Below are 144,179 nucleotides of genomic sequence, written 5' to 3' on the forward strand. Positions count from 1 at the left end.
CTGGACTTTGCCTGTGGCTTAAACATAGTGGTTATCTGCTGTTTGTCATTCTACATCATTTCTGACATTTTTCCATGACCACTAGGCAGCTAAATAATCTAATTGGACTTAATCCTTTGAATACTAGTCCTGTCTTACATTTTTACCTCTCTGCTCTCAGACTTCACCAGATCTCATTGTGTCTAAATTTTTGTTCATTCTCCAAAGCAGTGGCATTTCTGGGCACATTAAGACAGAAACTAGTAACAAATTGCAGTTCTCAATGGCTCTTTTTCTGTGCCATTGGCACATAATTGTTTTAGTGCAGCTCCTTCTTGATTACAACTGCGGTAACAACATTCAAAACTACTACACTGCAGCATATCACAACTTCCAGAAAAAAAGTGCAGATAATCTTGACAGGTTTCTATGCATACCAGTTCTGCAATACTTTAATGCCTGAAACATCCAGAAGATTAAGTATGTCCTTCAGGTTCCTATTTTAAGCTTGTCACAAACTTACCTGCATTACAAATAGTACCATGAGTGAAATACACTAACTTACTGTAAGTGTACTCTATGTAGGCTGAAGTTAATTGTAAAAAAGAACACTTAAAGAGCGTTTACTAGGATGTAAAAATTATGTATCATAATGTATTGTAAGGCATTTTACAATATTTCGCATTTGTGACAGTGTGTGCCAACGCCTTACAGCAAAGTATATGAGTAGCTACATGCAGTTCTCCTCCGTAACTCAGACTTCAACTTAGTAAAGAATGCTGATAAATGCTTAACCCCATATGATTATGGGATACTGAAGCATCGAGTGAATCATTATTTTTACACAGTGAGAAAGATTTGGAACTAATGTCCAACTTATATTAGTTGTGGACAAGAAAATACCTACCTTCAAGGCACACGAAAAAAACGGTGGGAGGGTGCCACACCACTGACTTCCAGTGCAATAGGAAACAAGAAAAAGATTTAGCAGTTTGGACAGCACAGATGTTAACTAAGAGTCTTAGTAGCATGGTATGATGTTTTGCAGCATACCGTTATACTGAAGAGAAAAAAACTCAGACTGAAAGATGTCACAATCACTCTGAATAAAGAAGTGACTGCTCCCCCAAACACAGAGTTCCTCTGGTATTGGGGGCACACCTTTTTGTGTGGCTAGTAATAAATCAGTTCAAACACAGCATACCATATTTGCATTCAACGTTCTGGGAAGTGGGCAGCGCTCTATATGTGGATATGAGATGAGAATGGACTGTAAGCTAAAAGTTGTGCTGAAGTCTGGGCACGCTATCCCATCATTGTATTTTTTTGTATGGTGGATAATATTTTAATCATACAGAGGCGTCTTAATGGGGAGCCCATTAGTTGCAGTTATAGCCAACCAGTTTATGGAAGACATCACTTGGACATGACTACTGTGAAGCCTACATGCTTTTATCATTACGCTGACAGCACATACACTGTCTGGCCTCGTGGACATGAAAAACTGGGAGAGTCCTAGTACCACAGCAGCATCCTCCATGACAACATCAAGTTCATGATGGAGGTAAGAGACAGAGTTACTTGCTGTTCCTTGACATTCTTGTATGCTGAAAACCAAATGAGTTTCTCAGCCACAGTGTTTACTGGAAACCCACCCACACTGGCCAGTATTTGCTCTATACTAGCTACCACTGCCCTATACAGAAATGTTCTGCTCTTAGGGCCTTGGTGCATTGAATAAACTAATTTCAGTAGCTGAAAACCTGCTGAAGAAATTGAACCACTTACAGAAAGTGTTGAAAGAAAAATACACTCCTGGAAATGGAAAACAGAACACATTGACACCGATGTGTCAGACCCACCATACTTGCTCCGGACACTGCGAGAGGGCTGTACAAGCAATGATCACACGCACGGCACAGCGGACACACCAGGAACTGCGGTGTTGGCCGTCGAATGGCACTAGCTGCGCAGCATTTGTGCACCGCCGCCGTCAGTGTCAGCCAGTTTGCCGTGGCATACGGAGCTCCATCGCAGTCTTTAACACTGGTAGCATGCCGCGACAGCGTGCACGTGAACCGTATGTGCAGTTGACGGACTTTGAGCGAGGGCGTATAGTGGGCATGCGGGAGGCCGGGTGGACGTACCGCTGAATTGCTCAACACGTGGGGCGTGAGGTCTCCACAGTACATCGATGTTGTCGCCAGTGGTCGGCGGAAGGTGCACGTGCCCGTCGACCTGGGACGCACGGACGCACGCCAAGACCGTAGGATCCTACGCAGTGCCGTAGGGGACCGCACCGCCACTTCCCAGCAAATTAGGGACACTGTTGCTCCTGGGGTATCGGCGAGGACCATTCGCAACCGTCTCCATGAAGCTGGGCTACGGTCCCGCACACCGTTAGGCCGTCTTCCGCTCACGCCCCAACATCGTGCAGCCCGCCTCCAGTGGTGTCGCGACAGGCGTGAATGGAGGGACGAATGGACACGTGTCGTCTTCAGCGATGAGAGTCGCTTCTGCCTTGGTGCCAATGATGGTCGTATGCGTGTTTGGCGCCGTGCAGGTGAGCGCCACAATCAGGACTGCATACGACCGAGGCACACAGGGCCAACACCTGGCATCATGGTGTGGGGAGCGATCTCCTACACTGGCCGTACACCACTGGTGATCGTCGAGGGGACACTGAATAGTGCACGGTACATCCAAACCGTCATCGAACCCATCGTTCTACCATTCCTAGACCGGCAAGGGAACTTGCTGTTCCAACACGACAATGCACGTCCGCATGTATCCCGTGCCACCCAACGTGCTCCAGAAGGTGTAAGTCAACTACCCTGGCCAGCAAGATCTCCGGATCTGTCCCCCATTGAGCATGTTTGGGACTGGATGAAGCGTCGTCTCACGCGGTCTGCACGTCCAGCACGAACGCTGGTCCAACTGAGGCGCCAGGTGGAAATGGCATGGCAAGCCGTTGCACAGGACTACATCCAGCATCTCTACGATCGTCTCCATGGGAGAATAGCAGCCTGCATTGCTGCGAAAGGTGGATATACACTGTACTAGTGCCGACATTGTGCATGCTCTGTTGCCTGTGTCTATGTGCCTGTGGTTCTGTCAGTGTGATCATGTGATGTATCTGACCCCAGGAATGTGTCAATAAAGTTTCCCCTTCCTGGGACAATGAATTCACGGTGTTCTTATTTCAATTTCCAGGAGTGTAGCTACAACAACTGACAAATTGTATAAGTCATTTCATCAAAAGCGCTTAAAAAGAAGGTCCCCACAGAGAACACGTAGAAGCTTGGATTTCTGCCATTCTGTGGCTCAGGAAAGATTAGTACGCTCATCCAGAGATATAAAATTGATTCAGTCTTCAGGCCTCTCGCAAAACTAACTCATTAGGTTCACGAACGACGATGATTTAGACATCTGAATGGCAGTGGTGTACAAAATATCATGTATGTTGGACAGTTTTACACGGGACATACTATGTGTGTTATTGAAAAGTATCTTACAGAACATGAAGTGGTTTGCACTTGTGGTATCCTGAGAAGTTGTTGATAGCAGAACACACTCTGGAAAATGGACACTCACTATTACTGAATGGACAAATAGTTTCTGGAATAGCAATAAATGAAGTGATACAGCTAAAACTTCTGGAAACACCCTCAATAAAGATGGTGATCTATAGTTAAGCAGAGCTTGAGATCCGGCTACTGGAAGATTGAAGTGGGCATGATGGACTTGCAACACAATACTTTATATGGTGGTGGGCTGAGCACCACATGATGTCACAAACAGTAGTGTGGCTGTTTAAGAACAGCAGCAGCAGTCACACTACAGTCACCACTTGACAAATGCTGAGGAGTACTGTGCTGAAAGTTCACCGATTTTTAACCAGCTGACATGGTTGGGAACTCAAGAATGTTTTATCATCTGATACATTATTTTAAACTTACATTTGCTTACACCTTCACATTAACTTGTAAATGAGATGGTAGACTGTTATGTTTCTTTTTTCTCCTGTAGCATTCTTAATTGTTTTTATCTTCATCTCAAACTACACATATCGGGGTGTTCTACCCCATATAGTGTTGTGCAAAACAAAATGCCACAAACGAGACAACTACAAGTAGTTAGTATAATATATGATGAAATTAAAGTAACTTTGTGACTGACTGGGTGATTCAAATCAAAATGGCATTATTAAATGGTTCACAACACATGAAGGAAAACTGGTGCAATTGGTTGTAATGTTAATAAGTATGGAATTTTCTGAGTAAAGGTGGAAAGTACATGCACAATAAGTCTTCAGTCACTCTGTGTAACTGAGCTAAGAAACAACATTATCAAAGTAACACGTAAGAGTTTTGTTCCAGTATGTGTACTAATACATATTTGGGGTTCACACAAATGCAACAAGAACAATGTATATTTGGCCTGAGCTGCATGTTGGTAAAGAGAACCCAGCTGAGCAAGGGCAATAAGTATCACAATCAATGGACACATGCAAATCCCAACTAATACGTCAAAGGTTTCATTATGGCAAATCATCTGGGAATAGCTCATTTCTAGATGATCAACTTGGTATTATTTTGACCATATGCACCTCAGCTTCTCCAAGAAACATTTTGCAGGAATTTTGTGATGTTCAAGAAAGGCATGTGTACATCATTACTCCTTCAAATACCTCACCACAACATGACTGCTGCTGTAAATAAATTCACTTGATGTCATAAATCAAAACATCTTAAAAATGGGAGAAGTGGTCATATTACACATCAGTCTGTAACTTCAGCAAATAATACATCAAACATGTAAAAAGATATCAATGTTGTTGCATTTCATAACTTGCACAAATTTATGGCTGCTAAATGTTTCTTTAAAAGACAACTGTGGGAGGTGGATGAAGATAGATCTGTTAACATAAACATTTGCAGTCACAAGCTGGCCTCCAGCAGTCACTAAATTATGTGCAAACATTAGCAACTTCTAGAAACATACGTAATAGTAGTCACGGCATTTTCAGTAATTGCCACACCCTACACTAATTAACTCTGTAACTGTCTGTTGTCAAATATCATTCATTTTGAACACAAGGGTTCGCAATTTCTTTCCACATGTCAACTAGAGTAGCCTTCTCTGGCAGGTAATATTCTGTTATTTGTGCACACTTGTTTACTTGAACCTTTTTTTAATACTTATGATACTTTGCACATAATACACATTTTAGTGTATTTGTACAATGTACAATGCAGTATGATTCATAACATTTATGAAAGTTGAAAATTTTAGTTTCATACAATGACATTTGCATCAAATCTGCCATATTTGGGTAACTAATATTCCATTAGCTTCCACAAATAGTTTTATGTACAGGTGCTACACTAATCTGTAACTGAAACAAAATGTTATTGCTATTTGAACACAATAGCTTTGTTATCTATTATTAAAAAATATTTTTCATATTAGTCTGTGATCATATGGACTATTCATATATTGGTGATATGTACAGCAGCCACAATGATTACACTGTTAACAACTCAGATGAAATTTAAGGAAATCTGCATCAGAAGAAATAACTGAAATCAAATTATAATGTCACAGAGTACACCAAATCACTAACAAATATGTCCACAAAGTTACATTTCATGCACTGTTAACACTTGCTACAGTCATCCATATCTATACTTTATATCTGTTTTGTGTTCACTGCAGTTAATCCCTTCGTTTTCTTTTATCCCTGTCATCCCTACGATCTCTGTCTTCTTTTGGACGTTTACTGGCTCTTTTAGCCTGTGTAAGAAACTGATCCAGACCGAATGGATCTTCCTCTTCTTTCTCAAATTGTACAGGTCCACTTCTTGTTGCATTGCGGTCAGTACCACTGAATTCTTTATCTGGCACAAATCTGCAACAGAAAATGGCAGCCACAGTTTTAATCTATATTATGAATTATGGAGTAACAAAAAAAATCAGTCACACACACACACACACACACACACACACACACACACACACACACACACACACCCCTCTCTCTCTCCTCTGCGTGTGTATGTGTGTGCATGCACATGTGCACATGTGTGTGCGTGTACACATACATTCTTTTCATATATTCCACAACATTCCATTATGATACAAAAATTGTAAAGCAAGGTTAGGAATTTAACTGTATCCCTTTCGAAGAGTCAAAATATAGGTATTACAAAAAACTTAAATTTGGATGCCTGTACAGGAATTTGAATACCGTTCCTCCAAAGTGTGCATCCAGTGCCTTAACCACTGCATCACTTCACCACTTTACTTGGAGAAATGACAGACAACTGTGTCAGGCACACTGAATGGCAAATGGGGTAATACAAAAATTAATAAAGATCTACAGAATTGAGATTCATGCATGTAAAAATGCAAAAAACAGAGGATGAAGAAAGATAATGATCACAAGGCCATCAGCAAGAATCAACAAATGGAAAAATGGACTGTCTATATCAATCTACATTGTTGAACAACATACAATAAAGCACATCAATATGAGAAGGATGGTGTAAAATCATTACTGCTGACAAATGCTCTAAGTTTCTGGTATGCTCCAAAGTGTAAGTTGCATGATATGCACTTTCCTCTTTGTTCTTTTTAACATTACTGGTATGTTCCGTGGTTCAATTCACAAATGCAAGGAAAAAGATTTCTACTGCTGATGAACATTTATATTAATTGATGGCAGTCAAAGGAAATCTTCATTTTCAGGTTGGTCCACTAACAATCACATATATTATGTGGTGCTGAAAAAGAAATGATTCCAGTTTGTGATCTAAAAGTCTACAAGTTCAGGCTATTGTCCTGATGGACCTGTACAGTATGTAAGACCTGCACCCTCACTTGCTATCACAAGTTGCTAAAAGATGTTTGCCTGGACATTTCTTTTATAAGCCACAGTTCCTCACCAAAACCCACGGAAAAAAAAGATAGAAAGAAAGAAAAAAATTTAAAGATTAAATTTGTATAATTAATATACATTTTAATGTGTAAAACTAGTGTATGTCTTACAATTACTACTACATCAACATACGAATTACAAAATATTTTAAATTTGAAATAAGAATATAACTAAAAAATGGTACGCAGCCATGGAAGGAAGGCTTTTACACAAAAGAATAATCAAGCTTTTTATGATGCCAATGGCACGAACACAAGTCTACTAATATTACGCTGCAATATTTAACCTCATAAAATTGTTTTTTCAGTATGAGAACAGTACTTCTAAATTAGGTACTTCGAGTATTTCTTTTTACTACACCAACTCTCAGTTATATATCTATAAAGAAAATTATAGAAATGTAAAAATACCAACCTATTTGTCTTGATCAATTTATCTAAGTCATCACCATACACATCTTTGTCCAGATTTCTACTAGGGCGATAAATATGTGAACCAAGATTTCCAGTATCACGCCATGGTTTGTCATACACATTATAACTCTCTTCATCTCCATAACCTGAATCCATTCCTTTGGATGTGTTGAATAAACGTTGGTCAAATTGTACTTCACCTCCAGAGATGGTTTTTGCTGGCAAACCAAGGGCAATTTGTTCACTTATGTCTCTTTCACGTTCTCGTTGAAGTTTCGTTCTGAAAAAGGAAAGTAACAATTCTAACTATAACTTCTTTTAATAAAAGTAAAAATAATTTACATGTTTTCTGATACTATGGAGAAATTAAATGGTACCTTTTATCAGGTGCAGCTCTTGCAATGTTCTTTTCCCGCTGGCGATCCTTGTGCCTTTCATAACGCATTTGGTCACGTTCCCTCGCCTCCTCATCTTTTTCTGTAAAGAAAATGTTTTACATCTCTCTACACTGCTCAAGAAATCTGACCATATTTATAGGACACATTTTATACAAACCTGCCGCTGCCTGTGTTCTGATTCCGGCTCGTTCTTCACGTGCCTTCTGAGCCAACTGTCTTAAGTGCTCTTCCTTTTTCTCCTTTTCTTTTTGTGCAAGCTTTTTCTCCAATTGTGCTCGCATCTCCACAGCTTCACGAGCCTAAGAAAAATCACACATGTACACATCAGTAAGATAAAGCTTGAAACATATAACTATAACATCAGCTGCAAGTCACACATAATTACAAATAACTGGAAATATAGAGCACTGGGTGTAAATTTTAAAAAACAGCACTTGTATATTTAAAATGATGTATGTCAGTAACACAATATGCCCCAAAAGGAAGATTTATTTGAACTTAAAAAGAACCACTTTACGCCCATATATACCATAATAATTTAAGGTTAACCTGTGAGATATACTTACACAGCTCAGCTCAGTTGTCAATGGCAGAGAACTGTATGTGACAGTAATATAAGAATAGCTGATTTCAGAAACAACACTTGTCCACAAGTTGTTGGTTTTGAGTTTAAGGTGCAGCAGTGTTCTGTGAGAATAGCTCTGTCAGCTGGTACGAGAAATAGAACTTGTCCCACACTTGACATAGGAGTTTTGGATCGGCAAAATTTACAGTGAGCACAGAAAGAACACTTGTCCTGAGAAGTGTTGTTTCTATACATAGTGTTGGTAGAAGTGAAATAAGTGACAAATGAGCTCTCGCACTGACACTTTTGCATGTGAAGAGAGTAAACCGCATGTAGTTTATTATTGTGCAACATGTCTTCTGTTGACAGTTAGAGGTTGCAGGACATTAAAATGACAGAAGGGAGTGAGAAATATGAAATATCAACATGAGAAGATTAAAAGGCTGCATACTAAAGGACAGGAGCACAAAAACGTCAGTGGGAAATAGTGCTGAAGAAATGGAGTAGATACTATAACCATTATACGTTGTTATTAACATTTTTTGCATTAATTGGTAAAAAGCAAAATGCTGGTATTGCTGGTTCACATAGAATATTTATCTCACTTCACAGAAGTTGTTGACAGTGCTCTGAGGAAATAAATGAAACAAGCATAGGGATCTTCACACATTTTTACAATATGGACTCAAAGGATGCACAAGACTGATCCACAAGGGCTGATTACCGTCAAAGGTATTGGAAGAAGACATTTGTGAAAAGAATAAAATGATTCTAATAATAAACCTTGACAGCAAAACTTCAAATATTCTTTGAATTCTAGTACCAGAAAAGTGGAGGTATGTACGCAAGCATTCCTGAGCATCCATGGCGTGACAAACATGAGAGTATGACGGATTAGCAAACTACTCGCACTTGTCAACCCACCTACCAATCAAAGGGGTAAAAATCGTTCAGGCAATGCGAAAAATAGTACAGAGATAAATGCTATTGTTGAACATATTAACTTCTACCCATAAAAAGTAACCCACTATGGCTCTCGAAATCACCATTATTTGCTAGAACAGTTTAATGTAAAAACCATGCATGAACCGTTTCAAGTGAAATATCATGACATGGCTGAAAAATACAAGATTTTCACTCTGTTTCAGAAGATGATACATTGACAGGTGTGGCAAATTTGAACAACTGTCAACTAAAATGAAAAATACAATGTTTTATGACACAAAGAAACAGATAGCTTCTCCAGAACTCGTCATACACAAGAGAGGGGCAGTTAAGTTTTCTTCTCTCATTGGTTAAATTACAGAGAACTACATCGATAATGAGGAAATAGTAGGAACTGGAATTGACTTCATGTAGAATCTATGCCTACCAACTATACCCATTTAAGAGGTCTTCTTCTATCAACAGCTTACTGTGAATGTCCTTAATATACACTACCTGCAGACTGGTGAATCAAAATTCTGTGTTTATCATGAAGGAACAGTAAAGAAGACAGCCAATGAGGTGTGTTCATTATTATTATATTTCATCACAAACAACTTCCCAAAAAAAATTACAACATTTAATGAAATAATGAAATTTCATTAAAGAATAATAATCATAATCAGTTACCTTTTTTTTAAATTTGCCTTTTTTTAGTTAATTTAATTTTCTTTACCTTTCCTTCTGTACGTACGAACTTTGTTGTAGAACGTCTTATTAATGTGTGGTAATAAAAAATGCATTTTCAAAAGAATTACGTACATTTAAAATTACGTGAACTCATATTAACTGATTAAGAATATTTAGTTGAGAATTAAATCCTTTACATAATTCGGCCTTGGCACACATTTTCTAAATGCAGTGGGTTTTTTTTCTTTAAATATTTACTGAATTCTTTCCCGGCGTTAGCTTTTGAACACAAGACTGTCTCTATTAGCAGAAAATGGTTAAATATTGCCAAGCCGACGTTTAATTATCACTGATATAACACACTTGACTATAGATTTAAGTTATTTGAAAGAATGAAAATTGTTAAATTTCAACATTAACTATCCGCCTATGAATGCACAAATGTGAAAATAGTTTAAAATCCGTCAGTCTCAGGATCGCTGTAAAAGAAGAACATTTTCTTAATTCACTGCTAATTTTTTTTATCTGTTCCCGATTTACGGGTTTGGTTAATTTTTCTTAGCGGAACAATCTTTTAAATGTGCCGCCGCTGCAAATCGATCGGTCGCGGTACAGCCCAGCAACACCGCTAAAAATGCTGAAAATTCTTTAAATAAATATTATAGATGACATGGGCAAGCTAATTTACATTAATAATACACACTTTTGATAAATTATGATGTATTTATACCACAACAATAATTCAGCTTACATTAGTTTGTAATTTCTGCTCTAATGGCGGCTAAATCTCGATACAGACAAAAGAAGTCTACCCATTCATAAAATACTTCGTCACAGCTTCCTCTCGCTTTCAGCTCTACAGGGAGATGACCAAAGAATCCACAGTACGTGGTGCTTTTATACTACTGCTGACTATTAACATTTCTTTGCAATCTTACGACATATTTTCGTCTGTGGCTGAATTTTACATTTTTGTTATCGCAGATACTGACACATTTCACAATTATATTATGAATATAGAAATATTACCATCCTAAATACAGAGAGAATATTACTACAAAAAACATTACAATAATGACGAATGTCCTTTACACAAAATTCAATAATATTTTTTGTTAAATAATTACAGTATTTACAAATTGCTTTATAGCGGCGTATATGGTACAAATAAATTTTAGTTTATTGATAATGTGAGTTTGCCAGGGAACGTTACAAACATCTGCATGTTTTTAAGCATCTGCATGTTTTTTCAGGTGGTTGCCCCAGGCAAAGTAGGAACCATACCGTTGTAAGGCTTTTCCTGGCTCTGGAAGCTTCAGAGCGATTTCTCACTATTAATCATTATTTCCCTTTACATGGCCATTCATTTCTTCCCTGAGATAGGGACTTCGCGGTAGTGAAGAGAAAAATCCACTCAGTGGATAGGGTGTACCACATCAAGCAATTTGTTGAACAGGCTGCTATCTCAAGTTCAAATGTTAACAAGTTCCAAGTGAAGGTAGTTTCAACAAGCAGTATTCTTGCATTCAAAAACTGGTGGCCCAAAATACCATCTCTCTGGAGAGTGCCAGTAGAAAGGTGCCCAGGGATCAGAAGCAGTCATTGTTGTTGTTGTTGTTGTTGTTGTTGTTGTGGTCTTCAGTCCTGAGACTGGTTTGGTGCAGCTCTCCATGCTACTCTATCCTGTGCAAGCTTCTTCATCTCCCAGTACCTACTGCAACCTACATCCTTATGAATCTGCTTAGTGTATTCATCTCTTGGTCTCCCTCTATGATTTTTACCCCCCACGCTGCCCTCCAATGCTAAATTGGTGATCCCTTGATGCCTCAGAACATGTCCTACCAATCGATCCCTTCTTCTAGTCAAGTTGTGCCACAAACTTCTCTTCTACCCAATCCTATTCAATACCTCCTCATTAGTTATGTGATCTACCCATCTAATCTTCAGCATTCTTCTGTAGCACCACATTTCGAAAGCTTCTATTCTCTTCCTGTCCAAACTATTTATCGTCCATGTTTCACTTCCCTACATGGCTACACTCCATACAAATACTTTCAGAAACGACTTCCTGACACTTAAATCTATACTCGATGTTAACAAATTTCTCTTCTTCAGAAACGCTTTCCTTGCCATTGCCATTCTACATTTTATATCCTCTCTACTTCGACCATCATCAGTTATTTTACTCCCCAAATAGCAAAACTCCTTTACTACTTTAAGTATCTCATTTCCTAATCTAATACCCTCAGCATCACCCGACTTAATTCGAGTACATTCCATTATCCTCGTTTTGCTTTTGTTGATGTTCATCTTATATCCTCCCTTCAAGACACTATCCATTCCGTTCAACTGCTCTTCCAAGTCCTTTGCTGTCTCTGACAGAATTGCAATGTCATCGGCAAACCTCAAAGTTTTTATTTCTTCTCCATGGAGACGCTACAACCCTGTCTCACTCCCTTCCCAACCACTGCTTCCCTTTCATTCCCCTCAATTCTTATAACTGCCATTTGGTTTCTATACAAATTGTAAATAGCCTTTCGCTCCCTATATTTTACCCCTGCCACCTTCAGAATTTGAAAGAGAGTATTCCAGTCAACATTGTCAAAAGCTTTCTCTAAGTCTACAAATGCTAGAAACGTAGGTTTGCCTTTCCTTAATCTAGCTTTTAAGTTAAGCCGTAGGGTCAGTATTGGCTCACGTGTTCCAATATTTCTATGGAATCCAAACTGATCTCCCCCAACGTCGGCTTCTACTAGTTTTTCCATTCGTCTGTAAAAAATTCGTGTTAATATTTTGCATCCGTGACTTATTAAACTGATAGTTCGGTAATTTTCGCATTTGTCAACACCTGCTTTATTTGTGATTAGAATTATTATAATCTTCTCGAAGTCTGAGGGTATTTCACCTGTCTCATACATCTTGCTCACCACATGGTAGAGTTTTGTCAGGACTGCCTCTCCCAAGGCCATCAGTAGTTCTAATGGAATGTTGTCTACTCCCGGGGCCTTGTTTCGACTCAGGTCTTTCAGTGCTCTGTCAAACTCTTCACGCAGTATCATATCTCCCATTTCATCTTCATCTACATCCTCTTCCATTTCCATAATATTGTCCTCAAGTACATCGCCCTTGTATAGACCCTCTATATACTCCTTCCACCTTTCTGCTTTCCCTTCTTTGCTTAGAACTGGGTTTCCATCTGAGCTCTTGATATTCATACAAGTGGTTCTCTTTTCTCCAAAGGTCTCTTTAATTTTCCTGTAGGCAGTATCTATCTTACCCCTAGTGAGATAAGCCTCTACATCCTTACATTTATTCTCTAGCCATCCCTGCTTACCCATGTTGCACTTCCTGTCGATCTCATTTTTGAGATGTTTGTGTTCCTTTTTGCCTGCTTCATTTACTGCATTTTTATATTTTCTCCTTTCATCAATTAAATTCAATATTTCTTCTGTTACCCAAGGATTTCTACTAGCCCTCTTCTTTTTACCTACTTGATCTTCTGCTGCCTTCACTACTTCATCCCCCAAAGCTACCCATTCTTCTTCTACTGTATTTCTGTCCCCCATTCCTGCCAGTTGTTCCCTTACACTCTCCCTGAAACTCTGTACAACCTCTGGTTCTTTCAGTTTATCCAGTTCCCATCTCCTTAAATTCCCACCTTTTTGCAGTTTCTTCAGTTTTAATCTACAGTTCATAACCAATAGATTGTGGTCAGAGTCAACATCTGCCCCTGGAAATGTCTTACAATTTAAAATCTGGTTCCTAAATCTCTGTCTTACCATTATATAATCTATCTGATACCTTCTAGTATCTCCAGGATTCTTCCATGTATACAACCTTCTTTTATGATTCTTGAAACAAGTGTTAGCTATGATTAAGTTGTGCTCTGTGCAAAATTCTACCAGGCGGCTTCCTCTTTCATTTCTCCTCCCCCCCCCCCCCCCCCCAATCCATATTCACCAACTACGTTTCCTTCTCTCCCTTTTCCTACTCTCGAATTCCAGTCACCCATGACTATTAAATTTTCGTCTCCCTTTACTGTCTGAATAATTTCTTTTATTTCATCATACATTTCTTCAATTTCTTCGTCATCTGCAGAGCTAATTGGCATATAAACTTGTACTACTGTAGTAGGCATGGGCTTCGTGTCTATCTTGGCCACAATAATGCGTTCACTATGCTGTTTGTAGTAGCTTACCCGCATTCCTATTTTTTTTATTCATTATTAAACCTACTCCTGCATTACCCCTATTTGACTTTGTATTCATAACCCTGTATTCGCCTGACCAAAAGTCTTGTTCCTCCTGTCACCAAACTTCACTAATTCCTACTATATCTAACTTTAACCTATCCATTTCCCTTTTTAAATTTTCTAACCTACCTGCCCGATTAAGGGATCTGACATTCCACGCTCCGATCCTTAGAACGCCAGTTTTCTTTCTCCTGATAACGATGTCGTCCTGAGTAGCCCCCGCCCGGAGATCCGAATGGGGGACTATTTTACCTCCAGAATATTTTACCCAAGAGGACGCCATCATCATTTAACCATACAGTAAAGCTGCATGCCCTCGGGAAAAATTACGGCTATAGTTTCCCCTTGCTTTCAACCGTTCGCAGTACCAGCACAGCAAGGCCGTTTTGGTTAGTGTTACAAGGCCAGATCAGTCAATCAACCAGACTGTTGCCCCTGCAACTACTGAAAAGGCTGCTGCCCCTCTTCAGGAACCACGCGTTTGTCTGGCCTCTCAACAGATACCCCTCCGTTGAGGTTGCACCTATGGTACGGCTATCTGTATCGCTGAGGCACGCAAGCCTCCCCACCAACGGCAAGGTCCATGGTTCATGGGGAGGGGGGGGGGGGAAGCAGTCATTAGTGGGGCCAAATTCTTTGAATATGAATACGAAAGTAACACTTCTTGTACTGTGATTTGAAAGGCATATATCCACAGCTCTGTGATGTAAGTTTTCTGTCTTTGTATTGACTGCAACTCCTGAATTCCCTTTCCCACAGAGAAAGCATATAACACGTGTGCCAATAAGTTCGGAGAAAATTGCTGGCATCAAGAAATTAGGATATATTCCAGATAAAGTCCATGAATTTTACACCACAGTCTACAATTAGTCAACAATTGAACTTGGAGATATGGTCTGTGAGTACAATAAAGGAGTGCAGTGTAATGTAAAACAATGTGAAGACAGATTTAGTTCAAAATTTGACTGTGCAACTTCATCAAATTCATAAAGGTAAAAGTTAAAAATTGAAAAAAGAAATGGGCAAATCATATACTGTTTTCCTGCTATTGTGTGTTATTCAATTAACATAATCTCATACTACACCAATATTGAACACACATCAATAACTGAATGATTTCCGTATTAAATAATATATTAGTATATACACTCCTGGAAATGGAAAAAAGAACACATTGACACCGGTGTGTCAGACCCACCATACTTGCTCTGGACACTGCGAGAGGGCTGTACAAGCAATGATCACACGCACGGCACAGCGGACACACCAGGAACCGCGGTGTTGGCCGTCGAATGGCGCTAGCTGCGCAGCATTTGTGCACCGCCGCCGTCAGTGTCAGCCAGTTTGCCGTGGCATACGGAGCTCCATCGCAGTCTTTAACACTGGTAGCATGCCGCGACAGCGTGGACGTGAACCGTATGTGCAGTTGACGGACTTTGAGCGAGGGCGTATAGTGGGCATGCGGGAGGCCGGGTGGACGTACCGCCGAATTGCTCAACACGTGGGGTGTGAGGTCTCCACAGTACATCGATGTTGTCGCCAGTGGTCGGCGGAAGGTGCACGTGCCCGTCGACCTGGGACCGGACCGCAGCGACGCACGGATGCACGCCAAGACCGTAGGATCCTACGCAGTGCCGTAGGGGACCGCACCGCCACTTCCCAGCAAATTAGGGACACTGTTGCTCCTGGGGTATCGGCGAGGACCATTCGCAACCGTCTCCATGAAGCTGGGCTACGGTCCCGCACACCGTTAGGCCGTCTTCCGCTCACGCCCCAACATCGTGCAGCCCGCCTCCAGTGGTGTCGCGACAGGCGTGAATGGAGGGACGAATGGACACGTGTCGTCTTCAACGATGAGAGTCGCTTCTGCCTTGGTGCCAATGATGGTCGTATGCGTGTTTGGCGCCGTGCAGGTGAGCGCCACAATCAGGACTGCATACGACCGAGGCACACAGGGCCAACACCTGGCATCATGGTGTGGGGAGTGATCTCCTACACTGGCCGTACACCACTGGTGATCGTCGAGGGGACACTGAATAGTGCACGGTACATCCAAACCATCATCGAACCCATCGTTCTACCATTCCTAGACCGGCAAGGGAACTTGCTGTTCCAACACGACAATGCACGTCCGCATGTATCCCGTGCCACCCAACGTGCTCTAGAAGGTGTAAGTCAACTACCCTGGCCAGCAAGATCTCCGGATCTGTCCCCCATTGAGCATGTTTGGGACTGGATGAAGCGTCGTCTCACGCGGTCTGCACGTCCAGCACGAACGCTGGTCCAACTGAGGCGCCAGGTGGAAATGGCATGGCAAGCCGTTCCACAGGACTACATCCAGCATCTCTACGATCGTCTCCATGGGAGAATAGCAGCCTGCATTGCTGCGAAAGGTGGATATACACTGTACTAGTGCCGACATTGTGCATGCTCTGTTGCCTGTGTCTATGTGCCTGTGGTTCTGTCAGTGTGATCATGTGATGTATCTGACCCCAGGAATGTGTCAATAAAGTTTCCCCTTCCTGGGACAATGAATTCACGGTGTTCTTATTTCAATTTCCAGGAGTGTATTTCAGAAACAATACTTGACCTGGTATTTATGAAATACTTCCTTTTAAGCGAGATACCTGCAATTGCACCCAAAAATACATACACATACACCACTGGATAGTGCACTATGTTTTTGCAGTTAAAGATTAATGTATGAAATTAAAATTTTTGTGCATTTTTCTGAAAAACAGTCTCTGTGGACAAGAGTTGTTTCTGAAATCAGCGATTCGATTGAGTTCAAGTTCCTTAAATGAAGGAAAGAAAGGTTCCAAGCGTGAATGATGTAAGCAGAATAACAACTGCACACTGAACAAAGATGAGGAAGGAAATAGCTCATATCATTTGCAAACAAACCATCCCAAAATTTGCCGTGAGGGTTTGGGAGACCTGCAGAGAAACTAAATATGCACTATTACAAGGGGTTTTAACCTAATTCCTCCCAATTTCAAGTCTATAGCATTATCAATGTGCCACATTGACTTGTTTCAAGTTATAGAAGTGACAATTGAAGATTATTCTAGGATTTGTACAAGAAGTATAACAATACAAACAGTAACCTGTTATGGGGGGGGGGGGGGAAGCGGGAGAGGGGGGAGGGGGAGGAGAGAGAGAGAGAGAGAGAGAGAGGATCACATGTGTATAGACAAAGTGCAAAACAGCATTTACTGCAAGGTCATTACAGTATCATGTTTTTGGTAACAAATTTTTTAAGTAAACAATTATTAAGATCGAACACAGGCTATGTCAACAGAAAGAACTTTGTGCATGGTGGTGGTGCACCATTGTAGGAAATAGCTAATTCAGGGTATTCCATCAGAAAGATTTCATATGAGTTATATGTTGACTGTTAACAGCGTTTTACATTACACTGCATGGTGGTGGTGCACCATTGTAGGAAATAGCTAATTCAGGGTATTCCATCAGAAAGATTTCATACGAGTTATATGTTGACTGTTAACAGCGTTAATGCAAAATGGAAGTACAAAATGCAGCGAACCTAAATGGCATTGGCAGGTCTAATGAATATACTGATAGGGACCACCAAACACTCATATAGAATGCACAATTGGATGTGGATTTGAAGGAAGCCTGGTAAACAGTGTTTATTTGCGTTTGTTGCTCCAATTGGGAAATTTAGAGCAGCGATGGGCAGGAGTTGTGTTTCCTAGGTTGGTAGTTAAGTTTTTGTCAACGGTAAAATAAACAGGGTGTATACGTGGACAAGGAAAAAAAAATCTCCCGGATTTCCCGGTTAAAAATACACTTTTCCCGGGTGAAACATAATTTTTCCCTGTTAACTGATAGTATATTTTCTCTCGGAACTGTATAACTTATCAGACCTTTGAATGGTTATGGTTTTATACACGGGCGTAGAATTTCCCAGTGCTTTAGAAAACTAAACACAGGGAAAAAAACCATGTTTTGGAAATATCTGTGATGTGCAGCAACATGTACGCTGCACATTTTCGTATTACGGAAGAATAAATTCGAGTTCCACCAAACACTGTGTGTTACTTTCTGAAGCATTGAATTCGAGATAGCGATGTGCTTTTGTAAGCCAGTCATAGCTCATGTCACATGATTCCGCCAGCTGATGACAGCAGGTATTCAGAGCTCATGATACGTGATGTAGACAGAAAATAGCAACATCACTGTTAAGTAGTGTGAACACACAAACAGAAAAAGTTAATGGTTTAAACTAATATACATAGTGCTGCTACATGAAAAGCAAAGCTTTCACATATAATATTGGTCTAAAAGATTAATACGCAGCAAGAGAAACTAAGCTTTCACATATAATGTCTTTTATGTGTGTATTACAATTTAAGATATATCACACAAATGGACCAGTAAAATTTTTTAATAATGACATAAATGTCTGATCTTCTGGGCTCGAAATTCATCTAATAGCTCGTCATTAAAGAGTTGATTTTTAAACGAGAGTCAAACGCTCTGTGATTTAAGAAATTCATCGTACATTCTCGCACATAGTTCAACTTGCGTAAAAGGAAATTTACTTTGATGGTAACGGTTTACAAACCACCATTCGGAATATTTTCCCGCGACCTGTTAGAAGTATGTTCATTTCTGCAGTTGCCAGAGAGCGTCAGATGACGGGCGCCACTGTGCTCCGCGCTTGTGCGACTACAATGTCGTAGGGAGACCCTGTGTTCGTACGTGTAAAACATTAAGGGATCTTACATTATGTCATAAAAGAAACAAGATGTCAGAGGATACTCCAAGAGCATCGGAATTTTGTGACACATACTAAAATGTGCACATTCATATGACCAGATTCCCAGTAAAGTAGGCCACAACCTGATATTAAGCTTCACGGAGTGGTTTTCGGGATGTAAATTTTCTTGGAGTACCAATACTGTGTTATCTCATGTCTGGTTCTTGATTATGACATAATGCCATACGTGCTAGAAGATAAAAATGTGTATTTGAAATACAGCGAACAGTGTGTGGAATTAAACAATTCGCTTAGAATATATTGTCTGCCTCAGTGTAAAAGATTAAAAAATGAGAGTTTCTTTAGCAAATGACAAAAATAACTTCATTGTTCTGCAAGGCAATTAATGCTTGACTGTCAGAAAGGTGGAAATAAAATAAAATTTGCAACTAACAACACATTTTAGCCTTCCGTAATTATGTGAATGTATTTCAATTCACTTGATAGCTCCTAGACACAGAAATCTGTTTTGTATTCACGTGGAGACTACCCACTTCCCTACTATAACTTAGACTGCTCTGCGCATCAGCCCCGGATCTACAATATTTCCAAACCGGCGCAATACCCTGCCACTCCATCGAGCGTTTGAGATAGGATGTCAAAAATCGAATTTTCAAAAATATGTTCATTTTCTAGCACACCTCTTCCTGAAGAGTCTGATGAATAAAACATATGTGTTCGAGGAAATGTAAGACATGTTATTTGGTCGTAAGTGTGCCAAAGTGCAGTGCCACACCTCTTCACACAGTATTCTTCTATCGCACATCACTGTATTTTGCTCTGTGGAATTGAAACGTGTATATTTTGTAATGGGTGCCATCAAACCATATTCCAGACAGTGGAAATCAAAATGTACTGTGGTGCCTCTCCTGCTTACAGTCGGCCAGTTTGACATTCTGTCTCACCCCCACCCCCTCCCCCTTTTTTTTAAAGAAAAAAAAGAAAAGAACTCTTCAGAAAATTTGCACTCTTTATTCCCTATCAGTTAAGAACTTGCTGCTTTGTGTAACAATAAATTAAATATAGGATACATAAACCCAGTGAAGACACGAAACAAGCGAGACAATCCTTAGCTCCGAGAATTTTTTTCTCTCTTATCTTACAACAGCTTTACATGGCATGCTTTCCTTTTTGCAAAAGAATCTATTACCTCATCAAAGTTCGTCAAACGTTTTGCTACATGAAAAATCGAAATGTCGCTGTCTAATACTGAAGAAGCTGTTAATACAAATAGGACCCAAAACGTGCTGTTTCCCGATCTGATTACATCTATTTTGTCATTGTATGCTAGATTTTAAAAAAAAGCCAGGCCTTCCTAGTCCTGCAACAATTGTAAAACACACCAAATAAACAAGACTGTTTGGCACAAATGGTCTTTCTTGTAACGACAGAATACAATTCACAAAGTACAAATATCAAAGGCCTATTAGGCCTTCCTACTACAAGCAAAAAGCTTTACGTTAGGAAATAGTTTCACGCTTCATTCATACACTCCAGTTTCTCAAGCATGAGATCGAAAAGTATTAGTACGAAATTTTTATACAAACTTGGAATCGTCACATTGTTCCATAATTTGTGTGATGTCCCCGTTTCTCCTCCTTCCTCGTTCTAACAAACAGTCTTCTTATCACTTATTCTGTAACTATTCCTGCCAATGTCAAAGCTTATTCGCAGTTTAATTTCATTAACTCTGCCAGAATCACTGGTTTACTTATCCCGCGATTATTCTCCGGTTAGGCGTTTTTAGATGTTCGTACAATGCATTTTCCGCACTTCTTCCAGAATAGAACTTAAAGCGGCTGCTAGCCAGGGACTATACAACTGGCACTTGCTAGTATAGCGATCTGGTCAAAAATTCTCTGTCAAAATTTCATTTTCTTGGATATACCGAGAAGGTAATACGTAATATTTCTTACCTGTTATTCGTTCATTTCCACTCCTGTAGTCTGAACCTATGGATTTCGCTAGTAATTATGACAACACTCATCATTTGCAAAACCAATCAACCACACAATCAGACACCCGTTGGCATTCGTCCGTTTGACCTTACTCCATTCTAGTCGTATAGCTCCTTATGTCTGCAGGAAAGTCTGTTTCTACATGCGATGAGGATTCCCCTGACAGACACATCATGTACACTATGCAGGCATTCACAAATCAACTTACGATTCATTCAGAAATAAACTTAGAATGTGTTCAAAAATGTTCAAAAAGTGACAGGAATGCGTTTCAAAGTCATATGAATAATCGATATGACTAACGTTCAATGGATGCTAGGCACTTTGTGAAACAAGGTTTTCTTCCTCAAGAATATGAATTTGCGACCCCCTCCCCTCCCCCCTGATCTGGGCCTGCTGTGCATGCATGAATCTGGCAGCTTGGGCGCTCCAGTAAAGTTTTTCCCAGTAACATCTAGCTGCTTGCTGCGACTGCTTACACAGCCAACAGCCACATTTCTGTACCCAAAAGCGGGAGAAGGTACTACTCAACTGCGCAAGTGCATGATCCCGCTTCGCTCATCGGAGGCAATTTGTTGTTACGAAGCATTGCGTAGTCTTCCTAAAGCCTTTGACATACTTTGCTGTTAGCAGACACTTGTATGAGCACTGTGTTTTGTTGCTGTATACGGCACATTTCCTTTTGCAATATAAGTTTTATTTTCATTTTTTCTCCCATTCATGTTTTATTGCTGCAGGATTATTCTGCAGCAGCGGGATACAGTGATATCCTTTGTTACAGTGTCGGTTCTTAGCAATCAAAATTTCAAAAATTTAACTGAAAACAAAAACAATGAAAAATTCCTCGAATTCTAAAAAATTCCCGGTTTTTTCCCAGTTTCCTCCCGGATGAAAAAATTCTCGGGTTTTTCCCGGATCTCCCAGGTCGTATACACCCTGAATAAATGAATAAATTCTTACACTACATTAACAGAGTTTAAAATAATACCAATAACATAATAACAATCCTGGGTACAAATAAATAACTATTTTATCATGGTATGAATGAAGTCAAGTGATTTTGTTGGACAAGCCTGGTCTACAGTTGGAGAAGGAGCTATGTCCCCCCTCAAGAAACTCTCCTAACATTTGATTGAAGTGATTTGCGGATACCACAAACAAAGTAATGACAACTACCTGACAGGAATGTGCAGATGGGTACTACTAAATATGAAAAATTTGCCTTAATTATTTGGGAAGTAATAGGAAATAATGACGGACTTAAACAGGAATACGAATGCATTTCCTCCCAAATATGAGCGTATTCTCTTAAACTGCAAACTGTTTTACATGGAAAACTATGAGTAGAACAGAGGAAGAAAAGAGGTAAAGGGGAAGGAGTAGTGTTAACACGTACTGGATTGATTAGAAGCAGTCTTGACAATCTTTTAACTTTGTAACACTGGAAGCCACAATGTTTACTATTGTTACAGGAAATAATAGTGTCCAACTGTTGATAAGAATTTTATCACCTTACATTATGCACAAAAAATCTATGAATTATAATTGCACAATGCACGAAAGATTTTATTGTTCTGTATTTTTAATCGAGATAAAATCTTCACAAACATTTTTATGCAACATTGATATTTATGTGGCATTTTTTAGACAGTCACCCAGAACCCTGTGTCAGGGGAGACTTATGGGACAGAATGAGAAGGAAAGACAGATTGGGGACTGCAGTGGACGAGATTTGAAAACCTGAAAGCTTAAACGTTGAAGACAGGGTAATATGCAAGACAGAGATTACTACTAAAACATCTTGCACCAAGTTAATACGAGTGAAAAGTAAAGGGCATTGTATGTAACAGAGGTGGGATGGCAAAAAATACACAAGTCACAAAATGTAAAATGTAGAAAACTAAAACACAGTGAAGAAAGGAATTAACGTAAATTAAGGCCAGGTGGGTGGTGAGAACCAAGGACATGTTGTTATGTTAGTTCCCACCTGAGGAGTTCTGGGGGAAGAATCCAGTTGGCGCATGTGGTGAAACAGGTACCAAGGTCACGATTTTCATGTTGTAGAGCATGCTCTGCAACTGGATATTGCATGTTGCCAGTATAAACCCTCTGCCTACGCCCATTCATCCTAATTGATAATTTGGTGGTAGTCATGCTACTGTGAAAGGCCGAACAGTGTTTACATAACAGCTGGTATATGACATGTCATTTCACAGGTGTCTCTCCCTTTGACAGTATATGTTTTACCACTTACAGCGCTGCTATAGATGGTGGTAGAAGGGTGCATAGGACAAGTCTTGCAGTAGAGTGCTTTGGATGAGCAATTTGGAACAGTGTGTTGTTGTGATTGGTTCTTGTTATTATGAGTTATTACAGGTCTGGGAGGCAACAGTGGCACCTCTACATACAGCATCTGCCATCTAAATCCCATCCCTGTGATTCAAACTTACCTGCAGTCCCTCCTAAAATTTCAGGCCCTTCACAAGGACTTACACTTCAATTCATAGAACTTTTTACTCCACCCAAACCACACACCACCACTTTTCACCTTCTTGCTATGATCCACAAACCCAATCATCCTGATGGTCCTATAGTTGCTGGCTTCAAAGCACCCACCGAATACATATTTTCCTTAGTTGATCAACACCTGCAATCAATAGTACAAAGATTACCCTCTTATATTAAAGATACTAACCATTTTTCTAGATCATCTGAAATCCATGCCTGTCCTACTACCACAACACATCTTGCTTGTCACCACTGATTCCATCTCTCCCTATACCAACATCCCCATGTGCATAGTCAGCTGCTGCTGAACATTTCCTCAGTCAACGCCTATCTAATTCCAAGCCTATGAGATCCTTCTCGCTCACCTTAACTTTATACAATTACGCCACCTTTGACGGGCAGACACACAAACAGATCATGGGTACAGTCATGAGAACCAGGATGGCTTCTTCCTATGCCAACTTTTTCATGGGTCACTTGGAGGGAGCTTTCCTGGGATCCATAAGTTTTCGGCCCCTGGTTTTGTTTCGATACACTGATGACATCTTTCCTCCACACCGAATGCCAGCTACACACTTCTGTCCACATCAACCTACTAATAAACATCATCAGTACTTACATTTTGACACTTGTCATCCTTTCCATGTCATACATTCCCTCTCCTACAGCCTTGGCACTTGAGGCAAATGTATTTGTAGGGATGTAGGCACTTTACAGCAATACACCACCACTCTTATTTCAGCCTTCACTGGATGCACATCATCCCAACAGGCTAGTTAAAAAGCCCCCGGGCCATTGCATCCAATCCTGGTACTGCCGATCCCCCCAAAAAACAACTTCTGAGCACACAACTTGTCACTCAATATTATTCTGGTCTTGAATGTATTAATTAGCTACTTCAACAAGACCCTGACTTCTTAAAATCATACCCTGAAATGAGATCCATTCTGTCTGAGACTTTGCCCACCACACCAAGAAAGCTTTTTGTCACCCTCACATTTGCAATTTCCTTGTCAGACCCTACGCTCCTCCTGGAACAGTCTCCCTACCCTATGGCTCATACCTCTTTGACCATCCCCGCTGCAAGGCTTGTCCTACGCACCCCTCCTACCACCAACTATTGCAGCCCTACAACAGGCAAAACGTATACTATCAAAGGGAGAGTCACCTGTGAAATGACACACGTCATACACCAGCTGTTATGTGAACACTGTTCAGCCTTTCACATTGGCAGGACTACCACCAAATTATCAATTAGGATGAATGGGCATAGGCAGAGAGTGTATACTGGCAACATGTAATATCCTGTTGCAGAGCATGCTCTACAACATGAAAATTGTGACCTCGGTGCCTGTTTTACCCACGAACCATCTGGAACTCCCAGAACTCCTGAGGTGGGAACTAGCACAACAACATGTCTTTGGTTCTCACCACCCACCTCGCCTTAATTTATGTTAATTCCTCCCATCACACCATAGAACTTTTAACATTGCAGCGTGTCAGTAATCGTGAATAATTTAATGATTATAAAGAATCTGCCTCAACTGTCTTCACTACATTTTAATTTTCAAAATCTTTCGTTTGCTGACTTGTCTGTCTGTCTTGCACATTACCCTGTGTTCCACATTTAAGCTCTCAGGTTTTCAAATTTCATCTGGTGCAGTCTCCAACAGTCAGTCTTTCCTGATCATCCCATCAGGTAAGTCTTCTCGGACCCAGGTTTCTGGGAGACTTTTCTAAACAGTATTTGTATTTTTGTTTTTGTACAACAACAAATCTCCCATGCCTTATCTTTCCAATCTTCCACCACCTCCCAAAGTCCCACCGTCCGGCCACAGAGGAGCATTCCCCTCATAGCTCATTACCACCCAGGACTGGAGCAACTGAATTAAATTCTCCGGCGGGGTTTCGACTACCTCTCGTCGTGCCCTGAAATGAGAAATGTCCTACCCGCTATCCTTTCCGCCCCTCCTACCGTGGTATTCCGCTGTCCACTGAACCTACACAATATACTCATCCATTCTTACACAACCTCTGCTCCCAATCCCTTACCTCATGGCTCATACCCCTGTAATAGACCTATATGCAAGACCTGTCCCATACATCTTCCTACCACCACCTACTCCAGTCCGGTCACTAACAACACCTATCCCATCAAAGGCCGGGCTACCTGTGAAACCAGTCATGTAATCTACAAGCTAAGCTGAAACTACTGTGCTGCATTCTATGTAGGCATGACAACCAACAAGCTGTCTGTCCACATAAATGGCCACCAACAAACTGTGGCCAAGAAACAAGTGGACCACCCTGTTGCTGAACATGCTGCCAAACATGATACCCCTCATCTCAATGACTGCTTCACAGCCTGTGCCATATGGATCATTCCCACCAATACCGGCTTTTCTGAATTGCGCAGGTGGGAACTTTCCCTGCAATACATCCTACGTTCCCGTAACCCTCCTGGCCTCAACCTTCGTTAGTCACTGTCCTCACCCATCCAGCCCCTTCCCTGCTCCCACCCCAGCACTACACAGCTGTCATTCCACCATCACACCCAGTCTTTTATTTTATTTTATTTATTTCTCTCCTTTTCCGCTACTTCCCCCCCCCCTCCCCTGCCCGCCGCCCAACCTGCACCACTTCACTGTCTGCCATGCCCACCATACTATCCCTCCCCCTCCCTGCCACAGCCTCCTCCTTTCCCCCCACCCAGTCGCCACTCACGTCATGCACTGGTGCTGCTGCTCGCAGTGTGGTTTCAGTTGCCTGAGACTGCAGTCGTGTGTGTGAGTTGCGTTTGAGTGAGCGAGTGTGTGTGTGTGTGTGTGTGTGTGTGTGTGTGTGTGTGTGTGTGTGTGTGTGTGTGTATTGTTGTCGTTTTGCTGTGTCTATCTGCGACTCAGCATCTCCGCTATTTGGTGAGTAGCAACTTTCCTTGTCACAATTGATTATTTTCATTGTTATATGAGAAGTGACTGTGCTTGATTTGGGTGGAACTGATAGTCTGGAGTAAATTAGACCAACCGTGTAATGATTTGTTGTGTTCAGATTTAATGTACTTGTAGTTATATATTTTCGGCAAAAGTAATAAAATTTTTTTGTTACCAGTAATCTATTCAATGTTGTGTGAATTTTGCCTTAATCCGTCTAAACTATACTTGATTACATTTCTTAATTTGTGTGGTCACAGTGTTTGTAAATGATTTATGCCTGTTCAATGTATTTGAAATTCATATTTGCAATTATTAAAAATGTGGAAGCAGATAAGATTTCCAAATGTAAGTGGAAATCACACAAAAACCCTACAGCTGACAATGTTTCCGATTGGTAAAATGAAAAGCATGAAGTAAAATATATGCATCATTATAAGTAGCTAAAAGGCTTTCAAATACTGTTAATAATAAATTTGATTTAAGCAGTACTGCTACTTATTTTGTAACAAAGAGTAGCATCACTGAACACATCATCAAATTTAAACTGCATCAAATTAAAATACATATAAATTTCTGTCATTTGGAATTTCTTGGTTTATGCATGTCTGCTTCTGTTTATGAGCATGCTTTGAGCATACTGTTATCTGCTAACTATGGCCAGCTATGTTGGCTGACTGAGACAGCTGTTGGTATCGACTGAGGCCATCTGTTTTATACTGAAACATTGACTCCCACCAGTCGCCACGCTGTGGCTCTTTAGAAAGTGAAGAAGTTGTACAAACAAGTTGATACAGTTTTGTGAAATAAAATTGCTTTTCTTTTTTTTTTTTTAAGAAAAGCTACTGTATTAAGTTTTTCAACATGTAAGATATGTGTAAATGTCATTTTGAAGTTGATGATTTACCACCTGAAGGTGGAAAATCTGATTGTAGATTACACCATGATTTTTCAAGCCAAAATTTAGGAATAAAAGTGTGGGCTATATTTGGGCAAATACAGTAAGTTGTTTTAATACTGACAATGGTGGAAGGCAATGAGAACATGTTTTTACTCAAATTTTAGGTGGAATATTTAGACCTACCCTTAAACCCTCCTTTAAATTTAGCCATACAATTCTTCTGAGAGACTGACAAAATCTGTGCTTCATTCTGAGGTATTAAATACTGAAAACAAATTTCTTGATCAATCACTAAAGAGAAAGCCACCACAGTAACAAAACTACAAAATTCTAGAGTGGTATTTGTAAGTGAACAGGAGCATCATCTCTATTACTATGACATTCCAGCCAAATCGTGAAACAAGAAAGTGATTAAGAATACCTGAACATCTTGACATCATCAGAAATGAAGAACAATGTCAACTTGCAGACAATTGGAGAAGTAAATTAATTACTTTTTTTAAAAAATTTCTCAGTACACATCCCAAGTGATTCAGGAAACTAATATCAGGGTGGGCAAGTGGAGATTTCTGCCCTGGTGCACATAAATAAATGTCATATGTTTTAAAAGTCTAAGCCATCTCACTTTGTTTCTGTAATTTTAGGACAACAAATGAATTTATAGTTGAGTTGGCATAAGAAGATACCCGACAGTTGCCATGAGCTGGGCACGGCAGCTACATGCGTACATGTGCCTCCCTTAAAAGAGGAATGCAATTTTGTACACTTCTATATGGCTATGGCTTAGTGCTCTTGTAGCGTTATAGACGACTACTGTTTTCACGTGCAACTGTTAGCGATATGGAGCTGAAAGCTAGCAACAGCACTGCCAGAGGTCATCTTACGCTAACTCAATTATAGCTGCCACTGAACTCTTGCAAAATAATGTTTGATTCTTGGTTTTCAAGGATGGATAGATGTGTTGAGACTAGCAAAAATTATTTGGAAAAGTAAAAGAAACAGATCTTTATTGTAAAACTAACTTAATATGTTATATCTTGAAAAATTTTAGAACCATATTATGAACTGAAATTAAACTAATTTATTTGAAATTGGGGACTGACACAAGGGAACATGGGATTTCATCACTTACATAAAACTATTTTTGAGTACCAGAAATGTTACTTTACCACACAATTGCTTGATCTCAACTCTACTAATTGCTTATTGTTTCCAAGACAAAATGAATATATTAGTTTTGTAAGAGTATTTATGTATGAAATTGAAGTGTTGATTTACCTTCCTGTCTGCAATGTACAAGGCCTCAGCTAGCTTGGCAAAGTTCTCATTAATGTGGGTTTGTTGAAGTCCACGACCATCTGCAGCTAAACGTTTATCAAGTGGAATTGTGTAACCCTAAAAGAGAGAAAATAGTTGATTGAACCACATAGAAATATTTGAAAGCAGAAGCAATCCAACAAATTTGTGTATCACATATGCAGGGCTTACTTTTGCATTTTTCCAATTAGATATGCACGGTGGTATTTTCCACTCCTTCTGTTCCTTTACAGTCACCTGGAAAGAAAAAGATAGATTAAAATCAATACAAACTGATAAAGTCTTCACTCACTGCTTTGTTATTAATGCAGATACCAGCAAGCACGAAATATCCCTCTGCCATGCACTGTACAGTTGCTTGTCAAAAATACATGTAGTCGTACATATAGTATCTTTCTAGGCTGCAAAAGATGACTTTATTAAGGAATGAAGGAAGCAAATAATTGCATCTTAGTGAGAATGAAAGGAACCAATCGGGGAGATCCCAGTGTCCAATCCAGATGTTCATATTATACAGCTGCTGATACCCACAAAACACTTGATGAATGGCTTTATGGATAAAAAATATGGAATAACTGCCCACGAACCTACACTGCAGACAGTATGGTAATTCCATGCCTGACATCTTCTGGGATAATATATTATTTATGACAGACTGACTGCTAAATGAGAAAACTGACTTGCAGAGTTTGCTGCTACATGATCAGCTTGAAAAATGGTAGCACTGGTCCCATACTCTTGAGATGCGGACATATTCCGGCCTGGTCAGAGACTGCTGTGAGCATCATTCAACCAGGATCTGTCACTAATGTGTCATCAAATTCTTTGGGCATCGACAGGTAAGTGCACCAAAAGGGTTGTTGGAGTATCTGGTATGTCGGTATCCCTGCCTGGTTGAAATAACATTGGGAGAAGTGGATAGAGGGAACATAGGCAATGGGTTTACGCTGCAGGGCATATGGAGAAGCTTTTGAAACAACATCTATTTGCACACAGTTTGGCTAATTAAACAATAACATGGAAGTCCTAATGCTGTTATTTTTGATTTAGGAGCAAAAAATTCCATAACTCTAGAATCTATAAATGGTTCAGTCAAACTGGAAAAGGAGCTAAATAGCATCAAATAAAATGTTAAGGTTACCAGAACTGTGCCACAGAAACCAAGGACAAACTGAATTAAAATCAGAGGATGTGTTTTAGTACAGAAGACTACAGCAGAGGGGTGGGGATATAAGTGTACAGTTTATGGAAAATCAGAAAATTCAATAAAATGTACAGATACTGAAGAAATTTCCTGCAGAATGATAAGATTTGTTTTAAAAATAATTAAAATATACTCCATAGAAATCATTCATGTCTGTGCAACAACTGGCTCACAATCTGATGAGGAGGTAGGAGACTTTTACAAAGGTTTGCAAAATCCAATAAATGATGCAAATCATCCTTGGGAGATTTCAAAGTGAAAGTAGTGTAACACCTAAAGACTGGTTCTTCAGTGGGCAACTTCTTATATCAAGCTAGAAATGACAAGTCAAACACTACTGCAATTTGCCAAGAATAACATGTTTGTCTTAAATGCATTCTTACAGAAGAAAACAAATAGAAGATAAGCTTTGTAGGATCAAAATGGAACTCAAACTGACCAAATTTTATCAGCCAATAAAGACATTCCACAGAATATGGCAGTCCTAAACATCTTCAAACTCCAAGTGATTATAGAGTTTCAGGGGCAGATTAAAAACGGGAAGAGGGGTCAGGCAAAAAGATTCTGTACAACAAAAGTTATTTGCCTCTAGTGCAGATAGCCCTCAACAATTAAAGGAAAAATTAAAGAGCATGTTTGAAAGCAGCCCTGAAAAATCATCTGCAATACAACTAAAATAAGGTGCAACCAACACTCCAAATGTTAATGCTACAAAGTTGTATTTAGGGCAGTTGAGGAATATACAGAAGGGTAAATTTAGGATCAAATGCTTTCCATAAACCACACAGTGCTTTTAAAACAAAGATTCCAAAATGTATGAAACTGAAAGTTTACAGTCAGTGTATATTATCAGTTCTGATTTACAGCAAAAAGCATGAGCTTTTAATGTGAAAAACACCGAAAGACTATTGGTTTCCCATCAAGCAATTGGGGAATGTAATTTGAGAATTCCAGGAGAGACAGAAAAACAAATAAATGAGTTAGAGAACACAGCACAATGGAAGACAACATTATGACTAATCGAAATGGAGATGGATTGGAAAAAACAGTTCTTCTGTACATGTCCTGATTTGTAGGAAAGACCAAATTGGGTGATTGGTACATACACATATCAGATGAAATAAGCGTGAAGCTTGTAATGTATAGAGAAACCTGGAGGAAGCTTTTATCCAGCAATGGATGTCAAACGACTGATGAAGAGGATGGGAAGTAATCTCTGTTTTTTTCTTCCCAAAATGCATGCATATATGGATAGGCTTATAAAAAATACAGTGCAAAAACTCACCTTTCTTGTAGGAGAATGCATAACAGGTGCAGGTGGTGAAGGAGGCCCTCGTGGTATTTTCTTATTGATCCTGCAATAAAGATCCACTTAAAAGACATTCAGACAAACAATAAACTGCACAGTTTTAATGGGTGATTTTAATGCTCAATGAGGTAAAGAAAAAAAATATAAGAAAATGATGGGTGGATTTCCTGCATATATATATGGACAAACTAAAATGGCCAAAGAATTGTTGAAATATGCAAAATTTTAACCTTAAAATAATGTCAACACATTTTAAAAAGCACTCTTCTAAACAAAAAACTTGGCAGGCACCCAATACATTTATTGGGGAATTTCAAATCGATCATGTAGTAATTTCATACCCTAACAACTTAGAAATTTTAAATTTCCAAGTTAGGAAAGGGGCTAACATTGATTCTGACCATTATTTAACATGAATAAAAGTAAAACTTCAACCTCAAAAAAAAAAAAACTCTTCAAAACAAAAAATGTTATTCCTAAATTTGACACTGCTAAAATAACCCAAACTCAAACAAGCGAACTTGACAAAAAAACAATCCAACAATTGGCAAAGCCCAAAAGAAAAGTTCATCGAAACAGCAACAAATTTAATTCCGTGTTGAAATAAACAAAAACACCCGTGGTGGAATGTGGATTGTGAAACACCAGTTAAGCCTAGGTATGAGGCATTCAAAAATTCGAATAGTAAAAAAATTGAAAATACCTACAACACCTTTCTAACTGTAAGAAAAGAAACATCTAAATTAATGAACAATATAATAAACCTTTATAAAACATTCAAAACTAAACTAGCTGGTTACCAATCACAAAGCCTTTTCTTAAAAAATGAAAGCAACAGTTTAGCTCTTAACAAGCAGGAAAATTGTAAGGCACTTGCTAATTATTTTGAAAAACTATTAAACTGTCCAGAACCAGTGAATAAATTCCAATCATAGCAAACTAATGTCCACCCCCGGTAGCTGAGTGGTCAGCGCGACAGACTGTCAATCCTAAGGGCCCGGGTTCGATTCCCCGCTGGGTCGGAGATTTTCTCTGCTCAGGGACTGGGTGTTGTGTTGTCCTAATCAACATTATTTCATCCCCATTGACGCGCAAGTCGCCGAAGTGGCGTCAAATCGAAAGACTTGCACCAGGCGAGCGGTCTACCCGACGGGAGGCCCTCGTCACACACCATTATTATTATTATTATAGCAAACTAATATCACCAACACTAACTCTAAAGAACCTGACTATACCTGAATAATTAAATGAATTAAGACACTTAAAGACAATAAAACATCCGGAGAAGACGGTATAATTGCAGAACTACTAAAATCAGATGGCCCTAACACTATAAAAGAGATCACTCAACTAATAGGACATATCTGGCAATTCATCCAGTGCATAAAGGGGACAGAACTGATGTTAATAATTACTGAGGAATCTCTCTTCTCCCAGTCACATACAAAATTCTCTCGCAGTGTTTACTTGATCAAGCTCAAGAACAATTGGTGAATACCAAGCAGGCCTTAGACCATGCAGATCCTGTACAGAACAAATTCTTAATTTAAAACTAATCCTTAGGTACCAAAAGATTTCTGGTAACAATATTGTACGTACATTTGGGGATTTTAAAAAGACTCAACTGATCATGAATCACTTTTCCAAATTTTATAGGAACAAGGGCTAGATAATAAAAGTCTAACACTGGTTAACAAAATGTTAACTGACACTAGCTCTAAAGTTAAATTCATGGGAGAAATTTCTAAACCATTTGATATAAAGAGTGGTGTTAGACAGGGGGATGGACTCTCCCCATTACTGTTTAACTTTGTTTTGGAAAAGGTAATTACAAAATAGTGAGAACAAAAGTCAAGTCAAAATATAGAACAAGCAATCAAGTTAGGTAGAAGTAATATTGCAGTAGATTGCCTCACCTTAGCAGATGATCAGACACTACAGATATTACCACAGCTCAAAAACAAACTGAAATTCTTAAAGAAGTTTCAGAAAGAGTAGGACTACAAATTGTGACGCCTTGCCGAGAGAATTACAACTTGCCGCAGCCTTGAAGATCCAGATGACAACAACAACAACAGAGCAGCAGAAGAAGAGTGAATGACAATAAGGTAATTTCATATCAAAAGCGGTTTTGTATTGAGTGATACATAATGAGTGGCCTTAACAAACAAGACAGTGTGACTGAGGACAAAGCTGTAGAGGTTAAGTTGTTAAATGAACAGAAGGACGTAAGTGATTCTGGTTCTGTAGATGATAGGGATTATAAATCAGACATGAATGTAACTTTGAATGATGGTGACTAAAGACCTATTGTAGATGAAATGATAAAAGCGTCATCTACACTGTGTGGTGATGTGAGCGAAATGGACGAAAACAGTACTGAAGTGGATGAAATCATTAAGGTTAAGAGGGAGGAACCTAGTAGCGAAAGGAGCAAGGGCAACAGTTTATGGCAGACGGAAACTTGGAAGCGATGTTAAGGCAAATTATGAGTAGTATTGTAGGGTGGAAAAAGAAAATTGATAGCATTAGAACTGACATGATTAACTTAAAACATGAACTGAAGAAAGAAATCAAAAAGGAAATTAAGGAAGTTAGTGATAGTCTTTCAGAATTAAATAAGACATTGGATGCAGTAGTTGAAGATTGTGGTGAAAAGAAAGTAGAGCAGAATACTGACGAGAAAATAACATTAATGAGAAGTAAATGTGTAGAAGAGAGAAAGAAACTTTGGGATGACTATAGTAGGAGGGTGGAGGTTTCCGAAAAACAGTGTAAGGATGAAGTCAAAGCTGCCAGGAATTTTTTTTACTAAAAACAGGGTTAAACTTGAAAACCAAATCAATCAGATTAAAAATGATTTAGAAATGGAGGTAGAAACCAAGTGTGCAGCAATGGTAGAGGAAAACCTGGTAAAAGTACAAGAAAATGTAAATTCAAAATTGGCTGAAATTGAGAAAAAGGTGGAAGAAGTACAAAATCTAAAGCATAGAGAAAGTGACAGTGGGTTGCATAAATATTTTGGTAAGCAGGATGATAGTTTTTCCAGGGAAAAGATTGACGATTTGTTGTATGGAGAAGATCACATGATAAGTAAAACGAAGTGTGTCAACCTGTAATAACAGCAGGCGTACAAGGTAAACATGTTAAGTGTTTACTGGACAGTGGTAGTGATTTGAATGGTATTTCACAGGCATTTTTTGAATCTATTAAGAACACAGAGTGTATAGTAGTGAAGCATATTTCTGGAATAAAAATTCTTGGTCCTACTGGTAAACTATTAAAGAATGTGAAACAAGAGAAACTATTAACTGTGAAATTGGTGGACAGTTGTTGGGGTGCAATTTCTTAGTAATTCAAAATCTCAGCATTGATGTAATATTTGAAACTAATTTCTTGAGTAAATAGTAAGTAGGGGGTTCAACATTCTGTGTTGGATTCATTATCTGGCGATAATGCTTACCCCAGGTGTCTGCCTCATTTTTCATTTTTCCTGAGGCAGTCAAACTCTTCTCCTATCCTATATGTAGTTTGTAAGTCAATCAGACACAGTCCATCTTCGACTTTCACATGATTTTGTGCAGTAGGATATTTTAGTATAGAGATATGTTAAAAAAGGTTTCTCCAGTATTATTTATGTGTATTATGTTGTGTTAGTGATAAATAATGTAATCATAAGAGGATGAAATAAAATAAAGTGGAACCATGGTTAAAGAATGTCTGTCAAACAAATGGAAAGTAAACCGAAAATCAAAGGTGTCAGCATATGTGGAGGATAATTAACATCTGAAGTAATCAGCTCATTGGTGTAGCAGCAGAGGCAATATGCAGTATAAAACATCTTAATATTAATTGTGGTATAGTATAAGTGTTTGTGTTCAGTACAATCAGTATAAGTGAGATAACTATCTATCTGTGTCATGGTACAGCCTTTTCTAACATTAAGGAATTACAACTTTAAACATAGTTGCCTGGAGTAATATGTGTGGAAAGAATAAGCAAGGTTTGTATGTATATTGCCTGAATCTGAAGCAAGTAGATGGAATACAGTAAAATAATAGTTTTTCTAAGTGACAATTTTGTCTGATCGGTAATGAGAGTCAAGTTTGTCTCAGCATAAGGATCTGTTACTGTGGAGTGTTTTTCAGTAGAGCCAATTTTGCAGTGGATAAGCAGAGCAGATATTTATTTATCAGATGATGAAATAATAAAATAATGAACAATGTTAGGTTCTTAATGGTTAGGGAGCCTGTCTCTGCAGTAGGGATATTTTTGAGAATGCACTCCACTAGCTAATGAGGTAGGAAAGGTAAGTGAAATAATGGAGGCGACAGACATGATTAATGAAAAAGGTAATTATATACAAACGAATGTGGTGCAACTATCTTGATGATCTAATTTTGAACTAGGCAACCTTGGGTACTGTTTATATAGTGCAATTCACGACACTGCAGTTGGGAATGAGAGTTTACCATAAAGAGCAATATTTTTGTGAGGTACAAGTCAAATAATGCTGCATCATTGGATCTATGTTATCTTAAAGACTTCTATTTGTGTTTGAGGAATTGTGAGCTTAAAGTGGTAATACTGGGATGAAGAAAAGTAATTTTGCTGATTAATAACTGTGGTGCTAGAGTGATGTGAATATTTCTGACAGGGCAACTATTTGGTAACATTTTGTGAGGATTTAATTTTCTGGTTGAATAAGAGTAGTGCTCAGAGTTGAGTAGACAAGTCGGGCTATGATTTGGTACAACTTCCATCCCCTTAATTTTGATTTGAGTAGTAATTAAGCTATGTAATGGTGACACTATTCGTTTTTCATAAAGTAATGATCAGTAAATCTATGCTACTGCACGTTGACTTTTTGCTATTTTGCAAAGGGAAAAGGGACCCAAGTCTTTCATGTTTAATCAGTTTCAGAAAAGAGTTATCATCTAGAATAATGTTTTGTATTGTAATGTGCACTTCATTTAAAATTTTTTCTAGTCCACACCTTTCGTACTATAGTCAAATTTAGTGCTAATTGTTGTAATGTTATAACAACTATGAAATGTGTCTATTTATGATGTAATGACTATCATTTGCCATTGGTGTTAAACAATTTTTACTTATACTTAAGTTAGAAGTAAAAGTAAGTGTAATAAAGTAGGGTATTTTGTGTGATTTTTTCATGTACTGTGGTGGAGGAGAACCACCTCCAAGGGAACTGATAGCAGTGCATTTCCTTGCTAACTTGCCTTCTGAATTTTTTTTTTCAGTTACAAACCTTCTTTTGTTCATTAAGTTCTTGACACATGACATGCATAATCAGATAACATAAAAAATGGTTAAAATGGCTCTGATCACTATGGGACTTAACCTCTGAGGCCATCAGTCCCCTAGAACTTAGAACCACTTAAACCTAACTAATCTAAGGACATCCACACGTCCATGCCTGAGGCAGGATTCGAACCTGCGACCGTCGCGGTTCCAGACTGAAGCGCCTAGAACCGCTCAGCCACACTGGCCAGCTCAGATAACATAAAGGAAAAGAATTTGAATCAATATGCTTGAGGGAAGTAAACACATACACACGTCACATAAAATGCTCGAGCAAAGATTTAACTGATGTCACATACAAGTTTATGTTTGTTGCTAATACAAAATAATTCTAAACAAAGACTTCTTCATTACTGTAAAAAATCTTTTACTTTTCCACTGAATAACTACTGATCTCACAGGTTTGCATTAAACTTACTTGAACTTTGGTGGCTCAATTGGGTCTCTCTGTGCTTCTACCATTCGAATCACACGCTGTTTAGCTCCTGAATTGAATGCAGCACCTTGTTGCGAAGGAGTATAACGAATATACTGGGCTGGTCCCTAAAAAACACGAGAAAAAAAGGCAGTAAAATGAGTACTGGAGTGTAAAATACACACACACACACACACACACACACACACACACACACACACACACACACACACACACAACACAGATATTTCAAATGGCACAAAGTATCCAAGAGCAACAATTCACATGAATTTCAGATAGATTAGGGAAAATGATTCTATCACTTTAAGCATAAATGTTAAACTATAGACTAAATAGCAAACAAAGCTTTTAGGGATGAATATTGATTGGTCAACTGACATGTAATTAGTGTATGAAAGTACTGGCAAAGAGACTCATCAGCATGTTAAGGGCTTGGTGTCCTATCTTGTGTGAACAGCCAGTGCCTTGTGGGAACATACTGTCAATGTATGGCTCCGTTCTTAGCTATGTAATTCCGTTCTGGGCATCAAATCTATGAAACTTGGATGCAATATTCAAACTATCAGAAAAGGCTGTACAGATAATAAGTAAAAGTAGTAGCAGAGGTCACTGGCAGTAAAAATATAAAAATGGGTACCCTTACTACATCAGATGAACTCACATGATGCAGTAAGATAACCAATCTGTAGTGCACATCAGAATAAACATTACTAAGTATGTCCCAAACAGTTCTACACTTCATCATGGGAAGAGCTAATTCGGACTGACTTTTGCCAAGGAAAAACAGACAAAATCTCTGAACAGCATTTTTTTTTATCAAGGATCAAAACTGTATAGTAATTTGTACACTGAAATGAAAGAGCTAACAAAAATGCATTTATTTATAAAGACAGGAAGCATACATTTAAAATATTGTGTACTACACAGTTAAAGATTACTTAAGAAATTCAGAGTACAAGATAACAATAAAAAATGGTGACTGCCAGAGTGTAATATTAATGTATCACCCTTTTTTCTGAGTTCAGTATCTCAGACATCATGAGGGAATGCTGACTGAGCTTTACAGACTGGCAGAAGGGAAAACATGGCGATGTAATAGAGGCATGGCAGCATGGTTGTGGTACTAAAGTCAACGGTGAGTGTATGGGATTGCATGCAGTGAAGTATCTTTTATTTTATCGAGTTAAATGAAAAATGCATATTTTTTTTACATTTCTAAGATAACATGTTCTAAGTATGTACAAATGTAAGAACAATATGTTATGTATATCCAACTGAGGTAGTGCATTTGTTACAGATATGCCTCAGGTGTGGAAGAATGGAGGCTCAGGCTGTCTCCGTCCAGGAGGCTCAGGCTGTCTCCGTCCATCATGAGACAGGTTTTCTGTGGTTGTCCTACATCACTTCAGACAAATACAAGGATGGTTTCTTTAACAAGGCCATAGCCAACCACCAGTCCCAACCTCATTAAATACATTTGTATAATAATGTACCTGTGTATATGACTTATAAAGAAAAGTTGTGCGAGGCTATAAACCGACATCACAACACGATTTCCATCAAAATAAGTAAATGAAAATAATTAATTTTTGAAAATATAATACAACTGGATGGATAAAAAATCTGCTCACCAAGTAGCGGCAGAATAAAAAAATAAAAAATAAAATAAAAAAGTTGAATAAATGTGCTAGCTATCACAGCCAATGGCCCCTTCTACTGGCAGAAGTATTGAAGTAGATGAAGGAGGGTAGCTATAACAGCCAATGGCCCCTTCTACTGGCAGAAGTATTGAAGGAGATGGAAGGAGGGATAGAATTATAATTTTTGGAATCTCTAGACATATTCTCCCAATTAAATTTCACATGGGCCTATTTTAAATCCCACATCACTTTCCTTGATGTTGACCTCACCCACACTGATGGTCAGCTACACACTACTGAAGAATGATGCGTATCATTACGTATTCTTGGCTATGACTGATACTCATGGATGAAACCATAAAACAAGTTGCTGCAAAGAAGACCACAAATATGGGCAGATTTGTTACCTTATTTGCATTTAGAGACATATGCCTAAGGACAACATGTGTCTTCAACACTGTATGGTGATTGCAGTAACTTTGTGAGAGGAAGTACCTGCGCTCATGTGATATAGAAGCTCCTAGCATCGTTGGGCTACTTTTGAAAAGCAAGAAGTCCTGGGAAGATACACATTTTTTTATAATAGTTATGATGTTGATCAGCCGAATCAAATGTTACATTCAAATTCATTCATTCTCTGGACACACTTTTACGTAGAGGTTTCGGGTTGGACGTTATAATCAGTCAGAAGTTTGATGTTATCCAGTTGATGTTCTATACGTTTATCGACAATGATGAAAAAAGGCCTTCATATATTATTCAAGAGAATTTAGAGTAGCAGTATCACATTTCCTACAGTAATAACTGCGGTAACGGCCATTATCTGGATGGCTGCACTTTTAAATGTGTGTGCCGCCAATGCGTTCCCTACATTTGCCACCGAGGCACGAGGGTGCTGCCTCGAATAATTACACTGCTGCCAATGGCATGCAAGCGTCCCCTCTCCAGAGCATCAGTGGTGCTTGTACCTAAGCCAACATTTATGCACTGAGCCCATTTTGAGTGTTTGCAATCTGAATAATATTTTTAGACTTTCACAGTCGTCAGGGCTCCCACCTTATGAACAGACATTGTATTGAACAGCTAAATAACACTTACAGACTTTCATAGTGGCCAGGGCTTGACATCTTCTGAATAGACATTATATCGATGAGTGACAGATTTATAAATTTTTCGTATCTGTGTATATTTCTAAGTTCAAATCTACTGTTAGCAACTGATGCTGCAACTTCACCAACAAAGTTATGTATTATTTTTACTTTTTGATATTAGATGTAGAATCAATTAATATCTGAACACACTGTTCATGAATGGCATCTGTTCCTCACCCCTGTATCCACTAAAGAACCACCCAGATTAGATTAGATTAGTTTTTCGTTCCATAGATCCTTGTTGAGAGATCCTCGTGGATGTGGAACATGTCAATTTAAAAAAAAAAAAAAAAAAAAAAAAAAAAAAAAAAAAAAAAAAAAAAAAAAAAGAGCTGAAATAACAATACTAATAGTATGAATATATACAATACATCATTTGCTTCTATTAAAAGATTAATCAATGGAGTAGAAGGAGTTGGCCACTAGTAAGTCTTTCAGGCTCCTTTTAAACTGATCTTTATTTGTAACTAAATTTTTTATGTTTGCTGGCAAATTATTGAAGATGAGTGTTCCTGAGTAGTGGACCCCTTTTTGAACTAAAGTAAGTGCTTTTAAGTCCTTGTGCAGATCATTTTTGTTCCTGGTATTGTATGTATGAACTGAGCCGTTTGTTGGAAAAAAGAGATATATTATTTAGGACAAATTTCATTAAGGAGTGAATATACTGAGAGGCAGTAGTTAGTATACCCAGTTCTTTGAAGAGGTTTCTACAAGATGTCCGTGAGTTTACTCCACAAATAATACGTATTACACGCTTTTGGACTCTGAAAACTTTTGTTTGACTTGAAGAGTTACCCAAAATATTATACCATATGACATTATGGAATGAAAGTAGGCAAAGTATGCAAGCTTTTTCACTTTTATGTCGCCTATGTCTGCTAACACTCGAATTGCAAATACAGATTTGTTAAGGCGTTTCTGCAGTTCTGTGGTGTGCTCCTCCCAACTGAATTTATTATCAAGTTGTAATCCCAGGAATTTAAGACTGTCAACCTCTTCTATCTGCTCTTCTTCGTACTTTATGCATATGGTGGGTGGAAACCTCTTACAGGTTCTGAATTGCATATAGTGAGTCTTTTCTAAGTTTAATGTCAGTGAGTTGGCTTTAAACCATTTATTAATATCCATGAAAATATCATTAGCAGATCTTTCTAGAACTACACTCGACATACTATTTATTGCAATACTTGTGTCATCTGCAAACAAAATGAACTCTGCTTCTGGCACTGTAACTGATGAGAGATCATTAATGTACACAAGAAAAAGCAATGGCCCTAAGATGGATCCTTGTGGGACACCACATGTAATTTCTTCCCATTCTGATGATGACCGATGACTTAATTCACAACTTGTTTCCAGTTAGCGAGGTATGACTTGAACCATTTTGCAGCACTGCCCGTGACACCATAGAATTCTAATTTATTTAAAAGGATGTTGTGGTTTACACAATCGAATGCCTTTGACAAATCACAGAAAATACCTGCTGCTTGTAACTTGTTATTTAATGAATTAAGTACATTTTCACTGTAGGTGTAAATAGCCTTTTCGATATCAGAACCCTTCAGAAATCCAAACTGTGTTCTTGATAATATGTTACTTGTGGTCAGATGGTTGAGAAGCTGCCTGTACATTACTTTTTGTAAAATTTTTTGAGAATGCTGGCAAAAATGAAATCGGTCTGTAGTTTGATGGCATCTCTTTATCCCCTTTCTTGAATAGAGGCTTAACATCTGCATATTTCAGCCAGTCAGGAAATGTCCCAGTTATAAGTGACTGATTACACAAGTAACTTAGAATTGTACTAAACTCACAAGAACATGCCTTAATTAACTTTGTTGATATTTCATCGTAACCACTGCAATGGTTTGTTTTTAAAGATTTTATTATGGAAGTTATTTCTTTTGGTGAAGTGAGTGACATATTCATGTACCTGAAGCTATTTGTAAAGGCTAGTTTCAGATATTCAAGGGCATTATTTATTGATCCTGACAATCTCATTCTATCAGTAACGGATATAAAGTACTTGTTAAATAGATTTGCCACACTATGCCCATCAGTTACTAATGTGTCATCTACCCTTAGTGCTATTTGCTCCTGTTCCTTTCTGGTTCTACCAGTCTCCTCTTTCACTATATCCCATATTGTTATTATTTTGTTCCCTGACATTGCTATCTTCTTCTCGTAGTGCATTTGTTTAGATGTCTGAATTACTTTTTTTAATATTTTACAGTATTCCTTGTATTTAGCTAAATCATCAGCATTGGAGCTATTCTTGGTCGACAGATACATTTTCCTTTTTGTCTTACAGGAAATCTTTATTCCTTGTGTGATCCATGGTTTTATTATAGACTCCTCTTTAATTTGAGTAACTTTTAGAGGAAAACGGTTTTCAAACATGGTACTGACATTGTTCATGAATGTGTTATATTTTTCATTCATGTCATGAGCACTATAAACATCTTTCCAGTTCATATCTTTGAGCAGTTTTCTGAAACACTCAATTTTTGGTTGATTGAATACTCTCCTGTACTCAGATTTAGCACTCTTGATAATCTGCTTAGAATTTACATCTACAACAAGGAGCTGCATGTCATGATCTGATAGTCCATTTATTACAGGTTTTATGATATGATTTTGTTCCTTCGATTTGTCTATAAAAATGTTATCAATGGCTGTCCTTGAGGATTAGTGATCCTAGTTGGAAAGTTTACAGTGTGAGTTAGATTGAAAGACAACATTACTAACTGCAGTAAATGTTTACTGGAAGATTGCGGTAGAAAATCTGTATTAAAGTCACCAGCAATCAAAATTTCTTTGTTTCTTCCTGTTAAATAACCCAAAAGAGCTTCTAGATGATTTATGAATAGATTATAATTTCCTGCAGGTGCTCAGTAAATAGTTACTATTATATAGGATCTGTTATGGAACTCTACTTCTGTTGCACATGCTTCTAGATGCTGCTCAAACAGAATTTATTAATGTCAATGTTCTTGAATTTATGGCAGTTTTTGATAAATGTGGCAACTCCTCCTCCATCCATATCCACTCTGCAGAAGTAGGAAGCTAGCTTAAATCCTGAAATGTCTAACATATCTATATCATTGGTCACTTGATGTTCAGAGAGGCAGATTATGTCAATTTGGTTAGATGAATTCATTTCATCAATACAAATGAGTAGTTCATCAACTTTATTTCTAAGTCCTGGAATGTTCTGGTGTAATAAAGATAACCGATACTGCATACTAATGGGATTGTAACTGCTTTGGCGAAGATGAACTGGCAGTTTCTGATTACTTTCTGTTAAACACTGTTTAAATGGAGGCTGTATGATAAAATCTGACTCCTGTTCATCTGTTTTCTCAAACTGAGTGTGTCTGCCAATCTCTCTTAAATCTCGTTTTCTATCCCCCTTCCCTACCCTAAAAAAGGCATCCCTCTGACACCTGTGACCACTGGTATTTTACCACTTGTGACAGTGTCCCCACTTAAGTTTTCTGCAATCAACCCAGACAGTTTCCCCTTCCCTTTCCTATTGAGGTGAAGGCCATGCCCACCTATCAATAGCATCCACAGGAATCAAACCAATATGGGACCCTATAACCGTCCTAAGCAGCCACTCCAACTCCAAGTTCACCTTCCCTACGGAAGAGTTGAAATGAGGCTGATCATGGCGTCTCCCACACTTGTATGCTTCGTTGCTGATGCTATCTTCACCAGGTCACTCTCTTTGGAATATTCAGAGCCTCTGTCAATGCTGTTTCCCGGACCACCCACTATAACGATGGCATCCTTGCATAAAGAACCTATATCCTCTATTACCTGACCCAGATCTGCACTAGGCTTGAAAAAGTTTGTGATCTGGTACTCTGGACCTAGATTTTCCTGCAGTAGTTGGCCAACACCTCTACCATGGGAAATACCTAACAACAGAACTTTCTTTCTCTTTACAAATTTCCCTACCTTTTTCAAGTCCTTGAAAGCTTTTTGTGCCCTTTCTACAGCTTCAGCTACATGAGGCTCATCCGATTCTGACTGAGGCAACAGGTCAAATCTATTTTCAAGATTTATGACAAAGCTGTCTGATGCTCTAATTTGCCTGTTCCCCCTATTACCTGTTGCCACTTCCCACCTCTGTTCACCCTTCTCCCTCTTTAACCAGTCCAGATCCTCCCTAGCCTTGTCTAGGTCAGCTTGAAGAGCTGCAATTTTCCCTTCCTGTTCCAGTATTTTCCTATCTCTACTACAGATCCTACAATACCACTGGTGAGCCTCATTTATGTCCCCATTTCCCACGCCACTACATTCGCCCCAATGAAAGAAACTACAACACCCATCACACCATACCCCGGAACTAACGATCCTACGGCATGTCACACACTTCTCACTCATGGTAAAAACAGAAATCGTATAAACTGATTTAAGTACTGACTAATACGTAAACAAAGGACCCTAGAAACTATTCAGGCAGATATAAATAAATTGAAAGAGTAATGAATAAAAAAACTGGTGATTACATGTAAGTTTAAGTCACGGTTTACTTACGATACATGCGCGTGTAATTAAGCCTGAAATCTGTGCTATAGGCGTGAGAAGGAAAATAAACTTCTTACCCTGTTTAATCTTACTTAACACTTCACTAACACTTCCACTAATGTAACAACACTTATAATATATTTATACCAACTGGAAACGTTTACCTATAAGTTTAATTCACTGCTTGCTTATGATTCGCACGCGTCAAATTAGGCCTAGGATTCATGCTACAGGCGCGAGAAGAAAAATATGCTTCTTACACCATTTAATCTTATTTTATACTTCACTAACGCTTCCACTAATTTAACAACACTTATATTATATTTATAACACGTGTAGAAGTTTAAAAATAGCTTAATAACAACGCTTTTTATAATTATTTAGTGCAGCAAATACTCTAAGAGTCCGCGTCGGTGCAGTGTTGCCCAGTATGTAAGAGAAGATTTAACAATAACTACACAAGGAGGAGATGAAGTCCATCATAGTCACATATAAGGCCACAGTCAGGCAACAAAAGGTAATGAAGAAATAACATTAAATCTTCATTAATTAAATCATGTAGAACAAAATGGAACACCACATTTTAGGTGATCATGCCGAAGAACACTGAACCAGCAAGAAGTTAATAAATTCAAACTATGTCATAGCACTTAGAAGCACTAACATACAGTGTCCAAGGCACCATAGTGCAGGATGCAGATCTAATTATTGTTGGAAGAAATACATACACTCAAATACAGATAAGAATTATTTTTAAATGGAATTATTTGAAAAGAATAAAGGGTCATTCTAAAATGGTGCTGCTGCTCTTGCTGATGAGAATTGTGCATATCAGTACAGGCACTGAAAATGTGATGCTGTTATATTACTTCTGACGAAACACAGTTAAAACTGACAGAAATACATATGACAAAGCCGGTTATTAAGACAGTGTGTCAAAAGATTGATAGTCGATGCTTTTACAGATAGGAACTGTTTTTAATGGGTGACTGATGATTCTGTAGGGGCTTGCAGTAAAAGTAACAGTTATTAAACACCTTCATGATGTTATAGAGTTGCAGTGGTGGAAAGCATTTTACACTATGTCACTGTGTGCTGCGTGATAGGGCCTGTTGAGCTGTATTTACTCAAAAACAACTTTTAATTTTTTAGTTTAGGAGTTGGATTTTACTACAATTTTTCCATGAAAGTGTTAGTAACTGCTAGGAATTAGGGAAGTGTTGTTCAAGTATTATTATTATTATTATTATTATTATTATTATTATTTTGATTGTATGCCTGTATTAACTAGAAATACTGAAGAGCATTTGATAGATTTTTCAAAAAATTTTTGTGAACAATTTAAGGATGATCAATAACAATTTAGGACAGATCAAGAGCAATTTTAAGCAGCTTTGAACACTAAAATAGGACAGCTTGCACAAAACAATATTGGTCTGAATGCAACAGCAGGGCAAATTAATGTTAAATTAGAGGTGCAAGGGCATTTAAGTAATGAACTAAATGCCAAGCTAGATTAACTAATGATAATATAGGGCAGATCAATATTAATATAAATGCACAAGCAGATAATCTGAGAGTTATTGCCGAAACAAATGTCAAGTTAGACAAACAAGACAATAAATTAGATAAACACATTGCTAAATCCCACAATAAAAATGTAGAAATAAACAAAAATTTATTAGAACTGGAATCCACAATACTAAATTTTAAAGAAGAATAACATTCAGACACAAATGAACAGCCTGATTCAGTAAATGAACATCCTAGTGGATTTCATACAGATCTGAAACAAGTTTCAGACAAGTGTTAGACTCACTATTTCAAAACAAAGTACATATTCAAACGAAACAGAAATGTAATGTTCCACTTTAACATTGGAGGAAAGTGTTAATATTTTAATTGAACAAAAGGTTCAAGAGGAGACCAAATCATCCTAGAGACACCTCACTCATCAGTTAATGATAAAAATACGTAAGCATATAATTTACATTCACAAGCAGAAAGTAATTTTAATTCTGTTACATGTGAGGAACCCGTATGGAAAGTAACTGTGTAAATATAGCACACAACGGCAGCTAAACTGGTGGGAAAAATATATAAATGATTTTTGTTGACAATTTAGAGCTAATTGCAGTGACTGTGTCTGTCAGATGGTATTTGATATTGATTTATGAGGACAGTGTGATTTTGTTACGGAATTATATTACCATAACTTAGTACTAGCAGTAAGAGAGAAAATTGCTGCTGAAAGGAGAAGAGTAAGGTTCAGTAGCACATTTAAGTTTAAGCTGTACAGTACAAACAAAAGGAAAATTAATTACTTTGGAAACACAAGACGAGTAACATAGAACTGATTAATTCGATTTGGAAGGAATTATTTCCACAGATTTGCTAATTAGTTGAGTTTATACTGTTATATACGGGGTAGCAATACATTACTTACTGAAGGGAGAAACATGTATTCACTATGAGAAATATTTCCTTGGCCACACTTCCTATTATCTTTTACAGAATTGTGTCACAGCTGTACCAAGACTTTTCCCTTTGATATAGTAAAAGAACTGGTAAGCACATGTACTGTCATTTTATTGTGCACTCACATGAGATTTCTTTTTTCAGATGTTAGCACTGATTAGGTGAAGAACAGGCAGGGTAACTGACTAAAAGCATAATTTATTAAAATTTAACAATAATTAAGTGTTTTCATACCTGCAAAAATAACAGTATGATGTTTGTCTTCAGTCCCGAGACTGGTTTGATGAACAGTATGATAGACTAATATAATTTTATAATGATTAACTTCATGGCAAGGAGCATAATATAACTGCAAAAAGAAGAAGAAGAAGAGAGAGAGAGACCCTCTTTCTGGAAGTATGAATTTTCAATAGTATGATGTGTCCTAATATATGCAGCATGGTAGGAAATGAGGTTGGGGTAGGTGTCCCAGGGAAGGATGACCTACACCTGTGCTAAGATAAGGAAAGAATACTGTACATAGAAAGAAGTCTAACAGCATCGAAATTAATTAAAATAGCTGAAAATGGCAATCGGCAAGAATTTTCCAAAGAAATTTATAACGATGCACAGAAAACATTTGGGTCAATCAAAAATAAAAATAAAATAGGGTGCAGTGAAGTATGTGAAAAAGCTTCAACAAAGAGAGCAAAAAGAATTGAAAAAGTGGAAATGTTCAAGAAAAATTAAACACTGTGTCCAATTTAAATGGCAAAGAAAGGAAATAGCAAGGACAATTAGAACAAATAAGAAACTTGTGTAAACTGATGAAAACTTTACCCAAAATAATAATCACTGTGATTTTCACTAGCCATTTTAGGGCAGACTGGAGATATAAAAAAATCCCGAGTAGGTAAGTTTGATACATCCTCTATATAAGAAAGGCAATAAACAAGATGTTTGCTACTATAGAGATATTTATTTGCTACCAACTGCAATAAAATATTTTCCAAAATTCTACTAAACAAAATAGGAAGAACATTGGACAGTCATTTAAATGAATATCAAGGTGGTTCTAGGACGGGCAGATCATGTCTTTAACTAATATTTAACCTGTCTCAGTCATTTGCTACAGATTACTGAATTCAAAAGATAATGTAGTAATGTTTGTTTACTTCAGAAAGACGTTTGATTCTGTAAACAGAAGGACTGTAGATAAAATAATATTGGAATTTGGTGTAGATTAGTAAATTTAATTTGCAATACACTTACGGACACAGTATCTAAAATGAAGTTATGGGAGAAATGCCACACCCTTTTGAAAGAAACACAAGTATATGACAAGTTGGTGGCTATCCCCAATTCTTTTTTACTGTGTTCTAGAGAAAACAGCAAAAAGGATTTGGAATGAAGAATTGAATTTCACCAATAAGGCTGAAATAAGAAAACAAAAAGTTTATTCTAATATGTATCGCATGTGTTGACACCTTTGCTATACTTTCTGAAAATGTGAACCCTGCTGTGACACAAATTAATCTTTTAGAAGAAATAGGCAGGTAGGATCACCTTAAGAATTTCTGCAGAAAGCAAGCGAATTTTTAACAAATATCAAAAATGCAATAAACTTTCTAAAAACAGATATTATTAGCCAAATAAAGAACGTCAAAAAATTTAAAAATCTTGGAGAAATAACTGGAGAAAATGGTTTGGAAAAAGCTGTTATAGAGAAAAAGGTACCTAAAATGGGAATGTCATACAGAAAAACCACAGACCTTTACAATACAGAATTCCTGGCAAAAAATACAAAAATAAGACATCAGTGAGCGGTTAAGCCAGAATGTCTATATGCAAGTATTAAACTATAATTTAGATAAATCAAAAATACTAGAAAGGTAAATAATATAAAAAAATTCTATGCCCTCAAAAAACTAATGAATGCTGGAAACTGCAACGTAACAATGTATTTCTTTGAAACATCAGAAGTAATAACAAAAAGAAGACATATTTTTGGACTTTGATATAAAATAAAGACAGTGGATTAACCAAAAAGATCTTCAAACAATGGAAAATCCAGTGTGGAATATCAACAATACTTAAAAAGTCAAAGTTGGATCAACAAAGCAAAAAAGGATTTAAGGAAAAAACAATAAATATAAAAACTGAGGAAACAATCAAGAGGGAAGTGTATTGGGAAAAGTATTGTAGACTGAAGGATCCCAAGGCAGGACAGTGAAAAAAACTGGTACGCACAAGTCAGAAGACAGGAAGAAAAAACATTTTGAACAGATACAAAGTACCGAGAGAAAAGGAAATAAAAAATAAGGAACTGAAATTGGCTTGGGGTCGCTGGTTGGCCAATCTGGGGGAGGGGAGAAGGGAAGAGGGAACTACATGACAGTAAAAGTGGGATAACAAGGGCAGCTTGTGCAGGAGATTCAGTCAAGGACCATGCCGGCCGGACCCACCATTCTGGAGGGAGACACCCCTAACCACACCAACCCAACCCCGCCCCAATCCAAAAGCATTAAAATGTTAGATCTGAGAACGAAGAACCTAATCAACTGTTCATACATCTCCTGCCAACATTTGGCATAAAGAATCCAGACTACACTTGGCGTGGAGATCTAGGATGAGAGGGCATGCCTCCAGGATTCGAGCTATTGTCAGGAAAAAAAAGCGTAATCTGGTATGACCAATGTGGAGACAATATAAGATGGTGGATTTCTTCCAGGAGCAACACCAGTCACCTTGATAGTATGGAGTTTATTAGAGGGAGCACCTGCAAATCTGTGCCCAGCATTGTCAAAAGCAAATGCTTGGCGTCTACTCGCTTCTCAAGCCAATGGATGGCCAGATCATTCCTTGGGATACCTACATGTAAGGACACAGAAAAAGTATAGATAATTCTTGGTATTGAGTACTTTCATTTTGATACTGATACTTTTCAACTGACACTTTTAATCATATCAGTATGTTATAGCAAGTATTGTACTGGATGATCTTTGTAATGATTTTTATTATTTACCCAAAATTTTGGTCACATGACTCAATTCCAACACCTTCAACAATTCCAACAGGCCAAAATTGAATGAGCAGTGCACATGTGTGTTACAGTGTGTGTGTATTAAAATATTTGTGATGCTTCACAAACCTTGTAAATGTTTCATTCATAGTTTGCTCACTTGGAATCCACTCATTTTCACTATTCTATTTACTTGTTCACTTCTGAATTACTGTTTAAAATACTCTAAGTGCAAGAATTACTGAATCAGTCGAGAGAATAAAATATACCAATCTGTATTCATAATAAAAATTTGTCCAGTTTAAGCTTGTATTATTCTGTTTAAAACCCACTCTCACTCACTCTCTCTCTCTCTCTCTCTCTCTCTCTCTCTCTCTCTCTCTCTCTCTCTCTCTCTCTCTCAGGAAAAGGAAAGGAAACTCTGTGACCAAGTCAAGAAGACTGCACAACAATCGGCTGATTTTAAAAACAGAGCCGAAGAGATTGGAGCTAATACAGAGTATTTACCATAATCTTTTTATCAACAATAATTTTTTATCAATGATAAATATTGATACCTCAAAACACTGCTACTTCTTTTAATACTTTCCTGAGTACAATACTATTCATGAGTACAGTATTGATACCATGCCCCTACCTACACAAACTGGGATGCAGAGAAATATATTGTCAGAGGGAAGAGTCTAAACAACAGATACCACAGGGTGGCAAGAGTAACATGGTCAAATACTCGGAAACTGCTGATTGAGCCACTACAAATCAAAACTTGGTTGAGGAAGATCTGTTTAATAAAAACATAGGGCCCTGTTAATGGCTATCAGTGTTGTTCCTGACTGGTGGGAGATGTAAAAGTATACCTGTGCTCTGCATGGGTTTAGATCTGTCAGTATCAGTTATGCTAGCATGCTGCACTCCTGAAGAAATGAGGGGAACAGACACTGAAAGGTCATGAGGGCACTTAAAAATATATTTCACTGAAACTTATCTGTCCAATACCAAATGCACAAGTCGTAAACATAAAGTGTGGAGGTAACCACTGTTTTGGATATCACTAGCCCACTAATGGCAGTAAGGAACAGTTTTCGCTCAGTATGGAGCCCTGAGGGGTGCCATTTCACCTGGACCTGTAGGGAACTGAGTCACATATCTCCTCTAACCTCAAATGATCATGGGGATAGAACTGACAAACAGAAATCAGTAGGGAGCCTCAAATCTTCAGTCGTGGTGGATAAGGAAAATGCGATGGAACGAAGTGGTTTAGTATGCCTCACATGAGTCAAAAAAGATTGGAATGTGATGTTGGCATTAAGATAAAACTTGTCAGATTGCAGTTTCCAACATAACTGGATGGTTGACTGTGGATCATCCCTCCCAGAAACCACACCGATATGGGGACAAAACACCTGTAATTTGAAACCCAACATTATTGTTGCACTACCATCCTTTCATGCAGTTTGCAGAGCATGTTGGTTAAGTTAGCTGTCAATGGACACTGCAGTTTGCCTGGCTTAAAGATTGGGATGATGACACTATCCCTCCACTGCAAAGGAAAAAGTACATTTCAGTGGGGATGGTACGACATCATCAATTAAATGTTCTGAACCCAACGCTGTGGGAGATCTGATGCATTTAGGATCACCACATAAGTCTTTTGAGATTTTTCCTTTTTCTCCTTAATAAATAATAAATAAAAACACCAACTGGATCATTATTTTTTGTTAATGATGACTGGTTATTGGTTTCCATTTGGCCTGCAGGCCACATTCATATCTAATGCTGATTATTATGTTACATCCACAGCACTACTCACTAACGGCACCTTGCAGCATTAGATCTTAAGATGATCCACTACTCAGATCAAAACAAAACAGTCATCATTAATAAAAAGTTGTGCTCTAGATGACATTTTTCATTATTTAAAAAAATGGAGCTTATGGTATGAACTGTATTATGAAAAAGATAGATTGCTACTCCTCATAATGATGACATGTTGAGTTGCAAGCAGGCATGATGTGAAGACTGTTGCACATTTGAGCTCTTAGCCAAAACTTTCTTCTCATTCAAGCAAGCACACTTCATACATACAAGGCTATCTCTGGCCAGAATGCAACTGTGTCGCATCACACAGAAGCAGCAATCCAGAGTGGGGAGAGAGATCAGAGTATGGGTGGGAGGAGAGGATCTAGCATTGGCCGACAGAGCATGGTGGGGCTAGATGTTGGCAGGAGAATGGTGCCAGGTGCAGCATCAAGAGGCTCTGAAGGAGGAGGGGCACAAAGAGTGGAAAGGGAGAAGAGCAGAAAAAAGGGAAAGATTAGCTGGCGTGTTGGCAGACAGGTGCGCACAACCTGTGTAAGAAGACTTCAATTGGGAGACAGAGGGGGCAAAAAATTGTGACTTGAATTGGGAGACAGAGGGGGTAAAAATTGTTGGGTGGAGGGTGTAGGAACAGCAGGTTACTGTACATTGAGGCCAGGACCATTTGAGGAGTGGGTAATGTGTAGGAGCATCGTTAGGGGAAGATAAGAAAAGTGGCTCGTGAAACATGCAGAAAAGAAGGAAATGGGTAATGCTCCAATTGCAACATATCTCACTGCATGCCAGAATATTTTGACTTTTCTATAAAAAAGCCAGTTATGTATGAAAGTGCTCAAGAACTCAACTCAACCCCCCCCCCCATTTTTAAGGATGATTACACTTTTTGCCATTGTTTTTGCATAATTTGTAATCTATGAAAGAACTAAAATAAATATAAAAACTAACCTTGAAGCTTGATCTTTTCTAGCATGTGCTACTCTTTAAGATATACCAAACACAAATGTGACAGTAAAATTTTAAATAGTGGCTGGTCTTCTGGGCGCAAAATTTTTCTAAGTGTCTGGTCTCCACAGTGTTAAGTTTTGAATGAAAGTCAAATGCTCCGTGATACAAGATATTCATTGCACATGCCCACACGTAACAGAATTGATGATGTGTAAAAGAAAATTTACTTTGAAAGTAATGCTTATCAAGGCAACATTTTCCCATGACCTATTAGAAATGAAAACAATTGTAACACAACACTCACTGAAAGAAGTTTGTTATTACGAAGTATTGCATAGTCTTCTTCTTAAAGCCTGTGACACATTTTGTTGTTAGCAGACACTTGTGAGTGTGCTGTGATTTGTTGTTGCCAATGGCACATTTTCTTTGCACCTAAAGTTTTATTTTTGTGTCATTCTCTTCTTTATGTTTTACTGTTGCATTATTATTCTGCAGTAGTGGGCTAAAGTAAAATTCTTTGTTAAGTATCAGTTGTTACCTACCAAAATTACAATAATTTAACTCAAAATTACAACAATGAAAAATTCCTGTGTTCTTCCCAGATGAAAAAATTCCCAATTTTCACGGATTTCACAGTTGTTCTGGAATGCATACAAACTGGTTCACCTGCATGTTGTGCCACATAATGGTCCACTTTGCTCTTGGTCACAGTTTGGCAGTGGCCATTCATCATAGTGGACAGCTGCTTGATAGTCATACCAGTACACAAAGCTGTGCCATTATTGCAGCACAGCTGGTATATGACATGGCTGTTTTCGCAGGTGGCCCAGCCTGTGATGGGGTAGGATAAGCTTGTGACAGGACTGGAATACGAGGTGCTGAGTGGGTGGATCAGGCAGATCTGGTACCTGGGTCTTTCACAGGGATATGAAACCTTTAGCAGGGGTGGGAAGGATCTTGGGTAGGATGTCTCATTTCAGAGCATGACATGTAACCGAAGCCCTGACAAAGGACCCCTAAGAACAGGGGTAGTGGGAGTATTAGAGGTCAGTGGGGATACGGCACAGGAAATCTGTTTGTGGAGCAGGTCTGGGGGAATAGTGCCTGTCTGGGAAGGACTTTGTGAGACCTTCAGCATACTGGGCAAAGGGAGTTCTTGTCAATGCAGATATGGCATCCATGGTGGCCAGGCTGTATGGTAGGGGTTTTTTGGTGTGGAACGGATGGCAGCTGTCGAAATGCTGGTACTTTTGATGGTTGGTGGAATTAATGCGGACAGAGTGTGGATGGAGCCATCACAGAGGAGGAGGTCAGTGTCTAGGTAAGTGAAGTGGATGGGAGAGAAGATGTTGGGGTTGTGAAGGAATTAGGATAGGGTTTCTTGACCCAGTTTCCAGATCAAGAAGATATGATCAGTGCACCTGAACCACATCAACAGTTTGGGATGGCCTATAAACAGGTTGGCTGTGGCATGGATTTGTTGTATATCTTCCCTTCAAAAGAGAAGTGTGCTAGGTGTTTGAGGATTGAGGTAGTGGCTTTGGAATCTAAAGGATGTAGGGAGAGGTAGTATTCCAACAGTGGCAAGGCCATGTGCACGAGGGATGTTGGTGTAATTGGAAATGGTGTCAACAGTGACAAGTAGGGAAACAGGAGGTAAAGGGAAATGGTGTCAGCGACAAGTAGGGACCCAGGAGGTAAAGGGGTGGGATGTTGGAGAGACAGCGAAGGGAAGTTTCTTTTTTTTCCCTCTCTCTTTTATTTTATTAGTATGACTGCTAACCACCTGCCCACCAGGATAAAAAGGCACTGCCAAACTGTGGCCAAGAGGAAATACTCCAGAATTCCAATCGAGAACAGCTGACAACATGACTAATGTAGAAGTAAATATCCTTGGAGTAGTGAAGCAACTTAAATTACTTAATAAAAGCAAGTCTTCTGGTCCAGTCTGTATACCAATTAGGTTCCTTTCAGAGTATGCTGATGCATTCGCTCCATACTTAACAATCATATACAATCGTTCGCTCGACAAAAGATCCGTACCCAATGACTGGAAAGTTGCACAGGTCACACCAATATTCAAGAAAGGTAGTAGGAGTAAATTACAGGCCCATATCGTTAACGATGATATGCAGCAGGATTTTGGAACATATATTATGTTCGAACACTATGAAATACCTCAAAGAAAACGGTCTATTGACACACAGTCAACACGGGTTTAGGAAACACCGTTCCTGAGAAACAAAACCAGCTCTTTATCCACATGAAGTGTTGAGTGCTATTGACAGGGGATTTCAGATCGATTCCATATTTCTGGATTTCCGGAAGGCTTTTGATACTGTACCACACAAGCGGCTTGTAGTGAAATTGCATGCTTATGGAATATTGTCTCAGTTATGTGACTGGTTCACAGTTCGTGGTAATTAACGGAAAGTCATGAAGTAAACCAGAAGTGATTTCTGGCATTCCCTAAGGTAGTGTTATAGGCCCTTTGCTGTTCCTTATCTATATATAGGATTTTGGAGACAATCTGAGCAGCTGTCTTTGGTTGTTTGCATATGACGCTGTCGTTTATCAACTAATAAAGTCATCAGAAGATCAAAACAAGCTGCAAAACGATTTAGAAAAGATATCTGAACGGTGCGAAAAGTGGCAGTTGACCCTAAATAACGAAAAGTGTGAGGTCATCCACATGAGTGCTAAAAGTAACTTGTTAAACTTTGGTTACACGATAAATCAGTCTAATCTAAAAGCTGTAAATTCAACTAAATACCTACGTATTACAATTACAAACAACTTAAATTGGAAGGAACATACAGAAAATGTTGTGGGGAAGGCTAACCAAAGACAGTGTTTTATTGGCAGGACACTTGGAAAATGTAGCAGACCTACTAAGGAGACTGCCTACACTACGCTTGTCCGTCCTCTTTTAGAATACTGTTGCGCAGTGTGGGATCCTTACCAGATAGGATGGACGGAGTACATCAAAAAAGTTCAAAGAAAGGCAGCACGTTTTGTATTATCGCGAAATATGGGAGAGAGTGTCACAGAAATGATACAGGATTTGGGCTGGAAATCATTAAAAGAAAGGCGTTTTTCTTTGCGACGGAATCTTCTCATGAAATTCCAATCACCAACTTTCTCTTCCGAATGTGAAAATATTTTGTTGACACCGGGGGAGGGGGGAGGGGGGAGGGGGAACCCACAAGGAAAAGCCAATCACCAAGAGACAAATTAAAAACCCCAATCTAAAACCGTACGCCAAAGGCCAGACTCAACACATAAAAGGGGCAAACCCTTAGATTGAGCGATAAAAGACCCCTGCTCGAATAAAACTCTAAACTAAGCATACCACTGCAGTGTCATCCGTTAAAATGAGCAGGGAGCAGGTCCAACAAGATGTGGACCACTGTCAACGCTGATCCACAGTGATATACAGGTGGGTTCTCGCAGCGCAGTAAATGACTGTGCATCAGCCAGGTATGGCCAATGCGTAGCCAGCAGAGAGCAACTGAGTCCTTGCGAGAGGCTCGCAAGGAGGAATGCCACGCACCTGTAGTCTCCTTGATGACCCAAAGTCTGTTGGGGGAAGGCAGGTGCGCCATTCATCACTCCAAGTACCACAGACTTTTTGCTGCAATATTGACTGGAGATCACATTTCAGAAGGCCAATCTCCAGGGCCGGTACACTGATAGCCTGTTTGGCCAGCGTGTCAACAGGTTCATTACCTAGGATGCCGACATGACCCGGGGTCCACATAAACACCACAGAGCAGCCGCAACAAGCAAGAGTATGGATGGACTCCTGGACAGCCATCACCAGACGAGAGCAAGGAAAACACTGGTCGATAGCTCATAAACCACTCAGAGAGTCACTACAGATAACGAAGGACTCACCTGAGCAGGAGTGGTTATACTATAGGGCACGAGAGATGGCGACAAGCTCTGCATTAAAAACACTGCAGCCATCCAGCATGGAGCATTGTTCAGATTGTTCCCCAAGAGTAAAAGCATACCCAACTCGACTAGCAACCATTGAACTGTCGGTATAGGCTACGGCAGAGCCGAGAAATGCGGCACGGATGGACAGAAAGCGGTGGCGGAGGGCCATCAGGAGGGACCGAGTCTTTCGAGCCTTGTGCCAAATCCAGCTGAACGCATGGGCGGGGCACACACCACGGGTCCAGAAAAGAGGGAGAGGGAAAAACTCAAGAGAAAAGATCGGACGCAAACCGCAATCGGACACCCTGACTAGGGCCGCCGTTCGGGAAGATGGATGGCCGAGTTGGGGAACAGGAGACGGTAATTTGGACGCCTGGGCAAGCTACAAACATGTGCAGCATAAGTGGCCAGTAGTCGCTTGCGCCAGATCTGCGATGGGGGGACACAAGCCTCCACAAGTATGCTGTTTAGAGGGCTTGTGTGGAAAGCTCCAGTTGCGAGTCAGTTCCCGCAGTGAAGTAGGGGGTCAAGCAACCGCAATGTGGAAGGCTATGCCGAACCGTAAGCCAGGCTCCCATAATCAAGACGGGCCTGAATCAACGGCTGATAGTCGTAGATAGGTAGACCGATCGGCACCCCAGGTGGTGTGACTCAAGCAACGAAGAGCGTTAAGAAGCCGCCAGCACGTTTGCTTAAGCTGCCGAATATGAGGGAGCCAAGTCAACCGGGCATCAAAAAGCAATCCCAAAAACTGCTGCGTCTCCACCACAGCAAGAAGTTTGCTGCCAAGATAAAGCTATGGCTCAGGCTGAACAATGCGACATTGGCAGAAATGCATGACACAAAGTTTGGTGGCTGAAACCTGGAAGCCGCGTGCTATGGCCCAAGACGGTGCCTTGCAGATAGTGCCCTGCAGCTGCTGTTCAGTAACTGCAATGCCAGCGGAGCTGTAGTCATCAGCATACAGAGCAGTTGCTATGGATGTTCACACAGCCACAGCAAGCCTGTTGATAGCAACTAAAATGAGGCAGACACTTAAGACAGAGCCTTGCGGGACCTCATTCTACTGGACTCGGGAGGAACTATGGGAGGAACCAACTTGCACACGGAAGGAACAAAGCGACAGAAAATTTTGAATAAAAATGGGGGGCGGGCCCCTACGGCCCCACCCATGAAGCGTGGTGAGGATGTGATGTTGCCATGTTGTATCGTATGCCTTCCGCATGTCAAAAAAGGCAGCAACCAGATGCTGATGGCGGGCAAATGCGGCAGACCCCACGCAGACCAGACTATCGGTGGCAGAGCAGCCCTTACGGAACCATCCTGAGACGGAGCCAGAAGGCCCTGAGACTCAAGCAGCCAACTCAACCTCCGGCTCACCATGCACTTGAGCAACTTGCACAGAACATTGGTGAGGCTAATGGGGCGGTAGCTGTCCACCTCTAGTGGGTTCTTCCCGGGTATAACATTGGAATGACAATGCTTTCCTGCCATTGTGACGGGAACTCACCCTCAACCCAGATATAGTTGAAAAGGTCACAGAAGTCCACCAAGAGGTGTTTGAGCATCTGATAGTGGGTGTGAACAGGACCGGGAGCCATATCACGGCAATTGGCTAGAGCTTTTTCGAATTACCACTCACTGAATGGAGCACTATACAATTTGGGGTAGCACGTATGGAATGAAAGGCTCCGATGTTCCAACCGCTCTTTTTAAGCGGCAGAAGGCCAGCAGGTAATTCGCAGAAGTGGAACTCTGAGCACAATGCTCTGCTAGGAGTTCTGCAATCTTGTCTAATTCAGTACAGACTGCTCTATTCAGGGAAAGCCCAGGTATGCTGACAAGGGTCTGATATCCATAGAGTCGTCTAATCTTGGTCCAAACCTGCAATGGAGAGCTACGGATGCCAATGGTGGAGTTATACGTTTCCCAGCACTCCTGCTTCCATTGGTGAATAAGGCTTCGGGCTCAGGCATGGAGTCGCTTAAAGGTAAGGAGGTGTTCGAGTAATGAGTGCCGCTTATGACGTTGCAGGGCCCGCCTGCGATCTCTAATCACCTCAGTGATCCCCGGTGACCACCAAGGCAGAGTCGGTGGTTATTGTGTGAACCACCCCATCAATGGCATCATGAGAAAGAGGCTCAATAGTGGCAATGGAGGCAAACGTGACCCAATCAGCCTTATTCGTGGCCCATCTGGGGAGGCGCCCAGAGGAGTGACGCTGCGGCAGTGACAGAAAGATCGGAAAGTGGTCACCATCACCCACTCCACACTCTACTGGACAAATGGTAGAAGGCCAGGGCTGCAGACCGAAAGGTCAATGGTGGAGTACATGCCATGCGCCACAATGAAATGTGTGGAGGCCCCATTATTTAAGAGAGAAAGGTCAAGCTGTGCTAACACTTGCTCAATGATAGTGCCTCGGCCTGTTGACACCAATCCACCCCACAAAGGGTTATGGGCGTTAAAGTCGCCCAGTAACAGAAAACGTGGTGGCAGTTGGGCTATCAGCGCAGTCAGTACATGCTGTGGTACATCACCATCCGGTGGAAGATAGATACTGCAGACAGTAACAGCCCGAGGCGTCCACACCCGAACAGCGACGACCTCTAAAGGTGTTTGAATAGGGACACACTCGCTGTAAAGAGAGTTAAGAACATAGACACAGACTCTACCAGATACCCTCTCATAAGCTGCCCGATTCTTATAATATCCCCGAAAACCATGGAGGGCGAGGGTTAGCATCGCTGGAAAGCAATGCAGAAGAAAGGGTGCAGGCTAAGTTGTCAGAGCTCTGCAAGCTGATGGAAAAAACCGTTGCAATTCCACTGGAAGATAATAGGATCAGGAGGCTGGAAAGGCACTGAATATTCAATGAGGCAGCTTACGTCTCAGGGTCACCTGCTGCCAGCGACTGATTTCCTGAGGAGTTGATATCCACTGTGTCTGAGGGTCCGGTGAGATCCAAGTCCTAAGCAGACGCCAGAATCTCCACCTCATCCTCAGACGGATAGCTTGTAGGTAGTGGTGGGGTGGGTGCCACCACAAGGTCCTTGGTCTTCGGGGTCTTCTTCTTGGACTTTTCTCGCAGCTCCTTGGGTTTCACTGGCTGGGAGAGCTTTACTGAGTCAGCTTCCGGGACTGAGGAAGATTGTGAAGCACTACAACCAGCTGCTTGTGGGCACTTCAGCCACTGGCGGGTGTCATCTTTCCCACTGGTGGAAGCCTGCGAAGGGAGCGACCCAAGGGACCCCTTCCAAGCAAGAGGAGCTGAAGACGTTGGACACTTCTCTGGCTTAGAAGTGGGGACAGACGTCCCCGATGGTGGTGGTGGTGGTGGTGGAGGGGTGTTGCTCCCAATGTAGGTGATGCTGGAGAAACAGGGAGGGAATTGCGCCCCACCATCAAGGGGGAAGGTGTAGTCTTCGGCTCTTAGAGGTGACTGGTATAGGTGGAGCTGATGGGGCTAGAACAGTTGTAGCAGAGGCGCAAGAGGAGGTCATACGAACAGGACGGAGGCGTTCAAACTTCCGCTTAGCCTCAGTGTAGGTCAGTCGGTCCAGGGTCTTATATGCTATCATTTTCCTCTCTTTCTGTAAAATCCTGCAAGGCCAAGATGAAGGCACTGGTGGCAACCTGATTATCCCTCAGACTCCGATGAACTCGCCAGATGAAATAAACACCCCAACGCTCTAAACTGGCGCGCAGCTCGTCATCAGACTGCAAAAGAAGGTCCCTGTGGAATATAATACCCAGGACCATATTTAAACTCTTGTGCGACGTGATGGTAACAGAAACATCCCCCAACTTGTCACAAGCGAGTAATGTCCGTGACTGTGCAGAAGATGCTGTTTTTATCAAAACTGACCCAGAGTTAATTTTGGACAAGTCCTCCATCTCCCCAAACTTATCCTCTAAATGTTCTACAATGAACTGAGGCTTCACTGTCGTGAAAGACTTCCCATCAGCTCTCATACACACTAGGTAGCAGGGCGAATGAGCTTCACTGCCAACCTTAGCCTTTCATTCCCCCCATGGTGTGGCCATGGAGGAGAACAATTTGGGGTCATACTTCTACGCTTTGAATTGAGCCCTCGAACACTTAAGAGACTGCAGGTGGTTGGCCACCAACAAGAGAAGATGTGCCACACTTCATTGTGCGTCATCCACCCTGATGCCACCCACTCCGGCCAAGGGTACTCCCCAAGGGCGCCACCCAACCGCAGCATGGGCCACCTGGCAGGATGGCAATTGCCGGGAGTCCTGATGCCCCAGGGTGACGGGCATCTACTCCTTGGCATACGTGGGGATTTAACGGCACAGGCATCAGCACAGCGATCCCTGTACCAACAGGGTACATGGCGGTCCCACCACAACGGACTGGCTAACATGCTAGGTATCAGATGCAAAGAAGTCCAAGGTCGTCTTCGGCGTAGAAAGCAACACTGCATAGTGCATGCTGGAAACTGCACCCAGCAATGTATCCTCGCCCAAGAGATGGAGAATGAGCGGGACTGCAATGCGACAACGAGAAATGGGGCTAAAATCTCAACGCACTATGGACACGATCCACCATGTAAGGCGCCCTTCCCCCCAATTGGTTTGCTCTTCGGAAAAATTCTGAAGAATAGAGGTCAAACCCTACAGGGGACTAACACATAAAGGCCGAAATGTGTGAGACTTGTTTCAGTCGCCTCTTATGACAGGCAGGAATACCATGGGCCAATTCTAACCCCTGAACCTGCAGGGGGCGAAATCTCAATTGCAGAATTGCTTCCTAGCTGACAATGGTTACACTCTGCTTTCTATCATGAATAGTCTTAGAAATTTCATTATTGCTATTTGTAATTTCCCTGTGACTTTGATGCTGATGGGCACATAACAGTCTGTGAACTATTCAGTATATAATATGTGTTTCAAACAGTATCTTTGTTGTACTTGCTATGCATTTGTCCCAGTGTGGTAATGATAATCCAGTATGAAGTCTGTCACTTATATACTACACAACGTTTCACAAGAGATATTAAAAGATGCAAAATTCTGATGATGATAAACTTACTGTCTTTTCTGCACATCTAACGGGCATTGCAGCTGCTATCTTCGTGTGAGTGAGTCTTTCGAGAGCGAGCCTAGTTTTTTCTGTTGTCTCCCGTATCTCATCGTCATTAGGTCGCTCCAGGCTTGGGTCATCTTCTGCAACAACTTCTGCAGGGAGCAGATCTGTTAATTTTGAATAAATAATCTGAAACAGCAAAATGCAAATTGTTACACAAAGCATCAAACTTGAAATAAACTAAACCAAAGCTATTACTTCATATCAGCATTTTAGATTACCTTGTCTTTGGAATGGCCTTGCCTTGCTATTACATCATATTTAACTTTTCCTTGGGCATCTAGTTGTACAGCTAAGGCATTTGAAGTGCTTTCTTTCCCTTCTCTTCCCATATTTAAGGGATATTGTGCAACTGGAATTTCTGGAAATGCTCCTCCATCTCCGAAATCCTGGGAAAAGCGTGCACAAGGTATATGTACATACAGGTGTGCTACTCTCTCACTATGATCATGAGTCAAATGAGTATACAGTACACTTAAACAGCAAAAATTAACATCCAATCATACAAATGCTCAATAAAATAAACATAAGGAAATGAGAGTCAGTTTCCTATGATCTTCACCAATGACGTGTGTAATATCATTATAGCACGCAAACTAACTCCCAATAACAACAGTGGAAATATATATGTTTCCATTAATATATGGTGGCATTTACAGGTAACACTACTGTATTAGTCTGTACGAAAGGCATGTTAGCAGACCATATTGTAATACACCCAGAACTACTACCACCCACGGCATGAACTCCATGACCTTACCTTTGAATAAATTACATACGTTTAAATAAATGCAGTTAGAAAGAGACTGTACCATAATGTTACTGGTAGCACACAATATTTGCATTCATAATTGTTAATAAAATTCCCTGAAACACACAGTGCCACCTAGAGCAATATGATTGTGTTAATACGCTGCCTAGCAGAAGCACTAGTCAGTCAAGATTTATTCTATATGGGCTAATTCAATGGTTTCAATGGAGAAACAACTCAGCAAACTGCTTGCAAATAATTGTTTAAAACATTTACCTAGTTTCCAACACCTCTAAGGATGTCTATATCAGAATGAAAATTTAAAAGCTGTAAAGTTACAACTCAAAGTTTAGAGCAGACACACTCAAGTCAATACTTAAAAACGTTCCAGCCTTTGGTATACATACACTGCAAGGAACAACGGTTGTTCCTTGAATGTATATACTAGTTGTAATCCTTTGTACACAAAGTTGAGTTTAGTTTAAAGTTTCCCTGGCCACCAAGGAACTTTAGAATATATACAGCACATAAAAATGGTATAAAACAACACAGACGTACCTCTAAAGATCTTGGAATCCATCCTCTTCTCTGTCCGTATGGAGGTGCAGTTGGGCTGGCGACGACTAGAGCTGCGGCAGGTATTTTCTGTTTGGCTCGTTCTTCATCCCTGTCCCACACAGGTTGTGTGGGCGCTGGTAATATGCTGTGAAGTACAAGGAAATAACTCATTTGAAGTTCAAGGTGCAGACTACAAGAACATATACATTTGACAAGCTCTTCACATAAAGCCAAATAAAAAGCCGCCTATGTCGTCATTCAATTTTGAAGGTGCAAACTACTAGAACGTTCAAAGCCAAATAAAAAATTGCCTACGTCGTTGGATGGCAAATTAAAAGAGTTACAAGACAAAAATTCTTTCAAAACATTTAAAAATGTAAATAAAAACACAATTTGTATTTCCTGTTAGACAATTTTTAGGTTCCACATAATAACACCACCACAATAACAAATACTACCTTGTCAGCGACATCTTGACAAAAGCATTTATTACTTCTGTTACATTGCAGCAGCGATATGCATAAACATACAGATTTCCATAGATTCTACTTCAACTTTGGAATGCTATCGAAGACTAACGAGATAATTCATCGATAGAGGGTAACCACATTTCGATGGAAACATAATCCACAGGCATTAATCACAAGAAGTGAAATTACTTATGGGACTACACCAGTTTGCACTCTTTCATGAGATTTATCGGCAGTGAAATATTGTTCACATTTGTTTAGTCTAAAGCGGTCCCTAAACGACTAATATTGTGCAACGTTACTGAAGTTTTCCGTAGACTGATAAAAAAAGTGCAATAATGCTGCGAAATAGACGAAATGTTAACGATCAAGAGGTTTCGGAAGTAACTACTATTTTTTGTTCCAAATAGATGAAAAAAGAAAGTAGATGAAGAATTGGTACAAAAGCCAGTTCACAATGGCCGTCACGACACGTAATGTCTCATCCCGTCAAAATATTCCGCAATGCATGTCAATAGCCGGCATCCACACTGGCCGTCTCGTCCCTTCACGTCACGTCAAGGTTTCTCTGGAGGGAAGTTTTGACGCCTGACATTATTCGTCCATTGCTGATCACGTGTCCCATAAGCTGAGTTCCTCCAGATACACAGATATGGGTAGATCTCAATATTTCGTTTCGTCGTGGTTGATATCAGTTGGTTTTGTGTTAGTTATTTGCTATAAATTATTTCGTTTCGTTATTTCTTTTGTTAAAATTTGTAATACACGACGACAGATTAATTGAAGCATTGAGACAACAGTCTCAACTGCACAATATAGGTCTACTAAATTAATTGTCTTCTCCTACATGTATGAAATGGATTACTAATTACTATAGATACCGGTATCGTAATTAATTATTTACAACGAAATGGATCACAACATGGCTGCAAATTGGAGTGAAAAAATAATGTGAGTAGAATCAGATCGATTAGTAGGTGGAATTTATTTTTTTGTTGTTGGGCATTTTTAGCGTTACATAAAGAAATGCATTGAAACCTTCAGACACTGCAAACTGATTGTTTAAAAATGTTTGTGTATTGGGCCTATTTATTGTTAAGCAGCTCTCTGAATTGCGTGTGAAACAGTTTTGCAAGCACCTGTAGTCAATATTTATCTGGCATGCTGATACGAGCCAGAGCACCAGACGTTACAGATCGGATTCGACACACCTCAGATGACGACTACGACCCCAGAGTCTGGCCGAGCCGGGCGCGGACGGCAGTCAGTACACCAGCGGCCAGAGAGGTCTATTGGAGCCGCACCTGGCGGGCACGGACAGCGGCCGGAACACTCGATGGGGTGCGGATTGGTTACGGAGCGACCAGAACCATCCAGACATACATACTGGACTCGATCCATCCAAGGACCATTTTCGGGTAGCACCTGAAGAAGACAGCGAGTTACATCGTCCAAATATCGTGCGAGAACGTCGCGAACATCTGGCAGAAATCCTGATTATTCAACATATCCCCAGGAAAGCCTGAAGAAAAACAATATTTTTGTGGTTTCTTTAGCTAGCACCGTACAGATAAGGCACTTGAACTACTAAAAGCCAAATATAAAATGCAAAGAAAACCTGTACATCTTATGGAAAGATAATTTGGTAGATAAGACTAATTCACAAAAATTTGCACTGGACTAGCATCTAAAGTTAACCTTAAACCAAGATGTGATGGCAGCTTGTAAGAGCAAGAGCTGAAATAAACTAGGCTGAGGGGGTGCAATCCTGATTTGTCTCAATTTAATACACTGTTTTTGTCGGTGTAACACTTAGTACAACATATTCATCTTTTTGTTTTGGTGAACTCTGTCACTTCATCAGCTGTAAAATAATTGAGAGATCTCTCCACCAAATTTGCTGCAACTTCCCAAGCTCTCGACAGTCTTGGTAACGATTTGGTATATCAATAGATATTTTAAGTAGTCTGATAGATACAAAGTTTCACTTTTACAATTATATATTTATTAAATACACAAAATTTGTAACTAAGCTGGTTCTAAAAATCTGATTCGCCAATGCTGTTTATATCATTTAAGTAATGACAGGTCATGTTATCCATTACTACAGACAGAATATTTGAGGATTACTATTAAAATCATGTTAGCATTCACAAACTGATAGTAGAGCATTAGACAGTAATTTGTTCTTTTTAGGTTGAAATAATAAGTATTGCTGGTTCCTGGTTTTTAGTACTGAAATTTACAAAATAAATTCACTAACAAAACTTTTACAAAATCACTTATATCATGAACGTCATTGGCTGGAAAATGTAATTAATATGTACACTATTTCTTTATATAGATTGTAAGAGGTATGTGCTGCCTGTGATATGGAAGGTATAAGAGAATCGCTGACCAGAGAGCAGTGTTGACTGAGTACAAACTGTGTAACTGTAGCAGTAAGTTGTTGGTAGTCGCTAGTCTGCGGTTGTCGCTAGTCAGCTCTGGTCTGGTGTATCGTGTTGGCTGGGCCGGTCGCGGTGCAGCGATGCCGGAGCCTAAGTATTATTGTATAAGGTAAAAAGCAGCCTTGCGCATATCTAGTAATGTATGTGAATTCCCATGTAAATCTTTTTTAAAAAAATTTCCTAATAATATTCTTTGTGATATAAAGAATTTAAAGAATTTTTGCTTTTTTATTCAGAATCATCTTACAGGGCCATGATGCAGCACTGCTGTCGTCCTAAAATTTACCAGGTTACTGAATTTTTTTTTTTATTATGAGGTTTAAGAATTTTTCTGTTTTGTGCTTATATTAAATGAGAAAAGAATTTTGTGGGTACATTAAATGTGAATGCATTTCTGTACGGAGATTATAAATGGGAACCAATTTTGTTCTGAGGTTACACTAAACTAGAATCGCATTCATTATTCATATTTAAATTCATTTAATTATTTCGTGTGGGGAGGTTACACTTGGCGACAACTGGCCAGGATCGTATTTCTTTGTGAATCTCTGAGAAGTAGTCATATATCTGCTCTTATTTTCTTAAGTGTAGTTCGCATCTGGCGCAACGCATTTACTAAATTTGTCACTCTTGCTTTCACAGATCATCAGCAATTTATTGCTCTTTGTTGTAATTGTGTTTGTTCCATTTTTTGCTTCGTCTTTATTTCATTTTGTGTTTAATTTTGATTAGTGAAAATGCCGCAAAAAACTGTTAACAGTACATCGCGGTGTGCAATGAGTGAAATAGTCGACTCGAATAATTTGACCGATAATACTTGCGACATTCAGTGTAATAATGATGATCCCCTAATTACAGATAATTAGTGCCTGCCGACCACTAGTAATGATTTTGATCCAAATGATGAACAAATGAATTCAATTGTGTCCACAGTAAATTTAACAATTGATAACGCAGCACATTCCGATACAATGAACGCTGCCCAGTTTGACATACCCGGTTTGCAAAATTTGAATTGTGAACAGATAAATTTTTCTCACGAAGATGAACAATGTAGTCAAAATACGACAGATTTATTTGGTTCCGAGGTAGTGATCCACAGTGCACGTCCGATTGGCAAACCTTTTCAAGAATCACAGAATGACCAAATGGTTACACAAAACGTGACAATTGCAGGTACGCTATTAAACAGCACAGAGAATAGAGTAGGTAATATTGGCATGGATCAAGTTACTTAATGAAAATTTCAAACAGTCGAAGAAAGAACAAGACGACAATATCAAACAACAAATTAATGAATCAAACAAACAACTTAGTGAAAATCTCAAACAACAACTTAATGAAAACAATGAAAAACAAGGCAACAATTTCAAACAACTTATTGAACAGATTACAGCCGTTGCCGCGCAATGTCATGATACTAAAGAACAATTATGCGAGGAAATTAAGGCTTGTACTAGGAACAGTAGTGAAGAAATTAGATCTGTGGCACAAGGATTAAATAATACACATGCAGCTACAACTAAATTACTTAGAGACGAAATTAGTGCAGTCACTAGACAGTGCTCTGAAAACGCAACACAGTTATGCGACGAGTTTAAATTAATGTCAGCAGAACTTTCACGCACACTGGATGCAAAAGTAGACGCGAAATTTGACCAACAGAACAGCCAAATTGACGAACGTTTTAATCACCACCTACAAAACAGTGAAACGCGTTACCGTAAATTTATACAGGAACAGAATAAAGTAAAGCGACAAGTCATGGAAACAGTTACTGCACAGAGACAGGAAGATAAGCGTAAATTGTTTACGAAAGCAAAAACATACGTAGACAACAATATTGCTACAGTATCAGACGAAATTAATACCATCAAACAGTTGAACACCGAATTACATGATGAAATCTCGGATCTTAAAACAAAAACAGACACACATACAGTAGACTTTCAGACAGTGACCGACAGACTTGAACAATTAGAACTAATTCAGGATCCCGATGGCATCAAAGCAGATGTTAAAAAGTTGAACACAACCACATGTAAAATACAAGAACATATTAATGCCTGCGACACTAAAAACGATGATCAGGTAAAAGCACTGAGTGAAAAACATGATGAATTGGCCAGTCGTGCTGATGTTATCGAAAGTAATAATGACACCAAATCAGACGATACTTCACCGATTTCGTTTAATCAAACACCCGAATTCCAAAATTTACAGCAGACGATCAGTGAGATAGGTTCGTCCAATAATACATTACGTAGGAAAATGTCAACTTTAAGGCAAGAACTGACAGAAATGAAAAATGTTTCAGCCTTTAACACATCACAGCATACGCCTCTTTGCGAACATGTGTCAGACTCACACAGCCAGTATAATTTAGGTAATTTACAGAGAGTACGTGAGTTAGATTCCGAACAGTCACAGACAAATAGATTCTCATTCAATCCTGAACCTGTTCACATATTCAGAGATGATAACGTTGATTATAAGCAATTTTTATCCGTAAAAAATCTAAGGTATTTATAAATGACAGAACACAAATACATCGTTTGGACTAGATAAGACAATTTGCTTTTGTATTTTCAACAGCATTGCCTGTAATGCAGAAACTAGAACTGGCCTGGATACAGCAATTTACTTTTGAATTTTCATCGGCATTGCCTGTAACGCAGAAGCTAACATTTATTTGCAGCGCGTAATTGACCTCAGGGGATTCATTACACTTCAATGAATATGTGCCGTAGCGTGCACAGGGCCCTGAGCTGTAGTAGTGCTATTTCATCTTTAGTTTTCTGCACTGCTGCCTTCTCTTCTACTATCCTTTATATCTATCAAAACAGCTCTTCAACTATCGATCTATCTAGGATTAAGAATGAATAATGAAAACCTGATATGACAAATTTCACCTGAAAATGACAGTTTTCTTTAGACACTCCCGAAGCAACAAGAACTACCAGCGTAACTTTAATAACAGACAAAATTTTTAATTATCAGTATCGTCAAAATTATCAGCAACAGGAACCACATTTTGGTAACAATAGACGTTTTTCACCACAACAGCAACAAAACCAACCGGTTAGCATACCTAACCAACAATGCAGTCTGCAAGGTCAACCAAGCTTTAATGTTTCGCCACCTACACGTATAGCGTCAGCTCCAACAAATGGTAACGCACAGCAACAAGGAAATCAGTACGTACAGAAAACACACCATTTCAACTCATATCGCAATGCACCGTATAGAAATTTTCAGCGTACGTTTAATAACAGTCGGTCTTACCAGCAGCAGAATCAACCGCAACAACAAATTATCATGAATGAACCAGACAGTAGATATCATCCCGAACGTAATACGACGGGAAGAAATAACAGAACAGTACAAATAGTGGAAATGCCACAGCATCCTCCCGAAAATAATAGCACGTCAGATAGAATTTGACTAGATACAGTACAGGTTGCATCTTTCAGTAACGCAAGCAATCCTTTTGACACGCAGAATCTTGTTCACGAAAATGTTATTACTTTTGATGACATCCGAGACACTCTTTTGCAGGAAAGACCAGTTGTTCAAAAAACCATTTCACACCCTGTCATTGAAGTAAAGGTTGGATCATCCAAATTTTCAGCAGTAATCGATTTTGGGTCACCTATATCAGTTATAAATGAGGAAACTTTCAACGAATGTAACAAAGAGAATACCTATCCTACGTTACCATTAGGCAAAACTAAAGTAAAAGGCGCAGTATCTGGTAAAGGAGTAGATGTAAAATTACAGACACATTTATCATTTTGTATTGCAGGTCATACATTTCACTCAAATTTTTAGATTGTTCCCTTATTGACAACAGACGTTACTTTAGGTACGAATTTTCTGGTACAACACGACGCAATTATTGACTTTCGAAACTCCTATTTAATGTTAAAGGATGAAAATGTACAACTGGTTTTAGAATTTCAGCACTCTTTATCTGCAGAAGAACAAACAATTAATCGTACAGAGGTCATTTCCGCATCACGTAACATAAACTGTCATTCCACATTTTTCACAGATACGTACGTACACAACTATAATACTCCAGACGAAGCCGACTATGACGTTATACAAATGATTTCTGATAAAGTTAAACAGAGCAGTGCAAATACAGACGACGAACGCACGCAACTACGCAAAATTGTTTTACAGCAAGCTCCAGTTTTTGACAACGTGCCTGGTACTATATCCGGTTTTATATATGAATTTCAAGTTAAACAGCACAACACATTTAAAGCTAAACATTATCCCATTCCGTATTTTCACAGAGAACAAGTTAAGAAAGAATTGCAAGCTATGCATGACCAAGGAATTATTGAACTGGCAGTTAGTCCATACACAAACCCGCTCCATATTGTTAAGAAAAAGGATGGTTCACTTCGCCTCATACTTGATTCGCCTCACATCAACGACATTATTATTAATGAAACAGATCGCCCACAGACACTAGAAGAACCTCTATAGAAATTTCATGGTTGTTGTTGTTGTTGTTGTGGTCTTCAGTCCTGAGACTGGTTTGATGCAGCTCTCCATGCTACTCTATCCTGTGCAAGCTTCTTCATCTCCCAGTACCTACTGCAACCTACATCCTTCTGAATCTGCTTAATGTATTCATCTCTTGGTCTCCCTCTACGATTTTTACCCTCCACGCTGCCTTCCAATGCTAAATTTGTGATCCCTTGATGCTTCAAAACATGTCCTACAAACCGATCCCGTCTTCTAGTCAAGTTATGCCACAAACTTCTCTTTTCCCCAATCCTATTCAATACCTCCTCATTAGTTACGTGAACTACCCACCTTATCTTCAGCATTCTTCTGTAGCACCACATTTCGAAAGCTTCTATTCTCTTCTTGTCCAAACTGGTTATCGTCCATGTTTCACTACCATACATGGCTACACTCCATACAAATACTTTCAGAAACGACTTCCTGACACTTAAATCTATACTCGATGTTAACAAATTTCTCTTCTTCAGAAACGATTTCCTTGCCATTGCCAGTCTACATTTTATATCCTCTCTACTTCGACCATCATCAGTTATTTTACTCCCCAAATAGCAAAACTCCTTTACTACTTTAAGTGTCTCATTTCCTAATCTAATCCCCTCAGCATCACCCGATTTAATTTGACTACATTCCATTATCCTCGTTTTGCTTTTGTTGATGTTCATCTTATATCGTCCTTTCAAGACACTGTCCACTCCGTTCAACTGCTCTTCCAAGTCCTTTGCTGTCTCTGACAGAATTACAATGTCATCGGCGAACCTCAAAGTTTTTACTTCTTCTCCATGAATTTTAATACCTACTCCGAATTTTTCTTTTGTTTCCTTTACTGCTTGCTCAATATACAGATTGAATAACATCGGGGAGAGGCTACAACCCTGTCTCACTCCTTTCCCAACCACTGCCTCCCTTTCATGCCCCTCGAATCTTATAACTGCCATCTGGTTTCTGTACAAATTGTAAATAGCCTTTCGCTCCCTGTATTTTACCCCTGCCACCTTCAGAATTTGAAAGAGAGTATTCCAGTTAACATTGTCAAAAGCTTTCTCTAAGTCTACAAATACTAGAAACGTAGGTTTGCCTTTCCTTAATCTTTCTTCTAAGATAAGTCATAAGGTTAGTATTGCCTCACGTGTTCCAACATTTCTACGGAATCCAAACTGATCTTCCCCGAGGTCCGCTTATACCAGTTTTTCCATTTGTCTGTAAAGAATTCGCGTTAGTATTTTGCAGCTGTGACTTATTAAACTGATAGTTCGGTAATTTTCACATCTGTCAACACCTGCTTTCTTTGGTATTGGAATTATTATATTCTTCTTGAAGTCTGTGGGTATTTCGCCTGTCTCATACATCTTCCTCACCAGATGGTAGAGTTTTGTCAGGACTGGCTCTCCCAAGGCCGTCAGTAGTTCTAATGGAATGTTGTCTACTCCCGGGGCCTTGTTTCGACTCAGGTTTTTCAGTGCTCTGTCAAACTCTTCACGCAGTATCATATCTCCCATTTCATCTTCATCTACATCCTCTTCCATTTCCATAATATTGTCCTCAAGTACATTGCCCTTGTATAAACCCTCTATATACTCCTTCCACCTTTCTGCCTTCCCTTCTTTGCTTAGAACTGGGTTGCCATCTGAGCTCTTGATATTCATACAAGTGGTTCTCTTCTCTCCAAAGGTCTCCTTAATTTTCCTGTAGGCAGTATCTATCTTACCCCTAGTGAGACAAGCCTCTACATCCTTACATTTGTCCTCTAGCCATCCCTGCTTAGCCATTTTGCACTTCCTGTCGATCTCATTTTTGAGACGTTTGTATTCCTTTTTGCCTGCTTCATTTACTGCATTTTTATATTTTCTCCTTTCATCAATTAAATTCAATATTTCTTCTGTTACCCAAGGATTTCTATTAGCCCTCGTCGTTTTACCTACTTGATCCTCTGCTGCCTTCACTACTTCATCCCTCAGAGCTACCCATTCTTCTTCTACTGTATTTCTTTCCCCCATTCCTGTCAATTGTTCCCTTATGCTCTCCCTGAAACTCTCTACAACCTATGGTTCTTTCAGTTTATCCAGGTCCCATCTCCTTAAATTCCCACCTTTTTGCAGTTTCTTGAGTTTCAATCTGCAGGTCATAACCAATAGATTGTGGTCAGAATCCACATCTGCCCCTGGAAATGTCTTACAATTTAAAACCTGGTTCCTAAATCTCTGTCTTACCATTATATAATCTATCTGATACCTTTTAGTATCTCCAGGATTCTTGCAGGTATACAACCTTCTTTTATGATTCTTGAACCAAGTGTTAGCTATGATTAAGTTATGCTCTGTGCAAAATTCTACAAGGCGGCTTCCTATTTAACTATTTCTTGAGCAGCATTTATTCGCGGTTTGAATACTATAACTTAAAGACAGAAGCACAACGTATGTAGACGACATTCTTATTGCAGAAGCTAACTGGTCTGAACACAATCTGATTCTTGAACAACTGTTACGAACTTTTCGTGCACAAGGACTCACAGTTAATCTCAGTAAATCGCACTTTGGCAAAACTTCTATAAAATTTCTTGGACATGTAATTTCAGCAGAGGGCATTGCGCCTGACGCGGAAAAACTTCAAGCTTTACGTGACATTACTGTTTCTACAACGAAGAAAGAACTACGCAGCTTTTTGGGTGTAATTAACTTTTTCCGTAAATTTATTCATTACTCTGCTTTAGAAACTCCTAGATTATGTCAATTGACAGGTAAAAACACTATTTGGTCCTGGGATAGCCAAGCACATTCTGAATTTATGAACCTGAAAGAAGCTTTGTTGAATGCACCACTTTTATCACATCCAGATCTTACTAGAAATTTTTCCATTGCCACCCATAGTTCTAACACCGCTTTAGGCGTACTCATTTTTCAGGAAATTGAAGAAGATGGCACTACAGTAATTAAAAACATCGCCTTTGTGAGTCGCATTCTATCACCTGCTGAACGCAATTATTCTGTTACAGAACTTGAAACATTATGTGTTGTATGGGCATTTACGAGATTTCGGCATTTTCTTTATGGAAGACACACTATCGTTTACACAGATCATAGAGCTATACAGTTTTTACTTTCCGCAAAATTTACACACGACAGATTAAGCAGATGGAAACTTTATTTACAGGAATTTAATTTTACAATTGTTCACATTCCCGGTACACAAAATATTGTAGCAGACGCACTATCCCGTTCTCTCAGCAACAATCAGCAAGACATCGCAACCAACTTCTGCAAAGCAAATTTCAGCGTCATGTACATTCGACAAGTTGCATTTGAAAATTTCATTTCATCGTCATTACGAGACATAGCGCAAGAGCAGAGTAAAGACAACGTATGGAAAGAAATTAAACACCTTTGGCAAGATAGGAATAATGTTACCATTAGAAACCATTACACTGTACGCAATAATATTCTGTTTCGCCGCTCTCACCCTGACAGCAACAACTGGTTATTATGTATTCCTGACGAGCTTGTTAACAAATTAATTTGGTATACTCATTTAAGTTACGCACATTATGGAGCCATAAAATGTTTTCTTATACTGAGACAGAACTGTTATTTTGCCAACATGGAGAAACGTATTCGACGAGTTTTAGCGTCATGTAAAATCTGCCAGAAAGCTAAGTCAGATACGACTTCACATATTCCTCCGTTACATCCCATTGTACCTGTTAAATTGAGACACATGGCTGCTGTAGACATTTTTGGTCCGATTCCCAGAATTATTAGAGGTTTTTGCTACATCTTTGTCGCTGTTGAACTCACTTCAAAATTTGTTACCTTCACTCCGTTCCGCAAAGCTACTGCTAAAACTGTTTCGAAAGCATTTGTAAAACATTTTCTATTCCATGTAGGGCATGTATTGAAAGTAATTTCCGACAATGGATCACAGTTTCGATCTGCTATATGGACACGTATGTTACGAGCTAGAAACATTTCTCCGATCTATATATCCAGATACCATGCTTCTTCGAACCCATGTGAACGACTAATGAAAGAAATTGGTAAACTATGTAGAATATACTGCCATAAAAAATGTATTGATTGGGACACACACACTCTCATTCCAAGATGTAATTAATTCCATACCAAATGAATCTACTATGCTATCTCCGACTGTTATACTGAAAAATGTTGAACCACCTAACAAAATTAAAGAATTAGTAACCTTTCCTACATCTCGTCGACTATGACACAATGAAATAATTGACATTGCGCTGAACAACATCAAACGTGCCGCAGAGCGCCGGAGAAGACAGCAAAAACAGGTTTGTACACGCCGTGACTTTCACATTGGACAGAAGATATTAGTACGCACACATTATTTATCTAAGAGAAGAAAGAGTAGATGCAGTAAATTTGAGCTTCTATACGCAGGTCCATATCGAATTCGCAGCATTCCTCACCCCAATGTAGTACACCAGAGAACCAGAAAAAGCAAGGGCAATCACCATGTCTCCAACATCAAACCCTTTATTGAATGAACATACTTTATGATTTATCACACTGTAATGCTATTTTCTGATTTTTATGTGACCAATGATGCAATTATATTTATGTGACTACTGACTGATGATTATCATATTTTTTCTTGGCAAGTGCCCGGCAAGGTAAGGTTAGCAGGTCGCTTTTCTTGTCGTTAAACATCAGACTGTGCACATTTTTCCAGATAAACTTACATATTTTATGACCAATTATGCAATTATATTTATATGAACACTTACTGATGATTGTCATATTTTTTCTTGGCAAGTGCCCAGCAAGGTAAGGTTAGCAGGTCGCTTTTCTTGTCATATATCAGACCATGCACATTTTCCATTTTTCGTGTATATATGATGGTTTTCCTGTTTTGTTTGTATGCACTATGAAATGTTTAAGATGTAACAAACAACAGTTGACTTTTGCTAATACATTATGATACCTGTGTACTTTTTGCACCTGAACACTGTATGTTTTTGACATAATACGTTTTCTGTCATGCTATGCTGTGTGCTCAATTATATCACTAGAAACCAGTTTTTATTTAATGGGTATATGATTTAAATGCAAGACATTAATCATTGTTCATCATTTTCAGAAAGCAATACGTGTAAAAGAAATAAATTAAACAAACCACAGTGGATTACTATGAAATGGGAATTTCACCTTCGGAATGAACGAAAGAAGATGCAATACCTCGTCGCGAAGAGTAAATGGATCAGAATTAACAAGCGTTAACAAGAATATACTATACACATCGTATGATAGCGGTCTTAACTAATTTTTTCTTTCAGAATACGAGGCGATTGATGCAGGCTGTCAGACAGAACTACACATCTTAGTATTAGTGATGAAATATGCTAGAAATAAGAAACTCTATACTATGAATAGTTGTATGAGGTAAATGGTAATTTGAATAATGAATAATGAAGTGTCTTTTTTTCAGATGATAATGAATGATGATGAATAGTGATGAAGAATATGGTACTATGAATAATGAAGTTTTTCTTTGCCGGTGATGATAGTAGTGAAGTTATGCTAATGTGAATAATGAAGTTTTTCTTTGCAGGTGATGATAGTGATGAATTTTATATGGCCACTTAACGCACCTCTTTTAAGTTTTTCTTTGCAGATGAGAATAATGATGAAGTTTATATATTTACTGTTAGTTAAGAAATGCTATGTAGTTATTTAAGTATTTGTTGCAGTTCGTTTTGACAGTATGTCTTATGTCGCATGGTATAATGACTGAATGTTTTGGAAAGGACAGCTAGAGTACATACATATTGAGTACACGTTTCATTACCTGTTAATTCGAAGTTCACTACTTTTCAGCATAATATGCGTTTCTTCTTTCAGCTTAATAATCCATTTTGTATTTTTTCTGGGAGAAGATATTCATGAAATTAATGTGCTATAAGCAGTTGGTCATTAAACCTGTTCTAGTACTTGCATTTTTTACCCATTTGTGTGTGTCATTCATGAATGTGATCACAGATACTCTATTTGTTTCATAACCTTGCTACAGCTGACTCACGAAGAATGACGTTACCTATCCTCATTTGCAGCAATAAGTCAAAAGCAAATATTGTTATGCCCCAGAAATTAAATATCGATCCCAACGCAATGCATTGCTAGCACAAATAAAATTATTACCAGTTCCAAATAATGCTACCAGTTTAAGAGAGTTCTGAGTAATACTGAATGAAGTTTTATAATCACAGACCTTGAGTAATAGTTACAGTGTGTTACATTTTAAATATGTCATATGTCACTTGAATGATGAGTTCTGAGTAATAGTGAATGATATTTTGTAATAATGCATACACGCTATGCCAATAATTTCTGTAAATAATATTTTTTGTTATACTCTGTAAATGCTTTGCTAATAATTAACTCTCATTTTGAATAATGACTTCTGATGATTTGTAACTGGCCAATGAGTGCCAATAATTATTTTAAATATGTCGTATGTCACTTGAATGATGAAAAATGTTTTGTAATATTCAATACTTGCTATATGTTTAGTAACTGGCCAATGTATGCCACTGTTTCTTATATTTGTATTATGTCACTTACATGCTATATATATGAATACCAGTAGCTTATTGCTACACTCATTAGCTCCTGTTTTGAATGATGACTTCTGATGGTTTGTAACTGGCCAATGAGTGCCAATAATTATTTTAAATATGTCGTATGTCACTTGAATGATGAAAAATGTTTTGTAATATTCAATACTTGCTATATGTTTAGTAACTGGGCAATGAATGCCACTGTTTCTTATATTTTAAATTTGTATTATGTCACTTACATGCTATATATATGAATACCAGTAGCTTGATGCTACACTCATTAGCTCCTGTTTTGAATGGTGACTTCTGGTGGTTTGTAACTGGCCAATGAGTGACAAAGACTACTATAACTAGATGAATTATGTAAATAGTATGCCATTAATTAACTCTTGTTTTGAATGATCACTTTTGAATAATGCATAAAAATGGTTTGTAACTGGCCAATGAGTGCCAATGTTCACTATAATCAGATGACTTATGAACATTATTCTGTAATACTTCACACATAGCACAGAAATGTTCAGTAACTAGGCGATGAGTGCCACCAATTACTCCAATCAGTTGATAGGCTAGTGTAATTCTCAATGATGACTGGCATAAGACATAATGTCCTTCACCTTCTGACCTAATTACCAGAAATTACTGCAATATCCGTTTGTCCTGTCTATCCTCATGATCATGGAGCACTATATTTGGTTTTTGCACTAATTCTACGTTGGTATACCTTACAAGAATGTGGTGTTGACACGACATGCTGTCCACCACCTTGAGCGATGGAGATGTTATTATGGTCCCACTGTTTGGTGTACCTAATGTACTACCAAAATGATAACCTTGAATATTAATACGACATTTCAGTGTCTTGGCTACACTGATTAATACTTCAGGGAAGAGAACTTCAGATTGTCTCACTTGGTGTTGTGCTTCTGTAGAAAGATATGGACTTTCAGTGCAGCTATGTGCAACCTACTGTGCTACAACCATGATGCAATCCTTCCCTTTCCTATCCTAGTTCTTTTAAAATGGTAAATAAAAAAATAGACATATACAGTGCGTGTGCACTTTATGTCATTTGTTAATATGTTTTGTACTCATTGCATATACATTTTGTCATTGCTTGATATGTTCTGTATTACAGTACATGTGCACTTTATGTCATTTGTTAATATGTTTTGTACTCATTGCGTGTACATTTTGTCATTGCTTGATATGTTCTGTACTACAGTGCATGTGCACTTTATGTCATTTGTTAATATGAGGCCCGCATCTCGTGGTCGTGTGGTAGCGTTCTCGCTTCCCACGCCCGGGTTCCCGGGTTTGATTCCCGGCGGGGTCAGGGATTTTTTCTGCCTCGTGATGGCTGGGTGTGGTGTGCTGTCCTTAGATTAGTTAGGTTTAAGTAGTTCTAAGTTCTAGGGGACTGATGACCATAGATGTTAAGTCCCATAGTGCTCAGAGCCATTTGTTAATATGATTTGTACTTATTGCGTATACATTTTGTCATTGCTTGATATGTTCTGTACTACAGTGCATGTGCACTTTATGTCATTTGTTAATATGTTTTGTACTCATTGCGTATACATTTTGTCATTGCTTGATATTTTCTGTACTCAGTGCATGTGCACTATATTTCATTCCATGTTCTGCACTTATATATATATATATATATATATATATATATGTATATATTCTGTGACTGTAAGAAAAATTTGTTGCTCATGGCAAGTCCAATTGACTCACCATCACTGCCAAATTTTTGCCCCCCCAGTGGAGGGTTATGTAAGAGGTATGCGCTGCCTGCGATATGCAAGGTATAAGAGAATCGCTGACCAGAGAGCAGTGTTGACTGAGTATCAACTGTGTAACTGTAGCAGTAAGTTGTTGGTATTCGCTAGTCTGCGGTTGTCGCTAGTCTGCTCTGGTCGGGTGTATCGTGTTGGCTGGGCCAGTCGCGGTGCAGCAATGCCAGAGCCTGAGTATTATTGTATAGGGTAAAAGGTAGTCTCATGCATATCTAGTAATGTATGTGAATTCCCATGTAAATCTTTTTTAAAAAAAATTTCCTAATAATATTCTTTGCGATATAAAGAATTTAAAGAATTTTTGCTTTTTTATTCAGAATCATCTTACAGGGCCATGATGCAGCACTGCTGTCGTCCTAAAATTTAACAGGTTAATGAATTTATTTTTTTATTATGAGGTTTAAGAATTTTTCTGTTTCGTGCTTATATTAAATGAGAAAAGAATTTTGTGGGTACATTAAATGTGAATGCATTTCTGTACGGAGATTATAAATGGGAACCAATTTTGTTCTGAGGTTACACTAAATTAGAATCACATTCATTATTCATATTTAAATTTATTTAATTATTTCGTGTGGGGAGGTTACAAGATGCAAACGGAAAGTTAGTTTCTCTTCCTTGAAAGGTATGGTAGAACTACAAAATGAGAATTGTTTATGATTTATGTTTAAGTATCGATTAGTAGTGGCTATACTAGAACAGAGATATTTTTGCACTTGAACTGAAATGAAATTAGTGATAACATATGAAACAGTGTAATAAATAGAGTTTCAATATGACCAGATAAATAAAATAAGAGGGTCTCAAAATTTTGTTTTAGGCTGCGAATGTGGTGGACTGTCTCCTGATGTCAAAACTTCTGGCATCATATACTGGCATGTTTCAACAATTCCCCCCTCCCCCCTCAGAGTATCCCAGATAAGAATGAAATATGATATCTGCCACAGTTAAACTTCAATCAGTTGTAACATATGATTTCAGTATGCATCTATAAAGTAGATTCAAACGAAATATGTGTGCATCAGTTCAAAACAGCATCTATCTGCTTTCAACTGAACTATAAAATTATAAACAAAATGTGCGTAAAGTATGTATCATGAATTCACAGTAATAATCTCATAATAGTATAGTGCTTTGTATCAAAGTAATTCACACATAGTAACATTTAAACATAGTAGCTCCCTCTCAGGATCTCTTAATAACTCAACGAAATATGTCTTCCAGTATCAATAGTAATTCATGTGTGTGTGGCACTTCTCTTCAGATTGTTAATACAAATGACTGATGTCAAGTATAAAACTCTGTGCACATGGTTAAGTATTCATAGTTAAGTATTCATTTCAAAACAACTCAGTATATATATACATATTACTTAGTGTGTACAATCCTTCAGCAAACTCTTCCAGAATGAAGCAAAATATGTCTCATATGCACAATATTACGTGTGATGTAACTTTCAGTATAGTGGGCCTAAGACTTGTCAGGTGTATTTTCTTTGGTGTGACCATAAATATTTCCAATTTCGTTTTTGCAGTGGGAAGCTGGAGTCAGGCCAAACAAATACGGCTCATCACATCTTTTAAACAATGCCCAGTGTCGACAGAAAGCATCCATTTGTTTTCCATTACAAACAAAATGATTTTTAAAGGGGAATTTTATGTGCTCATTCGATAGAGCAATCTCAGATTAGTTTAGTGTGGTACTTGTTTTGCCGATATGAATTAACAGGGATAATAAAACACGTAGTGTAACCATTGGTCCAGGAGCTACTGAGAAGCAGCATTACTGCATGGCAGTAGCAATTATCGCAGGCCCGGCAAGTGCTGTCGCTGCTTGTGCACTGGTCCTTCTTCGTGTTTTACTGTTTCTGTTAATACATAACGATAAAACGAATATAGTACTAGACTATTTTGGGACTGCTCTATCGAATGAGCATGTAAAATTCCGCTTTAAACACCACTCTGTTTGTAAAAGGAAACAAAAGCAATGCTTTCCTGGGTGTTGCATGAAAGATGTAGTAAGCAGTATTCGTTTAGGCTGATTGCAGCTACACATTGCAAATACTATATCGCAAATATCTGCTGAAACACCAGGGAAAATGCTCCTGACGACGCTTAGGAAAGACAGGCTGTGTAGCTGTGCAGTTAATATGAAAGGGTACAGTACCGCCCGACATTGAAAATAGGTACAACATTCTTCGTTATTCTTGTCAGAACAACATATTTTTTGTAATAACTCAATTTCACTTAATACACCGAAGCCGGATACCAGTGTAGGAAAGAAGGACAATTTATTTATTTAATTGATTGCATGTGCACTCCCACAAAATAAATCCCAACATCCAATTTGGTGAGATATGTGAAATGAATGAATGTATGGTCGTCTGCTAACCACAGATAGTGAATGTGCAATATATGATCATCTTTGAGACAGTCCTTTGGTCACCTTTGGTGGAACCAAAGAGATGAAATTTACCTGAGCTTTGAGCGCCTGAAATGTGGCTGACCAATATGGTAGCAAGGTGCTCCCCCAACTCGGCGGAGGTGCGAGATGACCTGAAGAATGGCGATGTTTCAGCACTCTGGCGCTGGATCTTCTGTTGCTAAGACCTGTGTTAGGTGTGCTCCGTAAAGACAAAAGAGTGGAGAGAATTGTATGCATGTGGAATATTTAAGAGTAGTTTGGAATAATTATTTCTCTATCAGGAACTTTTGGGGGGAGAATTACTGGCGTGTGTACTATAAGTTAGAAATATTTAAGAAATGGTGTGTGCAGGACTTGAAATTAGAGACGAGCACTTCCATGTGGTGAGTACTGTGCGAGTCTCAATCTGTGTATGAGACAAAGGATAAAGAGAAGTACTCGTCCAAGGCATCAGTTGAGGACTTGTGTGTATGACGAATATGATCTTAATACAACTTTGCGTGTTACGTTTCCGTGTGACGCTAGATTCAAACTCTAATACTCTGAGAGAGAGAAGCAAGGTGAGTCAGCCGTCTATCCAGCAACGCCACTTGGCTTGCATTGCACAGGAAGACGTGCATATATCCTCCAGAGTTCGTGGTAGGAAAGATGAATATGATATTAATATTACCTTTGTGTTATGTTTCCGTGTGACGCTAGATTCAAACTCTAATACTCTGAGAGTGAAGCAAGGTGAGTCAGCCGTCTATCCAGCAACGCCACTTGGCTTGCATTGCACAGGAAGACGTGCATATATCCCCCAGACCGTGCGGTTAAAGGCGCTGCAGTCTGGAACCGCAAGACCGCTACGGTAGCAGGTTCGAATCCTGCCTCGGGCATGGATGTTTGTGATGTCCTTAGGTTAGTTAGGTTTAACTAGTTCTAAGTTCTAGGGGACTAATGACCTCAGCAGTTGAGTCCCATAGTGCTCAGAGCCATTTGAACCATATCCCCCAGAGTTCGTAGTAGGAAAGAAAAGTTACGATGTGGGGCAGTGTCATGTGAAACTGGGATGAGTATTAATTGAAGTGGGAAAGCTGAAAGTGATGTGATTCTAACGCTGTGACTATTCTTTGTGTTGTATTCTATGTTGCCAGTGTGATGTATTTCATGTAATTTAAGTATGTGTGGTTTGCATGGGAGAGTAGCAAGATAGTTCAGAGGCAGTGGGTTATGCATGTTCCTTTTTTGTACCGCTTGGTCTGGAGTAAATTTTCGTGATGATGGGTGTGAGAGTCGAAGTGTGAGATATAGCAAAAGATCCACCATCCTATCCGGAAAGTGCACTGCGGCGTTAGATAATTACGAGACCATAAGATAGAGAATCACCAAAATAAAGTCATGCCCACTGGGCGGAGTTTCTCATGTGTAATTGATGTATAAAATGTAATGGTGTGTTTTGGTTATCTTTGAATCATAATAGAATTTATTGGAATAAAAAAGATAGTGAAAAGAAAAAGATAGGTGGCCTTGTTCTTCGAATAGTGTGTAGTCATGATATTCAGAATTAATAATGTGTGCGCCATTCATATTCAGTGCGATGGCCACGTGTTGGTCAAAGCCGTTGGGTAAGTAAGAAAATGTGGTATTGCTAGAGCGTAGTGAACAATCAGAGTTGTGTAAATTACTAATAATCAGATGTGCGTTATCCGTTTCCATTGCGCAACATTCAAACAGGAGAATAATTTGTAGCTTAACTGTAGGTACTAGAGCTCATAATCAGTCATTGATGTTTTTGTGAGAAATAAGAATGAATCCACTCGCTTGGCAGACTACTCATCCTGCAGGCCTGACTGCTTGATGCCACAGTATGAGCAAAGGCATGTGGGTGCCTTTTAAATAAACTCACAGAGTACAAATAAGGTGAAGGTAACAAAGAAAAAAATAAAGTTTAGTACTCAAGCTGAGATTCTTTGTAAGATTACCGTTACTGAGTAACATCTCAAAGTGACTTAAACTTTTTCTTCTAAATATGCAAAGTAACTATAATTAACAGCTCTAGTTAGAAGAAATTTGACATTCACAAGTCAGATGTCAGCGGTAAGGATAGACTAAAATAATAATCATAGAATGACTGAACCTTCAGAAGGCTGAATTACAGAAACAAATGGTACTGCAGTGAGTTTCTACATTCTTAATGTGCGATGAAAGCACATTTACCAGAGGGAATGAGGACACTGTTGTGAACTAAAAATCATATATCACACCTTATCCAATCAGAAAATAGTATGTAAAAGATTTTCAACTTGTTCACTCCACATCACATGACAGTTTACTTTCTCTTTCCTCATCTGTAAGCTTTTAGTTTCCCTATGTTCCGTAACTCAAATATCTTCCTCGTTTCAGGATAAAGTAATTTGTATGCATTTCGATGAGGACTTGATATCACTTCAAATGGTCCAAAGTATATATCAAAAAACTTTTTGATTTCATTGCTAATTGCTCTAGATTTTTCATTGGTCTTCATAAGAACCAGTTGCTCAGTTCTGAATTGCATAACTTTTGCTTTTCTGTCCTGCCTATGTTTTCTTAAATTGTACTGTTGTTCCATGGGCTTCCCAACAATTTTTTCCCTTTACACTGAGTTTAAGCTTTTACATTCAAGATACTCGATTTGTTCATTATAAATGTTGTTAAGTTTCCTGTCATACACAATTTCATTAGAAGAGAATCCAGTACCAGGGTGATGTAAACTATTTAAAACGTGATCTGAGGCTTTCCTGGCTTATATGCTGTTTGAAGGGTTCTCAGTAACCAGCCAGATATGATTGTCGAATGCCCACGATATTTCGGCGAATAACCATTCCACCATTATCAGGTGGTGCTGATGCAATGATCTGTTTGCTGTCACAGTCGCTCCATTGGCGAGCTTTCCTTACTCGGCATGTTGAGCAGTGTAAGCATAAAAATGCTGTTCCTGTGGGGATCAAAAGAAAAGAACCTCACCTATACGAATTGTCCTTGGATGATATGTTGATAGCCTGTGACATCTGCGAGAAAATTATTCTCGCAGCAGGTCAGACCAAGGGGTTGTTGGCCTGTGGTGTGGTTGGTGACCCAGGCCGAGGACAAGCTGGTTACGGGATAGCCCCGCTTTCTCATTGAAGGATCTCGCGATGATCCTGAATCTGTTCTTCAGGAGCGGAATGCCTGGATTAGTCCCTCGGAAGACATAGAGTGGTCTTTAGAGCTTGATTATAGATCCTTTGCAGCATTACGATGAGCGAATCTGCAGGGTTTCCCCACGCCACAGCTGCATATTCAAATACTGGTCGGACCAGTGTTAGGTACAGCATGATGTCGTGTTGAGGTGGCAGTATTGACTCCATATTCAGCAGCGGGTAAAGAGTGTGATGGTGCCAGTGGCACGAGAAGGCGCCCTGTGGTTCTGCTTCTGACGTCTCGGATATGAGGCGCCCAGGAGAGTATTTGGTCTAAGGTAACACCTAGGTACTTCGCCATCATGCTCCATGGGATAGGTGCTTCCAGGATTTCGATGGGTGGGATATTTGGCGACAGTATTCTTCAGGTGAAGATCACTGCCTGGCTCTTCGCTGTGTTGAATCTCAGCCACCATTTCGTTGACCACGAACCCAGGGCGCCACACCCGTGTTCGGAGACAGTGTTGCATCATGTGCGCGTTCATGCTGCGTGTGTGCAGCGCTGTGTCATGGGCGTAGAAAGCCAATTCGATGTGTGCCATCCGTGGTGTGTCAACAGTGTACAGTGAGTACAGATAGGGGCCTAGCACCGACCCTTGTGGCACTCCAGCATGTATCTTTCGGTCTGTGGCCTACCATCGTCAGCCTTGACGTGGAACGTTCGCTCCACTAGGTAGGACCGGAGGAGGACCGACTATGACGTCGATATCCCGAGTACAAGGAGTCTGTACATGAGACCATCATGCCAGACACAATCTAACGCCATGGACACGTCGAGGAACACTGTCCTAAGGTATTCTCTTGCTTCTAGCGCTCTCATCGCCAGCTCTCCCAGTCTGAGAAGCTGGTGAGAGGTAGAATGACCGCTACGGAAACCAGACTGCTGGAATAACACCCTTGTGGGTGACGTTTCCCATCAGCCCTTTCGCGTACAGTCTCTCGAAAACTTTCAAGAGTGACGGGAGCAGGCTGATGGGTCAGTAGCTGGTGACCTGGCGTGGGTCATTGCCGTTCTTCGGGATGGCCACAACTTCAGCGTATTTCCACGCTGCCGGGTAGCTGCCTGTGCGGAGTATATCGTTGAATACGTTGGCTAAATGCTGGTGTGCTCCTGGTGGAAGATTCTTCAGCTGTTGGTTGTTTATTCCGTCGCTTCCTCCTGCTTTCTTGGTGTTTAGGGAACAAAGTTATACCGCAGCGTTTTCCTCTGTAATCGGCCCAATTACGTCTTCTTCATTCCTAACTGCTAGGAAGGTTGGTAGTTGCTCGTCGACCCGTTGTCTGTGTGCCTCGTCCACGATGTCGGCCGCTGGTGTGAAGTTTTCGGCGAATGCGTCGGTAAGCACGCTGGATTTTCCATCTGGCTCACTGAAGAATTCATTGCCGACTTGTAGCGGTGGTACGCGCTGTCGGCGCCGCAGGAGGTTCTTTATGATTCTCCAGGAGCTGCCGTCAAAAATGGTTCAAATGGCTCTGAGCACTATTGGACTTAACATCTGAGGTCATCACTCCCCGGTGTGGCCGAGCGGTTCTAGGCGCTTCAGTCTAGAAACGCGTGACCGGTACGGTCGCAGGTTCGAATCCTGCCTCGGGCATGGATGTTCGTGATGTCCTTAGGTTAGTTACGTTTAAGTAGTTCTAAGTTCTAGGGGACTGATGAGCTCAAATGTTAAGTCCCATAGTGCTGAGAGCCATTTGAATCTCATCAGTCCCCTAGAACTCAGAACTACTTAAACCTAACTAACCTAACGACATCACACACATTGAAAGGTGGCTACACTGAGCCACAGCGCCAGAGATCGCTAGAGAGCATTGTTCCGCCGCCTCCACTGGCAGAGTGATTATTGAGATGTCGTAGTGGGCAGTGCTTGTCGAGGACTCGTAGTAGTCAGTTCGTGTTCAGATGTGCTAGTAGGGAGTGCTTGCTGAGATGTGATACTGAAAAGTTCTTGTTGAGATGTGGTAATAGCGAGTCGGTGTGGAGATATATTGTATAGAGTGATTTTGGTCAATATATGAAGGTAACGAAACTTGATTTATTTTTCATTATTTCCATGTTTTAAATAATGCGTCATTACAGGTTCAGTCAACAAAGCATCTGGCTTGTGTTCTGGGATTAGAGTGTAATTCTGGTTTTCTTGAGTAATTATGGTATTTCTATTTACTTTTATTAATTCAGTATAAATGATATTAAAAATTTCTTGTGTTGTTGAAGAAGAACCGTGCCAGATGCGTACGTTGAGTCATACTCCCACACACAGAACAGTTACACTTGTGCTTTGGTTTCGTAGGTTTTATAGTTGCTGGGGACTTAATTAATTAATTGTGTTAATGAAAATTTTCATTTCATTCTTTGTTGTTGTTCTATGCAGTCAGATAGCGTAATAATACTAGTCAGGGCCAACCGTTTACGAGACACAGCGTAATCGGACAGACAGCTACTGAAGCAAAAAATTAAAATTATTTTCATTCAATATTTTTATTAAGCCCCCATGCACGTGGCGACCGCTGCTTCGGATCGTCCCTTGGAATTCTTCTGATTGTAAAAATAGTGGACAGTAGCATTGTTGTAGTAATTTGTAGTTTAGTAATTATAGTCTATTTTGCATGTGTAGATTTGGTAATTGTCATTCTTATAATGGTATTTTTTCTCTGAATTTGATTTGTTGTCTTGTATACGCGTTTGACGATTTAGTGCAATTATTTCAATTGTTCGTTAATCGTGTTTGAGGGAAACATTTCGAGTGAATGGTATTGTTGGAGATAAGGAGTCATTGTGTGTAATTTCCGTACAGTGACGAGTTTTGTATGCTTTGTAAATGATTACGCGATCGATGAAAAAGGCAAAAATGATGAATAGTGAGAATGACGAAATTGTTGATATGGCGAACTCGCCAACAGAGGAAAACAGTATCATGAATAATGAAGTGGAAAACAATTTAATAAGTCGGGAAAATAGTCCGGAACCATTTCAAAATTTTTCTCAATCAGAAAATTCACAGAATACGAGATTAACGATAGAAGATTCTGAAATAGTATCGAACACAGATAGCTTTACAGCTATGACGAAGGAAACTGGTTTTGCGGGAAATGTTAGGGGCGAAAGGAGTTTCGAATCAGTTACATTGGGGCAGTTGATGAGTGCTATATTAAAAATGGAAACACGGTTTGGATCTGAATTAAAAACACAAATGGGAACAATGGAGCAGTTTCGATCTGAATCAAAAACACAGATGGAAACAATGGAAACACGGTTAAGCTCACTGGGATCACAGTTACGATCTGAATTAAAAACAGATAGGGAAACAATGGAAACACGGTTAGACTCACTGGGATCACAAATAGGAACAATCAAAACCGAGATGGGAACCTTGGGATCTGAATTAAAAACTGATATGGAAACAATGGAAACACGGTTTGGATCTGAATTAAAAACACAGATGGGAACAATGGAAACACGGTTAGACTCACGAATAGGGACATGTTTCAAAAACATGAAAGATGAATTAAAGAAAGAAATCAGAGAAGAAGTACAACCGATTTTGAATGCTCACAATAATAGATTAATTGCAGTAGAGATTAGACAAAGGGAACAGGATAGAGAACAGGAGGAAAGAGATCGCGTGATAGTGCAGAAATTTTCAGAGTTAAATTTACAACGTGCACACGATAAGGAAGAAATATTTGAGAGAATCGAGGAATCCGTACCAAATGACAGATTAAATAATCTAACACAACAATATGAACAGTTAACTACCAAATGTGTCAATACTGAAACCGGAGTCGCGACACTTACGGAAGACGTAAGTAAACAGAAAGAAAAAATAGGTGACTTATCGGAAAGAGTTGAGGAGATTTCAGATACATTGACAAGTCTTAGTTTAAATGGGGATAGAGATTCAGATGATACAGCTCCATTACCATTTGCAGAAACCGAAGAGTACCAGAACATAAGTAAGCATGTTGAAAATCAGGGAAAATTTAATGAACGCGTTAAAAAGGAATTTGAGGCATTACGAATGCAAGTCAAACAAACTGAAGGCGAAATCGTAGGAAAAGACAGTAGAAGAATTTTAGTATCACAGATAGCAGAGGGCTTTGAAGAAAGTAATTTGTTTCATTTACGGGATGTAACAAGAGAGCGCCAGGCGCGGGAACTTGACAATAATCGACATTGGGACTGGGACAGACGCGGTAGGTCTTTGTCGCCGCGAGGCGGAAGCTTTGACTGTAAACACTTCTTGACTGTTTGGAAATTTAAGATCTTTTGCAATTCTAGGAATGACATACGTCCATGTTCATGGTTGGATCGATTTACGTGCGCACTTCCGCCAGATTTGCCACTGAGTCACAAACTGAAATTTATGTGCAGTTATTAAAGTCCTCAGGGGATTCACTATACTAAGTGAATATGTGCCGTAGCGCTCACAAGGCCCCGAGCTGTAGTGGTGCTATTTCCCTTTTAGTTTTCTGCACCGCTGCCTACTCTTTCACTATTCTTTGCATCTATAAAAACAATTCTTCTACTATCCATCTATCTAGACAGTAGGTAAAGAATAACCGGATTTGACTGTTTTACCCAAAAGTGACTTCGGAAATTACCGTTTGGACTTACTATATTTTCTGCAGCATTCATTCGTAGTTTAAATGAAATTTTACCTGTTTATCTTCGTGACAATATTACTTCATATGTTGACGATATTCTTATTGCTAAACGTTCTTGGAGTGAGCATAACAAAATTTTGGATTCATTATTACGTATTTTTGCACGAGTTGGCATGACAGTGAACTTGGAAAAATCAGATTTTGGTCGTTCTCAGGTGAAATTTCTCGGTCACATTATTTCTACAGAAGGTATTCTCCCTGATCCAGAGAAACTAGACGCTATTCGTAATTATGCTGTTCCTACCACAAAACGTGATGTTCGTAGTTTCCTTGGTGTCTGTAATTTTCTTAGACGCTTTGTTAGATTGGACAATTTGGCCACACCTCGTTTATGTGAATTATCTGGAAAAAATTCTAATTGGTGTTGGGATGAGGAAGCTCAATCAGAATTTGAACAACTTCGTGATGCTTTAGTTGCTCCACTTCATTCACATCCGGATTTATCTAAAGATTTTTGTTTGGCGACGGACTCATCATACAAAGGCCTAGGTGCATATTTATTTCAAGAGATAGAAGAAGACGGCGTTGTAGTACAGAAAACTGTTGCCTTTGGAAGCCGTGTTCTCTCTAAATCAGAGAAGAATTATTCGATTACGGAACTTGAAGCTTTGGCTGTTGTATGGGCTTTCACAAAATTTCGCACATTTTTGTTTGGCAGACATACTAAGGTTTACACCGATCATCGAGCTCTGGAATTTCTTATGTCGACAAAATTAACTCATGGCAGATTGTCACGATGGGCGTTGTACTTACAGGAATTTGATTTTAGTATTGTTTACATACAGGGATCTTCAAATATTGTTGCTGATGCTTTATCACGTGCACCTATGGGTTTGAAACAAAGTGCTGAAGAGGACTGCAAAGAAAACCATTATTGTTTGATGTACATTCAAGGTGTTGCGTTTGAGAACTTTATTTCGTCTTCGCTCCAGGACATCGCTAAGGAGCAAAATAAGGATCCAATCTGGAAGGACATTAAGGAGAAGTGGAGGAGAAAGGAAAGCGTAGCGATCAGACAGTATTATTTAGTTCGCAATGATATTCTTTTTAAACGAAAATCGGTTGACAACTCTGTTTGGTTAGTTTGTATTCCTGATGAGTGGGTCAATAAATTGATTTGGTACACACATTTCAGTTATGCGCACTTTGGTCCCAGAAAATGCTTTCATAAATTACGAGAAAATTGCTACTTCAGTAATATGGAAAAACGTATTCGATCTGTTCTAGCCAAATGCAAATTATGTCAAAAGGCTAAACCGCCAACTGTTTCTCACAGAGCACCGTGTTTCCTATCATTCCAGCGAAATTAAAGGACATGGCTGCAGTCGATTTGTTCGGTCCAGTGGTTCGTTCTATTAATGGTTTTGCGTACATTTTTGTAGCAGTGGAGTTGACATCAAAATATGTGTGTTTTACACCTTTACGCAAAGCAACAGCTCGTTCAGTAGCTAACGCTTTCATCAAACATTTTCTTAAAGAAGTTGGTCATGTTGATAAGGTTATATCAGATAATGGATCACAGTTTCGCTCTAAAATTTGGCTTCGTACTCTACGGCGTCGTAAAATTAAACCAATTTTCATTTCACTTTTTCACCCTCAATCTAACGCTTCAGAGAGATGGATGAAGGAAATCAATAAATTGTGCCGTCTTTATTGTCATCAGAATCACAGAACTTGGGATCAGTATCTTCATATTTTTCAAAACATTCTGAATGAACTTCCTAATGACTCAACTTCTTTACCGCCTCTATTGATATTAAAAAATAAAGTACCAACAAATCGCATTTCTGAAATCGTTCCTTTTCCGCTTTCACGGAAACTGCGGCATTCTGAAGTTGTCAACCTGGCTCTACGAAATATTGCGTCTGCGGCTGCTAGAAGAGAGAAATCAGCGAAACGTCCTGGTCGTTTAAAAACTTTGTCAGTTGGTCAAAAGGTGTTAATTAAGTCCCATCGTTTATCTCACAAAGGAAAAGGCTTGTGTCGCAAATTTTTTCTGCTTTATAACGGTCCATTTAGGGTTCGCAAAATCATTCATGATAATACTGTTGAAGTAGAAACTCTTAAATCTCGGCGCTCTAAGGGAATACATCATATATCGAACGTAAAAAATTTTGTGGAATGACATACTTTAGAGAAACTAACAGCTACATGTAAACATGCGGAGAGTACAAGGATACCGCGCCGTGTTCCGGCGGCGGCACATACTCAAAGCAACAGTCAAGTCTGCGCGCCGCACAAGGCAGTCGTTGACCGCAAACAATCACTTCCTACGTCAGACGCCTACAGCTGATCGAGCGCTCAGTGCGAATGCACTGACAGACGTAAATAAATACACAGTTTAATTTCTCCGAATAAATTCTGTATAAAGCTATAAGGACTTCATAAATTATGTTATTAACGTTCAGTATTTTTCAGGATACGGTTGTATAAAGTATTTAAGACCTTCAGGTAAATTCTGTGCGTGTCCGACGTTAAGGCGACTTGCTTTGGAGAAAATTTTCAGGAAGAATGTCATTTCGAAGAAGAAAGTAATAAACAAAAAAAGGTAACGGTTAATTGAGTTTATTTTTCAGGTAACATAATTCCACTTAGGTACGTACTTTAGACGTAATTTGCTGCTCGCGATTACGTGACTCATACTTTGTGCTAAATTTTATGTTCTATGAATTTACTTGTGAAGCGACGTGCTTGTGTACATTTACTGATTTTGACAATTATTGATTAATGAACAGTGTTATTACTTGCGTATATTATGCATCGCTTGGCTGCTATGCTTTTTCACTGATGTCATATTTTTCTATTATGTGCCTGCTGTGCTTATTTATTTAAATTATAATTGTCACCTGATTAATTGTGCTGATGTGGTTAGATATGTAAGTTATACTTTGTGATTTACTGCTTGCGCCTTCATGTTTACTTATTAAGATTACATATAAACATTTATTTGCTTATGCTGATATGATGCTAATGACCTGTTTATTATGATAGATAACATATTTGCTGCCTTGCTTATGGATTGCATATTTACACATTTCTGTTTTGTTGTCATAACTACTCTTCAATTTAGTATATAGAAATGCTGATATACTGTGTACAAACATAGAGACTAGGTTACACTATGGTATTAATTGTAGATTGTTCGCTTGGCAGAGCCTTGTTATAGGGATTGTGCTGCATCCACTTGTTGACATTCTGTTCTCTACTGGTATATTTACTCGCTATTGCGTGTTTTGCTTACGCTCAGTGCCTTATATTTTTAAGATAAGAAAATGAACTGCTATAATTCGACGAACGACATTAGTACAAGAAAGTCATAGAAGTCACATGAGCTGAGGTTTTATGGAAGCTGTATAAATTTATGCTAATAGGAAGGAAGCTAACGACATGACAGACCAAAACTAGGTTTAGACCATTGACAGTATTACACTGCATTTTGGTGAGCAATTGAAATAGGAAGTGACACTTGACACAAAAAATACTCCACATGTTTGCTTCTGCTATGATTCTTGAAGTGGTGTACACACTGTGAAATATTATGATCATTCACACTCCGTAATCGTACTTAATCACTGAGAGTTATTCGAACTAAAGTCTGTTAGAGGTCATGTATGCATTTCTTTTATTTAATGATGGACAAGGAACCAAAATGTATCTTATAATTTATAATGAGTAGAAAATTTGGGTCAGATGGATTACACAGAGGTTGTGTGTGGACACTGTGTCTTCGGATTGTATGGGATGCTGAATTGAAGTTGCACTAGGATTTTGTCTGTACTTGTTCGAGGAGACTGACTAGAGGAAAGAGTTGTTATGGAAGTGAAATGATATTGGTGCTGAGGTTTATATGTATCGACGTATTATTGAGGTATTGAGATTATGTGAAGTTGATGATTATTCGAGTTTCGTGGACAAGAGGTAAGGTAAATGAGGTATTATTGAAGTATTAAGATTAAGTGATGATTATTGGAGTTTTGGTGGATAAGAGGTAAAGTAGGTGAGGAGCATATTTTTTTTGGTTGGTCCATATGGAACAAGGAGGATGAAGATGGCAGACTAGAACACTCAAGTAGAAAGAAGATTGCCTACACACACACTTTGTTAAATCAATAAGCAGTATATACTTTTTTTTTGAAGAGAGGAAGCATTTGCATATCTTGGCTCACTGACAGTTGTTCAGCAACAGTACAATTTGATCTGGCCTGGCAAACATTGGTCTTGACATGATGACTATGACATTGACTAACTATTATTGACTGTTATACATTGCTGCCACTACTACTTGGTACACATGATGAACATCAAATCTTGGACAGAGTTACATTTACACAGTTAACACTATTCAATTACACAGTAGTACTTAATGTGGATGAAAGATGAGTGAGTGTGTTTTGTGTGTTTTCCTTTCCTAATCCTACCCACCTATCTCCTAAATATTATTTTATTTGTTGGTAGTGGCTTGCACTGACACCCATAAATATTATAGGTTTACAGGTATTTGTGTATTGTAATAGTTAATAGGACAATTATCTGATATCATTTGTGTGTTTGTTATGATTTGTATGTTTAGTGTAAAAGCATTGTATGTGTATTCAAACTATTGTTCATGCCTGAACTGTCTGGTTAGTGATGGTGCTGCACTTTTCAACATGATGTGTGACATTTAGTCATGTTTAATTTCTGCTGATGAACTGTGTGATCAGTGATTGTAAAAAAATTATGGACTGTTACTTGTACCTTTTCTATAATATTGGTGCCACTAGGACATGTTTAATTTCTGCTTATAAACTCTGATGAACAGTGTGATCAGTGGCAGTGTATTTTATGGAACTGCTTCTGCTGAGAAATGTGACTTGTTGCTGTGTGCACCTGATCAACATTGCTGGTGCCACTAATGGACTGCTTCTACTGAAATGGTGTTACTTGTTGGTGTCTGCACCTGCTCAACATTGCTGGGTGCCACTGATGGATTGCTTCTACTGAAATGAAGTCACCTGTTGCTGTGTGCACCTGATCAACATTGCTGGTGCCACTAATGGACTGCTTCTACTGAAATGGTGTTACTTGTTGGTGTCTGCACCTACTCAACATTGCGGGGTGCTACTGCTGGAACTGTCAACTACTTATTCTTGAGCTATGGAAAGCGTTTATGTGAATATTTGATAAACTGATTTTTTGTGTATTACTGTTTGTGAAAGTTATAAGACTCTTACCTGCACATATTCGTCATTGCTGACGCTATTGATTGAACTGTTTAACCACATAATACTTGTGTAAACTATTATGTAAAGTCACATGTATGAAAGAATTTGTATTGCTTATTGTATTTTATATATTAGGTTATTGAAAGGTCAGTGCAAAGCCAAAATTTTATCTAGTTATATGATATTTACGTATTAATATTATCTTTTATTTTTGTCTGTATTTTTTTTGACGAATTTGGTGGTATTTTCAACACCAATGCTGGCAAAAATACCATCAAATTCTAGCCGTGGAGGAAGGGCATATGAAAGGTGGCTACACTGAGCCACAGCGCCAGAGATCGCTAGAGAGCATTGTTCCGCCGCCTCCACTGGCAGAGTGATTATTGAGATGTCGTAGTGGGCAGTGCTTGTCGAGGACTCGTAGTAGTCAGTTCGTGTTCAGATGTGCTAGTAGGGAGTGCTTGCTGAGATGTGATACTGAAAAGTTCTTGTTGAGATGTGGTAATAGCGAGTCGGTGTGGAGATATATTGTATAGAGTGATTTTGGTCAATATATGAAGGTAACGAAACTTGATTTATTTTTCATTATTTCCATGTTTTAAATAATGCGTCATTACAGGTTCAGTCAACAAAGCATCTGGCTTGTGTTCTGGGATTAGAGTGTAATTCTGGTTTTCTTGAGTAATTATGGTATTTCTATTTACTTTTATTAATTCAGTATAAATGATATTAAAAATTTCTTGTGTTGTTGAAGAAGAACCGTGCCAGATGCGTACGTTGAGTCATACTCCCACACACAGAACAGTTACACTTGTGCTTTGGTTTCGTAGGTTTTATAGTTGCTGGGGACTTAATTAATTAATTGTGTTAATGAAAATTTTCATTTCATTCTTTGTTGTTGTTCTATGCAGTCAGATAGCGTAATAATACTAGTCAGGGCCAATCGTTACGAGACTTCGTAATCGGACAGACAGCTACTAAAGCAGAAATTAAAATTATTTGCATTCCATTTAATTATGCCCCCATGCAACATCCATGCCCGAGGCAGGATTCGAACCTGCGACTGTAGCGGTCGCGCGGTTCCAGACTGAAGCGCCTAGAACCGCTCGGCTACACTGGCCGGCGAGCTGCCGTCGTCTGGGTTGAGCGTGGACACTGTCCGCTCTCTGTTCCTATGTTCTTCGACTGCTGTCTTTATCTATCGTCGCATGCAATTGACGCGGCTTTTGGTGTTGCGTTGGCGAGTGAACTGCCATTCGCGACACAGTCGATTCTTCTCGGTAATAGCTGCCACGCTGTGTGACGGTAATTGCCGCGAGAAGTCTCCTGGTCTCTGCGGTCGTCTCGGGTTGGCTGAGTTTGCTTCTCGTAGTATCCTTCGGTTGAGGAAAGGTAGAGCTGCGTCAGCCCCGACTACATCAGGGTTAGCCGCGCCTTCTAGGGACTCTAGTATTTCGGCTTGGAAATGATCGCAGTCCAAGTTTCTGTAACTTCGGCGCTGATCTGGAAGGGAGGCGCCGAACTTGGATGTTGTAGAAATATTTGTAGTTGGTCCTTTCCATGTGGCCAGAGTACAAATGTGTCGTCCACACGTAAATTCCATCCATAATAACATACAGTTCACTATGGAAATCGAGAAAGATGGACAGCTACCCTTTGTTGACGACCTGGTGCAGCGCAGGTCAGATGGCTCGCTAGGTCACAATGTGTAACGCAAGGCCACACACAGATCTGTACCTGTATGCTTCCAGCTGCCATCATCAATCAGGCTCAGCTACATAGATTTCTTAACACCTTGGTAGGCAGTGCACATACGATCTTGGTCGAACGAAACCTATCAACGGAACTCAAACATCTGGAGACTGTGTTCCGCGAGAACACCGCTAAATCCAAAGGGCCTTCGGACAATAGAAGCGCAGTAGGGCCAAGATGAAGAAGAGATGGAAGAAGAGAAAAAAGGTCTGGCGTTTCTATCTTTTGCAGGCAACGTGTCGTCCAAACTAGGAAGACTATTAAGGCAACACAAGATCGAAACAGTCTTCCGACCACAGGCAAAGACGCGCGCCTTACAAGGGAAGCTCCCCATCGCACCCCCCTCAGATCTAGTTATAAGTTGGCAGAGCGGAAGGGGCCTTGAAAAACTGAACGCAGATCAATCGAGAAAACAGGAAGAAGTTGTGTGGAACTACGAAAAAAATAAGCAAAATATACAAACTGAGTAGTCCATGTGCAAGATGCAACATCAAGGGTCATGTGGGGTCAGGAGTGCCGTGGTCCTTAGATTAGATCAGATTAGATTAGTTTTCGTTCCATAGATCCGTGCTGAGAAGATCCTCGTGGATGTGGAACATGTCAATTTTTTTTTGAGCTGAAATAACAATACTAATAGTATGAATATATACACTACATCATTTGTTTCTATTAAAAAATTCGTCAATGGAGTAGAAGGAGTTGGCCACTAGTAAGTCTTTCAGACTCCTTTTAAACTGATCTTTATTTGTAACTAAATTTTTTACGTTTACTGGCAAATTATTGAAGATGAGTGTTCGTGAGTAGTGGACCCCTTTTTGAACTAAAGTAAGTGCTTTTAAGTCCTTGTGCAGATCATTTTTGTTCCTGTTATTGTATGTATGAACTGAGGTGTTTGTTGGAAAAAGATATATTATTTAGGACAAATTTCATTAATGAGTACATATACTGAGAGGCAGTAGTTAGTACACCCAGTTCTTTGAAGAGGTTTCTACAGGACGCCCGTGAATTTACTCCACAAATAATACGTATTACACGCTTTTGGAGTCTGAAAACTTTTGTTTGACTTGAAGAGTTACCCCAAAATATTTTGTCATATGACATTATGGAATGAAAGTAGGCAAAGTATGCAAGCTTTTTCATTTTTATGTCGCCTATGTCTGCTAACACTCGAATTGCAGATACAGATTTGTTAAGGCGTTTCTGCAGTTCTGTGGTGTGCTCTTCCCAACTGAATTTATTATCGCATCGGACGGATAGATAATAATTGTCTGAAAACAAAAAATTAAAATTTTGACTTGAGGGAAGACTTGAACCAAGCCAATCTGCCCTAGCAGAACATTGCATAAACACTGAACACGCGGTGAATTATGACGAGACAAAAGTACTCGCCTCCAAAAATACTACTGGGACTGCATCTTCAAAGAAATTCGCGTAACAGATAACCTCGTCAACAGGGACACTGGTAACCAACTCAGTAAGGCGTGGGAATCAATCCTAACTTGAACTAGAAGCAATGGTGCAAGCGGACACGAGACCATTCAGCCACGACTGCCGAAGAGATACTGCCCCCCCTCTCCCCCCCCCCCCCCACCTGCACCTAGTGCAGCCACCGCTTCACGCACCACCGTACACGCCGCTCGTCGTTGGGGCACAGAATCGCATCTGGACCCATGAGAGATAAATACTAGCAGCAGAGAGAGGGCAGATCATTGCATCAGCAACCCCTGATGATGGTGGAACGATTATTAGCCGACATATCGTGGGCATTCAACGAACGTATCCAGCTGGATACCAGAGAAACCTTCAAACAACTATTTAAAACTTCAAACAACACTTTTAAAAGTCTTGAAAATGGCTCATGTGCAGTCTGTCCATCGACAATGATTTTTATTGTAATATGTTCTAACAATCTACCTATCTCTCTCATGTGCCTTTTGTTAAATTAATAGCTGGAAAATATACAGAAATTATGTGTTTTGTGTTTTCATATCTCAAATAGTTTTTCCATGCTTTGGAAGTGAATTTTGTACCCCATTACCTGACAGTATAGCTTTGGGTCTCTCTACATTCTTAAAATAGTCTTTAGAGATAATGCTGTTGCTTTTAGCTTCCCTTAACGAGTTAAGTTTGATGAATTTTGAGAATACATTAACTATTACAAAAATGTAGCTGTAACAGCTTTTAGATTTTGGTAACTGCCTACAAAAAATCCATCACTTCGAACTCCATATGTTTTTGGCAGAATATTTTGAACGTAGCTTCTACATGTTTGATTACTAGCTTAGGTCGCTAACATCTGTCAAGTTGCTAAAAGATTTCTAACCTTTCTTGTCATGCTATAAAAATACAAATTTTCACGAATTTGCTGTATAAAGTTCACTACTTTACAATGACCAAAGCTTTCATGTAAATACTAAATGGGTGCGTCAGTAAACTGTCCTATCCAACATAACTTCCACCTATCACTGTCTGGGGTGTTTCTCAACCACCTATCACTGTCTGGGGTGTTTCTAAAAAAAAAAAAAAAACACCTTTCCAGTTCATACCAGTATAGGCTTTTACTGGTTTGCAATTTACGTCATGATTGTCGTTCCACATAATGTCCTTACAAGTCTTAGTTACCTCCTTCTCATCTTTAATTCCCCTCACTAACAATAATGCTGAAATTTTTGTCACATTCAATATATCTACCATATTTTATGGGCTTCAAGACACACTTTTTTCTTCAAAAAATTACCTCCAAATTTTAAGTGCGTCTTCTTCTATAAATCAATATAAAAATGTTCAGTGCATATACCTATAGAGACACATCAGTATTTTTTCTTTACCTTTTTGTTTAAATGAAATTTCTTTCTTTCCAGAACACATATCTTATCTACAATAAAGAAAAGAAATTACGGGTTTAAAACCTAAAATCATAAAAATGATATCACTTAAACTTCGGAGGAATACAGTGAGTGACAGGACCGTCTTTGTAAAATAAATATTAGTCTTTTATTTGACATCATTCACCTGTCACTTCTCTCGTCACCTTCTCTCCTCCTGGCCGTGGTGTGTTAAAAGGTGTGTATCGTTGCAAAGGATTGGTGCGACTAATTATCTATTTTAAGCCAGCAATGACTTTCGTTTTATTATTTCTTAACATTAACCTCCCTCTTATGTTATTAACGGATTGTCGAGTGGAACAGCTAGTGAGTGTTGCTGTAAAACCTGTAATAAGCGGTCTGGGCGAAGTTTGCACAGTCGCCATTGCGGCAGTCTCACCTAAATAACTACGAATTGCAGCAATTTTTTAGGAACTGCTCTTCATTTAATTATAAAATTTGGTTGCCCAATGCGAATTAAATTATCACACTTGAAATATTTAAGACGTTGACTGTCGCGAAAATAAGAAGCCAAGCCAGATAGCTATTCTCGGAACATATTTCGTGCGCACTGACGATTTTCAATTCATTGTGAATTTAAATCTCCAGCTGAGTTAAAGACCTCACATGATGCGTGGAGGAGGTCTTAAATCGTCGGCACACGGACCGTGCTGTTGAACGTTAACGTTGAGCGTGCCAAGTTCAATGTGCTGCTGAACGCTTAGGAACGATGCGACTTGTGCATACGGCACGTGGGCCCCAACGTGGTATACGCACTCCAGCGGCAGTTGTGGGATGTTTCTAGTTCGTAAATCACACTGTTTATTCAACAGGCTGCGTAAAATTCCCACGTTAGCTCTATTAAAACGCACATTTCCTCCATTGTTCATATCCTAGTCACGTTGTTCTATATGTAATGTACACAAATAAAAACTTCAATATCAATGTACATGTTTTAAGACGAAAATGAAAGTACCATGTCCAATCAGTAAGGACACAGGCTTATAAAAGTTTCATTACAAACAGTGCGACACAAATTTGCAATAGTTCTCCACATAAGATAAACACTATTTTATCTTCCCCACATTTTAGTAAAACCCTAAAGTCATTCTTACTTGATCACTGTTCCTACCCAGTAGCAGAAACTTTACAACATGTAAATCACGAAACTCAAAAGAAAAAGAAACAAAATATCTTTATACAAGCAGGGCAAGCTGTCCTGTAGATTAAGCCAACCGAACAAACTCACTCCTCAAAAAAGGTGAACTTATATTTACCTAACATCAAATTTTGTAGTATATACTTACATTAAACTAATAACAAAGCATCAGAACCTATTATATACGCGAATATTATGAAAAAAATATTTAGACCTGGCAAGATGCGAACGCTTATCAGATCACATTTCTCGTCTATGATTCAGCAAAGCTACTTACTACACTAAAGTGACAACACTTCGTTTGTGATCCTCTTATAAGATATTGTCTTTTGCTAAAAGCTTTAATCGTAGCTATGTTACTAACTGAAATTTAATTATAACAAATTGTACCAAGAACAATGTGTTTTTCGTGGATCCTCAATGTGTCGCTACCTTCAAATGATATACTCTTATAATACGAAAGTTACAATGATTCTTTTGCCACGAATATGATTTCTCTAATTATTTTATTGCAACGAATCACGCAGTTAACAACAGGTTTGCGAATAATTCTCAATTTACTGGTGCTCAGAAACGACATATATACGCGTAGTCTTGAACTGAAAGCCAATATGGCGCCTCACAGCTCAATGCTGAAGGGAGATGGCGTGCATGTGACGTAGGTGGCGTTGTGCCATCTGATTGGTCAACGCTCAGACGCACGCTCAGGATATCGAACATGCTAGATATTGCTCTGCACGTTCGGAAAGACTCCCGAACGTGCTATTCCACGCTATGACGTCAGAAACTCGGCACGCTCAGCGCTTGGATGCACGGTCCGTGTGCCGACGGCTCCTGGATATCGAGCGTGCAGAATGCAGTCTACTGCAAGCTGTGGCTCACAGCGGCACCAATGGCGCCTATCGCATGGGTTCGGAGGCCATCCCAGTTCCTGTGAATGGCTGGCGGAAGTAGTGAAAGGCACAGGGTGCAAGTAGAACTCACAATTTGCAGCATTGTTCCCAGAGTTGATAGGGGTCCTTTGGTTTAGGGCCGAGTGGAGTGTTTCATCTAAAGGTTTCGTCGATCGTGCGACGGCCTCGGTTGCAGATTTCTGGACCTGTGTTATCGGCTGGAGAACTGTAGGAGTCCCCTCGATAGGTCAGGGGTGCACTACACAAAGGAAGCAGCTGCTCGAGTAGCAGAGTACTTACGGGGAGAAAGCTAGGCGGTCATGTGAGGTAGTGTAATGAACAGTCGCCAGTCGACACACAGATAGCGAAATCAGACCACGCGCAAAATAATGACACTTCGACTGTCAAACTTTTATCAGTGAATTGTCGAAGTATTCGTAACAAAGTTGCCGAAATTTACAATACTCCAGCAAGTCTGTTGTTTTCAAATTATTGAGACTGAGTTCTGGCTGAAACCGAACCAGAAGGCTCTGAAATGTTCAGCGAGACGTGAAACGTACATCGGAAACACCTATTACACCCCATAGGAGAGGAGCGTTCTTTGCAGTCAACATAAATATTGTCTCTAATGAGGTCGAATTTGAGCGGGACTATGAAGTTATCTGGACGCGTATAATAGGTCTAGGTGAAATTGTTTTAACTGTTCATAGTTTTTACCGGTCATGCGATTCCATCGTGACAGCTTTAGAGTCATTCAAAGAAAGTCTATGGTCAGTAGCGGAGGCATAACCAGAGCATGCAGTATTAGTTGGACGCTACTTTAGTCTACAGAGTATAGACTGGGATGTCGATGGACTAATTTCAGAGGATACGAACAGACAATCTTGTGAAGTATTGTTGAACATATTTTCCGAAAACAGTGTTGAGCAGCTAGTTCCAGAGCCAACACTCAATGTAAATATTTTAGACTTTGTAGCTACAAATAGGCGTCACCCTATTGACTGTCTCAGTAAAGAGAGTGATCATCATAGCGATGATGGTTACTAAAATTAATAACTCAGTCGCGAAGGCTAGGAGAGCATTTTTGCTAGAAAGAGCAGATAAGCAGTTGTTAGCATTCTGCAATAAATGGACATCATTTGGTTACAGTTTGATGGACGTAGAGGAATTACGGGCAATATTTAAACGGATTGTAAATCGGGCTTTGGAGTAGTATGTGCCGAGTAAGTGGATTAAGGATGGAAAAGACCCACCATGGTGTTGTAACCGCGACCGGAATGATCGCGAAGTGGCCGTGAACTGAAGCGCAGAGGAACCGAATGGTAGCGGCTCGCGAACAAACCAGACAACCGAACGGGAAAGGATGGACACGCACATCGACAGACGACCGAGCTAGAGACCAAGAACAACAACACGCAAGAAGCAACGGGGTCACAAGCGAAAACCTCACGAAATCAACAACGTCCACCTGGACACAGAAACAAGCAAAGTAAACATGATGTCTGTGAGCGAGTTATCGAGAGACTCACGCGAATATCAGACTGCCTCGCTGAGTTTTTTTTTCTTTATTGTTATTTAAACACCTTTACAGGAAAGATAGGTCAGCAGCGGCCTACCTATGCCGCTCTTCGGCCACAGTTAACACACATAGCATAATTAGAGACGAAAAAACAAAACAAATATGGTGGGTAAAAAACGATAGCACACACATTAAAATACATGTAGACGTTCATAGGCGCAATGTCCGAATAACAAAAAAAAAAAACATTCAGCACTTGTTCACAAACAGAGAAGATAGAATTTAAGCACTAACACGAAGACACACACTAACACTGGCGACCATCTACAGCGCACAAATAGCCACTGTTCACGTACAAATCCGGGGATCTGCCAAAGGGGAAAATGTGTGGGTAGGAGGGAGAGGGGGAGGGTGTAGATGCCAGTGGCAGAGGAGAGGGGATGGGGAGGAAAGAAGGTAGGGGGGAGCAGGGGAAGCCCAGGGGGAGAAGAGGGAGGGAGGAAGAGAGGGGGGAGAGAAGGGGAGACAGTGCCCTGGGGAAAAACACAGGGGGAGGAAGGGGAGGATCAAAGTTGGTAGTAGGGGCAGATGGAGGGGATGAGGGCATCATCAGGGAGGGGGAGTTGGCGGAAGCCACCTTTGGCAACGGTATGGAGGGTGGAGAGATGGAGCGCAGGTGGGATGTGGAAATACAGGCGTGGCAGTGGACAGGGGTGTATTGCGAATACATAGAAAGAAGGATCCTTTATTGTATGATTATATGATAGCGGAACAAACACTGGTAGCAGTTACTTCTGTAAAATATCTGTGAGTATGCGTGCGGAACGATTTGAAGTGGAACGATCATATAAAATTAATTGTTGGTAAGGCGGGTGCCTGGTTGAGATTCATTGGGAGAGTCCTTAGAAAATGTAATCCATCAACAAAGGATGTGGCTTACAAAACACTCGTTCGACCTATACTTGAGTATTGCCAACAGTGTGGGATCCGTACCAGATCGGGTTGACGGAGGAGATAGAGAAGATCCAAAGAAGAACGGCGCTTTTCGTCACAGGGTTATTTGGTAACCGTGATAGCATTTAGCAAACTCAAGTGGCAGACTCTGCAACAGAGGCGCTCTGCACCGCGGTGTAGCTTGCTGTGCAGGTTTCGAGAAGGTGCGTTTGTGGATGAGGTATCGAATATATTGCTTCCCCCTACTTATACCTCGCGAGGAGATCACGAATGTAAAATTAGAGAGATTCGAGCGCGCACAGAGGCTTTCAGACAGTCGTCCTTCCCGCGAACCATACGCGACTGGAACAGAAAAGGGAGGTAATGACAGTGGCACGTAAAGTGCCCACCGCCACACACCGTTGGGTGGCTTGCGGAGTATAAATGTAGATGTAGATGTAGATGAAAACATGTCTGAAAAGTATTTCCAGGTAAATCCCATTTCACGCAATGTCTTGTGTAAAACATCTTTCTGCAACGAAAATGTATTTTTTGTTTCACGCCAGTGAGTAATTTCCGTAATGTGGGCATTATTTTTTGGTTTATGTTAAAGTCCTCCATCGTTTGTCGAATGACTGATTTTGTGAAACTGTCTATAACGATGGGTTTCCTCCCTAAATTATTAGTTTTCCTTCGCGGCGATTCCAGTAAACCATGCTCCTTGTTTTCGCGTTCCTTCCTTATGCGTCCTATTTTGGCGAGGCTGACGTTTGCATAAACTGCAGCCCTTTGTTTGGGACTGGTAATATTAGCCAACAGTTCTTTTTGTGTAGCCTCCTAAACACAAGCTGCAATAGCGTTAGAGACGATCGAACGCTCGTTCTGCGCAAATATCTCCTTCGTATACTGCACATTTTCTTGCAATGCAGGTCGATTATCCATCACTTCCGGATACTGAAGTATATCAGTGAGTACACAAAAACTGACTGAATTGGCAACTAAGGTCCCACGAACAGAAACGACGTATATCACTGCAAGCTGAACTACACCGCTAGATCGGTAACGGGCAACTGTTTTTGGGTTGCCCTGTAGGCCAGTGGCAGGGTTCTTCCGGGAAAGGCCACTTCCCCCAGCAAAAGCGCTGCTCGCTCTTGAGTTCACAGACTGACTATACCTCCGTCTTGCGCGTCAGCGGCACGTGCCCTTAGCGCTAGGATTTCACCCGGAACAAGTCCCGCCCATTCATCCCCCTCCACGCCTATCCAAAGTGTAAGGCCCTCCCCTAAACAGCCGCCAGTTCAGCAAACTGGAAGCTACATCAAAGTTGTTATCGTCACAGTCCAACACATATTATACTTTGATGAAATTCAGTAATGATACGAAATTTAAGTCTTTCTGGATAGTAATGTAATATGAATTTGCATTATTAAAGAAATAAAAATATTTATAGAGAATTGAAAGCATCGCCAGCAATAGAAAATAAAAAATAACGTGATGTTATTTAAAGGCAATAAGGACAAATTTTCATTAACTAATTCACTTGTTATAATACGTTTATTTGAGAGAAACAGCAGAGCAAACATACAACGCGAAAACAATGGTCTTGAATCTTTCATGTCGGTAGTAAAGCCACGGCTGCAGTCGACTAACTCTGTTGTCTAAAATCTACGTTATATAGAAATAAGTGAAAGTCGTTTTGTTTATGTAGACCCTCATAGTAGCTTACGAAAATTAAAGAATGTAAGAATGCCATAAAGTAGAAATGCCTAATGAAAGCAGTAAGACATTTGCTTATATGACATATTACGTTAGTATTTGCAGGGGTAATGGGTGAATTTTAACTTGTAAATTCTTCCAATGCCATACCTGCGCGTTATAAACGAGGTTATAAAGAATTGTGGCTGTTTCTGTGTGATTAGTGTCCTATATGCTGTTGCAAACGTCTCAGGAAAATAATCTGTCGTTATTCTTTGTCCTGTCTATTTTTAACCAAAAGATTTATTAATTTCATAAATGTTATTCAAACCATTTTTTAAAAGTAATAATGATGATGTGTATGTATGTCACAGAGCAGTTATGGAGGAAATAAATGCTGCAGTGTTTCACGGCTGTAAAACGTCCTTCATGCTGTGCCAGCTCTTCTTCCACCCCTAAAACTTTTCAGCAAAACTATTCAGTGAATAACACGCAAAAACAGCCTGGATCGATCTAGCAAGAACAAAGAAATTTGGATGCCCTCTGGAATTATAGTGAACACTGGTGCTTGTTTGGCGTATACTGTCTGAGTTCTGAAACTCAAGTATCAAGTATACTGTGGTTCCTCTTCCTCCAAGCAAATTATTCTTTGAGGGTAGGTTTTTCCTCTTTTAGCTTTGGGTGCTTTTTCTCACATAGAAGTATGTTTCTTCATAGGCTATTCATCTGAATACTGAGTTCTCGTATTTACAGAATTCAGTGCTACTAAATTGTTTTTTGTTTACTGTGGAAGTACCTGGCACAGCTGAGGCCAATTGTGCACGTTTTTTGTAACGTGTCTTTTAACTATCTGGCAAAATTTAGGACCTAGCAAGATATTAATTTAACATTCACTCAAAGTGCAGCCAAACGTGGTAAACCATGTGGGTCAACTGAAACGATGCCCAGGCGCCGAACAAAGACCGGGAAAACCGGGGGTGAGTGGGCGGGACTTGCTCCGGGTGAAATCCTGGTGCTAACGATTCCTGTCAGCGGCGTTGTTGCCTGCTGCGCCCCCTCTGAATCAGTCGGTACCCGTGTCGGCTGCTCTCGACGACGCGATGGACGTTTCGCCGGTCTCTCCTACACCCCTGCCAGAGGCAGTACAAGTGAACGACGACTGTCAGCATGTACAAGCTATCTGTCCCGACGCCATGGTTGTTGATCATGGAGCTGTACCTGCCTCCGCCTTTCTGCCATCTGGCCACATGTCGGACGATAGCCGCCAGCCATCCGACACGGAATAGCATGTTAGAAAGCAACGGTCGCCGAGGAAACGCAAGAGACAACGCCGTAACCCTTCTGATGACTGCGTCCATCGGAAGTCTGCACAGGATGACGACCCTGCTACTGGTGTTGCGCTGTTCTCTGACTCCCTGACACCTGACGACGCGACATCCTTCCCTGCCTCCATCTCCAGTCAGCGTCCACCTCCGGACACTGACCTTCCTCCACCTGTGTCGGATGCAGTTGCCCCAATGTGTCAAACGCTATCTGTCGGCCACCTCTGCTAACGTTCCACTGAACTGGCCCGGTGACACGTCTGTCTCCTGGGCGGACGACGTCGATGCTGAGGATGGACATTCTGGAGGTGTACAGAACAATGGACGCCCCTTTGTCGGGTCGGCTCCCTCCCCATCACAGTGATGTGCCCTTCTGTGGTGGTCTAACAGCGAGTTCCCTGAGTGTCCCCCGTGTCTGAATCGCCTGTCCTGCCGATGGCAGCTTTCCAGACTTATCACATAGCCACGGTCAATGTAAACACTATTTGCTTACGCCACAAACTCTCTTTACTCCTTGATATGCTGTATGCCGCGGACGTTGACGTAGCTCTCCTTCAGGAGGTGCATGTTGCAACTTTCTGTGCTCCCCATGGTTTTACAGCAGATGTCTCTCATGCTTCCGCTACTGATACCGGGGTGGCGATGCTTTTACGTGATGGTATCCTCACTGATGCAGTTGCCTATCTCCCTGAGGCCAAAGGTATGGCTCTCAAGTTTAGTGGCGTCAGGATCGTCATGGACTGAGGGTTCGTGTACACCTGGATCATATATTCCCTGAAAAGTGGACAGGCACAGGAAGTCCTATTTCGTGGCCAGCACTTTCATCTGATCTTTCCCGATTTGATTTCTTTTCGTGGGGGTCATGTGAAAAGTCTTGTACGAGACGTCTGTCGAGACTCAAAAAGATCTCCTTAAGTTCATGTTATAGAAACGTGAAAATTTTTATCGCTTGCCATCAGTTCACCGCTTAAGTTCTTATTAAAAATTTCAAAATCTTTATCGTCTACTGAAACAGTATCCAAACTTCTGAGCAACCATTTAAATCAGAAAATATTTCTGCACTTATTCAGTACACCGAAAAGGCGCGTACGACACAATATCGTTTCTGCACATTCGTGTTTCTACAAATTCTTGAAGCTGTCATTAATTCAAAGGGTGGTTTGAAAGCCACTGTAGCCAGATAGATGTGCAACTCAACGACACAATGCGACTTATCACAGGCTGCATACGTAGCACACGAACTGTATGGCTACCAGTTTTAAGTAACATCCAACCTTCAGCTCTACGAAGATCAGATGCTCTCCTGAAGATCTGGAGAAACATTCAGAAGAACCCCCAGCTACCCGTACACAGCAATATATTAATAGCAGAACATCAGCGTCTGAAGTTGAGAAAACCACCTTGTCGAACTAAAAAAAATGGTTCAAATGGCTCTGAGCACTATGGGACTTAACATCTTAGGTCATCAGTCCCCTAGAACTTAGAACTACTTAAACCTAACTAACCTAAGGACATCACACACATCCATGCCCGAGGCAGGATTCGAACCTGCGACCGTAGCAGCCCCGCGGTTCCGGACTGCAGCGCTAGAACCGCACGGCCACCGCGGCCGGCCCTTGTCGAACACATCTTGAAGCCTCCAACTTTAACATCAACAAAGTATGGATAAGTCAGTGGGAAGAATCGTCAGTGTTCAACAGTCATCTGGTTGAAAAGCCTTTCATGCGTGTTCCAGGTTTCACACTCCCCAGACGCCAGTGGAGAACCATCAACCGCATCCGAACAGGACAAGGGAACTGCGGATATCTAAAGCACAAATGGGGCTGGGCAACATCTCCAGATTGTGACTGTGGAGCTGCCCTGCAAACAATAAATCACATTGTTGGTGAATGCCCGATATGAGCCTTCGGGGGATCAATAAATGACATCCACTGTGCATCACCTGAAGGGCTCAACTGAGTCAACAGATTGGACTTAGAAATCTAAGAATTTGTGTAATGTGTACATAATTTAGCACAATACTTTGGACACTTGATTCTGTACCTGTAGTTTGCTTGTCATTTCTTACACTGTATACTCTTAAAATTACGTATTTGATCGAAGCTCTGTATCACCATACGATAAATAAAATAAATAAATAGCGCCACAATGATTTAATAGGCGTAGTTGTACTGGAGGTTGCATTTCTTTGCCTTTCTCCAATCTTTGAAATGATTTATCCTGCCAGTTTCAGTGGAACGTAGACTCTGAACTACAGATCATTTTCATATTAACACATCATAGTCAGAGGCAAAACGACTGCTAGGTGACAGAAAAAAATATTAGAACCAACTGGGATCAAGGCCCGGGTCTTTATTGGGAGCCAAAAGCTAACCTTGATGTCCGTTAGGTCCAGAATTAGTTTTGGTATACTGATAAGTGCAAGAGGAACTGTATTTATGGTTCTGTTTACAAATTAATTACAGAAAGATGATAAAAGAGGCCAGCGTTTGTTAGTTATGTCATCTACAACAACGAGTAAAAGTAGAGAGAACGTGCTGTTCAGTGTTGCTGATCCACATACAATTTTGATGGCAGTGAGTCAGAGATGAGGTATACGAACTATTTAATTTCCCATCTATTCAAACTCCCTGCTTGCTCTTCAAATCATCCAATGTGTATACTGCACAGAGAAGCCAGTCCAGGACATTTACGACACCCTCCTCCGCATTGAGCAGCTAAGGAGGAAGTTGTCATTCTTATGGGTACCACGGTAATGGAACAGCTTTTGCAACAGTGAAGGAGGCTGTATGACTCATGCTGTAATGTAGTGTGGTCTACCTTTATATGCAACGACCCTGTTGTTGGACGCAGGATTATACTCCACAGGGACCACGAATGGCTAAAGAGCGGTATAACAGATTACTTCCGGTGCAGGCATCTATGTTGGTACGAGGTGCATCCAAGTTCTAAGGCCTCCGATTTTTTTTTCTCTGGACTGGAAAGAGATAGAAACATGCGCATTGTTTTAAAATGAGGCCGCGTTCATTGTCAATACGTCCCAGAGATGGCAGCACCGTACGGCAGATGGAATTTTACCGCCAGCGGCGAGAATGAGAACTGTTTTAAATACTTAAAATGGCGACGTTTTCCTTACTTGAACAGCGTGCAATCATTCGTTTTCTGAATTTGCGTGGTGTGAAACCAATTGAAATTCATCAACAGTTGAAGGAGACATGTGGTGATGGAGTTATGGATGTGTCGAAAGTGCATTCGTGGGTGCGACAGTTTAATGAAGGCAGAACATCGTGTGACAACAAACCGAAACAACCTCGGGCTCGCACAAGCCGGTCTGACGACATGATCGAGAAAGTGGAGAGAATTGTTTTGAGGGATTGCCGAATGACTGTTGAACAGATCGCCTCCAGATTTGGCATTTCTGTGGGTTCTGTGCACACAATCCTGCATGACGACCTGAAAATGCGAAAAGTGTCATCCAGGTGGGTGCCACGAATGCTGACAGACGACCACACGACTGCCCGTGTGGCATGTTGCCAAGCAATGTTGACGCGCAACGACAGCATGAATGGGACTTTCTTTTCATCGGTTGTGGCAATGGATGAGACGTGGATGCCATGTTTCAATACAGAAACAAAGCGCCAGTCAGCTCAATGGAAGCACACAGATTCACCGCCACCAAAAAAATTTCGGGTAATCGCCAGTGCTGAAAAAATGATGGTGTCCATGTTCTGGGACAGCGAGGGCTTAATCCTTACCCATTGCGTTCCAAAGGGCACTACGGTAACAGGTGCATCCTACGAAAATGTTTTGAAGAACAAATTCCTTCCTGCACTGCAACAAAAACGTCTGGGAAGGGCTGCGCGTGTGCTGGTTCACCAAGACAACGCACCCACACATCGAGCTAACATTACGCAACACTTTGAAGTGATTCCTCATGCTCCCTACTCACCTGACCTGGCTCCTAGTGACTTTTGGCTTTTTCCAACAATGAAAGACACTCTCCGTGGCCGCCCATTCACCAGCCGTGCTGCTATTGCCTCAGCGATTTTCCAGTGGTCAAAACAGACTCCTAAAGAAGCCTTCGCCGCTGCCATGGAATCATGGCGTCAGCGTTGTGAAAAATGTGTACGTCTGCAGGGCGATTACGTCGAGAAGTAACGCCAGTTTCATCGATTTCTGGTGAGTAGTGAATTAGAAAAAAAATCGGAGGCCTTAGAACTTGAATGCACCTCGTATGGCGTAACTTCTTGCAGCCATTAACAGCACACGCATATTTGTATTCCGTAGTTTGGTGAAGAAATCTTGTTTGAACATGAAATAGCAGGTAATTGTTTTCTGGTTACTTGCTGTGCAGTTTTGATGATGACACATGAATCAAAAGTCTAGTATATTTACGCGTGAATTCTCATATCAGTTCTAAAATTTAGTAGATTACAATATAGCTTCACCCAAAATTTGAACTTTTGATAAAAGATAATCATTTATCTTTTCCATATAATTCGTTTTTTTAAACATTTGTTGAATTATTGCTTTATTTTTATGTTACTTGTTTTATTTTTTAATTAATCTGACTGAAACCTGGTAGTTAAGGAAGGCAGGATTCGGTTACGATTGTGGACGGGGCCATAATCAGTTCCTACTGGTCGCCTTTTACAGATACAAACATTTATTTTTTTAAAACAGTAATTCCAGACTCAACAATAAATAAAAATATACCACACGTTATTAAAACGACTGTGTAAATAATAGTGTTTTCAGTGTGTCACAATTTAGCGAATCACCACAAAATATAGATATAAATAATGTTGTAAAAAAACAAGCCACTGTGATCATGGCTGAAGGCCTTACACACCAAGAACGGCAACAAATTAAGAATGTTTAAGAATCCGCTGCAATTTACAACTTACAGGTATTAAAATATTAAAAGGTAAGTGGCCACAAACACAGCAGAAGGTATCAGAGACCAGGAATGGCAGTAAATAAGGTTTTAAGGCTTTCTGATAAAATACAAATACCAATTTTTTTGAAGCAAATGACCACAATCACGGGTGAAGGCCCTACACGTCAGGAACGGAAATTATACAAAAAATTAAAAAAACCTGCTGTAGAACAGCCAATACAATAACAAAGGTTAATTTAAAAGGACAAGCAACTGATCACGAAGTGGGTGAGATAAAATGATGGTAAACTTGGTAACACAACCATTTAAAAACCAAGAATGGCAATTAGATTAAAAATTTAAAACTCTGCTGTAAAACAGCAAATATAGTAGTAAAGGTTAATTTAAAAAGACAAGCAACTGATCACCATACGCCAGGAACAGCAATAATATGAAAAAAATTAGAAATCTGCTGTACAACAGGAAATAAAATAGAAGGTTGATTAAAAAAACAAGCAACTGATCACCATGGGGGGGGGGGGGGGGGGGGGAATAAGATAATAAAACACAAGAGTCAAGGGATCATAGACGATGCTCCAGGAATCGACCTCCGAAAGGATCCGCAACAAACTTTTTCGCAAGCGATGAAATGGGCAGCCAAGAGTTGCATTCACTTCACAAGATGGAAACTCAGACTAGTGGCAGTCTAACGAATGACTAATGATAATCTTACTGAGGCTACCTGAAGCCCGATAAACCAAATGCAACGATGGAACAATAGTCCAAAAGCACTCCACTCACTGCTCTTCGCCTCGGCGACACTACGAGCAGCAACACGAACCCAAGACACTGGAGAATCGCGAGGTATCACAATAGTAGAGGTTTCTGTACTTGGATTGAAATGCACTAAGCTTAAAGCTTGCTGGATCCGGTTTATCACGAGGTCGTACGCCCTCATGACCACAACCTTTCCATGCGGCAGCCCATGCGTGCCGCCAGCTGTCCCGACATGTTCTTGCACTGTGCGGACCTGGCTCCTCCTGAGTCCCCAACCGAACCGCCACACTCACACGACACGGACAAACAATAACGTCGCCCCAAAGATAGGGCAACAGTTACTACATATCGATAAATGGCACTGCTGCCCCTAGCGGACAGGTAACGCTTGCGAAACGAGTGGCGCCAGTCAACACGAGACGAAGGCCAACAACTCCAACCATGCCAACTAAACGATACGGTCTGACCTCCAACAGAGGGCGGAAACCTACCAACAGCATCTACGCGAGCGGCAGCATGGCTCACTAACTGCACCAATATTTTATTGGACTGTGTACAGGCGCCAGTTATCACGTTGCCCTGTGCCCCGTTCAGAACAGTAAATAATTTACAGTTTAACAAATTAACAAGCAATAAAAACGTACATCGTTTACCTGCACTGTTACCTTGCGTATGCGGCCCAAGCTTCCCACTTTACCTGTATTCCTTCATACTGATGGAGTTCTTTTTACGTATCATTGTGTGAGAAAGCTGGTCCTTTCACTACTGCAGAGACACAGGCTGACTTTTCCGAGATTCTTTTCCTGAGCGTGAGACTCTTGAGTCACTTCCATTCACTGTTCTTTCCCCAGTGGTGATAACAAAAAAACATGGTGCTCAGTGACCTTACGTGGAATTTCTTGATCGGTTCCCACTCATTTCGCAACAGCAAAATTTTCAATAAGGCTCTTATATGACCTTCTAGCTTCTGAGAGCGAAAATGCTCACGAGAGTTCATTATTCGTTCGGCAGTCAGTGAACGGTTTCAACCTCCACCAAGCATTACAGAGGACATATTGCTGTAGTAGTTACTTCTCTCCAGAAAATATCGTTCGGAGGCGATTCATGATTTTACATGACTGGAGAAATATCAAGTTGTGACTAACAACTAGGTACTAAAGGATGACTGTATCTGTATGTGTTGACAAAGGAAAAAGAAAAGATTTGTAACATGACTAAACAAGAAGCAAGTAAAAACTAACGATACTTAAATATAATTTCATATTTCAGTGAAACTGTTAAAACAATACAAAATGCATCATATTACCGAGAAGTGGCAATTCTTCTAGTTATGTCGATATGTCCAGCAAAGTATTTATTATTAAAGAGGATCACATAGGTAAAAACATAGGGCGAGGAAAAATCGGTGGTTTGCATAGCAGGTGCTGATTGCAGTTGAGGAAAGGATAAAAAACATAAAAGCGCAAATTAAGCAGGCGAAGGGGAACAACAACATCTGAAAAATGTGATTGACAGGAAGTGAAGAAGGGCTAAGCTGGAATCGCTAGAGGTCAAATTGAAGGCTGTGGAAGACTGCCTAAGTAGGGGAAAGATAGATTGCACCTACATGAAAATTAAAGAGGCCTTTGGAGAAAAGAGAGGCATCTGTATCAAGATCACGAGTTCGGATGGTAAGCCAAAACCAAGCAAACAAGGCAAACCTGAAAGGTGGAAGAAAGACAGGGCTATTAAAAATGATTGAAGCGATTTCATAAATTCACTGTAGCTCCATTCATTGACATATGGTCACGACACACTACAGATACGTAGAAAAACTCATAAAGTTTTGTTCGGCTGAAGCCGCACTTCAGATTTCTGCCGCCAGAGCGCTCGAGAGCGCAATGAGACAAAATGGCGACAGGAGCTGAGAAAGCGTATGTCGTGCTTGAAATCACTCACATCAGTCAGTCATAACAGTGCAACGACACTTCAGGACGAAGTTCAACACAGATCCACCAACTGCTAACTCCATTCGGCGATGGTATGCGCAGTTTAAAGCTTCTGGATGCCTCTGTAAGGGGAAATCAACGGGTCGGCCTGCAGTGACCGAAGAAACGGTTGAACGCGTGCGGGCAAGTTTCACGCGTAGCCCTCGGAAGTCGACGAATAAAGCAAGCAGGGAGCTAAACGTACCACAGCCGACGGTTTGGAAAATCTTACGGAAAAGGCTAAAGCAGAAGCCTTACCGTTTACAATTGCTACAAGCCCTGACACCCGATGACAAAGTCAAACGCTTTGAATTTTCGGCGCGGTTGCAACAGCTCATGGAAGAGGATGCGTTCAGTGCGAAACTTGTTTTCAGTGATGAAGCAACATTTTTTCTTAATGGTGAAGTGAACAGACACAATGTGCGAATCTGGGCGGTAGAGAATCCTCATGCATTCGTGCAGCAAATTCGCAATTCACCAAAAGTTAACGTGTTTTGTGCAATCTCACGGTTTAAAGTTTACGGCCCCTTTTTCTTCTGCGAAAAAAAACGTTACAGGACACGTGTATCTGGACATGCTGGAAAATTGGCTCATGCCACAACTGGAGACCGACAGCGCCGACTTCATCTTTCAACAGGATGGTGCTCCACCACACTTCCATCATGATGTTCGGCATTTCTTAAACAGGAGATTGGAAAACCGATGGATCGGTCGTGGTGGAGATCATGATCAGCAATTCATGTCATGGCCTCCACGCTCTCCCGACTTAACTCCAAGCAATTTCTTTCTGTGGGGTTATGTGAAAGATTCAGTGTTTAAACCTCCTCTACCAAGAAACGTGCCAGAGCTGCGAGCTCGCATCAACGATGCTTTCGAACTCATTGATGGGGACATGCTGCGCCGAGTGTGGGAGGAACTTGATTATCGGCTTGATGTCTGCCGAATCACTAAAGGGGCACATATCGAACATATGTGAATGCCTAAAATATCGTTTTGAGTTTTTGTATGTGTGTGCAAAGAATTGTGAAAATATCTCAAATAATAAAGTTATTGTAGAACTGTGAAATCGCTTCAATCATTTGTAATAACCCTGTATATAGAGGGTCTGTAAAGAGGAACACACTTAAGGACAATGTTGAAGAAAGAAAAGAGGATGTAGGTGAGAATGAAGTGTGAGATATGACACTGCGAGAAGAATTTGACAAAACGTTAAAAGTTCTAAATGGAAATAAAGCTCTTGGAACAAACGAAATTCCCTCAAAGTAATTGAGTCACTTTGGAGAGGCTGCTATGATAAAACTACTCCATCTGTTGTGCAAGATGTAGGAGACAGGAGAAATATCCTCAAACTTCAAGAAGAATGTAATAATTCCAATTCCAAAGAAAGCAAGTGAAGTCAAGTGTGAATATTACATCACTTTCAGTTTTATAAGTCATGGTTGCAAAATATTAACACGAATTATTTACAGAGAAATGGAAAAGCTGGTAGAAGCCGACATCGGGGAAGATCAGTTCGGTTCTGGAGAAATCTAGAAACACGTGAGGCAATACTGACTCTATGGCTTGTCGTAGAAGATAGATCGAAGAAGGTCAAATCTACTTTTATAGCATTTGTGGCTTTACAGAAACCTTTTGACAATGTTGACTGGAATATACTCTTGGAAATACAGGGAATGAAAGGTTATTTACATCTTATATAGGAACCAGACTGCAGTTATAAGAGGCAGCAACTAAGAAGAGAATGAGACGAAATTGTAGGCTATCCCCCACGGTATTTACTCGGCATCTTGAGCAAGCAGCAAAAGAAACCAAGGAGACGTTTGGAAAGGGAATTAAAATTCAGGGAAAAGAAATAAAAACTAAAAGGTTTGCCGATGACACTGCAATTCGGTCAGAGACAGCAAAGAGCTTGGAAGAGGAACTGAATGGAATTGATAGTGTCTTGAAAAAGAGATTGTAAGAATAACATCAACAGGAGTAAAAAAAGGGAAAAAAGGTAACAGAAAGCAACCGAATTAAATCAGACGATGTAGATGGAATCAGATTAGGAAATGAGACATAACAACTAGTAGATGATTTTTGGTATTTGGACAGCGAAATAACAGATGATAATCGAAGCAGACAAGACATAAAATGCAGGTAGGTTGTAACGAAGAAAGAAATTCTGAAAAAGAGAAAATTTCGTAACATCGAATATAAAATTAAGTGCAAATATAACTGAAGGCATTTGTCTGGTGTGAGGCCTTGTGCGGAAGTGAAACGTGGGCGTTAAGCAATTCAGATAAGAAAAGAATAGAATCTTCTGAAATGTGGTTCTGCAGAAGAATGTTGAAGATTGGGTAGGCAGACCGAAGAAGTAATGAGGAGGTACTGTATCTAATCAGCGGAAAAGGAAATTTATGGCACAGTTTGACTAAAAGAAGGAATCGGTTGATAGGCTACATAAAATCGTAGGGGGAGACTGAGGCTTGGATACAGTAAGCAGTTCAAACAGTTGCAGTAGGTTGCAGTACTTACACAGAGATGTGGCTCGCGAGGAATAGACTATTATAGAGAAGAGCATCAAACCTGTCTTCTGGCTGAAGACCACGACAACAACTACAACAATAACAACAAAGTATTTGTGACAATTAGAACACTACAAGTAATATCCTTAGGTTTTACGCTTACTTTCAATTTTCTGAGGAACATTTATAATGCTGCACAGAACTTGTGTTTGAATGGTTTCGTTACAAATATGCAGAACCTTGTCAAGGGTCAAGGGTGGTTGGCTATAAATGGGCAACACTGCTTTTCCACCATTGCAATATGTCAGAAACATATTTGTTGCTCATCTGTTCCAAAAAACAGTAGTTTACGTGTTAACACATGTTTCTCTATGCGATTGCAGAAAATTAATGTACTTCATCCTTCATATACTAATAAACAATTTTATTTGATTTAGATATGAAACAAATAATGTACGATGAATGCAGGACATAGATAATAGTATTGGAAAATGGGCCATTAAGTTAACTTTAGATCTGTCACTGTTTCAACACAAACATTATGAAGAAAAATTTAGTTCCTTACTTCAGTTTCAATAGTCCATTGTGAAGTCTTGATAAAGAAATAAAGCGTAAAGAAGTTAGCTACGATATCAAACGCATAGAAATATTTATATTACCTAAAAATATATTTTCAGAAAAACCGAAAACAGTAAAAATTTGAGTTCTGTGTTGTAGAAAGGTGGTCTTCCGAGGGAAAGAGGATACTGAGCTATGCTGGATGTGGTAGACCGCTTGGCGACCACATCCAGGCGATTTCGTGTATCGGACATCTGCTGTTTCCGGTTCCTGATTCTGAGATGGTCTAATTTACCTTTCAGACCTGACCATAGTTTCAAACGTCAGTGGATCATCGTGTCAGACCGTCGGAATTATTTCTTAAGTATTTGTATAAAAGTCGACTCCTGAATCTGTTTGTGTCTTAGTTATTGAATTATTATTTTACCGAATTTAGAGCGAACTAAAATTTGGCATTACGTAAACGAAAGCCTTAAAAAAGGAAAATATGAGGTATGTTTTCTTTTGATGTGGGCGTTACCTTTTTTCTGGCGCGTTAACAACACGAGTGGCTGGCACTGTCAAAGAAAGGTTCACTTTCCAGTGTTGACGGCAGAGCGGAGATTTCAGCTGGCCGCAGATCCCGAGGCAAAAGCCAACAGCCAATACCTCAGAATTTTAAGCTTCGAGTGGTCTGTTGTGTACCATTTGTAATGTTCCCCTCCGATTACAGGGGGAGTGATTTCACAGAGAACACCAGTAATGGATCTTGCATTCTAAGGCAGTTTCGGGTGGTGTAGCGTAGGATCTGGGTAGAATAAGGTTCAGACTGGATGTTTGGGCAGGGGTGGGCTCACATTAGTAACTAATTTATTAACATAAAATCTTCATGACAACAGAACAGTAACAAGTAAAAATGGTTCAAATGGCTCTAAGCACTATGGAACTTAACATCTGCGGTCATCAGTCCCCTAGACTTAGAACTACTTAAACCTAACAAACCCAAGGACATCACACACATGGATGCCCGAGGCAGGATCGAACCTGCGACTGTAGCAGTAGGGCGGTTCCGGACTGAAGCGCCTAGAACCACTCGGCCACAGTAGTAACAAGTAAACAGAACTTAGTTTACAGCTCAATATAGTTCTTGAAAGCAGTGCTCAGACAAGAGAATAACAAATAAAATGCGCTCGACACAATGAAACAGAATTCAAAAAATGGTTCAAATGGCTCTGAGCACTATGCGACTTAACTTCTGAGGTCATCAGTCGCCTAGAACTTAGAACTAATTAAACCTAACTAACCTAAGGACATCACACACGTCCATGCCCGAGGCAGGATTCGAACCTGCGATCGTAGCGGTCGCTCGTTTCCAGACTGTAGCGCCTAGAACCGCACGGCCACTCCGGCCAGCAGAATTCAATGAAACAGAGTTAATATCAACTTTGCCGCAGCACACAGAATCGGGCAATAATAATTAAAATACATGGTACTTAACCACAGACAGGAAAGAGAATGAATATAGACTTCTACAGTCAACCATTGGACACTGAGACAACTCTTTGACTTAATTAAGGCCACCCACATAGCAAGCAGCTAAACATCGGTCTACAACTAATCCCATCACCAGATGGTCAGTACAACAAGCTACAATCAGTTATCTACAGGACTACCTATTCATGTATTTCGATACAACCTTCCGTACAATAAAACATATAAATGAGCCACTCTCACAAAATAAAATTACAATATAACTTTCATTCTACAAATGGCATAAACTACACCAGTCTTACTCACGGACCACCTTTTTTAGAGTAAAACATCTAAATCAGTCAGGATCACGACTTGTAGTTAACAAAATCAAAATGTCTCTCGCTATTAGAGAAGACATTTGCATGCTCAGCGCGCATTCATGCAACAACCACAACACGTCGCTCTATAACCGTGTACTTCCAAAGCTGACTTTGGGTCGCCCCATCAAAGCTTCGTGTGGCATAGTTGCATCACATGACTGGGTGGGCGAGGCAGGAAGAAAAACGTGCCGCAAATTACAAATTCATGAGACATTGGAAGGTGGACACACACACAAAAAAAAGACGCATGACGAAGGAATTATCCGAAAGGACGGAAATCGGTAGATGTGCTGTACATGTACAGACAAACAAACGATTAAAATTTCAGAAAAATTGGATGAATTATTCAAGAGAAAAGAGCTTCACAAATTGAGCAAGTTGCCGCGCGGAGTGGCCGTGTGTTAGTGGCGCCACGTCACTAATCGTGCGATCCCTCACGCCGGAGGTTCGAGTCCTCCCTCGGGCATGGGTGTGAGTGTTGTTGAAACCTGGTTGTCAAGGGAAGGCAGGATTCTGTTACGATTATGGACGGGGCTGTAACCACTTACTATTGGTTGCCTTTTACAATTGCACACACTTTATTTTAAACCAGCAATTCCAGACTCAACAATAACTAAAAAATAGCACCCGTTATTAATGAAGGAATAAACAACAGCGTAAATAATAGTGTTTCAGTGAGTTATAATTTAGCAAATCACCTTTAAATACAGATACAACAGATAATGTTTTAATAACAAGCCACTGTGATCTGGGCAGAAGGCCTTACACGGCAGGAGTGGCAATAAATTAAGAATTGTTTAGAACTCGCTGCAACTTACAAATTACATGTATTGAAATATTAAAGGCAAGTCGCCACAAACACAGCAGACGGCATCAGACGCCACGAATGGCAGTAAATAAGGTTTTAAAGGCTTACTGGGTAAATACAAATACCAAATTAGAATTTTACGTCAAACGACCACAATCACGGCTGAAGGCGTTTCACGCCAAGAATGGCAATAAACAAAAAAAATTTTGAAACCTGCTGTAAAACAGAAAATACAATAGCAAAAGTGAATTAAAAAAGAAGCATTTCATCCAGACAGTGCTCCAGGAATCGACCTCTGAGAAGGTCCGGCAACAAAGACTTTCACGAGCGATAAGATAGGCAGCCAAGAGTTGCATTCACTTCACGAGATGGTAACTCAGACTAGTGGCAGTATAACGAATGACTAATGATAGTCTTGCTGAAGCTACATGACGTCTGATAAACCAAATGCAACGATGGAACAATACATGTTTAGAGCCGCCGGAACGGGAAAAGAATCATTACCACCAGAGTAGAGGAACCACCAACCGGCCTACTATCAAGAAAGCTGTCAAAACTACAAGCCTTACCGGACAGCAGTGGCAAGGCGAGGAAATGTACACTGCCGTTACATACCCAAACCCCCAGGGCAGGTAACTGGGGCGTTAGCGGCCACCAGGCAAGAAAAATTACCGCTGGTTGAGCTTAACAAATTGTAACAAGTTGAACGTAGTAAATAATAATAGGAAGTCGAGGAAAGCTAATCAGATCCGCCTTCCTCAAGCACTCCACTCGCTGTTCTTCACCTCGGCGACACTACGCGCAGCAACACGAACCCAAGTCACTGGAGAATCGCGAGGTATCACAATAGTAGAGGTTTCTGTACTTGGGTTGAAATGCACTAAGCTTAAAGCTTGCTGGATCCGGTTTATCACGAGGTCGTACACCCTCATGACCACAACCTTTCCATGCGGCAGCCCATGCGCGCCGCCAGCTGTCCCGACATGTTCTTGCACTGTGCGGACCTGGCTCCTCCTGAGTCCCCAACCGAACCGCCACACTCACACGACCCAGAAAACAACGACGTCGCCCCAAAGATAGGGCAGCAATTACTAATTATCGATAACCGCCGCTGCTGCCACTAGCGCAGAAGCAACGCTTGCGAAACCGAGTGGCGCCAGTCAGCACGAGAAGAAGACAAACAACTGCAACCATGCCAACTAAACGATACGTCTGACCTGCAACAGAGGGCGGAAGCCTACAAATAGCACCAACACGAGCCGCAGCATGGCTCAGTTGTCCTTAGCGTTAAGTTAGTTTATGTAGTGTTTAAGTCTAGGAACTGATGACCTCAGCAGTTTGGTCCCTTAGGAGTTCACACACACTTGAACATTTTTTTGAGCAAATTAATACCGCACTGGTCCACCTCTGCCCCTTAGGCAAGCAGCCATTCGGTTCGGTCTTTATTGGACTTTTTAGATGTCCTCCTGAGAGGTTTAGTGCCAAACTCTGTCTAAATGGCATGTAAGATCATCAAAATCCCGAGCTGCTTGGAGGGCGCTGCCCATAACGTTCCAAACATTCTCCATTGGGGTGAGATTCGGCGATCTCGCTGGCCAAGGTTGGGTTTTGCAAGCATGAAGACTAGCAGGAGAAACTCTTGTCATATGCAGGCGGGCATTATCTTTGCTGAAATGTAAACCCAGGATGGCTTGTCATGAAGGGCAAAACAGGACATAGAATATCGTCGACGTACCGCTCTGCTGTAAGAGCGTCGTCGCGGATGACAACCAAAGAGGTCCAGCTACAACTATGAAATGAAGTGCACCCCCCCCCCCCTGCCCCACCCAGACCATTACTCCTGGTTATCGGGCCGTCTGGCGGGCGACGGTCAAGTTGGTATCCCACCGCTGCCTGAAGCGTCTGAGCGTCCCTTCGGCCTGGAATCTCTTTGACTGGAGTAGAATGTTCTTGACGATGAGTCCCGCTCCCAGCTGAGCCCCGATGACCAGCGAACACCTATCTGGAGAAACCCCAGACAGTGGCAGGATACCAACAGGACTGTTGTCCGCGATATGGACCGACAGTCAAGTACCATTTCATTTTATAGGAGGACCCCTTTTGCCTTACAGCACGTCCACGGTATTCTACGCCCTGTTTTGTTGCCATTCATGACATATCATTCTGGGTTTATATTTCAGTAAAATTGTAAGGTGGCTCTAATTTCCCACCTTACAAGCACCCATCCACATACTTTGCCGTGACCTGCAAACGCCAGCCGGTGTGGCCGAGCGGTTCTAGGCGCTTCAGTCTGGAACCGCGCGACCGCTACGGTCGCAGGTTCGAATCCTGCCTCAGGCATGGATGTGAGTGATGTCCTTAGGTTAGTTAGGTTTAAGTAGTTCTAAGTTCTAGGGGACTGACGACCTCAGAAGTTAAGTCCCATAGTGCTCAGACCCATTTGAACCATTTGATCTACAAACACAATTAGGTATCATTTGATAGGTTGTACATCGTATATATGAATACATAAAGGTGACTTACATTGTCACGTACGCCTTGTAAATAATTGTTAACGCTTATTGCATGAAAGGTGACGTGGTGTCTTTATTATCAGAACGGCGCAATGAATGGCCTATACTACTAGAGGTTGGAACGCTAGTGGAAATGAAAAGGCAGGCGGAACTCAAGCCCTGGATGAAACGCCCACACAGGTGTGTTGGTCCTGCTTAAGGGAGGTAGGACGTCAAACGGGCCGACTTGGAGCAGGAGAGGCACCACAAGACATTTTAATTTCCTCCGTCTATACTTTTAAGAATAAATTCATAAAACTCTGTCAGCATGACGAGAAAGGATTCAGGATTCATACCCATAGCAGTCGATGTTCAAAAACATGCCAAAAATATTTTTTTTAGATGTGAAATTTCATCATTTTCTCACTAACTATTGGCTGCATTTGTTGCTATAGGTACACTTTTCTTCATAAGTAAGAGACATTCTTCGATGAATTTTGCACTGCTTATTAAACACAAACTCCTTAATGCAAAACCCTAGAATTTTGCAAATATATTAAAAACTGTGCGAAAACTGACATAATTAAATACAAAATTTGAGTATTTTCTAAACATGAAGTTTAAAATGTAACAGCTCATTCATTTTTTCATAAATTAAACAAATTCTTGATTTTCATATATCTCTAAGTATGGTTCGCATGCTGTGAAAAATTCATCGAAGAATCGCTCTTACTTATGAAGAAAAGTGTACCTAAACCAACAAATGCAGCCAATAGTAAATGAAAAAATGATGAAGTTTCACATGCAAAAAATTTATTTTGTAATGTTTTTGAACTTCCACTGCTGTGAGTGTGAATCCAGAATCCTTTCTGGTCATGCTGACAAAATCGTATGAATGTATTTGTAAAATTATAGACAGTGGAAATTCAAATGACCTGTGGTGTCTTTCCTGCTCCAAGTCGGTCCGTTTGACGTCCTATCCCCCTTAAACACAGGAAGTAGCTAGACGGACGTCGTGACACCTGAGCGCGAAGACACAATACAGGGGCGACCAGCCGCTATCGGTCGCTATTGTAGTAGGGCCCGAAAGATAACCGGATAATACTTCCGAACTCTGCAAATTATGGACGCAGGTGCGAGGAACGAAGAAGTGGCGCCTCGGAAACCACGCAGGCTGGGTTATTACCAAGGAATTTTTACTCAGAAGAGTACCATTGTACGACTGTAGGTTTTTCCCAGCAAATTTTCTGCGCTAGACAACAAAAGACTAAAATATGGTTGGTCGGCGTTCGGAAGAAACTGTAGAGAGGGGGAATATTCCGTGGTTTCGGGAATATGATTCGTTTTCGGCATTACGATGGTGGGGAGCTGAGTCTTGCTGGGAGGCCAGTGGTGGAGAGACGAGGTCTTCTGTTGTGAGCGTCCGTGTGTGACGGTGGCTCGATATCAGCTTTGTTGGCACAGACGGACTTGCTGTCTTTGCTCTCAGTAGAGTTTATAGTTAGAACAGTTAGGAACTGTACTGTTGCGAAGCTATACTATTCTGGACTTCACCTCCGGGTGGGAAGTCGTCGTTGAGTACGCAGTGTTCAGTAATTGAGAGCACTTTCTCTGCCTATACTTACGTTGAGACGTTATCTGAACTCCGTCCTTGTGCCTGGGAATTCGCGTTTCTCGTCTGTAAAACACAGAGAGGAGAAGACAGTATTAGAGTACATTAGTCAGTGGACCGCCTTCTGCCGTCCCAGTGTTTGAAAGAGTTTGTGGCTGGAGTTTTTCCATCGTCGCTGACGAGTATGAGAACCATCACTTCGACGCACCGGACGCAGTACATACGGTGATATCGCAAATTGCTTTGGCTTGTTTGGGCTATAAAAGCTAAACAACTGTGATCACGTTAGTTTATTTCCACTGAGGTTCCACACCTCCATAGATCATCTTTGAAAGTAGTGTCTTCTAGTGTTTGGTACGTAGATGATGTCAGTCATTTCGGGTTATTAATATTAGATCGCGCAGTCATAATAAGGGGCAGAGTTGGGCAAGTGATTGGTAATTTTACTTAGGAAATATAAACTTTGTAATGTAAAGGTTTTCTTTACTCTACAATAAATATATAAGCAGGAACAACGTTTATCATTTAGTAGTATTAGTTGCCTTAATCATTCATTTATGTTTAGGTTGTAATTTATATGTTAAAGTCCATTAAGAGATCCTAAGATCTACTTCAGGGGTTAGTCAGACAGGGCCAAATCTTCATTTTAGCGTTTATTATTTTCCGTTGCGCACATTCATTTTACACCCGCCTGGAGTAGCATCTTGGAAAATGACGCCAGTCCCCACAAGGCAAGAATTTCTACTGCTTTGTCTTCGTGCCTGACATACCCTGCCTTGGCCAATGAGGCAATGAGGTTGCCAGATCATTCCCCGGCTGAGACCGTCTGGAGCATCCAGCTATCTCAGGATTTTGACAATCTAACACGCCAGTTGGACGGTGTTTGTCACTACATCCCTCAGAAGGACATACAACAACTCCGCCAATCAGTGCCAAGCTGAATAACTGCTTGGACCAACGCGTTTATAACTTGGCCAATTTGTGAAACTCTCTCTCTTGAACAGATAATCCACTTTTTCTGAAATTTTAATTATTTATTTGTCTGTAGGCCACACCAATATTCAAGAAAGGTAGTAGGAGTAATCCACTAAATTACAGGCCCATATCGTTAACGTCGATATGCAGCAGGATTTTAGAACATATATTGTGTTCGAACAATATGAATTACCCCGAAGGAAACGGTCTATTGACACACAGTCAACATGGGTTCAGAAAACATCGTTCCTGTGAAACACAACTAGCTCTTTATTCACATGAAGTGCTGAGAGCTATTGACAAGGGATTTCAGATCGATTCCGTATTCCTGGATTTCCGGAAGGCTTTTGACAATGTACCACACAGGCGGCTCGTAGTATAAGTGCCTGCTTATGGAATATCGTCTCAGTTATGTGACTGGATTTGCGATTTCCTGTCAGAGAGGTCCCAGTTCATAGTAACTGACGGAACGTCATCGAGTAAAGAAGTGATTTCACGCGTTCCCCAAGGTAGTGTTACAGGCCCTTTGCTGTTCCTTATCTATATAAACGATTTGGGAGACAATCTGAGCAGCCGTCTTCGGTTGTTTGCAGATGAAGCTGTCGTTTATCGACTAATAAAGTCATCAGAAGATCAAAAACAAACTGCCAAACGATTTAGAAAAAATATCTGAATGGTGCGAAAATTGGCAGTTGACCCTAAATAACGAAAAGTGTGAGGTCATCCACATGAGTGCTAAAAGGAACTCAAACTTCGGGTACACGATAAATCAGTCTAATCTAAAAGCCGTAAATTCAACTAAATACCTAGGTATTACAATTACGAACAACTTAAATTTGAAAGAACACATAGAAAATGTTGTCGGGAAGGCTAATCAAAGGCTGCGTTTTATTGGCAGGACACTTAGAAAGTTTAACAGATCTACTAAGGAGACTGCCTACACTACGCTTGTCCGTTTTCTTTTCCGTGTGAGATCCTTACCAGATAGGACTGACGGAGTACATCGAAAAAGTTCAAAGAAAGGCAGCACGTTTTGTATTATCGCGAAATATGGGAGAGAGTGTCACAAATGATACAGGATTTGGACTGAAAATCATTAAAAGAAAGGCGTTTTTCGTTGCGACGGAATCTTCTCACGAAATTCCAATCACTAACTTTCTCCTCCGAATGCGAAAATATTTTGTTGACACCCATCTACATAGGGCGGAACGATCACCAGGATAAAATAAGGTAAATCAGAGCTCGTACGGAAAGATATAGTTGTTCATTCTTTCCGCGCGCTATACGAGATTGGAATAATAATAGATAATTGTGAAGGTGGTTCGATGAACCCTCTGCCAGGCACTTAAATGTGATTTGCAGAGTATCCATGTAGATGTAGATGAAGATCCGTCCAAGTTACAAACTTTTTACTTTTTATTCATTCGGTGACTAGTTTCGTGCAGAGACCCATTTTGAAATCGTCATAACATAGTCGAAAATGGCATTTCCGACTAGTTATCTGTATGCACTGTAAATGTTCATTGCATATTTTTGACATCTTCGGAAATGCCATTCTCGACTACGTTATGATGATTTGAAAATGGGTCTCGGCCGGAAACTAGTGATCGAAAGAATAAAAAGTATAAAATTGCAACTTCGACTGGATTTTCATTCTACTGATTAACAGAAGCTGCTGATCCAAGTTACTTCAGCATGCTGGAAGTTCGTAAATTTATTTATCTGTACATGTATATCTCATTCACCGATTTCCTCCTCATTCGGATAATCTCTTCGTGGTGCGTCGTTTTCTGTCTTAGAGCGTATTTTAACAATGCAGTGAAATTTAAGAGAACAAACACAGGGGAAGTACTTACTAATACGTATATTTTCCAAACTGTTAATACGTTTGATGAAGAAGTACAGTTACTGCCTTGAAACCTGTGACGTTAATAGAACTCATAACTTAGTCGCATTTGATCGTCAGAGCACTCTTTTCGGGTATAAGTCTTAAAACTAGAGATATCTTATACCAATATTCCGACTTTTCATGGGAGGTTGAGATGAAACAAGACCATTGTTATGCAATTTTCATAGTCCATTGTGAAACTGTGATGATGCGATAAAGCGTAACGAGGTTATCAAGAGTACAGCAGTTACCGCATGAAGACTGGTAAGCACGCCATAGTGCTCAGCTATGCATGACTGAGAACACTGAATGCATCCGTCTTCCAATGGTAGCTCATGTCGGTAGGAATGATGCCTGTCATCTGGGTCTGGAGACCGTCGTTAGTTGCTATACGCAGGATTGGTGAAGGCTGATATCCTCCCACATGGCGTGGAACATTAGCTAGCATTTTACGGTACCGTGCACAGAATCGATGGCGATTCTCTGGTTTCGGCCGGTGTAGAAGGCTTAAACCCAACGCTCAGACAGCTTTGTGACGATCGACGTCTAGTATTTAATGGAGGACTCAAGGACCCCTTTAAATATGCTATGTGTGCACTACAGACAGGAAGCGGTTACTATGGTAGCGAAGTATGTATTATGTGCACATATGGGTTCTGCGAACAGAGAAACTGCTCCACAGGCTCAAAACATAATAATTTTTGATTTCGGAGAGGAAAGAGTATCAACTCCATGAATTACAAAGAGCAGCATTCGACGTGGCTGATAGGAGAAAGAAAATGTTAGTGTAGTATTACAGTACCTGACGGAAGAAAATCACCCAAAAGTTTGGATGTCAATGTAACTTCATATATGTACATGCTACCGGTGGAATGTAAATGGTTAAAGTTGAATTTCGGCCACAAGAGTGCATTAGGGCTCTTCGCGTTTAGTGTTATTAGCAGGCCCAGTAGGATATATATTGGGTGTTTCAGAACACCGTTTTAAAAATTGGAGGGCAGGTTCCTTAAGGGGAGGTTTACTATCTTTGGCCCGAAAAAAGCATGTTCTTTAAGAACTTTTTCTCGGGATGTGTTATAGATATCAATGTCAAATTAGGTCAAAATGTTTATTGATATTTCCTCTACAAACTGGAATTTTTTCGACCGGAAATGTAGAAGAGCAAAGGCGGAAGTGCCGTCGGAACGAAACAAAATTTCGATGTAGACCTCCACGCCCGGTATGTCACAGGTCAGCTGGCTCATCTGAAATCAAAACTGAGTTGATATCAGCGAAGTATATAAGATTCTTTAGGAGTTGTACCTCCTATTTTGACCATAGGAAACAAAGTGGCGGCCATTTGATACAAAATAGGGTTTTTTCATCGATTTTTCGACTTCGTCGGCCAAGTAAAAATATTTATAGTTGATGGATCGGAATAAAAGTGGTACAACTCCTAGACAATTTAATTAGCTTCGTCGGAAACAAAGAATCATGCCAATCGGTTCAGTAGATTTGAAGTTACCATACCGCGCGATAAAAAAAAGTAATTTCGAGAAAAACGCGTTTGAAGTTTTGACTACATATAAATGCAATATTATGCAACTTACTTTCAATCTGGCATTCCGGGTCCATAAACTAGTCCTTCCCCCTCCTCATAGAGGGCGTTCTGCTCGATGTGGGCCATCCTGCGCTGCTCCAGAGCCGCTCGTACGGCCGGTGACAAGCGGATTTCGGCCGCTTGAATCCGGTGGTCGTCCGAATGCTTGGCGAACTGTGTCTAATAGAATCCCAGGGTGACCTCCATCGTCGTCGTGGTCTTCAGAATTTCGGAATACCCTTCGTTGAAGCTGCTCACTGCCAGGAAAGTCGCAATCTCCAGTCCTCGCACCAGAATGCAAATGCTTGGGGGCTAACTTCCAAACACACGCGTTCAAACTTTCATTTGAATTTTATGTGTTTCCTGTCAAGCACCAATACAATAACCGCTCCTCCGAAAGAAAAAAACTGGTGTGTGAAAAAGGCCGAGTTCAGGCAGGTGCATTTTTTTGTTCAACCGCGAATAACAAACATTTCCGTCCCGTATTCGGAAAAACCGTTTCAGGGGTGGATTATAAACACTTTTATGGATCCAAAAATGCAATTTAAAAAAATCGCTTTTTTAACCAAAAGATAGTAACCCTCCCCTTAAACCAAAATAAGAAAAAAAACGGCAATCGTACGTGAGCTCTAAAATGCGTACCTTAAGAAATATAAGCACTTGATCATTTTCGCTACAGTGAAATACATGTATTGTAGTGAACAAGTATTCATCGCTCTTAATGTATGCACTTTAGAGCCCATTTTTACTGGGCATTCTTGTCTTGTTTTGGTGTAAGGAACCTGAACCAAAAATTTTAAAAAGTCATTGTGAAATACGCTGTTCACTCTAAGAAAAAAAAAAAGAAAATAACGTCACCCGCTGAGGAATTATCGGAATGGGGTGGCAATCGGTAAATATGACGTAAAAGTACAGACAAACAAGTGATTACAATTCCAGAAAATTGTGCCGTCGTGAAAGGCAACAAAACTAGATGTAGAATATCGTCGACGTAGCGCTTTGCTGTAAGAGTACCTCGGATGACGACTAAAGGAGTTCTGCTACGAAATGAAATGACACCCAAGACCATCACTGCTAATTGTTGGGATGTACGGTGGGACATGAAAGGGAAGCAGTGGTTGGGAAGGGAGTAAGACAGGGTTGTAGCCTCTCTCCGATGTTGTTCAATCTGTATATTGAGCAAGCAGTAAAGGAAACAAAAGAAAAATTCGGAGTAGGTATTAAAATTCATGGAGAAGAAATAAAAACTTTGAGGTTCGCCGATGACATTGTAATTCTGTCAGAGACAGCAAAGGACTTGGAAGAGCAGTTGAATGGAATGGACAGTGTCTTGAAAGGAGGATATAAGATGAACATCAACAAAAGCAAATCAAGGATAATGGAATGTAGTCTAATTAAGTCGGGTGATGCTGAGGGAATTAGATTAGGAAATGAGGCACTTAAAGTAGTAAAGGAGTTTTGCTATTTGGGGAGCAAAATAACTGATGATGGTCGAAGTAGAGAGGATATAAAATGTAGGCTGGCAATGGCAAGGAAAGCGTTTCTGAAGAAGAGAAATTTGCTAACATCCAGTATTGATTTAAGTGTCAGGAAGTCATTTCTGAAAGTATTCGTATGGAGTGTAGCCATGTATGGAAGTGAAACATGGACGATAAATAGTTTGGACAAGAAGAGAATAGAAGCTTTCGAAATGTGGTGCTACAGAAGAATGCTGAAGATTAGATGGGTAGATCACATAACTAATGAGGAGGTACTGAATAGGATTGGGGAGAAGAGGAGTTTGTGGCACAACTTGACCAGAAGAAGGGATCGGTTGGTAGGACATGTTCTGAGGCATCAAGGGATCACCAATTTAGTATTGGAGGGCAGCGTGGAGGGTAAAAATCGTAGGGGGAGACCAAGAGATGCATACACTAAGCAGATTCAGAAGGATGTAGGTTGCAGTAGGTACTGGGAGATGAAGAAGCTTGCACGGCATAGAGTAGCATGGAGAGCTGCATCAAACCAGTCTCAGGACTGAAGACCACAACAACACAAACGGTGGGTGACAGTGAGTCTGGAATCCTACTGCTGTCTGGGGCTCTCTAGACCCTTTCGCCGGTCGTCGGGGCTCAGTTCGAACCGAGACTCATCACTGAAGACAATTCAGCTCCAGTCAATGAAATTCCAGGCCAAATGTGCCCAACACCGTTGCAAACGGGTAGTCAGTGCAAGGTGCGCCGTGGGCTTAGCCTCCTTTCTGCGAGCTGCCTATTAATGATCCTCGTGGTCACTGAAACACCAGATGCACGTCAGATCGATGATAATGGTGAAATGGGGCTCTGAGTGTCCCTCTGATGATTGCTCGGTCCTCACATTCTGCCATCTCTCTAGGTGGACTGCTTCCGTCCTGACGCTGCGTTCGACCATGGTTCACCCATTCCTGCCAACACTGTCGGACAGTGGCATCGCTCCTACTCAAACATCGAGAGTTTCGTGGATTACTCCAACCGGCTTCTTCGAGGCCAAATACGCGTTCTCTCGGAAACGCTGACATCCGTATATAATTTCTTGATGCAGTAATTTACCAACAGCCATATGTATTGTAGAAATTTATTTTATTTTATGAACTTCTGTGTGCTACCAGTTTCGGCATTACATTGATGCCATCTTCAGGCCCCACACATCATAGTCGTAAAATCGCTATACACAGAAGGAGCCATATAACTGGATCCGTGAATCAATCGTCCTGCAAGACAGACAGAGTCTGTGTTGCGTGGCCACCAAGAGCTGTTGCAGGACGATTGATTCACGGATCCAGTTATATGGCTCCTTCGGTGTATAGCGATTTTACGACTATGACGAGTGGGGCCTGAAGATGGTATCAATGTAATGCCGAAACTGGTAGCACATGGAAGTTCATAGAATAAAATAGATTTCTACAATACATACGGCTGTTGGTAAATTATTGCATCAAGAAGTTCATGCCAGCCGTCGTCCCACGATCCATAATGGATCAACGAAGATCCGTATATAACATTCATGAGGCTATCTGCGAGGCGTAGTAGTTGCGCAACTGAGTACACGGAATGAAATTCGCAATGGCTGTGTCCTGGTATCGACATGTCCACTGTCCACTGTCGCCGGAAGTTCCATGCGGCTTTTCGCGGGTGATGCTGTAGTATACAGAGAAGTTGCAGCATTAGAAAATCGCAGCGAAATGCAGGAAGATCTGCAGCGGATAGGCACTTGGTGCAGGGAGTGGCAACTGACCCTTAACGTAGACAAATGTAATGTATTGCGAATACATAGAAAGAAGGATCCTTCATTGTATGATTATATGATAGCGGAACAAACACTGGTAGCAGTTACTTCTGTAAAATATCTGGGAGTATGCGTGCGGAACGATTTGAAGTGGAATGATCATATAAAATTAATTGTTGGTAAGGCGGGTGCCTGGTTGAGATTCATTGGAAGAGTCCTTAGAAAATGTAGTCCATCAACAAAGGAGGTGGCTTACAAAACACTCGTTCGACCTATACTAGAGTATTGCTCATCAGTGTGGGATCCGTACCAGGTCGGATTGACAGAGGAGATAAAGAAGATCCAAAGAAGAGCGGCGCGTTTCGTCACAGGGTTATTTGGTAAGCGTGATAGCGTTACGGAGACGTTTAGCAAACTCAAGTGGCAGACTGCAAGAGAGGCGCTCTGCATCGCGGTGTAGCTTGCTGTCCAGGTTTGGAGAGGGTGCGTTTCTGGAGGAGTAATCGAATATATTGCTTCCCCCTAGTTATACCTCCCGAGGAGATCACGAATATAAAATTAGAGAGATTCGAGCGCGCACGGAGGCTTTCCGGCAGTCGTTCTTCCCGCGAACCATACGCGACTGGAACAGGAAAGGGAGGTAATGACAATGGCACATAAAGTGCCCTCCGCCACACACCGTTGGGTGGCTTGCGGAGTATAAATGTAGATGTAGATGTTTACTATCCTGGCCAGCTGCTGGACGCAATTGCGCTGCACCTTCAGACGCTCCTCCATATGCCGCCAAAATTTACAATTTGGCATTTTGCGTTAATACCTATATGAATATCAATTTATGACCTATTTGCCTAACTCCTCCGAGGTGCGCCGTTCTTTTCGTCAGATGTTGAATGATCAATGTGAAAGGCATGGAGAAGCAGCGTACTCGTGTGAGACAGCGTTATCAGCACCTGACTGTTTGAAAGCTGCCTATTGTGGTTGTCCATTTGGCCAGATCGTCGAATTGCGCAATATCTAGATTTGTGCGACATTCGGATGTGACAACGACCCGATGCTGGACTGCACAGAGGCGCGAGGGCAGACATAGTCGTCATCAAGTACGGGAGGATCGCCATATTGTGCATCAGGCACATCGTAACACCTTCAAAATGATAGGATGATTCGTGTCTTCTCTGTTTAATTGTTCTGTTTCTACTAACAGGTCAAGATCAACTTCATTACTGTGATTCATTTCGTATTCTCTACTGCTCACTGACTGAATACCTTTTCTACATATTGCTTAGAACTCTTTGTCATTGACAAACTGCAATACTGATTGAGTCGGACCAGAGTGTTACCTTCCTTCTATCACAACTATGTTAAAATTTAGCTTGAAACTCAGCTAATTACTCACAGCAATCTTTAGTTTCTGTAGCTCATCTGTAGACATCTGCTGCGAATGGCCTTTGGTAAATGAAACCATTTCTCTGATAGCTCAAAACATAGTCGACACATTTTTAAAATATTTCCCAAATTCTACTGTATGCACAGTACCACTAGGATCAAAAGTACAGACTTCCTTATTACACATCCGACGTCTTGTCAGCATACACACTGCTGTTATTATAGGCGCCCTGAACATACAGTTGAAATGAGTTTCCAATTGTACATATCTGGCTGCAGTAGCTTCGATTAGTTTTTAAGGATGTTATTATATGTTTGCTTTAAGCAGATCATTCATTCCTCTTTAATACTTTTACTGGGTTAATCGGTATAGGCCTTAACCCATTCGTGTGCTGATTTGCAGTGTTCCTGCTTAGACTGAATTTGAGTTTCCTGTTATGTGCACATTGATCTTGCAATTTTTCTCACTTGTCTTGAAAATTCTTAGTAACTGCCTCCGTTTTTCCAGACACTACAAAGACGAAGCCCAGGACATGTCAATAAAGAGAACTGCAGAATATGGGGAACGGAAAATTCGCACGCACGTCAACCGGTACCACTTCATTCCGATTTCATTTTGCTATTTATGCGGTTTTGGGCCCCAGGACTATTCAAAACCGATTTTTCCTGATCGATGTGGTACGACCTTGGCGTTGTGGATGGACAAACCGTGCAAGTAGGCTGCTTAGGTTTTTATGTTGGTAACGCCACGTAGCGCTCTGATCACTGAGTGTGCTGTGTGCAGTCTGTGGCTGGTTTGCATTGTTGGAATTTGTGCTATTGTAGTGTTGGGCAGTTAGATGTGAACAGCGCGTAGCGTTGCGCAGAGGTGGATGTGGGGAGAGAGATGGCAGAATTCTCAGAGCGCACGATCTGGACGTGTGTCTATCAGATAGAGTAAATTTGTAATACTGTATATCGTCAACTTATGACTTTTGAATATTATTAAGGTAAATACATTGTTTGTTCTCTATCAAAAGCTTTCATTTGCTAACTATGCCTATCAGTAGTTAGTGCCTTCAGTAGTTAGAATCTTTTATTTAGCTGGCAGTATTGGCGCTCGCTGTATTGCAGTAGTTCGAGTAACGAAGATTTTTGTGAGGTAAGTGATTCATGAAAGGTATAGGTTATTGTTAGTCAGGGCCATTCTTTTGTAGGGATTATTGAAAGTCAGATTGCGTTGCGCTAAAAATATTGTGTGTCAATTTAGTGGTGATCAGAATAAGCAAAGAGAGAAATGTCTGAGTACATTCATTCGAAGGGGATGTTTCAACCGAACTAACAGTGCCACAAATGCTGGCTACCGAACTTGTGAAGACGCACATTGAACTGCACGGATGGTGTAATGTGCAGCCCAAACCACAGCCGTCGTATTGCGATTCATGTCATTTGTAGCTGACCTCATTTACGGCAAGACACTTAACATCCCCACGTATTAGCAAAATTTTCGTTAAATTTGTGTTTGTTTCTTGACTTTTCCCCGGGCGTCAATAATATGCTGTTCAAATTAGATGTCATTCTGAGCAGTGGTTCTCTTTCTACAGCGTTTTGAAACTGGAACGTTAATTATGGACACTCTGCATGTATAACAGCAGCTAAACTAAATGCCTTGCATATACAGAGTGTTGTAACTGCTGACATTGCGAGTCTGAAAGCTGCGGCACTGTAGCTGCAAATTGCAAGATACACTTAGAGATAAAAGCAGTATCCGAAAATCTTCGGGCACCTGAGCAATACAAATATTTCCATACTGATTTTATGCCCTGGCAGCCTGTGACGCATCATGACTTTCGATAAAAGTGAAAACTCATTGCAACAGGGACTTCACAGGCTGCAGGTGCGTTGCAGAAGCATGCTGACTCATTACAGCTCAACAAGTGCCTATAATTTACAAACACTGCTCGGAAAATCCCGTTACTCACTGCAATTTTTATTATTTTATTCATTTGCTTTTAGCTGTACGTGTCTACGATGCGCATTACACTGGCTTGCAGCGAATGACCAAGCTGCACACGTTTGTGTAAGAGAGCTGCTGTAATCTCAGTAGTGCCATTTAATTTGAAATGTGAAACTAATGTATTTTATTGTGGTATACGTTGGTACAACGACAAAATCAGAATAAAGGTTGAGTTTTTCTCATTTTGTATACGGAATTCATAACATTTTATATGACTATAGCGTTTCTCTGTGGTACAACTAACGGGATTAGACTGTAAACGTCCAAGGGGGCGACGTTAGCTACCTGCAAATGCATGAAATAAAGTTTTTATTTAAAAAATCAAAACAGTCGACGCAGCAAAATGACTTTCCTCAAGAGAACGCGAAAACTGAACAAAGGTCCAGGGCCAGATGGAATGCCTGTCAGATTCTAAACAGAATTTGCGTCTGAGTTAGCCAAACTTTTAACCATGATATCACGCAGATCCGTCGAACAAAAAAGAAACTGTGCCCATTAGTTGGAAGAAACTACAGGTTTTTATTATTTTATTCATTTGCTTTTAGCTGTACGTGTCTACGATGCGCATTACACTGGCTTGCAGCGAATGACCAAGCTGCACACGTTTGTGTAAGAGAGCTGCTGTAATCTCAGTAGTGCCATTTAATTTGAAATGTGAAACTAATGTATTTTATTGTGGTATACGTTGGTACAACGACAAAATCAGAATAAAGGTTGAGTTTTTCTCATTTTGTATACGGAATTCATAACATTTTATATGACTATAGCGTTTCTCTGTGGTACAACTAACGGGATTAGACTGTAAACGTCCAAGGGGGCGACGTTAGCTACCTGCAAATGCATGAAATAAAGTTTTTATTTAAAAAATCAAAACAGTCGACGCAGCAAAATGACTTTCCTCAAGAGAACGCGAAAACTGAACAAAGGTCCAGGGCCAGATGGAATGCCTGTCAGATTCTAAACAGAATTTGCGTCTGAGTTAGCCAAACTTTTAACCATGATATCACGCAGATCCGTCGAACAAAAAAGAAACTGTGCCCATTAGTTGGAAGAAACTACAGGTTTTTATTATTTTATTCATTTGCTTTTAGCTGTACGTGTCTACGATGCGCATTACACTGGCTTGCAGCGAATGACCAAGCTGCACACGTTTGTGTAAGAGAGCTGCTGTAATCTCAGTAGTGCCATTTAATTTGAAATGTGAAACTAATGTATTTTATTGTGGTATACGTTGGTACAACGACAAAATCAGAATAAAGGTTGAGTTTTTCTCATTTTGTATACGGAATTCATAACATTTTATATGACTATAGCGTTTCTCTGTGGTACAACTAACGGGATTAGACTGTAAACGTCCAAGGGGGCGACGTTAGCTACCTGCAAATGCATGAAATAAAGTTTTTATTTAAAAAATCAAAACAGTCGACGCAGCAAAATGACTTTCCTCAAGAGAACGCGAAAACTGAACAAAGGTCCAGGGCCAGATGGAATGCCTGTCAGATTCTAAACAGAATTTGCGTCTGAGTTAGCCAAACTTTTAACCATGATATCACGCAGATCCGTCGAACAAAAAAGAAACTGTGCCCATTAGTTGGAAGAAACTACAGGTTTTTATTATTTTATTCATTTGCTTTTAGCTGTACGTGTCTACGATGCGCATTACACTGGCTTGCAGCGAATGACCAAGCTGCACACGTCTGTGTAAGAGAGCTGCTGTAATCTCAGTAGTGCCATTTAATTTGAAATGTGAAACTAATGTATTTTATTGTGGTATACGTTGGTACAACGACAAAATCAGAATAAAGGTTGAGTTTTTCTCATTTTGTATACGGAATTCATAACATTTTATATGACTATAGCGTTTCTCTGTGGTACAACTAACGGGATTAGACTGTAAACGTCCAAGGGGGCGACGTTAGCTACCTGCAAATGCATGAAATAAAGTTTTTATTTAAAAAATCAAAACAGTCGACGCAGCAAAATGACTTTCCTCAAGAGAACGCGAAAACTGAACAAAGGTCCAGGGCCAGATGGAATGCCTGTCAGATTCTAAACAGAATTTGCGTCTGAGTTAGCCAAACTTTTAACCATGATATCACGCAGATCCGTCGAACAAAAAAGAAACTGTGCCCATTAGTTGGAAGAAACTACAGGTTTTTATTATTTTATTCATTTGCTTTTAGCTGTACGTGTCTACGATGCGCATTACACTGGCTTGCAGCGAATGACCAAGCTGCACACGTTTGTGTAAGAGAGCTGCTGTAATCTCAGTAGTGCCATTTAATTTGAAATGTGAAACTAATGTATTTTATTGTGGTATACGTTGGTACAACGACAAAATCAGAATAAAGGTTGAGTTTTTCTCATTTTGTATACGGAATTCATAACATTTTATATGACTATAGCGTTTCTCTGTGGTACAACTAACGGGATTAGACTGTAAACGTCCAAGGGGGCGACGTTAGCTACCTGCAAATGCATGAAATAAAGTTTTTATTTAAAAAATCAAAACAGTCGACGCAGCAAAATGACTTTCCTCAAGAGAACGCGAAAACTGAACAAAGGTCCAGGGCCAGATGGAATGCCTGTCAGATTCTAAACAGAATTTGCGTCTGAGTTAGCCAAACTTTTAACCATGATATCACGCAGATCCGTCGAACAAAAAAGAAACTGTGCCCATTAGTTGGAAGAAACTACAGGTTTTTATTATTTTATTCATTTGCTTTTAGCTGTACGTGTCTACGATGCGCATTACACTGGCTTGCAGCGAATGACCAAGCTGCACACGTTTGTGTAAGAGAGCTGCTGTAATCTCAGTAGTGCCATTTAATTTGAAATGTGAAACTAATGTATTTTATTGTGGTATACGTTGGTACAACGACAAAATCAGAATAAAGGTTGAGTTTTTCTCATTTTGTATACGGAATTCATAACATTTTATATGACTATAGCGTTTCTCTGTGGTACAACTAACGGGATTAGACTGTAAACGTCCAAGGGGGCGACGTTAGCTACCTGCAAATGCATGAAATAAAGTTTTTATTTAAAAAATCAAAACAGTCGACGCAGCAAAATGACTTTCCTCAAGAGAACGCGAAAACTGAACAAAGGTCCAGGGCCAGATGGAATGCCTGTCAGATTCTAAACAGAATTTGCGTCTGAGTTAGCCAAACTTTTAACCATGATATCACGCAGATCCGTCGAACAAAAAAGAAACTGTGCCCATTAGTTGGAAGAAACTACAGGTTTTTATTATTTTATTCATTTGCTTTTAGCTGTACGTGTCTACGATGCGCATTACACTGGCTTGCAGCGAATGGCCAAGCTGCACACGTTTGTGTAAGAGAGCTGCTGTAATCTCAGTAGTGCCATTTAATTTGAAATGTGAAACTAATGTATTTTATTGTGGTATACGTTGGTACAACGACAAAATCAGAATAAAGGTTGAGTTTTTCTCATTTTGTATACGGAATTCATAACATTTTATATGACTATAGCGTTTCTCTGTGGTACAACTAACGGGATTAGACTGTAAACGTCCAAGGGGGCGACGTTAGCTACCTGCAAATGCATGAAATAAAGTTTTTATTTAAAAAATCAAAACAGTCGACGCAGCAAAATGACTTTCCTCAAGAGAACGCGAAAACTGAACAAAGGTCCAGGGCCAGATGGAATGCCTGTCAGATTCTAAACAGAATTTGCGTATGAGTTAGCCAAACTTTTAACCATGATATCACGCAGATCCGTCGAACAAAAAAGAAACTGTGCCCATTAGTTGGAAGAAACTACAGGTTTTTATTATTTTATTCATTTGCTTTTAGCTGTACGTGTCTACGATGCGCATTACACTGGCTTGCAGCGAATGACCAAGCTGCACACGTTTGTGTAAGAGAGCTGCTGTAATCTCAGTAGTGCCATTTAATTTGAAATGTGAAACTAATGTATTTTATTGTGGTATACGTTGGTACAACGACAAAATCAGAATAAAGGTTGAGTTTTTCTCATTTTGTATACGGAATTCATAACATTTTATATGACTATAGCGTTTCTCTGTGGTACAACTAACGGGATTAGACTGTAAACGTCCAAGGGGGCGACGTTAGCTACCTGCAAATGCATGAAATAAAGTTTTTATTTAAAAAATCAAAACAGTCGACGCAGCAAAATGACTTTCCTCAAGAGAACGCGAAAACTGAACAAAGGTCCAGGGCCAGATGGAATGCCTGTCAGATTCTAAACAGAATTTGCGTCTGAGTTAGCCAAACTTTTAACCATGATATCACGCAGATCCGTCGAACAAAAAAGAAACTGTGCCCATTAGTTGGAAGAAACTACAGGTTTTTATTATTTTATTCATTTGCTTTTAGCTGTACGTGTCTACGATGCGCATTACACTGGCTTGCAGCGAATGACCAAGCTGCACACGTTTGTGTAAGAGAGCTGCTGTAATCTCAGTAGTGCCATTTAATTTGAAATGTGAAACTAATGTATTTTATTGTGGTATACGTTGGTACAACGACAAAATCAGAATAAAGGTTGAGTTTTTCTCATTTTGTATACGGAATTCATAACATTTTATATGACTATAGCGTTTCTCTGTGGTACAACTAACGGGATTAGACTGTAAACGTCCAAGGGGGCGACGTTAGCTACCTGCAAATGCATGAAATAAAGTTTTTATTTAAAAAATCAAAACAGTCGACGCAGCAAAATGACTTTCCTCAAGAGAACGCGAAAACTGAACAAAGGTCCAGGGCCAGATGGAATGCCTGTCAGATTCTAAACAGAATTTGCGTCTGAGTTAGCCAAACTTTTAACCATGATATCACGCAGATCCGTCGAACAAAAAAGAAACTGTGCCCATTAGTTGGAAGAAACTACAGGTTTTTATTATTTTATTCGTTTGCTTTTAGCTGTACGTGTCTACGATGCGCATTACACTGGCTTGCAGCGAATGACCAAGCTGCACACGTTTGTGTAAGAGAGCTGCTGTAATCTCAGTAGTGCCATTTAATTTGAAATGTGAAACTAATGTATTTTATTGTGGTATACGTTGGTACAACGACAAAATCAGAATAAAGGTTGAGTTTTTCTCATTTTGTATACGGAATTCATAACATTTTATATGACTATAGCGTTTCTCTGTGGTACAACTAACGGGATTAGACTGTAAACGTCCAAGGGGGCGACGTTAGCTACCTGCAAATGCATGAAATAAAGTTTTTATTTAAAAAATCAAAACAGTCGACGCAGCAAAATGACTTTCCTCAAGAGAACGCGAAAACTGAACAAAGGTCCAGGGCCAGATGGAATGCCTGTCAGATTCTAAACAGAATTTGCGTCTGAGTTAGCCAAACTTTTAACCATGATATCACGCAGATCCGTCGAACAAAAAAGAAACTGTGCCCATTAGTTGGAAGAAACTACAGGTTTTTATTATTTTATTCATTTGCTTTTAGCTGTACGTGTCTACGATGCGCATTACACTGGCTTGCAGCGAATGACCAAGCTGCACACGTTTGTGTAAGAGAGCTGCTGTAATCTCAGTAGTGCCATTTAATTTGAAATGTGAAACTAATGTATTTTATTGTGGTATACGTTGGTACAACGACAAAATCAGAATAAAGGTTGAGTTTTTCTCATTTTGTATACGGAATTCATAACATTTTATATGACTATAGCGTTTCTCTGTGGTACAACTAACGGGATTAGACTGTAAACGTCCAAGGGGGCGACGTTAGCTACCTGCAAATGCATGAAATAAAGTTTTTATTTAAAAAATCAAAACAGTCGACGCAGCAAAATGACTTTCCTCAAGAGAACGCGAAAACTGAACAAAGGTCCAGGGCCAGATGGAATGCCTGTCAGATTCTAAACAGAATTTGCGTCTGAGTTAGCCAAACTTTTAACCATGATATCACGCAGATCCGTCGAACAAAAAAGAAACTGTGCCCATTAGTTGGAAGAAACTACAGGTTTTTATTATTTTATTCATTTGCTTTTAGCTGTACGTGTCTACGATGCGCATTACACTGGCTTGCAGCGAATGACCAAGCTGCACACGTTTGTGTAATGCATGAAATAAAGTTTTTATTTAAAAAATCAAAACAGTCGACGCAGCAAAATGACTTTCCTCAAGAGAACGCGAAAACTGAACAAAGGTCCAGGGCCAGATGGAATGCCTGTCAGATTCTAAACAGAATTTGCGTCTGAGTTAGCCAAACTTTTAACCATGATATCACGCAGATCCGTCGAACAAAAAAGAAACTGTGCCCATTAGTTGGAAGAAACTACAGGTTTTTATTATTTTATTCATTTGCTTTTAGCTGTACGTGTCTACGATGCGCATTACACTGGCTTGCAGCGAATGACCAAGCTGCACACGTTGTGTAAGAGAGCTGCTGTAATCTCAGTAGTGCCATTTAATTTGAAATGTGAAACTAATGTATTTTATTGTGGTATACGTTGGTACAACGACAAAATCAGAATAAAGGTTGAGTTTTTCTCATTTTGTATACGGAATTCATAACATTTTATATGACTATAGCGTTTCTCTGTGGTACAACTAACGGGATTAGACTGTAAACGTCCAAGGGGGCGACGTTAGCTACCTGCAAATGCATGAAATAAAGTTTTTATTTAAAAAATCAAAACAGTCGACGCAGCAAAATGACTTTCCTCAAGAGAACGCGAAAACTGAACAAAGGTCCAGGGCCAGATGGAATGCCTGTCAGATTCTAAACAGAATTTGCGTCTGAGTTAGCCAAACTTTTAACCATGATATCACGCAGATCCGTCGAACAAAAAAGAAACTGTGCCCATTAGTTGGAAGAAACTACAGGTTTTTATTATTTTATTCATTTGCTTTTAGCTGTACGTGTCTACGATGCGCATTACACTGGCTTGCAGCGAATGACCAAGCTGCACACGTTTGTGTAAGAGAGCTGCTGTAATCTCAGTAGTGCCATTTAATTTGAAATGTGAAACTAATGTATTTTATTGTGGTATACGTTGGTACAACGACAAAATCAGAATAAAGGTTGAGTTTTTCTCATTTTGTATACGGAATTCATAACATTTTATATGACTATAGCGTTTCTCTGTGGTACAACTAACGGGATTAGACTGTAAACGTCCAAGGGGGCGACGTTAGCTACCTGCAAATGCATGAAATAAAGTTTTTATTTAAAAAATCAAAACAGTCGACGCAGCAAAATGACTTTCCTCAAGAGAACGCGAAAACTGAACAAAGGTCCAGGGCCAGATGGAATGCCTGTCAGATTCTAAACAGAATTTGCGTCTGAGTTAGCCAAACTTTTAACCATGATATCACGCAGATCCGTCGAACAAAAAAGAAACTGTGCCCATTAGTTGGAAGAAACTACAGGTTTTTATTATTTTATTCATTTGCTTTTAGCTGTACGTGTCTACGATGCGCATTACACTGGCTTGCAGCGAATGACCAAGCTGCACACGTTTGTGTAAGAGAGCTGCTGTAATCTCAGTAGTGCCATTTAATTTGAAATGTGAAACTAATGTATTTTATTGTGGTATACGTTGGTACAACGACAAAATCAGAATAAAGGTTGAGTTTTTCTCATTTTGTATACGGAATTCATAACATTTTATATGACTATAGCGTTTCTCTGTGGTACAACTAACGGGATTAGACTGTAAACGTCCAAGGGGGCGACGTTAGCTACCTGCAAATGCATGAAATAAAGTTTTTATTTAAAAAATCAAAACAGTCGACGCAGCAAAATGACTTTCCTCAAGAGAACGCGAAAACTGAACAAAGGTCCAGGGCCAGATGGAATGCCTGTCAGATTCTAAACAGAATTTGCGTCTGAGTTAGCCAAACTTTTAACCATGATATCACGCAGATCCGTCGAACAAAAAAGAAACTGTGCCCATTAGTTGGAAGAAACTACAGGTTTTTATTATTTTATTCATTTGCTTTTAGCTGTACGTGTCTACGATGCGCATTACACTGGCTTGCAGCGAATGACCAAGCTGCACACGTTTGTGTAAGAGAGCTGCTGTAATCTCAGTAGTGCCATTTAATTTGAAATGTGAAACTAATGTATTTTATTGTGGTATACGTTGGTACAACGACAAAATCAGAATAAAGGTTGAGTTTTTCTCATTTTGTATACGGAATTCATAACATTTTATATGACTATAGCGTTTCTCTGTGGTACAACTAACGGGATTAGACTGTAAACGTCCAAGGGGGCGACGTTAGCTACCTGCAAATGCATGAAATAAAGTTTTTATTTAAAAAATCAAAACAGTCGACGCAGCAAAATGACTTTCCTCAAGAGAACGCGAAAACTGAACAAAGGTCCAGGGCCAGATGGAATGCCTGTCAGATTCTAAACAGAATTTGCGTCTGAGTTAGCCAAACTTTTAACCATGATATCACGCAGATCCGTCGAACAAAAAAGAAACTGTGCCCATTAGTTGGAAGAAACTACAGGTTTTTATTATTTTATTCATTTGCTTTTAGCTGTACGTGTCTACGATGCGCATTACACTGGCTTGCAGCGAATGACCAAGCTGCACACGTCTGTGTAAGAGAGCTGCTGTAATCTCAATAGTGCCATTTAATTTGAAATGTGAAACTAATGTATTTTATTGTGGTATACGTTGGTACAACGACAAAATCAGAACAAAGGTTGAGTTTTTCTCATTTTGTATACGGAATTCATAACATTTTATATGACTATAGCGTTTCTCTGTGGTACAACTAACGGGATTAGACTGTAAACGTCCAAGGGGGCGACGTTAGCTACCTGCAAATGCATGAAATAAAGTTTTTATTTAAAAAATCAAAACAGTCGACGCAGCAAAATGACTTTCCTCAAGAGAACGCGAAAACTGAACAAAGGTCCAGGGCCAGATGGAATGCCTGTCAGATTCTAAACAGAATTTGCGTCTGAGTTAGCCAAACTTTTAACCATGATATCACGCAGATCCGTCGAACAAAAAAGAAACTGTGCCCATTAGTTGGAAGAAACTACAGGTTTTTATTATTTTATTCATTTGCTTTTAGCTGTACGTGTCTACGATGCGCATTACACTGGCTTGCAGCGAATGACCAAGCTGCACACGTTTGTGTAAGAGAGCTGCTGTAATCTCAGTAGTGCCATTTAATTTGAAATGTGAAACTAATGTATTTTATTGTGGTATACGTTGGTACAACGACAAAATCAGAATAAAGGTTGAGTTTTTCTCATTTTGTATACGGAATTCATAACATTTTATATGACTATAGCGTTTCTCTGTGGTACAACTAACGGGATTAGACTGTAAACGTCCAAGGGGGCGACGTTAGCTACCTGCAAATGCATGAAATAAAGTTTTTATTTAAAAAATCAAAACAGTCGACGCAGCAAAATGACTTTCCTCAAGAGAACGCGAAAACTGAACAAAGGTCCAGGGCCA

General features: G+C 40.1%; 1 protein-coding gene across 1 annotated transcript; it reads right to left on the reverse strand.

Annotated features, from left to right (window-relative positions):
• Positions 1-4,796: 4,796 nt before the first annotated feature.
• Positions 4,797-63,319, reverse strand: LOC126235740 (puff-specific protein Bx42). The gene is made up of 12 exons (XM_049944523.1): positions 63,221-63,319; positions 62,763-62,907; positions 61,675-61,842; positions 61,400-61,582; positions 36,815-36,939; positions 31,051-31,120; positions 28,733-28,798; positions 28,523-28,639; positions 7,888-8,029; positions 7,710-7,809; positions 7,334-7,612; positions 4,797-5,890 (listed from the first exon to the last, which is right to left on the reverse strand). The coding sequence occupies exons 1-12, from the start codon at positions 63,232-63,234 to the stop codon at positions 5,698-5,700; spliced, it is 1,602 nt and encodes a 533-aa protein (XP_049800480.1). The 5' UTR covers positions 63,235-63,319; the 3' UTR covers positions 4,797-5,697.
• Between the last annotated feature and the right edge of the window lie 80,860 nt (positions 63,320-144,179).

The sequence above is a fragment of the Schistocerca nitens genome, chromosome 2 (genome assembly GCF_023898315.1).
Source record: "Schistocerca nitens isolate TAMUIC-IGC-003100 chromosome 2, iqSchNite1.1, whole genome shotgun sequence".
NCBI classification, from domain to species: domain Eukaryota; kingdom Metazoa; phylum Arthropoda; class Insecta; order Orthoptera; family Acrididae; genus Schistocerca; species Schistocerca nitens.

Excerpts from the sequence above, each read along its gene's own strand:
- LOC126235740 (XM_049944523.1), bottom strand. Across the intron at positions 36,940-61,399 it reads TTAGATGTGCAGAAAAGACA|GGACCAGCCCAGTATATTCG; the intron begins GTAAGTTTATCA and ends CGTGTTTTTTAG. Across the intron at positions 28,640-28,732 it reads CTAATTGGAAAAATGCAAAA|GGTTACACAATTCCACTTGA; the intron begins GTAAGCCCTGCA and ends TCTCTCTTTTAG.